This window comes from Zeus faber, assembly GCF_960531495.2.
Source record: "Zeus faber genome assembly, chromosome: 8".
In the NCBI taxonomy this organism is placed as follows: domain Eukaryota; kingdom Metazoa; phylum Chordata; class Actinopteri; order Zeiformes; family Zeidae; genus Zeus; species Zeus faber.
The window spans coordinates 7,004,655-7,147,619 of record NC_137195.1 but is presented as its reverse complement, the minus strand read 5'-3'; the positions used below and the strand labels follow the sequence as shown (position 1 = coordinate 7,147,619).

The 142,965-nt window shown below is 44.2% G+C and overlaps 9 protein-coding genes and 1 long non-coding RNA gene across 14 annotated transcripts in view; 5 read left to right on the top strand and 5 right to left on the bottom strand.

Annotated features, from left to right (window-relative positions):
• The window catches only part of thsd7ab (thrombospondin, type I, domain containing 7Ab), a gene marked incomplete at both ends in the record, with an annotated part of 117,993 nt that extends 117,757 nt beyond the window's left edge, over positions 1-236 (top strand). The window contains one exon of the mRNA XM_080005798.1: positions 89-236. Within this exon, the coding sequence (XP_079861924.1) occupies positions 89-236 (148 nt within the window). The remainder of the gene's footprint in view (positions 1-88) is intronic.
• An 8,688-nt stretch (positions 237-8,924) lies between these two features.
• Positions 8,925-15,942, top strand: LOC307234193 (neurexophilin-1; the record flags this gene model as incomplete). Its single annotated transcript, XM_080005797.1, has 2 exons — positions 8,925-8,978; positions 15,166-15,942. 2 exons carry the CDS (start codon positions 8,925-8,927, stop codon positions 15,940-15,942), a joined length of 831 nt encoding a protein of 276 aa, XP_079861923.1.
• A 16,866-nt stretch (positions 15,943-32,808) lies between these two features.
• Positions 32,809-39,522, top strand: ica1 (islet cell autoantigen 1; the record flags this gene model as incomplete). The annotated part of the gene is made up of 10 exons (XM_080005796.1): positions 32,809-32,825; positions 32,916-33,087; positions 34,195-34,267; positions 34,749-34,872; positions 36,506-36,704; positions 37,156-37,281; positions 37,587-37,685; positions 38,554-38,782; positions 39,027-39,116; positions 39,401-39,522. 10 exons carry the CDS (start codon positions 32,809-32,811, stop codon positions 39,520-39,522), a joined length of 1,251 nt encoding a protein of 416 aa, XP_079861922.1.
• Positions 39,523-41,001: 1,479 nt separating this feature from the next.
• glcci1b (glucocorticoid induced 1b) lies at positions 41,002-65,705 on the bottom strand. Of its 2 annotated transcripts, none has more exons than XM_080005121.1 (9): positions 65,561-65,705; positions 64,979-65,405; positions 59,259-59,407; positions 53,042-53,131; positions 49,094-49,219; positions 47,563-47,700; positions 45,158-45,350; positions 44,588-44,708; positions 41,002-43,980 (listed from the first exon to the last, which is right to left on the bottom strand). In XM_080005121.1, the coding sequence occupies exons 2-9, from the start codon at positions 65,337-65,339 to the stop codon at positions 43,647-43,649; spliced, it is 1,512 nt and encodes a 503-aa protein (XP_079861247.1). In that variant the 5' UTR covers positions 65,340-65,405; positions 65,561-65,705; the 3' UTR covers positions 41,002-43,646. The 2 variants fall into 2 exon arrangements, with proteins under 2 accessions (XP_079861247.1, XP_079861248.1); XM_080005122.1 differs by having other exon boundaries at positions 49,094-49,216.
• A 2,038-nt stretch (positions 65,706-67,743) lies between these two features.
• Positions 67,744-79,411, bottom strand: mios (missing oocyte, meiosis regulator, homolog). The gene is made up of 12 exons (XM_080004927.1): positions 79,364-79,411; positions 77,975-78,858; positions 77,161-77,650; positions 76,838-76,930; positions 76,233-76,487; positions 73,940-74,109; positions 71,603-71,668; positions 71,253-71,411; positions 69,985-70,137; positions 69,085-69,289; positions 68,670-68,799; positions 67,744-68,496 (listed from the first exon to the last, which is right to left on the bottom strand). Exons 2-12 carry the CDS (start codon positions 78,791-78,793, stop codon positions 68,406-68,408), a joined length of 2,631 nt encoding a protein of 876 aa, XP_079861053.1. The 5' UTR covers positions 78,794-78,858; positions 79,364-79,411; the 3' UTR covers positions 67,744-68,405.
• An 889-nt stretch (positions 79,412-80,300) lies between these two features.
• col28a1b (collagen, type XXVIII, alpha 1b) lies at positions 80,301-97,642 on the top strand. Of its 2 annotated transcripts, none has more exons than XM_080004973.1 (35): positions 80,301-80,585; positions 81,221-81,362; positions 81,725-82,290; positions 83,467-83,487; positions 83,621-83,680; positions 83,779-83,832; positions 84,515-84,559; positions 84,656-84,682; positions 84,771-84,815; positions 84,907-84,951; positions 86,461-86,514; positions 87,288-87,356; positions 87,528-87,596; positions 88,612-88,680; positions 88,831-88,899; positions 88,987-89,055; positions 89,360-89,428; positions 89,529-89,597; positions 90,065-90,136; positions 90,252-90,320; positions 90,484-90,555; positions 91,183-91,251; positions 91,354-91,422; positions 91,527-91,595; positions 91,678-91,746; positions 91,824-91,892; positions 91,999-92,067; positions 92,338-92,406; positions 92,641-92,721; positions 92,966-93,001; positions 93,100-93,136; positions 93,469-94,023; positions 94,798-94,982; positions 95,449-95,734; positions 96,471-97,642. In XM_080004973.1, the coding sequence occupies exons 1-35, from the start codon at positions 80,574-80,576 to the stop codon at positions 96,638-96,640; spliced, it is 3,600 nt and encodes a 1,199-aa protein (XP_079861099.1). In that variant the 5' UTR covers positions 80,301-80,573; the 3' UTR covers positions 96,641-97,642. The 2 variants fall into 2 exon arrangements, with proteins under 2 accessions (XP_079861099.1, XP_079861100.1); XM_080004974.1 differs by having other exon boundaries at positions 81,217-81,362.
• Positions 97,643-98,291: 649 nt separating this feature from the next.
• Positions 98,292-110,218, bottom strand: LOC307234226 (uncharacterized protein). Of its 2 annotated transcripts, XM_080005840.1 has the most exons (13): positions 109,919-110,218; positions 109,534-109,882; positions 107,299-107,438; positions 107,023-107,198; positions 106,174-106,334; positions 105,494-105,634; positions 104,896-105,017; positions 102,914-103,082; positions 102,509-102,657; positions 101,464-101,588; positions 100,604-100,730; positions 100,296-100,429; positions 98,292-98,467 (listed from the first exon to the last, which is right to left on the bottom strand). In XM_080005840.1, exons 1-13 carry the CDS (start codon positions 110,031-110,033, stop codon positions 98,342-98,344), a joined length of 2,034 nt encoding a protein of 677 aa, XP_079861966.1. In that variant the 5' UTR covers positions 110,034-110,218; the 3' UTR covers positions 98,292-98,341. The 2 variants fall into 2 exon arrangements, with proteins under 2 accessions (XP_079861966.1, XP_079861965.1); XM_080005839.1 differs by having other exon boundaries at positions 109,534-110,218.
• Positions 110,219-112,386: 2,168 nt separating this feature from the next.
• On the top strand, positions 112,387-113,061 carry LOC307233576. The gene is made up of 3 exons (XR_013844267.1): positions 112,387-112,481; positions 112,591-112,614; positions 112,720-113,061. It is a non-coding gene; the product is annotated as an uncharacterized lncRNA (long non-coding RNA).
• Positions 113,062-113,193: 132 nt separating this feature from the next.
• Positions 113,194-132,439, bottom strand: septin7b (septin 7b). 2 transcript variants are annotated; one of them, XM_080004919.1, is made up of 14 exons: positions 132,323-132,439; positions 132,031-132,133; positions 130,424-130,530; positions 127,997-128,097; positions 127,718-127,852; positions 124,496-124,613; positions 124,216-124,305; positions 123,680-123,776; positions 123,363-123,414; positions 123,089-123,217; positions 121,619-121,639; positions 120,913-121,048; positions 116,190-116,332; positions 113,194-114,243 (listed from the first exon to the last, which is right to left on the bottom strand). In XM_080004919.1, the coding sequence occupies exons 2-14, from the start codon at positions 132,038-132,040 to the stop codon at positions 114,204-114,206; spliced, it is 1,179 nt and encodes a 392-aa protein (XP_079861045.1). In that variant the 5' UTR covers positions 132,041-132,133; positions 132,323-132,439; the 3' UTR covers positions 113,194-114,203. The 2 variants fall into 2 exon arrangements, with proteins under 2 accessions (XP_079861045.1, XP_079861046.1); XM_080004920.1 differs by lacking the exon at positions 121,619-121,639 and having other exon boundaries at positions 132,323-132,435.
• A 9,530-nt stretch (positions 132,440-141,969) lies between these two features.
• Positions 141,970-142,965, bottom strand: part of agmo (alkylglycerol monooxygenase) — a 56,473-nt gene continuing 55,477 nt past the window's right edge. The window contains exon 13 of the mRNA XM_080006162.1: positions 141,970-142,080. Coding sequence (XP_079862288.1) covers positions 142,000-142,080 — 81 coding nt within the window. The 3' untranslated portion in view covers positions 141,970-141,999. The remainder of the gene's footprint in view (positions 142,081-142,965) is intronic.

Below are 142,965 nucleotides of genomic sequence, written 5' to 3'. Positions count from 1 at the left end.
CATCCAGCCCCAAACCACCCTTTTTGTTGTTTGCGTGTTTGTCATTGTTTTGTTTTGCTCTCTCCACGCCGTCCTCTCGGGAGAGCAGCAGCTCTTGTGCCAAAGTGCGTCGCTCTCTTAAGGCCCAAGAGTCGGACGCCAACGGGACGGCGGTCTGGATGGGCCAAAATGCACATGAGTTGACTTACACCTGTCCCGAATGCCAAGAGTTGCCTCAAAGCGACAGCCGAGGCTAACAAGGAGCGCGGTGGCGAGCCCTCCGGCCTCCGAGCCGCCCCTTACATAAAGTAGCCGCGCTCTGCGACTCTTTCCCCCGCCAACCCGCCACCAGTGCCCCTCGACCTGCCCGACCAGCCCCACCCAGCTGCTGGTGCAGGTGAGGAAAGTCTGGGTGTGTACGTGTTTCCTCAGCTCAGGAGGATAGTTTCCACCCTTTCCCATGAGCAAATGCAAATGACTTTTGCCACTTTATCAAGCTTACGGTAGAGGTGGATTGCCCAAATGTTAAGTAAGGTGGAAAACTGTTATTGGTAGTACTAAATAATTCGCTAGATGTTCACTTAGTGTGCTCAAACCTTTCTGAATATTTTACTCATTCAAACACTTTCAATGATTACATAAAGATCATTATAATATAATGAATTTATATCACTTTGTCCATATAGAATATTGCATTGAAAAGATACAGAAGATGTCAAATATTGTGTCTGATTAGTGCTGAAACACAACTATTTTCCATAGTGTCTACACACTGTTGCTCATGGCAAAATTGTGAAATTTCCTCTCTCTGCCTGAAATCTAAATCCTGGAATGTCATTTACAGTGTCTCAATAACACTGTGTCACAGGGGCCTCTGGTGGCGGGAGCAGTATCTTGCATCTCCTCGTTCTCCCCCTTCCATTTCAATCCGTTTTGAATGTTTCTTTCCTTTCTTCCCATTGCTCTTTTTTCTTCCTCCCTGCCCAATAGACATCATGTTCATACCAAGCATATCAGCACGGTGTCCACTCGTATTTGTCTTTCTTTGAGACAGACTGTGAGAAACTAGGTGACCCCTGTGGTCATTATTGCTTCGTCCCACGTGAGCCTTGTTGTGAGATTATTATTATACTATATATTATATTTAAATTTATTATATGATCATTTATACTTTTCTTTAAATAAGAACTACTTATGCCTTCCTATGTTGGAGATATTCAGGCAGGTATGGAGAAGGTGGTGTAAGGCCTGTCTCAATTTAGTAAATCTATAATATTCTATAGTTTATAGGCATATAGTATAGGTTATATCTGTAGAATATGTTACACAGGTACTATCGTGCCTTGTTTAGATATTCTATAAATGTATCGATCAAGCGTGTCCGTTTACATGTCCATAAAGCTCTGCATTGCAAAAAGAAAAAAAGAAAATAAATCGTGACAAAATAATCAATAGATCTTTTTTTTTTCTTAAAAAAAAAAAAAAAAAATATTATAAAAATAATTTAAAAAAAACAATTCTTGGGATTTCTTGAAGTAACTTTTTAAAGAGAGAGGCAGATTTTTGATGCTGCGAGGCATTGTTCCTCATTATTTCGAGCATTAGTTTTTTTGTGGACTCTTTCAGAAAAGTTGACACAGATTCATTTCGCAGTTCATAATGAACCAGTGCTTTAATACCCGGAGGAGTGACAGCGAAAACAGATCATAAATTGCATGAAACTAAACCCACTAATAAGTAGATATGTGACGCTTGCTTTCCTGTGCATGTAGGTGCACATTTTAGTTTTAGAGCCGGTCGGCACCGTGCGCTTTACCTCAACTCAAGTGGGAAAGCATCGTCGGCCCTCAGAGAGCCTTTTATTAAAAACATCTGTTGTGTCTTCCTCCCCCCAGTTAAACACTGTCCTGACGTGAGCCATGAGTGTATAGACAGAGTCTAGTGTTGAGCTGCGCGTAGCCATTCCCACCTGTTCCCTGAACCGGTTCCCCGCTCCCGGTCGCAGAGCGGCTTCTGACACCTCTCTCACCCTGTCACGCAGCAAAAAGCCAAAGAGGCCTCAGAGACAGAGGCAGCAAAACAACCGACTAAAACCTCTGACTCTCGCCTACGACGGGGACGCCGACATGTGAGTCCCGAGGCCCCGAGGGCGGAGCGCGTCCACGGCCGCGGAGAGACCCCGCCCCATCGCACCGCCGCCCGGCCGGGGGGTCGGGGGGGACGGGGCGGGGATGGGGGAGGCGTCGGCAGCCAAACGTCACGACGAAGGAAATGATGGCCAGCGATGGACCACTGTCGCTCCGGAGTTACTTCACGCACCGCCCTCCTCCTCCTCCTCCTCCTCCTCCTCCTCCCCCGGCACCCCGTCTTCTCATTTCTTAAAACTATTTTCTTACACGGGAGCCTTCGCCCTCATCCACTCCATCGTCTACAGGAGATGCCTTTTCTTCATCGCCCGTCCTCCAGTTCACCCATTCCCGGGGAGAAGCTTGTGGACTGCACAGGACTGGAGACAGGCCTCAGACTCTCCAGCTGCTTCTCAACACAGCACAGCGCCCCACCACCACCACCCGCCCTCCCTCCCTCCCTCCACCCCTTCCCCCACCACCCCGCCCCGTGCTTGTCCCCGAAAAAAAAAAAATGCTGAGTAGCTGGAGGCTTAGGATGCTCTACGTTGCCAAAAGTCACTGCAGGGAGGAGAGAGGGAGGAGAGGAAGGGGAGCGGGAGAGGGAGAAAATCTCCATAAAAAGGCTTGGATCCCTCCTCTCGCAATCCTAAAACTGGGGGGTTTTGACTCAAATCTCTTTTGCTGTTTCAAACAAAAGGGACGCGTTGCTCTTTTCGCCCTTCCTCCCTTGCTCTTTCTTTCTTTATTTCTTTCTGTCTTTCTCTCGCTCACTCTCTTTCTGTCCTTTTTTTTATGCTGTCGTTTTTTTTTTTGTTTCGTTTTGTTTTGTTTTTTGCTCAGTTCATCGGCGCACAGGCCTGCGTTTGGGGTTATACTGGCCCGTGGGATGATGCGGATGCAGGAGTCGTCTGGAGCCTCCCCTGTTTCCTCTGCTTCAGGCTCGACATTGCACTATATTAGTGCAGCATGATATGCACATATATGACTTCTACCTACTATTGCCATAGAACACTGCCTCTTCCACAGACACGACCATAACGCAGAAACAGCAGCATATGTAACCATGGACTTGTGGAGCCCCGCCCACTCGTAAAAAAAACCTATATAAATATATGGCAACGGGAAATGATGTATACACCATGTGTCCCATTCCACAAAAACAGGGTGTGAGACAGCGGAAAAATATATGTATAGATTGTATTCCTCACATCTTATTTCTTTGGGGGGGGGTGGGGGGGGGTTGTAGTCCTGTACCTTTGTGGTTTGTAGATTTTGTTGGATGTTACGTCTCTGTCTCTGCCCAGATGCAATCAAAAAGCTAAATGTTATTACAGCGGTGGATCAGTTTCATCATCTGTTCAATGCCGGGGGTTACTTCTTTTTCTGTAAAAAAAAAAAAGGGGGGGGGGGTTGGGAGAGCGGATCTGGAATATAAAAGAAATGTTATGGTGAATTCGGGAATTTCAAACTGGAATAACAAAAATATATAAATATATATATATATATATAAATATTAAATGATAATAAAAAAAACTTTTTTTTTCTATTTATGGTAAGTCAGGCGACACTAAACTTCTGCCTTACTGCCAACGATCCAGTAGCCAAGCAGACCTGCAACTATCATGAGTATAGAACTTGCAAAGAAAGAGAAACTGAAAAAGGATAATTTCTTTTTTTTTGTTAAAAGGCAGATTTTCTAACATTTTACTGTGTATTGAGACTACATCCTGGGTGCTCTTACATTGTTCAGTTACAGCTTCACAAAGTAGAAAAACCCCCCGAAAACAAACAAGAAAAACAGCATCAGCCACACGTTCATCCCGGGAGGAGACGCTTCTGCAGAGTTTGGTACACGAGCAAACTGGTGTGGGGAATGTTTTCCTTTTTTTCGGGGTTTGTACATCAAATTATGTGTACATTTATTTTGTATTGCACAGAAAAATGTTTAGTTTGAATATTGCAAAGTGGGTGTATGATATTGCTGATTGTTGTGGTCATGATGCAAGGTGTACGTTGTAAAAAAAAAAAAAGAAAAAAAAAAAGATAAATCATTCAAGAGAGAAGGCTTCTCCATTTTGTACAGGTTGTTTATATGTATGGGGAGAATATAAAAAAAAAAGGAAAATAAATGAAGAAAATGTTCTAAACACATCAGTTCAGTGTGGAACTACTGTCTGTAAAAATGTGTGATATGCTTAACTCCATGTCCATGAGATCAAGTGCATTAAAGGAGAGGTTCGCTATTTTTCAACCCAAAATGTCGGTTCCCATCTTTTATAACTGTTCACAGGAACTGAAGGCGAACGTTTCACTGAAACGTACCACTCTGCTGCAGCTCCTCACTCCGCTCCAATGTAGTCCAAGGGGGGAAAAAGTTAACAATAAAACATCACATCTACTTTCCTTAAATACAAAATTGTCACACGTGTCTTTTTGAATATGTTTTGAAGAACGGTAATATCACATTTTATTTAAACCTACTTTTCCTAATTTGCCGCAGCACATCCAAAGTGTGACGTTGACTCCAGTAGGACGCGACGCAACTTCCTGTTTCTCGTCTCTCACGTTGCGGTCTCACGCTTTTTCATGCTCATAGTCACGGAAATGTATCTATTGAATCATGTCGCCGAGCACGAACGTCTCACTTTTTTCCGTGCTACACATAACGAAATATAAACCAATGCATTTGAACTGAGCGGTAGAGCCAGTGTTTGGTTTGTCCCTTCTGGGCTACTGTAGAAACATGGTGGCGCAACATGGCGGCCTCCAGGAAGCGTACCCTCTCCCTATGTGGATATAAAAAGCTCATTCTAAGGTGACAAAAACACAACAATTATTATTTTGACTGGATTATACACGAATTAAAACAAACCTGTAAATATTATATTCCATTTCTGCCAAGTCCGTTCTGAAAATTCTGCACACTGCACCTCTGAGAAAGAGAGAGCCAAACTTTTATTGCTTTGCTATGGCCTTTTTTTTTTTTTTTTTTTGCTCTGATTTTATTCTGAAAATATTTCCATATTTTTCGGTAAACATAAGAGGCACTCCATTCGGTAAGACACATCTTAATAAGAAAACATTTGTGACACACCACAGCAAAAGTCGCCATCACGCGCATTTCTAATACGGCCAGGAGCAGCCAAAGGTTGAAAAAACCTTTGTTGAAGGAAAATTTGATTTTTTTTTTCCCCCCCAGATTCATGTTCCTTTGTGTGTTTTTTTTTTTTTTTTAATCTCTCAACGTTTTTTCGAAACCGAGTTTGATTTATAAATAGTAGAAACATGTTAAACCGTGGAGTTTATTATTCCCGTTAGACTACATGGGGAAACGCAGTTCACACGCGGAACAGCGCTGAACAACGCCGATCGATCGTTTCCTTTAAGGCGAGCGTCCAGGTGAACATCATTCCTCCATATTCCATGTGATGTGAGATCACAATGCGAAACCGTTTTGATGGAATTCAACCTTTAAATCGTACAACTTTTACACGCACACGCGGAGCCACTGTTGTCAATCGGCGAAGAAGAGAAACCCTTGGCGTTGCGCACCTACGTCACTTCCGTAAACAGGCGGCGAAAGCGCAGCGCGGGGCTGTTTCGGTCTCACTCGTCTGTGGGAACTTTCTTCTCCGTATCGTTGTGGGTAACGAGAAGAAGGGTGGAGCAAGATCTAGCTCCTACCTCGCACCTTTCAAGCAGCGGACGACGAAACGGAATATGTTCAAGAACCACCGGAGGAGACCGACGATACGTCCGTCGTTGTTGTCCGTTGAGGTTGGTGACAGATTATCAGATTTCAGATTTTCTGAGGCTCATAATATTGATACTCTACATTTTGTTGTGTTGTCCCTACTTTTTAACTCCAAAATAATTCCACTTACTGTTTGATAAAAGCTTTTTTAAAAACCAAATGAGTTGCTTGTTGTTGAGCTGTTCGTGATTGGCCCATTCAGCAGTTTGTTAAGTAGCCATGAGGCTTTGTTTGTCTGCCAACCCCATTTGCATTCTGGGAGCTGGCTGGACCTGGTGTGGGGGAAACTTTGAAGGTGATTATCTCAGAAACACAGTTTGCCACACCCTTGTCATTAACAAGTCATAGCTTTAAAAATATTTTCTTGATTTGCACAAGTGACACCTTGTTTGGAAGCTCTGATTCTCCAGTTCCAAGTGATGTGGAAAATCTCGAAAGCCGCCAAATGACCCTAAAGTACGCGTTGGGTCTCATTTGTTCTAAATATGGCCACGGGTCTCTATCGGTCATAGCAGGTGCAGTTGCAGTTGCAGTTACATGTGCAGGTGCAGGTGCAGACAGAGGGGCAGGTGAAGACGGTGGTGCAGTTGCAGGTGCAGTTGCAGGCGCAGTTGAAGGTACAGACAGTTGCAGGTGCAGTTGCAAGTGCAGGTGAAGACGGAGGTGCAGTTGCAGGTGCAGTTGAAGGTACAGTCAGTTGCAGGTGCAGACAGATGCAGGTGCAGTTGCAAGTGCAGGTGGACTTAATGAACGTTCATTCAAATAGAAAACGGAGTCAAAGGAATAAATCTACAATAAAAACTCACTGTTTTTATTTGCTTTGTTCCCAAAAAAGATAGCTCTAATCTGAGCTGCGGAGCACGATTCTCAGCTTAATGGTACGGTCCACTTTAAGGGTGTCTGAAATCGGAAATATACTGTAATGTTAACGATTACAAGGTAAGAAGGCCATATAAATGTTTCGTCCCCCAACCTGTTTTTTGACCTCTTTTGAGGGGGTCCAAGTTTTAATAAGGGAGGTCAGACCCCCCAACCCCCCCTGTAATTCGAATTCTGCCCAGGAAGACAGCTACAGCATAGTCTCCGTCAGGGCTCCATGGGGGAAGATCTCCCCAGCGGCCCTCCACACATATACATTCATATTCATTTATGTAAGAAGCTCCACAGCATCATGGAGTCCTATTCCCAAATCATTTTCAGTCCATATTCATCGTCAAATAAATGTCTCGTTTTCTTCATCGGGTCGCTCCTGATTGAAATTGGGAATGAGCATTTTAATAAGGCCTGGGTTGAAGAATAGCGAACATTTAACGTTAGACGTTATACTCGGTTGCGCTAATTATACCTGTGGAGTGCCGTAGTCTTCAACTTCAGAATTTCAACCTACATTTTCATATCTTGACAACTCTGTCTTCATTTATTTCGCCTCCACGCAAGTTCCCAAAATGCTGCAGGCTGAGGACTAAAAGTACCTGGCAGCAATACGAATCAATATACCAAGACCACCCGCAAAATTAACTTGAAGTTGAAGGTATACTTAGAGCTCAACGCTTTTCCTCACGATGTACACCAGCAATGTGGACATCTTTATTTCTGCGTTTATTATGAACGTGTGCCAAACTCCTTCAGCTTCAGGGTTCATGTAGATTTCGGTAATTACCTCATTTTTTTCCTTGGAGGAGATGACCTGCGTTTCGGCGCTCATTTTACATTCCCGTTGTTTGTCTTCGTTAGTGCCACGCTGATGCAACGGTGCCTCCTCCCTCTCAAATGTGATTAAAAAGGGAGAATGTGGCCTAATAAAATATCCTTCACAAACACACAGTACGTGGTGATGTCATTGTCAGTCGGGCCAGGAGATCATTTTAAGGTTGATTTGTCGGCATATTGCTTAAAAAACCCAATACAATGAGGAAAAAAACATATTAAAAAAATCATAAAATGTGAGCTATCGTCGGGGAAACGGTCAGGGGTCATTCATGTAAAATGTTGGGTCGGCCTACCGACTCAATTTGTCACCTGCGCCGTCCCTTAAATATTTATTTTTGAGAAGAGGTGACTTACTGTATATCAGCAACACTTCTATGTGCCGACACACACACACGCGCGCTTGCACCCACACACACGCCCCCCATTGTGCTGACCAGCTCTGGAGACGGGGGCGCGCTGCCGTCCATCACCACTAGGTGTCAACCTGACGTTAAAGAAAAGTTGTGTGAGCGTATGCAGTCTGTGGACCCACACACACACACACACACACACACACACACACACACACACACACACACACCTCCCCACCTTCCATCATTTCCCACCCCCCATCTCTCTCTGACACTCTTTCCCTCCGGCGCTCTCATCCTTCCTCCACCCCCATCCACTCGTTTTCTTTCTCTTTTTCACTCTGCCCCCCCCAACACACACACACTCCCCCCACTTCCTATACCTTCCTCAGTCGACCCACCCCCTTCTTCTCCTACCCATCCCTCCATAACCCCCACCCCCATCGCTCTTCTGTCTCTCTCTCTTGCTGTCTCTCTATTTCTCTCCCCCCCTCACTGTTCCTCTAACTCCCCTCTCTCTCTCTCTCTCTCTCTCTCTCTCGCCCTCTCAGTGTCTCTCGCCCCTCACAGTTCCTCTAACTCCCTCCCTCTCCCTCCTTCCCTCCCTCTACCCTGGAACCCAGAGCGCGCCGTATAAAACATCTCAGCCCACTGACATTCAGATGTATAAACATCTAGTGCTCAGGCCACGGCGCCTCGGAGCCCACCTCGCGTCGGGACGCAGCGGAGACCCCCGTCATTTCTGAGGAGAACCAGCCCGGCGGAGCTGGCAGGCGGAGCCGGCGCTGGAGACGATCGGTCCCCAAGTTGAGCAAGTGAGATCGTCCTCGGTCAGAGTTCTCTCCAGCGCAGAGGGATTTATTTTGTTCTCACTCAGTGTGTGTGTGTGTGTGTGTGTGTGTGTGTGTGTGTGCGTGTGTGCATGCACGCGTGTCTGGTTGAGCGCAGACGGCGAAGGTTTTAAAGGAGCGTCGGGAAGATTGAAGAGCGACGGAGGGAGGCATGACCGCCGCCTGGCCGAGGGCTGCCATGCCCCTGCTGACACTCATTTCTCTGGTAGGTTCAGCTCCATCTCCGTGTTCCTTAACGCACGCGTCGCGGTCCCAACTTATCTGCCTCTTACCCCCTCTCCCCACGTGGCCTCCGGTACTGTTTAGCCGCAGTAGTATTTTGTTGCCCTTACGTCCGATCATCGCCCGCGAGCCGCCGTGATGGTGAAAATGGAAGCGGCGGAGTTGTTTTCAGTGGTGTGGCCGCGGGGGACACGTTGTATACGTGTCCCGTCGTATGTGCACAGTACGTACCGGCACACACGTGTTGCAAGGACGATATGACCTCGAGAGCAGAGCCATCGCCCAATATTTTCCGTGGCAGAAGCAGAATTCCTCCGTCATCCAGAATATATACGAGGGGGGGGTGGGTGGAGATGTGTTGATTTGAAGACTTTGTTTTGTACTCTGTAGGCGAGCCCGTCGCTATCGTCCTTCGGTCCGTCGGGAAATCTCTTGAGCTGTAAATTCACTACCCCCACCCCCGTTTTTCGGTACGTGCAGGCCCGTACCTGAACCGGCCCCGCAGCCTCGCGTGAGGTCACAGCAGACAAATGTCCTGTCTTCCAACCCTGCTCCATCATCTCGCCGCCCTCTATTTACGGATGCAGCGGGGATCATCGTGAGGAATGCAACGGAGAACCTCCCGGGACTGTTTTGGGGTTTTTTTTTTGGTTTTTTTTTGATGAAGGGGGGAAGGAGAAAAGGAAAAAAAACTCTCCCGGAATGTTTATAACGCGGTGTCTTGACGGTTTGTGACAACCCAATTCCTTTAATCCTGGGAGAGACAGTCACCCCTCACCCGTAGATTAATCTGTCAACGGAGTAATCAAAAGCGAACAGCGGCGCTCCTTGTGCAGAAAACAGAGAGAAATTCCACCAAGTTAACCCGCCCCTCCCTCCCTCCCTCCCTCCGGTGGAAAAGTTGACTGGCCTTAAAAAGCTCCTTCGCCGTTATCAGTGTTTAATTTGCATACTGATGGAAATAAGTCAATTACTATTAATTATTCACTACGACTTAATACCCATTATCGAATTGAATTCACCGTCTTGAAAACCATAAACTCAATTTCACGGCTGAACGGGCACACTAATCATTTTAACCCCACTTTTATTTACGCAGCCGTCCCGGGCCCGGTCGGAACGCGGCCGTGGGTCTTCCCACGGACGCGCGGCGGCGATAAGAGAAGACCCGACACCCTACCCCCCGTTGTTCGCACGTAAAAGAACACAAGTCATTAAAAAGCGCCGGAGACGCGCGCACTCGCGACGGCGCGACGGCGCGAGGAGCCGGCCTCACAGCGCCGCTTGACGGGAGTGTTTTTCCGGGGCCGCGCTGCCAAATTGCTCCGCCATGCTTTAATGGGATGATCATAATTGTTTCGTTTCTCCGCCGCATCCTAAGCTTTCCCCTCCGGCTCCTTCGACAGATTGACAGCCCCATGGGAAACCCAACAAACTTATTTTGGCCGCCTTTGAACCAAGTCGTGTGTGAAATAATATGATTATGTATTTATCCTCTGGGTAAGTTGGGAAACTAGTGGCGAAGATTTTTTTCTTTTTTTTTCTTTTTTTTCTTTTTTTTTTTCCTCCCCCCCAACTGCCCCGCTCTTATAGCCCTCAGTCCGTCCGAGCGCGGTATTTATCCTCCGCTGGAGTCATGGTGATAATTGTGGCCTGGCCTCTGAGGGCTGCCACAGCGATAGGGCTCTAGCTCCCCCCTCCACCGCTGCCTGTGATGTCTTGACACACACTGTGATTTGTCATAATCTCCAACGCCTACAGGTAACACTTTGATATCGCTGGCAGAATACACAGGCCCGTCTATTACCCGGCGCCGAGGGCCCCTCGGTGGGTGCATCGGAGGCCCCCGCCTGGCTCGGCGGGAGTTAAAATGAGCCGTACGCATATCCCCCCCGGACGACGCCCCTTAAACGCTCGGCTTCAAACGCTCTGAACAGCTCACGCCGGAGAGACCGTTTTGCGGGGAAAAAATAATAATTAAACAACGACAACAAAAACAACAACAACAACAACAACAAGCACTGGCTTCAAGGGAGGTTGTGTTTTTGATGCGTAGGTGGTTCCACGAAGCATCGTCATCATCGCAACCCACTCAGTCACTCACGCAGATACGCCTTCCCCCTCCTCCTCCTCCTTCCTCCTCCCTCCTCCTCCTCCTCTTCCTCCTCCTCCTGGAGAAATTAGATGCATAAGATTGTAAAGTGGCGGCCTAAACCTATCAGCCTGGTCCCTCTCCATCCTGACTCAGTAATACTCTAAACTAGAACTGTCTGCCTCACAAATCCTACACGCACGCACGCACACACACGCTCACAGACGCAAGCACGCACGCACACACACACACACACACACACACACACACACACACACACACACACACTCAAAGCCGGCATGGCGCTCAGGTAAATGAAAACCGACACACACTTTTCATTCTTTCCTGCAAGATTTTGTGTGTAACCCACCGTTGAATCGCCTGGCATCTCAGGTGGTTCTATTAAAGGTGGAATTTGTTGTCGGTTAGTGGGGGGAGGGTGTGTGTGTGTGTGTGTGTGTGTGTGTGTGTGTGTGTGTGTGTGTGTGTGTGTGTGTGTGTGTGTGTGTGTGTGTGTGTGTGTGTGTGTGTGTGTGTGTGTGTGTGGTGGGGGTCCAAACCATAGAATATTCGGCTGGCTCCCGGGGGAAACCGGTGTTGTTTATCTTCCAGTTTTTAAAGAGGGTGGACGCCTGTGACTTATCACTGTCTCGCCTGCAGCAGATAACATTTAGCTTCGCCCAACAGCCTCCGTGCTGCATCTGCCAATCTACGAGTGTTGTTTCCTAAAGGACTTCTGCACGGATACACTGTGTGTGTTATCACGTCCAGGGAACTACGGCTCCGATTTTTGTATTTTTGAAAATAACGTTAACCGGCAGCCGGCGGCAGTTGGAGGGCTGGTGGTGGTGGTGGTGGTGGTTGGGGGATTGCTGCATGACAAATGCTGCATCGTTTCCAAAAGTTGGAGATGAAATCCTGCAGATATGTTTATTTATTACCTGTTTGGTGGAAAAACTACAGGCAGCTTCATGTTCCTGTTTAAGTGGAAACAGTATAATCTGTGTATTCCATCTGCCGCCCCTCCCCACTTTATTTTAAATTTTTTATCAAAGCCTATTCTTTTTCCCGCCTATTGCCCAACATAAATATCTCACAATTACTTCTGTCTCTCTCTCTCTCTCTGTCTGTCTCTCCTTTTCTCTGTCTCTCTCTCTCTCTCTCTCTCTCTACCTCTCTGTCTCTCTCTCCCTCTCTCACGCTCTCTCTCTCTCTCTGTCTCTCTCTGTCTCTCTCTCTGTCTGTCTCTCTCCCTCTCTCTCTCACTCGCTCTCAAAAACACACTGCACGCACGCACGGGCACACTGTCTGTCTCCGTGTGGCATCTTTCTTTGTGGTTTTTTTTTGTTTTGTTTTTTTTTGAACCTGGCAAGAGCTAAACCTCGCTCCTCTGCGCGCCGCCGCAGCCGTGGGGGGTGCTCTGGATCCGGACGCCGCTTTAGTCAGGACTGCCTCTGATCTGCCTAATCTCCGGAGGCTGGATTACAGGTTGGGCTCTAATCCGTGAAGTGGGGGTCTCTGTGAATCTGCCACCGAGCACCCTAATCCGGGGACTGTCAGGTGCTTCAGATGAAAGCTAATTGCGTGTCACAGATCGGGGCCCGCGCACAACTCCGGTGACGGGGGGACGGGGGGACAGGGTGGGGAGACCAGAAGTTTCTTCGAGACGCCGGCATCCGGGACACAAGGACGCCGATGCTTGCCCCTGCCATGTGACGTTTCATTCTGCGCTTGACAACCTCGGAGGGATCGCATTATTGTGATTGTGCGCGGACACAAAGGATCTCTGCAAAATCACACCGTATATCCGTATTGTGTGTGTGTGTGTGTGTGTGTGTGTGTGTGTGTGTGTGTGTGTGTGTGTGTGTGTGTGTGTGTGTGTGTGTGTGTGTGTGTGTGTGTGTGTGTGTGTGTGTGTGCGCGTAATACCCCCTTAAAAAGACCAGGATGTATGCATAACACACGGTTTGACACTATATTCCAATGTATAACGGCCTGCATTCACGAACAGCCTTTCGGTGTTGGACATTCTTTCTTTTCTTCCCGAGTCGAAAGAAGAGCAGGAGCTGAAAACAATCCTTCTCCGTCCCAGAGAAGGAGTCCGCTGAGATAGGGAAGCGCTTATTAGGCACCATAGGTAATTAATATACAATTAAAATGGTATTTAATTTGATCGTCGGAGACCACAGTCTTAATGAATCAGAGCGGAAAAAGCCGTGAAGAATAAATGGGATTTGATGAAATTTGAATTGTGTGTCACGCTTCCCCATTCACTGCAATTGAACCGTTTATGAGTTTTAAGTACTCTCGGCTGTCAAGAACATGTCAAATTGCGTTTTGTGTTAAAAACTGGAGTGGCATGTCTGTCAGTTACTACATTAAGAAAAAAAAAAAACGTTTTGTTTTTTTTGTTTGTTTGTTTTGGGTTTTTTTTCACAAAAGACATAAAAAATAATTAAGCTCACCACTTTAATTTCTATTTCTTCTTGTAATCATCGGCTTTGTACGTTCACTCATTTCTGTCTTTACATATAGCATTTATTTTTACATGGCAGATCTAGTTTTAGGATAATTAACTATTCAGGCTTAATGACTATAGATTGAAGTAATCCAATCAAATTGTTCTAAAATCGAATTACTAAGACGACTAAGGCTTCAATATTTTCTTTTTATATGATTTTTACTGATACTATGATGCTGTGGATTACACTGTGGATGATGCTGTTAGTGTTCAATTGAATAGAAGCCACAAAGAAGGACATTCCTCCATATTCAACTATATGATTACAATTTGAAGGGGACCTCACCTCAATGATTACAACACAGTATGTCACACAAGGCTGACAGTGGAGTGTGTACACGTGCACTACAGTCACACAGTGATAGTCATGCAGGAATAGGCGGCAGGAATGATTATTTTTTTTTATATTTTTTTTTTTTTCTTGTTTCTGGAAATTGAAGAGGAAAATCCCTGAATCCGCCAGAGCCCGTGGCCCCGTGGGGGACACAAGCGATTTAACCGCTGAAATTGGATTGCATTTTTCCTCTAGTTTACATTTAATCTAGTTCCAACGCTCTGCTCTCCCTTAGCCAACAATTAAAATTGTAAATTGTTTGCAGAGTTAAGTAGCATAATTCACTGTTGCAACTGAGCTCCGGTTTTCTACAACATTTCCTGGGCTGCGTCGCGTCATCTTATATTATGGCCATATTGAGGCCACGCTGCTCGGTTGGGCGAAATTGTTCACCGCTGAAAGACAACGGCTACTAATCGAAATGAGTCTCTCTTTTCACATTACCACGCTTGGCACATTCAAACAGCCCGTGGGTCGTTCATCATACAGTACAATCCTCCTCACGACAACCGGAGGCTATGTTTTCAATCTCTGCGGCAGCACATTCAAGTTCATGGAATGAACCCGCTGTTTAGAGGGATCGGCCACACCGAGGTGGCAATTTACCCAGCGCAAACCGCACACCCCGGTCTACTGTACCACAATGTCATTCAGCGAACTCTCTGAATGAGAGAAGACCTTATTTTCGGAGTATTGATCGAGGGGGTGAAGGTACAAAATGTAAACGCTTGGCCAGATAGATCTGCTGTCACTTTCCCCAGCTGGGGGTTTACGGCCGTCACTGTCAGCGGGCTCCACGGGGTGCACCGGGAATCTTAGCGATCTCATCTGTGTGATTGTTAGCAGAGAGAGAAAAGGAATCATCAATCATCCATTCAGGGTACATTCAGCAGGTAATTGTCTGGTGATGCACCACGTCTGCGGTGAAGAAGTGCTTCATTCATCTCTATGTATGGCAGGAACACCCTTAATCTTGATTAGGACACCACACACACACGCACGCACGCACACAAGCACACACCGTCACACACACACACACACACACACACACACACACACACACACATACTTTGTACTTACTAAAACCTTTCCAACACACAAACATCCTTAGCCCCAATCTTGAACATGACGATTTATTTTCGATTTCATGTTTTTCATGGTTTGTGTTTTCTCTTAAACCACAAAAAACATGCAATTGTCCATCTGTTTTGTTTTTTTTACAGGCTACCAGTGTCCAGTCACCCAGTTCAGAAAGCTCCAAGTTGAAAGGCAGCCCAAAGTTGAAGGGAAGGACCTACTGGACTGAAAGCAACAAGGCGCTCTCCATCAGCCGCTTGCTCTCCGAGACCCTCAATGGCAAAAAGAACTTCACCTCTTTGGACCTGGACTACCCCGAGGCAGAACCGTACCTGAACCAGGAGCAGTGGAGCTGGCTTTACACCGCTTCCAGCCTGGACGACCCACGGTCCAGACCAAAGAGGAGGCCTATCGTCAAGACGGGCAAGTTCAAGAAGATGTTCGGCTGGGGCGACTTCCACTCCAACATCAAGACGGTGAAACTCAACCTGCTCATCACCGGCAAGATCGTGGACCACGGCAACGGAACCTTCAGCGTCTACTTCCGCCACAACGCCACCGGCCAGGGCAACGTGTCGGTCGGCCTGGTGCCGCCCACCAAGGCCGTGGAGTTCCGCGGCCACCCCAGGCAGGAGCAGCAGCAGCAGCTGACGGCGCTGGAGTCCAAGGACACCAAGCTGTTCAACTGCCGGGTGGAGTACGAGAAGGTGGAGAGGGGTACCAGGAACTCGCTCTGCGCCCACGACCCCTCGCAGAGCTGCCCGCAGGAGCAGACCCAGAGCCACGTGTCCTGGCTCTGCTCCAAGCCCTTCAAGGTCATCTGCATCTTCATCACCTTCTACAGCACTGACTACAAGCTGGTGCAGAAGGTGTGCCCCGACTACAACTACCACAGTGACACCCCCTACCTCCCCACCGGGTGATCTCCTGGCCGGGCCCGGGGGGCGGAGGGTGGGGGGGGGGGCTGGCTGCATGGAGACGGGGCCTCGGGGGGGCCCCGAGACGAGTCCCGTTAATTTGAGCCGGAATGGAGTTATGCACTAAAGAAAAAGAAATAAAATAAAAAGAGCGCTTAGACATGAAATGTTGACGTAAATCTTAACAGCTCCGTAGGATTGCATCCGCTCCACCGAGCGGGACCGTTCCTGCAGGCATTTAAGGGGAGCATCTATAAACTTCAAGTACTTTTATTTTGTGCGTACCTAGTTTGCTAACACCGAAAGTTAATTCTGAAGCCATCATCTAGAATTACGCCGACTGTATCGATGTAAATAGCGAGAATCCCCTTTTCGAAAACAAGGAGTCCCCGGGAAACGGGCAGAAACGCTTCTTTGTTTTGGTTCCTCCAATTTAGTTGTTGATGCTGTTGCTGTGTTTCCGTCATAATCGCGCTTTTTCTGTCCATTTGAATCCATCTCTGGTAATCGCCTCAGACAGGGACGCGTCGAAGCAAATGAGATGAACCTGCCGGCGCGCGTTCGACGAGAGAATGGAAAACACAAACCTGCCATGAACGCCGTTGTTTTCTATAGTGTGATTATTTCAATGCATACACCGCTCTGATATTCTTGTCAGGATCTCATCCATTTTCATGCATGAAACCAAATGTGGTAAGCAGCTGTATAATGTCTACTGTATCTATATTTTAATTTCAAGCGGCAGACGAAAATGATGTGTGGCAAGAGACAACTGTTATAATGCAAGAATAACTTCCTCCTCTCATTCTGTGACAGCCTAGCGATCGACGACGTGTAGACGACGCACAGTAAATGACATAAATGGACTCCAAACAAAAAAACAAAAAAAACAAACAAAAAAAAACCCTTAATATTTGTAATAAAAAAATAAACAAATCAACATTAAAACACACATGGAAAAAGAGATGAACCGTTGCTTTCTGCACCAGTGCAATCTGTGCCAGGGTCCTTGTTTCCCGGTCAACCACTGCCATCTCCAATTCAGACGTTTTGCTTTCACTGTCATCCAGAGGGTCTTACACGGAGCACGACCACGGAATAAGCTTTAATTCTCAGACGGCAAACATCAGCAGCGGAAGTAAGCCTCGTAAAGGTCAGAGCAACAGCCCCCGGACAGTAGAAAACGATAATATTACCACACATTCTTTGCGGAAGGGGGATGAAGAACGTGGACTAGATACATCCGCGGCGGTGCGACGGCGCAGAGCTGATGTCACAAAGGGAGAAAAGCTATTATACTGGGGATTTTTTTTGGCGGGGGGTGTTTCGTCTTTGAGGTTAAAAGGAAAAAAAGGTCAGCTGTAAAATAATCGTTTGCTCATGATGTGAAAAATGTCTTGTTTTCGGACGTCAAGGAGCAGGGGTGAACCCCGCCCCCACTGCTTTACCTTTCAAAACGATCAGGGCTGCGGCGGAGAAGAAAAGAAGAGAGACAATCCTCGACGGGGGCGGTGCCAGGCCAGCACCGCCGCTTAATGATATTGGATGTTTAAATTGGCTATTAAAACCTTCATTACATAGATTGGGAGCCATTGACACAATGTGAAGCGTTTAGCGGCGGGAACACATTGTGAGAGAGAGGGAGGGAGAGGGAGAGAGAGAGCTGTGCCCAATCAGCTCCGGCGCAGGACAAGAACAGAAAGTGCCGATAGAAAAGCGGCGGAAAGTTGGAATGTGCACCTCGGGGCGGAATCACTGCGGTCTGTTTAAAACGGCAACGCTCCTAAGGAGTGCACGCCGCGGTGCGGGCGGCGCAGTAACCGTTAATGGAATCCTGGATGGCTTCCAGCACGCCAACACGGTGGGTGTATTTTTCTGACAATGCGCGGCAAGGAGGAAGAGAGAGAGAGAGGGGGAGAGGGTCCGCCTTCGGGACGAGCGAGCATAAAGAGAAATTTATGACGTGTTGGAACGAGGCCGGCGGAAATCACTGGAAGCGCCCGGGTCGTAAATTGAGAGCGTGTTTCTGTCATCAACTCAAAGGAACGAGTCCTGTTTTCAGATCACTGTTCGGACCGCTCCCTCCCCTCACCCCCCGTTCCGGCAGGTTACTCTCGTGTCACCCCCTGCGCTTCAGCAAGAAATTACTTTTTCTTTTTTTTTTGTCAGTTTTTCGGCTTTGAGGAACTAAAAGAGGAACTTACCCTGCCAAATTTTTTTTTAAATAAATAGTAATAATGCCGATTTACGACGCAAAGTCTAATCTCGTGAATATTCCGCTGCCGCGGTCGGACTGGCACAAATGAATTTGGTTTGCGTTTTATTGAGAGCTTTGCTCTTCCAGGGGGATGTCATCTGGAGGACACTTATTCCATGTGGTATTTTAACACTGCGCTGTATAACAGTAAAACGGTGAAAAAAAATCCTGTGAAGATTATGGGCGCGGCCGGATGCTCTCGGGATAATAAAGCCGTCGCGGAATCGTGGCTTTTCAGGAAGAAAAAAAAATAAAAGATCGAAACAAAAAAAAATCATAACCTTATATGTAATAAATGTCACTGTTTGGCAAACAAACTGTTGGGGAAGCAGCTCGACTTAAAGGTCGAGCGAGGCTCAAACTCGCACGTTACGCAGGTGGGGGGGGGGGGAAGCGCAGAATGGAGAGCACCGCGTTGCCCATCACCCGGACAGAAGGCGGCTCTGCTTAGAGATGAAATATCCAGCGGTGCGGGGCCCCGTCTCAATGAATGATAATGTTTGGGGGGCCCCGCGTTGCGGGCGAGAAAAAACCATCACAAAGCAGCCGCGTTTGGACGTCTGAGTTATCTCCGGCCCCGCCCGATCGGCTCCTCCTCGCTTCAGTCGTCCTGGGCCGGAGCCATCCACGCCTCCCATCTCTCCTCTAGCTCTCCTACAATCCCTGATTAATGGGGTCTGGGCGGGAGCTGTCAGAAATGGCAAAGAGAATCATGGGATTTCTCCTTCAGAGTCCCAATGACACCCAGCAGCTGCAGGAGTAAACAGATGACTAACCACTGGCCTTTTGACGGGCCTGCCGAGATTGGCGAGGAGGGAGGTGCCGCCAACGTGGCTCTGACATTTCGGCGGATTAGAAAAAGTTTCCCAGGTTCTGCTCTGGAGTCGTAGGTACCTGGAGTGGTAATTATGAGTGTCTCGGAGATCTGACATCCACTCGCCCCCCCCCCCCCCCCCGTGCACGCACGCTGACATTTACAAACAAATAACGCGTTGAGGTGTGAGAACGCGACGCTCGGCGTCCAAACATACGTTGTCGTATCTAGCAAAAATAAATAAATAAATAATTAAATAGATTCAATAAAATCTCGCCGTTTTTCGATGTTGAAATTTAGAGCTCGTCGAGTAAATAAACAGTTGTCGTTTCATTTTTACGACCACGTCCCGCTGTCAAGTGAATTCCAAATCTGTGGGGTTGAAAGCGGCTCGGGGCACTTTTCACGTGAGATATTGGTGTTTTAAAGCCTCGATCAGACAATAGCTCGGGTTTTTTCTTTTTTTTTTTTAATTATTATTATTATTTGAATTACAAATAAATGACTCTCCGTACTCCTCCAAACACCACCGCACCTCCGGAAATGAAAACTCACTCATTGGGAATGTCTCATATCAGGTAAAAACTGGAGAGAATTAATTAACCTTTGTCATTTTAATTGCTTTGGTGACAGCTGTCCTTTGGTGCCGGAGCTATCCTGATGCACATACTGTGGGCTTGTCAATTACTTTTTCCCAGTGAATAGATTAAAACGCCACAGAGGCTGGAGTCATTTCATTAGTCAGACTTAATGCCCCCCAGACAGAACCAGGTGTGAATACTTCACCCCTAAATATTCACCAAAATGAACAATACAATTACTGCCACATAAATAGAATGAATTGTAGTGACGTGAAAATGAAGTTTACGCTCCGCTTAATTCTTTCCGCGGAGGACACTCGGCTCGGGATCGTTGTGGCGCTGGACTTATTTCACCCCTGTCAGCAGCCATAACCAATCATTTACATTTTCAAGTGTGCACTAACTGACTTTACGTTACAATAAATATGTGCAATAACTCTCGTATACTCCGGCACAAACAATGTATTTATACTGTGCATTTCAACCCAATTCTTATTTACACTATTCTCGCATTTTAACACATTTATGGATGCACATATTTTCCCTTCTTAATCTGTTTATTACACTTGTTCTTTATTATTTCTTATACTTTGTCAGTGTGATGCACGTATTTTTATACACTTCTTATTTTTCTTATTTTCTTATAATTTCTATATACACTATATTCCTGTTCTAGAATGAGAGCAGCTGTCACAACTCAATTTCCGCCACCCCCCTTCCCCCTCCCCGGGGATCAATAAAGTATTTCTGATTCCGATTGGGACTCTGATAACCTTTCAGGGGCCTTTAAGCCCCCGCGGCATCGTGTCCGCGCTCAGAGGGATGATTCAACCGGTGATAACTTTTGAAGTCGTCGCCCGCGCCATCTCAGCTCTCCCACCCGCAGCTCCCTCTCTCCCATCCTGGGCCGGCCATCAATTAGAGAATGGAGAAATTAGAAAAGGAGCCATTAAGAAAAGGAGAAATGAGCTCCTGTGCCGCATCTCCCTGCTCCGCCTCGCCTCGACACCAAATCCTATTTTTGGGCTGCCTTGCAGTAGGAGACGGGTGCTATTCTCACATATTCACGGCCAGATGTAAAAAATAATTTGAAAAATCTCCATTTCTACATTTGAGACAAAAAAAAAGAACGTAAAGAGTGAAAAAATAAAGGAAACGTGTGTGGTTTGTGTAATACGTTGTCGCAAGATCGGATCAAATAAAACGTTATTAATCCCTGAGGGAAGATCGAGAAATAGGGTGACTGGGTAGAGAATAAAGAATAAATAAACAATTCCAAGACAATAGATGAAAAACATTAAAGTACAACATCATTTCAAAAAAATGAAAACAATATAAAAAAATATATAAAATATTTAACACACATTGATTGTAATTGTATATGTTTAAATATATAGAATATACATATCATTGTAGCTCAGTAAATTGCAGTAAAGACCTATTCATTACAGGATGATTAGTTGCTCCCAAAAAATCTTGAAAGCCATTGGTTGAACTGGGATTAGTCCTGGCGGAACATTGAATAAATACTCAATATATTTTGCGAAACACACCAAATCATCATCATCATCATCATCATCATCATCATCATCATCATCATCATCATCAATGTTAGGATATTTCTGAAACAGTCATTTTTGGGGCTTTTTTCTGTTTTAACGCTGGAGCGTCTGCAGTTCTCCACCCTAGAGTCGCAGCGAGGGAAAAACAACAGCAAGCCGCTGACACACAGACAGGTGATGATCTATTGCCCTCTGTCAAGAACATGAGATAAGAGAGGATTACATGCTCCATAGACAGAAACGCTTTCTATCCTCACATTTATCAATCTCTGCCGGCGTAAAATCCCCGTCTCTCTCACCGTAGCCACGGGGGCGAGCAAAGGTGACCAGGGCCGGAACTATCTGAGTGTGTTATTTCAATTGCAGAAGCACGAGTGGAGACCGTTTATGCAATTTATTATATTTTGTATGCGCGTGTGTGGGTGTGTGTGTTTGCTTGTGTGTGTGTGTGTGCGTGTGTGTCTCTGTGCGTGTGTGTGTGTGTGTGTGTGTGTGTGTGTGTGTGTGTGTGTGTGTTCGTCTGTGCGTGTGTGTGTGTGTTTGTGCGTGTGTGTGAGGTTGCACTTGACGATATATAATCCTGCTTTTGCATATTTGCCGTCCAGGCAGCGCAGAGAGGTGCTGACTTGCAGCACCTTGTCAGGAGAAACATCTTCCCGGACTTATAAATATATAACAGAGTTAAGTGTTGTTATTTATGCCAGGGAAATAAAACCGAATTCCTCCCTATCGCTCTGCGGAATAATCATCCCGTCATTTGTCTCTCAAAGCGGGGGAACACAGAATCTCCATGAGACGTTGGTTTTGAGCTGAGCGCCCGCTTGCATCCGGTGCCGTTTGATTATGTTCTGCTGCTGTTTGCATCCTAGGGAACGTACACGTTTACCACACGCTTTTCCTTTTTGAACTGAGGCTGTGCTTGTAAAACGAAAAAAAAAATTTTTTTAATTGTTACCACATTAATATTATGTATTATATATATATATATATATATATATATATATATATATATGAATATCTTTATGAATTACCAAAAAATTCATTTTTTTATATAGTACTATCTCAGGTTTTCTATTGTTATATGCAGGCTGCTTCAGCATATTGGCTTGTCTTTAAATTCCTTTCATCCATACACGTATCTCTCACTTGTAACTTAAAAAAACTTCAGCCAACTTAGATTTACCAGCAAAATAACAGACGCGTATTAAGCTGCACCATTTAAGGAATTTACTGTTTGCATGATTGCATCATTAATGCCAATTTCTAATCGGCCAATCACGTGGCAGCAGCTCAGTGCGTAGCAGCAGCAACACGGTCCAGAGGTTCAGACGTAGTTCAGACCGAACATCAGAATCGGCGGGGGAACGGGACGGAAGCGACTTCCACCGCTTCACGCTCGTCGGTGCCGGTGGAGGCGGTTTGAGTATCTCACGAACCGCCGCCGATCTCCCGGGGCCGTTCACCACGACAGTCTCCAGAGGACGGTACGGAAAAAAACCTAAAAATCACCCGTTGGCGGCTCTGTGGTGGGCGAGAGAGGTCGGAGGAGAAGCACCACCTACCACCACCTCCCACCACCATCTTCTGAAGGCCGCTTCAAGATGGTTCCATCAACGTGACAGTGACTCGAGTGACTCCACAGTCTAAAGATCTCAATCAAACAACACCCCAAGTTCACTATGAGTCATGGCAACTTTTTCTCATTGTTTCTTTTGGAAAATGCAATAATCAAATTATATCTCCATGTTCTACACAAGATGGCGCCTTCTCTCCGGGATGATGGTTTCCCCGATATTTTCCAGATCGTCATTAAAATCCCTTCTGTGCAAAGCGGTTTACGCCACCGGATGTTCCCCGTGAGCCACGAGGGCTTTCACTCTGTATGACAAGTTGATGCACGGTGACGGCCGGAGCGCGGGTTCACATCCCTGCTTCACCCATCCTGCCCAAAACTTTTAATGTCATTAGAGGGTCGCGTCCCGCACTTCCTCACACATTGCGTCAAGATTCAAGCATTGCTCCACATACTTCACCGAACACATCCATCCCGCGGTGGAGACGAGCGCAGCGTCAGCCCGCAGACGTTCACGAGGCCGTGGCTCCATCTTAAATTGAATCGCTCGCGTTGGGGTGAACCCGGCGGAGATCGGCGGTCGCGGGTTTCGAGTCCTGACTTTTTCACATCCAAGTCAGAGGTTCCTCTGATGGGATGACCGGAGGGGACGGTGAAGCTTGCCAAGGTATGAGTCGCTTCCTGAGAACGTCAGGGTGCGTTTCATTTCATTATCTGGAAATAACCACATGACGAGGTCTTATAACACTATCAAGGGGGATATTTTGCGGGAAATGAGCGGCTGGCTGCACGGAATATTGATGAAATTGAATTGAGATGATTTTATAACTTGTATTCATAGTTTCAATGGAAAAATAGTCCACAAGGTATTGAATAATTCACCACACAAAAAAAACCATAATAATAACCTACACATGACAAACCTACATACTACATGCAACGCTGGGGTTTTTAATATCGAAATTGACATCGATTTCAAGCCGCTTCCATCAGCATGAGAATGGGTGCCGTGTACTCCACCGCCCGCCGACACTCTCCAGATCTTTATCCAACAGACAGGTTTGGGATGTGGTGGAACGAGAGATTTGCAGCATGAATGTGCAGCAGACAAAGAGGGAGAGTTCGACCCAGTGCTGGAACGGTGCACCTATTACCTTTTAGGTGATTATTTTTCAACCCATTTTCTAATCTTCAAGTTTATCCGAAGCACTAGCCGGCGTCGATGCGCCGTCCGCAATTGGCCCCCGGACCGCGGTTTGATTCGGCACGCTTACAACATCTGGCCTTTTTGTCCGGCTTCATTTCCGAGTATCCATGCACAATGAGTGGCGTTGTCTAAATATACCGGGGATCATTCCTTTGCCAGCGTGGCGTAATGCAAGCTGACAGCTGAAACAATCAGGGTCAGCGTGCATCTCAGCTGGGGGTTCATTTGCCACATGATTTATATCTTCAGCAGCCTCTCTCCCAGTGCCTCCATCACTGAAGGTGAGATAGATGAGCAGCCAGCGTTTGTGACAGAGATGGACTATGGGCGGCGGAGAGAAAGAGGGAGCGGGCGAGGGAGAAGGATGATGCCGTTTTAAAAATGCAACGCCATTAAATCAAAGTGTAACCTTGAACAACTTGTTGGCCTGTGCCAGCTCTGGGTGACATACTCCGCCCTGAGCCCTCGGTGCCAGGGAGCATGCCAAGCAGCGGTGATGGAGCTGCGGCGCTCTGACACCGGACAGGCGGACGGCGGCGGGTGGAGGTCCAGTTCATCTGATGACCAAGGAGAGTCATGTTGAGATTTGTCTGTTTAGTTGGAGTTGATCGTATGCAGATGGGTGGAGGCCGACTCCCTCAATTCCCACAGTTCCTGGTAAATCTTTCTGAATGCCAGCGAAAGGTTTTGGGATGGAAAAAAACCTGTGCTGCTTATCAAAACACAACAATTTGCATTGGAATGTGGAGTGTGCTATACCAATGCACTTACTGGAATATGGGCTTGAGCATATAAGATGCATATATATATATATATATATATATATACTGTATAATATATATTAATATACTGTATATGCGCACATATTAGGGCAGAATCAAAGAAACTGCTTAGTTATCTTGAACCACTGTACTTCTTAATTGGTTTGGTCTACTATCTAAAATAGCTAGACAGACAGACAGACAGACAGATAGACAGATAGACAGATAGACAGACAGACATATAAATACAAGTGCAACAAAAAAGTGCAACATATGCAGAATATATGCTATGCATATGCTGTACATATGCTATATTACACAACATCTATATATTATGCTTTGCTTGTTTTGATCTATTTTATTCAAATTTTTCCTCTGGGATCAATAACGTTCTATCTTATCTTATCTTCCTGTAGCACTGGAGGAATGTGTGCTTCCGCTTGAAGCGTATCTCTTACCCTCTTATTGCTAAAGCATCCATGAAAAAAAAAAAACAGGGAAAAGGACCACGCTCACTCAGGGAAAAAAAAAAAAAAAAAGAGGAAACTGCGTTGACAAGAAAATAGAATTGTGACACAGACGTGGCTCCCTTCGATAAAACAAGGATTTCAGTTAAAGCGGACTTACAAAACAAAGAATTACAATTTTTCGCAACAAGGAGAAAGGAAACATCCCAATATCAATCAAACACTTCAGTCATTTTTTTATTTTTTTCATATTGCTTGGTTAATGCAGATTAGTAAGCCAAGGGACAGTGTTTCAGTTCATTTGAATATAGTAAGCATACCCACAGGGCAATGTGTTTATTAGTACAATGCTGCCGCTCTGCTGCTAAATACCAGCCACAGCCAAGTAACATCATCAGCACCACGGCACCCAATCTGCCGTCCTCTGGGGATCCGTGCCACGCAGTGTGTAAACACATCCCTCCGACATACAGCACCAGGCCCACAGGTAAAAAAAAAACAAGAAACACAAGCCGCGTCTGAAACCTTCTCATTTGCAATCTCGTTACCGGTCGCCCCGAAAACGTTTTTTTTCCCGAAACTCCACTCCACGATAAAACTTCAAATCGAAACTTCTCTCGCTCTATCCTCTATCCTGCCCCGCGGCCGCACTTGTCTCCTTGTCCGCGCGGCGTCGTGCTGCTACTGCCGCCGCCGCCGCCGCAGCGGCCGGGGTGTTTGAGCACGCTGAAGTGCATGGAGAATTCCCATGAAGGGTAAGGGATTACGGATTTTGGCCTCTAAGCCGCCTGGATGCCCAGCGAGGATGTGTCTGAGCGGAGTAATCTTCAAACACCACGCAGAGTGATGAGTGGGCACCAAGGAGTTCCACTCTGGATCTAAATGTGTTCCAGCAAGTTACTGGCACGAGGAAAAGCGACGGATCGGGGAGGGTGGGGGGCAGGGGCGGGGAGGGGATTTGGGGTTGGGGGGGTTGGAGGTTGGGCAGTGAGCGGGAGGGAAGGGGGGAGGGCGGCAAGCTGGAAAGGAGAGGCTCACACATCGGGGGGAGACGTGAGGGGCAGGGTCGACTCCGTGGCCTCTTTCGGGCAGGACACACTCTTCCCCCGGATTCCGTGACCTCCGGCGCGCTCGCGGCACCGCCCGTGCGAGCGGATCACGGCGGAGCGTATGCGACTTTAAATGTCACAGTTCTCCGCCGCCACACACGAGTCTGGGTGGGAAAAGTCAATTGAGCAATTTTTGGGGTCAGGGCGAGCGTTCCCGGGGGGGGTTAGAACATTCATAATGAGGCCACGGTCCAATCTGGTTTCGCTGGTGTCCCAGAAAAGCTGACTGGAAGTATTGGTCATTTTGATATTTTTGCAGTTGTGTATGAAATTCCCTGTTAAAAAAATAAAAAAATAAAAAGAATCTCACCAAGGACACACACTCAAAGAAATAGTACAGAAACGTCTGACCGAACCAATAATGAAGTAGCGCCCTTATCAAGATCGCCAAGCAATTTCTCTGACTCTGCCCTGATTAAATTAAAGCCCTCAAATGAAACACTTAATTCAATCCCTTAATTTTAATTGTTTCCTGTTTTGTTAAAGTGAATCCAAATTGCCTCGATATCATCTCGGGGCTTGAAGATAACGGGCGGTAAATGCAGCGCAGGGATCAGATAGGGGGAAGTACACTGCTTTTTAGGGAGATTTGGTCCCTCAAGGAGAGGCCTCGGCGACAAAAGCCCGGAGTCGGTCTCAAAGGTCGCGCTTTTGCTTTCGACCTTGAAGAACGAGCTCTGCTCCTCAGCTTGCTCTTCAGTGTCCAGCCAAACTACGGCGGGCCCAAGAGAAGGGTGCGACGGTCGGGTGGGCGACCGCCGCACGCAAAACAACACATATTACCAAAGGTAGAAACCGGCAGCATCACGAGAACATCCTCGAAAATATGGTAAAAACTGGGAAAATGTCCTCAAATGTTTATTTCATCTTACTTTTATTTTTTCTTGTTAAAATGTTGCTTCCCATCATTCAGAGCTGTTCGCTGCACAACCCCGAGCGCTTTACTGCTTAGGAGCGCTCAGTGCTTCCACTGGGTAGTGCTGGCTACAGCAGGCTGCCAGCAGGATGCGACGCAGCTTCCTGTTTCTAGTCTCATTGATTTAATAAAAATAAAACATTAATAAAAAACCATTAAAAACCTGATAGAAAGCACAGTTTGTGACCATTTTTGAATTACATATAGGGGGCGAGTGGGGTAAGATGAGCCAGTGGCTAAGTTGACCCATCCCCTGTTTCTAGGCAACTGTGCACACTTGTTGCCATGTGACCATAAATTCAGAAAGAAACCATAATTTCTCTCCCACCATCTGTGATGGAGAGAAGCACATGGGAGAAGTGCTAAGTATTTATTTACACAAAAAAGCATTTTTCTTTTCTCTGTCAAACTTAATTTTCAGCACGTCAGTTATTATGACCGTTATGTTAAAGAAATTGTATTTATATTTATTCTAATTCATTTATTTATATTTATTTATAAGAATAAGAATTATAAATAGAGTAGTAAATAATATAGAATGAAATAAAAACACATAGTTAAATAATAAAACACATAAAATAGAAATGGTTGTTATTATTCATTGTGCAAAAATATTTGTAGTATGTAATAAAATTAGAGAGGTGTGATAGATAAAGAATAATTATTATCCATTGTGCAATGATTATATTCATAGTATATAATGAAATATGATGAAAAAAAAAAACAGATTAGAATTGTTTTTATTATTACTACGGTGTGAAATATTGCAATGTGCAGTGGAAACATTGTTATTATAATTCATTCTCAGAACGATAATAATAATAATATAGTGCAATTCTCAACCAGTTATGAGTTATTTGTGAGAAGGTGGAAAGCAAAGGGCGGGAAGCGTCAGCCTAAATCCCATGTGGCGGCGGAGAGGTGCCGAGTTGCAAAGTGTGGTGGCCACCGGCAGAAATGACCTTCTGTGTTGCTCCGTGGAAAATTTGGGGGAGATCGGTCAGTGTTGCTGAAGGTGCTCCTCCGTTTAACAAGACCGTCGTGGAGGGGAGTCGGGAGTCGGTGTTTGGAATGGTCTCCGGCTTGGGTGGCGTCCTCCCCTCCACCACCGCCCCCGGGAACTCCAGCCTCAATTTCGCCTCCTATGGCGGAGCTGGCTTTCCTCACAACTTGTTCAGTCTGTTTGTGTCGCTAGTTTTCAGACCATAGTGCCCCAGCGCGCCACCGCACCGTAGAAGACGGCACCGGATACCACTGACAGATAGAACAGTCGCAGCATCTTGTTGCAAACGTTAAAGGATCCGCAGGAAGTAGAGCCGACTCTGGCCCTTCTTGCGAAGGGCCTCTGTGTCCTTAGTCCACTCCAGCCTGTCGTCAAGGTGCACTCCAAGGTATTTGTGGGAGTGGACTACCTCTACATCTTCCCCCTGGATGGAGACAGGAGTCAGAGTAGGCTTAATCCTGGGGAGGTCCACGACCAGCTCCCTCGTCTTGCCGACGTTTAGCCGCAGGTGGTTTCGGTCTGCACCACCCAATGACGTCTTCCACCAGGCCTCTGTACTCCGCCTCCTGTTGCCCTTTGATACACCCCATGACGGCGGAGTCATCGGGGTACTTCTGAAGGCGGCGTGACTCCGAGTCGTACCTGAAGTCGGAGGTGTACAGGGTGAACAGGAAGGGAGAGGGGGGGGGGCCTATGACGCTTAACGCCGTCTCCGACAAAATGCTGCCCAGTCTCACGTACTGTGGTCCGTTGGTCAGGTCGTCCGTTATCCACGTCACAAGCGGAGCGTCCACGCGCCTGCACCTGAGCTTGCCTCCCAAGAGTGAAGGCTGTAGGTGTTGTTGCACTGGAGAACTCAAACAACAGCCTCTCCCAGCTCCCCCCGCCTCGTCAAGATGAGAGTAGGCTCAGTGCGGCAGGTAGATGATGGCAATTCCACTCTGATGCGTCCCTGGTAAGCAAACCGCAGGGGGTCCGATTCGGTTTTGTCAATTTTGTAACTGGTTTGGTTTATCATGTGTTAAACGTTGTGGAAAAGCTATAATGCCAAGAACCTACAAGAGAAGAACCAACCGGGGCTCAACACCCCTTGAAAAGATGGAAAGAGCAGCCATTGATGTCAAGGGTGGAAAATCCATTGGATCAGTAGCAAAAGACAGAAATATTGACCGGTCGACCTGACTCAAAAAGGAGGTAAAGGAAGTACAAACAGTAAGGTACAGTGGAACAGCAGAAGAAAAAGAGGGTCTTCACAGAGGAGGTAGAGAATGACCTTACAGACCACATGGAAAAAGCTGGCTGACCACCTCCATAGCCTTACTCCAAAGAAATGCCGCGAGCTGGCGTTAGAACTGAATCAGGTGCCACACAGTGCAGACACCGAAGCGGGTAGTGACAGAAAAAGGAAAGAAGCGGATGGCTGCCATCACGTCTTACTGAAAGAGCCGGTTACTGGTGTCTATGCAGTCAATGCTACCGGGAACGCAGTCCCTCCCATGTTTATCTCCCCAAGGGTTCGATGCAAGAACCATTTCATTGCAGGAGCACCGCCAGGATCAATCTTCCACCAGATCTTGCTGGATCAATGAAGACGCATTTGCTGTGTTCGGTGAACATCTGGTTCAGCACACCAACCCACCGCTCCTCTGACCTTCCCGTGCTGCTAATCCCTGATAACCATGAGGCCCACATTTCACCGAGGGCGCTGGATATAGCAAAAACAAAGGGCACTGTTATGATCACAATTCCACCCCACACATCCCATCCGCCTGCAGCCTCCGGACAAGAGTGTTTATGGTCCATTTAAGACCTATTGCAACAGAGCTGTTCAAGGCTGGATGGGATCTAACCCAGGCAAAACAGCCAGCGTATACCAAATCCCCGGACGTGCGAATGAGGCGTTCGTGTCAGAAATGACACCATGGAGTATCTCTACTGGATTTAGGTATTTATTATGCTCAGGTTCAAATTTAAAAAGTCAGAGGGTCAATTTTCCACCAGATGGCTCAGCTTACCCACCGACTCTGATCAACTAACCCCTAACCCGGGCCAAGTTGAGCTACATCAGGTGCATTTTTTTTGTTTTCAAAGTCATATTTTCAGGGCCCTTTGTCATAGATGCATTCTTATCGTTTCAATTGATGGGACACATCCTGACATAAGGGAGGATGTTGTCATTGTACTTCTGTCTCATTTTTCCTTGTCTAGAGGACAACATAAGTAAATATCTGCTCATCTTACCCCACTCTCCACACAGACTGTCTGACTATGTTGTGAGCTTCTGGTTTTTGTAATGGAGATTTGATCATGTTGAATGATGTCTTTTAGGATTTAAAAATTGCAACAGCTGCAGCAGAGTCATAAGTTTCTCAGGGGTAACGCGTTTTGCTGTGAACAGTTATAAATGACGGAAACAAACATTTTAATAAGGCCCGGGGTCATAAATGGCAAACCTATCAGTTCAGGTATGGACAATTTCTTCTGGACCTTTGGCAACATTTACCAACTTTAAGTTAGTGTAGATAACCGTTGCTGTGCCTGAATCCATTTTGTGTGGAAGCAGGGAATGTATTGCCACGGCCGTGGACGTCAGGTTGTCTTACGATCAGAGTTCAAAGTCACAACATCGCGCTGGATTATCAATCAAAGTTGATAATAAAATTGCCGTGCCGCCGCCAAATGGTTATGTTTGTAAAATAAATATTACATTCACGATAAAACCTAAAATCATAGGTGCTCATCAGAAGTACTAAAATATCCTAGTGGTCGGCAAAGGGGTTAATCAATTTAGAGAACAACATGGAATTCGCTTCAGGTGACAACAAAATATTCTTGCTATTAAATCAGCTGCAGTAGACTGTGATGAAATAAACTGCAGTCAACAGATAAAAGCTTGGGCCCCCAAGCAGGAGATGTGAGGGGTCCACACAGCCTCATGTTGGTGTCACACCGCCACCTGGTGGCTGTGGGGGTGGTCCACACAGCTTCATGTTGGTATCACACCGCCACCTGGTGGCTGTGGGGTGATCCACACTATCTGCCATCTGATGCATCTGCAAAAAAATACATTTGCGTCTTAATTAATTTGTGATTTTTTTATTCCGTATTCGAGGGAAACCTATTAAAGTCAGTCTTCATTCGAGGTTTTTTTTTTTTTTTTTTACACTGAGTGTTCATTTAATGCCATTCTGGATATTTTCTTTTATTTGCAAATGAATATCCTTCTGTGTTTACTTCACTGAATTCTTGATTGTATTATGTTCGTTTTTTCTCTCTATGTTATTATTATTATTTCTTCTGCTAGTAGTAATAGTAGGGTAATAATATTATTTTATTAAAGTATCTCATCTTAAAAAATGGGGAAACTCATTCACTCAAATTCACTACTACTATTACTACTACTGCTACTACTACTACTACTACCCGGTTGCCTTCTCTTGAGGAAAAGGTTCTGTACAGATAATGGTTATTATTATTATTATTATTATTATTATTATTATTACCTTTATTTGTATCGTATTATCATAAATAATTTTATTATTATTTTAATTATTATTTTAATTATTATTATTATTATTATTATTATTATTGAGTATATAGTATACTGTAAGTATAATGTAAAATATAAAAAATATGATAATGAAAATAAATGCATCAAACTACAGATTGCATGCAACCCTTCTACCTTCTGTCGTGGAGCTTATTGTTCCCTCAACTAATATTTGCACATGACGCGCCTCCGTTCTGATGACGTCATCCATCTCCGTGCGCGGAGCAGCTGTCCGTGCACGGCGTCCCGCAGCTTCCAGAGAACAACAAGCTTTAAACGCGGTATGTGCACATCTCTCTGTATCCATATGTTTTTTTTTATCCTGCGTGGCCTGTCGCCCGCTGTGGGCTGCGGCGTGTTCAGGCAGCGATGGAGAGAGATGCGCGTCTTGATTTTGATCATTTCATGATGTTCGAGGTTGCAGGTTTGTGGTGAGATGGGAGCCGCCGCCTGACGTGCAGGCAGATCGTCATCAATGTGCACGTTTGATTTAAATTAGATCGTCCGATAGACTGTGTTGTCATGTTTGACTGGGTGTTTAACATTATACGCAGGGTGTGCTGATTAGAGGTTTATTATAGGCTATCTGGCCTCTGGTGTATCAGATACACTGGGAACCGTGACGCTGTGAAATAAGGTTTTTTATTATTATTATTATTATTATTATTATTATTATTATAGTTATTGCTGTTATAATTATTATTATTATGATTATTATTATTGTTACTATAATTATCATCGTCATTATAATTATCATTATTATTGTTGTTGTTATTATTATTATTATTATTGTCATCATTATTATTATTTATAATAACAATGATCCAATAGGGATGGACAGAATGACTCAGATAACAGGTGGTGACTTTGGTCAGTCTCTGTAGGCGAGTCATGTTGGTTAATTATTGATCCCAGCTCAGTTTGGGGTTTGGTCGAACTATAAAGGAGCCAACACCATAGATAAATATTTTATCAACTCCATGACTTGCACAGTTCATTTATAGAGAGTCTGATCCTCTGGGCCCGGCTGCCACTAAAAGACCTACTGCTCCGTCCACAGGCATTTTACACAATGGAAGGGGGCAATTAGTGAGTATCCACCCGTGCAGATACACACTTTTCATGTTAATAATAAACAACTGGAGCGCCAATTTAGGGCCGGTTTGTGGGTCATTGCAGCGGCTACTCCCGGGACTATCTGGACCGCTTCATCCAAAGCCAGGACTCGTCTGTGGTGAACAAGTTCCAGCAGAAGTACTGGAAAACCAAACAGACCCTCATCAAGGTCACGGGAAAGAAGGAGGACGAACATGTGGTGGCGTCCGACGCTGACCTGGACGCCAAGCTGGAGGTGAGCGGGGGGTGGGGGGGGCTCCACCAGCTCCGTGTCATACATGACGTTCCGCGGATCTCCCCGGTTACGCCCAGTCGTGCAAGCGGCAGCTTGAGAGGGCTCCGAGGCGTCACCTCTAACAGAGGACAATTTGACGGCCAACTTTTTGCTATCCACTCCCTCAGCCCAGCCAGGAGAGGACCCTTCCCTGTCGTCCAGGACGCCTGCGTTTGCACAACATGCTGTGTGGCCAATCGATATATGAACAACCTCAATATATAATATATGGATTATGTACAGTATATGATATGATAGAGTATCGTACGATAGCACATCATAATATGATGTGCTATAACAATGAAAAAAAAAAAAAGGCTGGGAACCCCTGATGTATACAGTATATTACGCTGTGTGTATCAGGGGTTCCCAGCCTTTTTTCCTTGGAGTCAAACCTGATTCAGTCTGAGATCCGTCGCCCGTGCCTTCACGCCGACTACGTGCCTTTACAGACGTGTTTCCAAAGATAGTGAGAGCGACATTTCTATTATAATATTTGCTGTCACTGCAAATAGAAAGCTTAGACGGCCTCGGACAGGACAGGGCGGGCGGCGTACAACACTCGCGACTCCATCACTGTCCCGTACCATAAAGTGGCTGTTTGTTATTACACTGCGAGGCGATTATGCCCCCGACAGAGCTATTACAACAAGCAAAAAAAGACGTAAAATATCTGTATGTCAACTAATCGCCAATGTAAAAAAAAGTCGAATCTGGTTGTGGCGGCCCGACCGCCTCAGCTCGGCCATTTTAGTGCAGAGTAACCTTCACGAGGATGGACGGCAAACAATGACCCTGTCCACCCCGGTTGTAGTTCTGTGACTCTATAATGAACTGTAAAAAGCGCCACAATCTCACTAAAGTATTTTCCCTCCATTATACTCGCTTTCACACTCATCCTTCATGACTACCATCTCTACCGTATGCAGTCTTTGCTGCTGTGAAACGTGATTCCGATACGTTGTGAAACGCCCATGCACGCGTGTGTGTGTGTGTGTGTGTGTGTGTGTGTGTGTGTGTGTGTGTGTGTGTGTGTGTGTGTGTGTGTGTGTGTCCGCGCTACCCCAGGTCTTCCACTCCGTCCAGAGGACCTGCATGGAGCTGCTGAAGGTGATCGAGCAGTACCAGCGGAGGATCTGCGGTACGTTGGGCGCCGCGGCACGTGCGGGGTGCGGGCGCGGGGACGAGTCGCTCCGCGGCTGAACTGCAACCCACGGCGTGGCGCAGTGCGGGGACGCCGGGCGCGGCCGTGCGTAGATTCCCCACGGCGGTATTGTGTTTAACGGCTTGAGCCGGCCTCACACCGCATCCGTACACGCATCCGACAACCGGATCAAGACCGTTTGAGTAGTTTGCTCAGCTGGACCATTACCATTCTTGCATAATTTAAAACGTGACCTTCACAGTGCTTGCAAAGTGATATAAGGAAAAGGAACTTCCGGTCGCCGCGTCTGCTCCCAAACGTACGAGAAATCCGAACGTGATGGTTCCGCCGTAACGAGGCCGCCTGCCGGGGCGCGGCGTTTCGCGTGCGTGCTCTCGCAGCTTCGCGCTATCCCCGAATCCCCAATCCCGCCCTCGTGGCTTCGACGCCGGCGCCTGACATCGGCGTCCTGTTCCAGCCCTGTCCCAGGAGGAGAACGAGCTGGGCCGCTTCCTGCGCTCCCAGGGCAGCCAGGACCGCAGCCGGGCCGGGAAGATCATGCAGGCCACCGGGAAAGCCCTGTGCTTCTCCTCCCAGCAAAGGTACACCGCCCTCGCGCCCGACACTCCGCAGGCCATCCAAGTGACTCAAAAGCAATTTCTAATTTTGTGTTTAATTATTATTTGCATTATCTTGCCCCCTTTTTTTTTTTTTTTTTTTTATGCATTTAAGTGTTTCAAATTCTGTGCAAATGAAGTTCTTGGTGCTTCTTGGTTCTTGGAGCACGTGTAAGCTGCACTTCGCATGCAATTGTTTTTTTTTTTTTAATTTGTTTTCCTTTTACCCTTGTTAATGTGAAGCAACTTTCAACTGCATTTTTTTAGGAATATTTTATTTAATTTACACCAATAAGGCACAACATCAAAACCAGCACTAATGACCATTTATATTGTGTAGCTCCCCCTTGTGCCGTCAAAACAGCTGTGACCCGTGGAGGCATGGACTCCACCAGACCTCTGAAGGTGTCCTGTGGTATCTGCACCAAGACGTTAGCAGCAGATGCTGTAAGCTGTGAGGTGTGGCCCCCATGGATCAGGCTTATTGCTCCAGCACATCCCACAGAAGCTCCATCAGATCGGACCCGAACCCCGTCCATCCACATGATGTAGAAGAAAACGTGATTGACCAGGATGCACTGTGTGTTCTGACACCTTTCTATCATAGCAGCATGAACTTTTTCACCAATTTGTGCTGCAGTAGCTCTTCTGTGGGATCGAACCAGACGGGCTGGACTTCACTAGGCACGCGCATCAATGAGCCTTGGGCGTCCATGACCCTGTCACCGGATCACCGGTTGTCCTTCCTTGTACCCCTTTTGGTAGGTAGTAACCACTGCATACTGGGAACAGCCCACAAGACCTGTGGTTTTGGAGATGCTCTGACCCAGTCGTCTAGCATCACAATGTGCTCCTTGTCAAAGTGGCTCAGATCCTTTACGCTGCTTCAACACATCAACTTCAAGAACTGACTGTTCACTTGCTGCCTCATACATCCCCCCCCTTGACAGGTGCCAATGGAACCAGATGATCATGATATTCACTGCACCTGTCACTGGTTTTAATGCTGTGGCTGATCCGTGTGTGTATTATTTTTTTAAACAGGCTCAGAATTTTAACTTCTTAAAGTTCTCATAGTGTAAGGCTCTTTTTTTACCCTGTATATTTCTTGAGCTTGTCCATATAGCCTATGACTTACTTCAGTTTTTTTTTTTTTTTAATTTATATCGCTCACAGCGTCCTTGTCCTTTCTGTGTTTGCTGTACTCCTGTATCACATTCTCTTATCTGAAACGGTGATTTTCTCAACCGGGGGCTAATGGAGGGGACAGCGGGTCGTGGAGATATTCAAAAGAGGAGATTCAATTCTTGAAATTGATTTTTTTGAAATGAAAAATTCCCAAATGCGTATGTAAAAAATAGCTATTATAGCAGCTGTTATATTAATAATCATATTTTGCATTTGCTGCATAGGCCTGTCACCCTCCCTGATTGATTGCGGAGTTAAGTTCATTAACATGCAACTTTAAGTACGTTAGTGAAATTTGGTTTATCAGGGTTGGGGGTTAGTTGTGTTGGTCCTGACAGGGTGGTGGCGCTGCTCCTGTAGGTGCCATCTCAATGATGCTGGCCTTAAAAGTACATGTGGTTTTTTTTGTTGTTGTTGATCGTCCCCACAGGCTGGCCTTGCGTAACCCTCTGTGCCGCCTGTACCAGGAGGTGGAGACCTTCCGGTACCGGGCCATCTCGGACACGTGGCTGACCGTGAACCGCATGGAGCAGTCAAGGACGGAGTACCGCGGCGCGCTGCTGTGGATGAAGGACGTCTCCCAGGAGCTGGATCCAGACACACACAAACAGATGGGGAAGTTCCGCAAGGTTGGGTCCGTCGCTCGGGGTCGTAAAATGCAGTGATAAAAACCCCCTCCAAAAGGAGAATTTATGTTAAAATAAAAATTGAGACGGCGAATTATTCCCTGGCCAGCGGCTTTCACGGCAGAGCGGATATTGTAAAATTCTTTGACCTAAACACATACCCTCGCACATCATGCAGGTTTTACTTTGTCATAATTCGAGCGCCGAAATGAAATTGCATCGAGCTACATTTCAGGAAACGCCCACTAGAGGGCAGTGCACACCTTTTGGACAGCAGGTTTGTGCCACAGTGCCCAACATGCTCCGCGATTTGGTTTCTTTTTTATTTTATTTTTTTGAACACATTCACCGAAATAAACAAAGCGTTCTCCATCGACGGCGGAGGCCTACATAACAGGAAGCCCTGACTTCTCCACCCCCTCTCACTCCGTTTGCCTCCCCTCTCCTCCGCCAGGTGCAAGTGCAGGTGCGAACCACCAAATCGAGCTTCGACAAACTGAAAAACGACGTGTGCCAGAAGGTTGACTTGCTCGGAGCCAGTCGCTGCAACCTCCTCTCTCATGTCCTAACCTCGTACCAGGTACGCCCCACATCCAGCTTGTTTGCAAATACAAGTTTGTTGATGTATAATGATTGATTTTGAAAGTGAGATTTTTGGTTTTTTTTTTCCCCCCTGAGTTTTGGGGTCAGGCCAGAAGGGCCTGGGAGGGAATCCAAGGAAAAAAAACCCAAATAGAATCCCGTGGCGGAAGCGTCGAGGTGTGATTCCCCTTGAAAGCCGCCGGAGGGACGGCTGTGCCGTGCCGAGGAACGCTCGGTATTTTCCCCTGTAGCCAAAGGGAACTTTTTTCATTGAGAAAAAAAAAAAAAGGTTTGTGTTTCCAGACGACGCTTTTGCACTTCTGGGAGAAGACGTCTCACACCATGGCGGCCATTCACGAAAGCTTCAAGGGCTGTCAGCGCTACGAGTTCTCCGCCATTAAGGTCAGAGCGCATCGGGGGTGGGGCTTTTTTCCCGCGGTTAGAATTTGAACCTCGAACGCCGTCCCAGTGGGCTCCGGGGCGCCCCGGGCCGCCACCTTTTACTGAACGGCGGCTTGATTCCCGCAGGGCCTGCAGGATGCCGTGGAGAAGCCGGCGAGGAAGAAGGAGCGGAAGAAAAGCAAAGCAAAGACAAGAGCTCCGGCCGCAGATGGACAGTGAGCTGCTCTCCCCTCCATATTTCACACAGATGTGCTTCACGTTGTGCTGCAAACATTGAAACCCGAGAATATTATAAGTTCTTAACAGAGTTCGATAAACAGAACCACTGGATCGGGGCGGAGCCCAAGCGCGCACGGACAGTGCCTCCTAAAAAAACGACTTCCATGTTTTTAGGCTTGTTTCACTGGAAGAAGAAGGAGGCAAAGACGACGGCCGGAGTGCAGGTAATGTGTCAAATTTCGTCGCGTGTTCGAAACGTCAGAACAGTCATCTTTGCAACGGGCCTAAATATTCGGCACAGGCCACATAGACCAAATTCACAACCGAGCCACTGTGTGTCTGGTCCATTTATCGATACTTGAATCTCATCTTTTACAGCCCGGAGCACATCCGCCGCCGAACGTTTCCACGCCGACGCTGGCACGCACGGCCCGGCCCCAGGTTAGAAGCGGAAACTCTCTGGCCGCTGCTTCTTGAATTCCTCTGTGATGGTGACGGTTCATCTGAAAGGCCTTTAAAGGACCGTCTGCCCCGCCCTTACGATCCTCTGGATATCAAATTCATTCTGGGAAATGATCCTGGGGAGTTTTTTTTGTTTTGTTTTGCCCCCCCCCCCACAGGGAATGCAGAACTTCTCTCAGCCTATCAGGAGGAGGAGGAGGAGGGGGGTGCGGACAAGGACGGCATGGCCCTGCTGGATGAGATCCTGGGTGAAACGTCCCTGGAAGAGGGCGACTTCTCGCGGGAATGGAAGGAGGTTTTCGGCGAGGAAGCGGGGGCGTCGGGCGTCGGAGCGCCGGCGGAGGCCCGGCAGGACGGGGATTTCTTCCTACCGTCGCACCTACTGGACCAGAGCTTGAACGACCTGCAGCCCTCAGGTCAGACTTGCCCGGCGCTTGCGCGCGCTCATGTGGGACGTGGGGGAAACGGTCTGAATGTTAAATCGACTCGTCATCGCGTGACAAACCTTTGGCGAGTTAATGCACAACTGCGGCCATTGAGTTATTCCGCCACGTCTGCCCACGTCCGTTTTGCGCTACAGAACAGATTAATGTGCTGGACGATGCCGTGGCACGCGAAGTGTCCCGTGTTGACCAATGTAGCTCTGCATCTCCATTTCAGATTGGGCCAAGAGCATTCCACAGCCCGTCTCCAAGGCAACGGAGCAGTCATCTGGAGCCAATCACACCCCCTCCAGGCCACCAGGGAAAGGTAGCAAAGTGCCAAAACGAGTACAACTTAAGAAACAATTTGGAAGGATCAACAGTAACTCATGAAAAAAAAAAAAAAAGAAAAGATAAAAATAAAAATGGCATGTTTCCAGTTCCTGTTTATTGATGCCGTCTAACTGCTTGCAGAGCACAAGTTTTCCCACGAATAAAACACTCAGTCGGAGTTTAAATGGAGGCGTTCGCACAGCACGGCAGCTTCGGTAAACACAGCGCAGAGCGTCGCGGTGACACGTCCCATTTCCGACATTTTTTTTTTTTTTGCAGAGACGCCAGGGGCCTCCAAAGATCTCTCGGCGTGGTTCAACCTGTTCGCCGACCTGGACCCCCTCTCCAACCCGGATGCGGTGGGCAAGAGGGACGGGGAGCACGAGCTCCACACCGCTTAGGGGGAGTCACCCCCCGGATTTCCCTTTTAAAAACGGGTAGCGGCGGACAACTATCGCACACACACACACACTCCGCTTTAGTATGAAAAACAGCCGTTGTGAATCTATTACTTTTTTTTTTTTTTGACTTTTTCCTCTCTTTTCATATTTTAGCACGGATACCTCAAAAGTAAATCCCGAGCAGTTAAAAACCTCCAACATCAAGCTGCCTCTGGGTGCTGTAGCCGTTGCTTTTCTCAGTTACTGTTTGTAGTGAGATAATCAGGCGGAACAGCTCGTGTGAAACGCAACTGCAGCGGCAGAAGGAGAAACGTAACCCCGGTCACGGTGCCATAGTTCATTTGTGTTTGCACTGTAGGACTGGCTGCCGGGTGTAAGCAACTTTAGACAATCACCGTAGAGATTGCGAGCGACCAAATAATACCGTATACCTTCCCGGCAATACCTTACGAAACGGCATCGCGGGAAACAGACACCCCCCCCCCCCCCCCCCCTCCCTCCGGAGCGGTTCTTCCGAGCGATTTGATCTCCCGCTCACGGCGCTCCCCCAAATCCAGGTCAGAGACAGGTATTCGAGGTAGTGCTGCAACCCCGGGACGATTTATTCCTCAAGAATGAAGGCATTCTGCGGCGTGAATCATAGCATCCACCCAGGAGGAGCAGCTGCCGCCCCGTTCTGTCTTTGAATCATTGGGGGGGGACGAGAATTTTTATCGCATTTCAGAAATGTTCAAACGGCGAAGGAGTAACGCACCAAGAATGTGTTTCATGCAACGTGGGAGTCTCCGTTGTCCGCCTCCGTCAGTGTAGAGTCCTATAAATTACCGTCACCTGATGAGTGTGATCTTAAGATGCTTTTATTGTTATCGCATGACGCATGTGTGTTTGCTTATCCTGCGGTTGTGTTACTGTTGGAACAGTATCTTTCGATCCATTTCAGTTCACCCGTCAGTATATTTTTAGGAATTGGGACGTGCCTCGACATTGGGGCGTTTGCGGAACGAAACGGAAGATGTCAAGGATTGCCTGCTGTGTGTTCGTTATCGTCCCAAAGCCAAACGTTGTTTTATTACTTAATATTAACTTTAACGCTGCGCTGTAAATGCCTTAACATAACGACTCCTCAGCACAACACAATAATCACATTCATTACAATTATTTTAAAAACAATTATTGGAAATGTTATTGTTATTTATATATATATTTATATATATATAAAAAATGAATAAGTGCTTGCCTGCTCATCTTGAATTCCATTTACAAATACTGTGCTTCCAACTACCGGGAGCAGCACTTTGTGTTTTCGGCCTCCCCTGAGCAAGACCCAAAGCCCTTCTCCTCTGTGAACACACAAGGTCGTTGAGAAGACAGCTTATCAATACCAGTGTTTTTATTTACTTTATTGAAAAACACACAAGAACTACATAAAAAAAAAAAAAAAAGAAAAAAAAAAAAAAAAAAAAAAGTAATACACAGGAGAACTTAATGATTAGTGCCAGGCAGGGTGAACATTGCTCAACCGCACCGCACAATAAGCATGTGAATAAGAACTGAATTAGTATGATTCATACCATCGTAGCTGTGAGCAAAAACAAATGGAATAATCAACGCAGGTTTTTTTATGGAATGTGTTGCATACGTTGTTGTTATTGTGTTTCTGTGTGCAAGTGGTTCGCCAGACTATAAATTTGGAATGAAAAGGGTTTTTTTTGTTTTTTTTGCTCATTCTCTCATTGAACTGTTTACCTTCAGTACAATAAATTTGAATTTTACTATTTTTTTGTGTTTGGGTGACTTTATAGGCATGGTTTAAGTACGACTTAACAACCCCCCCCCCCCTTTTTTTTCCTTTTTGTTTTTTTTTTAATCGTATAACCATTGTATGGACTAAGTTTTTGTTCTCACCCTGAAACAAAATTCAATTGCACACTCGGTTTTACGATTGTTCTTACTTATGAAATTCTCATCTCATGATTATCATCTCACTTTCGGGTAAGTGCTTAGCCTCGCTTGAATCGCCGATAAAAGCTGTTAATGCGTTTCTTAACAAAACAACAGAGTTCAATTTACAGCACAAAAAGAAATAAAAGACACCTTTCGTGTCCGCTAAGGAACGGTTTACATTTCCTTTGCGATCTACTTTGGTACAAAATTTACAAAAGGGGTGAAAACCAAATATTTTTATAATATTCATATTTTTTGTTTGAGTAGAGTGGAGCTTATTTGATCTGTTAACAGGAGGCGCTCGCCGCCAACCAACACAACAGTCTCAGGTGTGTGTGTGCGTGTGCGTGTTATCGGAACTGAAACTCTCAAAGACACTTTCAACACTGTCATGCAAAAAAAAAAAAAGCAAAAAAAAAAAAAGCTCGACAACAAGTCTCTGTTACTTACGGTAACTCGGAAATTGTCCCTCCTGCAAAATGAAAGCACTGGTTAAGGACCAGGGGACGATCAGAACGCCATGAGCCCCAGGGAGAGGCAGCATCGCCCACAAAGGAATACATTCCACATGACCCGAGTTCATCCTTATGGGTGGGGTGGTGACCGGTGGATCAACACTTTGGGGAGAGGTGTGTGTGTGTGTGTGTGTGTGTGTGTGTGTGTGTGTGTGTGTGTGTGTGTGTGTGTGTGTGTGTGTGTGTGTGTGTGTGTGTGTGTGTGTGTGTGTGTGTGTGTGTGTGTGTGTGTGTGTGTGTACTATTTGGTCATCGGACAGAACATCTGTCATTGTTATTTATGTCTCTTGCTCTGTTGCTTTCGATAGTGATCCGAGTAGAACTGCAGACCTCGGTCTTGGTGTGCACACTGGTCGGGTAAGAGTTTTGTTCCATATCTACAAATATTTAACAACGCTGACGCCACATGTCCAGTGTGCCACAAGTATCAAAAATATATGCAGCGACCAACAAGCAATGTTCAAAGTCATTTCGACTCAGGTTTTTAAAATAGATTCAAACCTGATTGTTCTGCAGAATCCCATTGTGTCGACGACAAACAACTGTTTTGGGTTTTTTTTGTCTGTTTTTGTTTTTTTCCCCGTATTCTTTCTAAAAGCTTATCAGTACTGAAGGTAATAGCTTGCTGAACACTGCATGGCTAAACAAGCTGGTTAGATAAAACAATTAAGGAAATGCAAATTTGCATAGCCTGCGATTCCCTTTTGTTAGATTGTTATTGTTTTTTTTTTTTGTTTTCCTTTCCCTTTTTCTTTTGAATGTATGTTGATGAAAACGCTCGCTACGGAACACAATACACTTAACGGTCATTTCTACTTTTTTTTTTTTTTTTTTTTTTGTAAAAAGAAAGCGAGGCTATTTCTGTTAGGGGTGCTGTCACCGTGCGGAGGGGAGGGCTAGGTTAGTAGCGAGCTACAGGAGATCACTCCCAAGGTCTGGAGGTTATCGTGGGTGGGCGTGAGCGAAAAGCAGAGCGGTCAGGTTTCCTTGACGACGATGCAAAAGCTCACAACAGAAACGCTGGGCGCACAATTATTTTTGGAGCAAGCACAAACTTCAGGACAGCGGTGCTATAATCCACCCCCGACTGAGCTTTCTCTCACAAGCCGTCGCTCGGCTTTGTGTGAAGGGAGAGGGTAGGAGTTCCCTACCAGCTGATGCCGGGGTTTAGGAAGTGCAAGGTTGTTGTTGTTGCAGTTTTTAACTGGAATCATAAAAAGAAAATAAACCAAAAAAAAAAACTGACCAAATCTTGAAGTTGAATGATAGGGATGGCTAATTTTCAGGCACCATTTCAGAAAAGTTGACTTGAGCAGGCATCAGAAAATGCTTTCTTGGTACTCAGCACAACCAAATTTTAAGACTTTAATCAATATCCTTGAGGAGACTTCCGACCTGTTCCGAAACGAGGCTTAGTGTCATTTTTTTTTTTTTGCATGTGGGCGGGGCACCAACAGATTCCTCTTTTGCGCTGTCCAAGTTTGGTTAGACAGCAAAAAGCTGAAAGGCTAAGTGAGATTCTTACATTCTTCTGTGGATGCCCAGAGTGTGTCACCTGAGCAGGTGGCACGCTCCCCCTGACCAGACCAGGTGGCACGCTCCCCCTGACCAGACCAGGTGGTAAACCCCACCGAGGGGGGGGTTTCTCTAACGTGTACCTGAGGACTAGCTGTTGAGGAGTACATTTGGATCCGAGCGGGGTCCTGTGTCGGGGCTCAGGCCGTCCCCGCGCACGCCTGCATCCTGTGCGTCGCTGCTCCAGTCAGCGAGGGCCTGGCCGGCGGCTGCCGCTGCGGCAGGCGGAGCCGGGGCCACCTGAGGGCCACCCGCGCCGCCGTCGCCGTGGACAGCGGGGGCGGCGGAGGACGAGGGGGAGACGGAGGAAAAGAGGGAGGAGCAGAGGAGTTTGACGGGGCAGAAGGCGGAGCCTCTGGGAATAAAGTTCACCTTGTTTTTGTCAGGGCACGAGAAGAGTGGGAAGCCTTTTGACCTGCCAGAGCTGGGGGGAAAGAAAATAGGGCTTGTCATTAGGTACACATGGGTTATACACTCATCATTTCTATGACACTCGTAACAAAGGCCGGTATTTTTAACCAAAGCCTTTTTTTTTCTCCAAAGTTAACTCGCAGTGATAAGGTTTAGGTTTAAAAAATAAAAATAAAAATAAAAATAAAAAAACAGTGGGAGTTTTCCTCTAATCCAATTGAATAAGTTGTCTTTTTACGCTAGGTATTAACATTAAATCTGTAACAATCAAGAAAATGAACAATTCCCTCGTTTAAGCCTCCTGTGCGCCTCATTGTGCTCAGCTCAATCTGATCGGTCGCAGTGCCACACATCCTAACAATGTGTCACCAAACCCCTCACGCTGCCCGAGCGGAAGGAGTAACGACTGTGGGAGCGGTTTGCTGCACCAATCTGGCAAGGTCGCCACAGCGGTCACACCAGGCGGTTTTAAGTTTTTAAGGTTGAGGTTTTAAGTAAGGTTTTCAGGTTTTCAATGTATGGCCAAGATATAGCTGCTGAGTAGCAAGGCTCTCACTTCAGAGTCTTGAAATACTTCCAACATAACTGTACGACGGTTAGAAATCGTGAAGCAGACTTACACAATCTCCTCAAACACTTTGACCCTCTCGCAGCCCTCCGGAGGCTCCCGCTTGAACATGTAGCTGTTGTTGGGCTTGGGAGATGTGGCGAACTTAGGGAGTGGAGAACTGCCTCCGCTATCTGCAAACATAGTCATGTGTCATTATTTCAAAAGAAGGGGCCGCCATTTGCTGCTGTGCTATGAAAGGAGGAACATTCACTAGAGGTCAGCTATTTCAATGAGGTCGATTCTGATTTGTGTAGCTTCAACATCATACAGCTGATGGCTTCAATGGCTTGATATTTTATAAAAACTAAAATGTAAAAAAATTAAAATGTTCTTAGAACGATAGTTGGTTTCCTTCCAAAGTGACAAGTAGAAACTCACCAATCAGGCCTGACATTTAGAAGTACATTTAACTGTTGGCTAATGGATGTTCTACTGTTCAGCTTTTGGCAAAGAAATACAGAAACAAACCCTCCACAAAAAATATTTAATAAATAAATAAGTAAATAAGAAAGTAAGTAAATAAGTCAATAGGTAAATAAGTAAATAAATAACTAAATAAATACAACAATGTGGGAACTACCTTTTTCGATTTCCTCTGCAGAGCAGGGGCTTCCGTCTGTGGAGTGGAGGTAGTCGGGGCTGCAGGGGCGAGGCGAGGGGCTGGTGTCGCTGCTGGAGGGGGCCTGGGTGTCCGTGTCACGCGTGTCCCCACTGTTGCCATGACAGTTATGGGGAGGGAAGGGGGCTCGGCGGCCATCGACAACATCCATGGCCTGTGAGGTGGGAGAGTGGAGAGTGTTCAGGCACTGGAAACAGGTCCCCTGCACCTCTGGGTACATGACATGCTATACTTTTTAAGTCAGAAACCAATCAGTCAGAATGGTAGAGAGGTAGGGGGGGGGGGGGGGGGTAGAGAGACTTTTTACTTTTAAGGTTACTTTATTTTCAGTACGTCATGTCACAGAAACTTGATTACGAGGGAACCAAAAATCAAGAGGTAGAGAGAGACAGAGAGGTAGAGAGAGAGGTAGAGAGAGAGAGAGAGAGAGAGAGAGAGAGAGAGAGAGAGAGAGAGAGAGAGAGAGACAGACAGAGAGACAGAGAGAGCGGTAGAGAGGGAGAGCGGTAGAGAGAGAGAGCGGTAGAGAGGGAGAGCGGTAGAGAGAGAGGCAGTGAGAGAGCGAGGCAATGTCACATTATGGTCGCTTAGCCAGGTCACATTTTCACAACAGATAACGTCTGGTTCATACAAAGTGTCAGTTATTTATTAACATGTGAAAAGTATATGAAAAGCAATGAAGGACAAATGGGGTTAGTTCATAACAAATCTGTTAAAACGCATCAATCAAATTATTATTATATTTTTTTTTAAACAAAATAATAACAATTGAAAAAATAAATTACCCCGGCTCCATTCATCTGTCATTGTGATCATAAATTAAAGCCCTCGAAAAAGTTTTTGATGTCGTTGATCAAAAACACAAGTTGGTTTGGGGTCCAGTGTGTGTCCGCTGATCGGGGCGCAATTTGCTCCCTCATTGGAGAGACAGATTATATTTTATTTTACTAAATTTCCTTATCAACGCAGGCATGTCCTCTCCTCTCACCCTATCATCACCCTCTCATCCTATCATCCATTGATACCTTGATATTTAACCCTGCAACCTTGAAGGGTCAACAGTTGCAACCACAGCGGCTACTGTACTGAGAACATCCAATTTGTCCTGTATGAAAATATTGACATTGGAGAATCAATCTTTGTTTCGTTTCACTCTCAATTCTCAAATAATGAATTGATTCTGAAATTCAGCTAAGAATCGAATTAAATGATCACTACAAACATTTACTTTATTAATAATAAATATTGTCAGGAATATTGAAGCTTCAAACAAAACTGATTTTTAATACAGTGATATTGCATGTTGGACGTACAAAATGAGTCTCCATATTAATAGCATCTCAATGCATCACGTTTAAGTGGGACAATGAACTTCTGCTGAACCACTTAATCACTGGGGTTCTGGGAGAGAGCGTCTTTTGGGATGTCAGATAAAAGGACAAATAGAAGAGAGAGTTTGTGTGCGTGTCTGTGTTTAAAGGGCAAATAGAGAAGCTAATACCACAGCAGATGGTAACGCTTGATACAGTATGAATGGAGTAGTGTAATAGGCAGTGTTCTGCTTTTGGCAATAGGATACAGCTGATTCAGAGGCAGCGCTTGGTTCACTGCTGGCCATAAATCCCTGACGTGAGTGTGTATGTGCACGTGTCTCTCTGAGAGCAGCTTCACAGAACTGCCAAGCTTTACTGCTCCACGTCGGGGGAGAATCAACGACCTTTTCGCCTTGCAGCGATTTGGTTCAGTTGGAGTGAGAATATACAGGTCTTTCTGTATAACTGGGTGGTGCACCAGACTACACGTGACGTGGAGGAACAGTGTCTCCGCACTTTAGATTACAACTTTTTTTTTTTTTTTTTTTTTTTTCCAAACCCTATTTGCACCAACAGGTTGGGATTCACGGCACCATCTGGCATCAGATGAGTTTTAACCCCTGATAACCGCACCCAGAATGGTATTCCTGGTCCAAACAATTCCCTGCCCAACCCTTTCTGATTCATGCAAACCTCAGCCGAACCAGATCAATTTGTTTCGCATTTCAGGCTTGATCTTGTTTCTCCGTATTTTTATTTTTTATTTTTATTTTTTATTTTTTTCTGAGCAGTGAAGTACTAAAATGGCCATACCGGTCAAATAAAAATTACAATTTTTTGTAATTAGCACATATATATTACCCCTGGACCCAATTGTCTATTTTTTAATCAGGTTTTGGAAAATGTAAACAATATGAGTGAACAGGAGAGCATTTTAAGGAAGGTTTCTCACCATAACTTTCAAACATTTCCACCCCCTTAAAAGAAATTAAATAATAAAAATAAAAATAAAATAAAATTTAAAAAAGACACTGGTACATGGGCTTAACCCACCTGTATCCCCTGTTCCCAGTCTTGGCTGATGAAGACATTTTCCAGCTCGTGGTTGATTCCCTCAACACAGCTAGGCACTCTGGATATAAGGGACTTTGGCACGGATACGCTCGACAAGGCTGATGAAATCCACTTGGACTGGAAATGAAAGGCAAACAAACGTTACCAAGAAAAAAATAAACAACTAAAATTGTGTACATTCATCAACTTCACATAAATCACTGCAGTGAATATAAAGGTGTTTAAAAACGAGGTGTGTCATGGCCCAAAAAACACTGGATACAACAGGTAGCTAAGTTTAAGAGTCACAACTCTCTTTCAGCGCTAGGGAAAAATAAATGCAAGAAAACACATTGCTTTTCACTTATTTTGAAAATGTGGGAGCATGTTCAGGCATTTACATCAAAATATTCTATTCAATTCCAGCACACTTCTAATGCTGAAATGAATTTATGTTGCTCATGGTGAAACCATCATCAGGGGTTAACAATTAGTATAACTATCTAGTCACTGGCCCTAAAGCAAATATTTACATCAAGTATTAAGTATTGTCTCTGCTTATGTAAGAAAGCTTTTTAATCACTGTGACACACACACACACACACACACACACACACACACACACACACACACACACACACACACACACACACACACACACACACACACACACACACACACACACACACACACACACACACACACACACACACACACACACACACACACACACTTTGATCAACCACGGATAAATATTGGCCACATCATATCAGTGATTACATTCACTTTCCCCAGTGTGTAATGTGTTCCTTTCAATGAATCAACCACACATGGAGACCTAAGCAGGCATGTCCAGACACATTCCCTTGCTTATGTTTTCACTGAAACTACAGGGCAGAATTAACACTAGTTTAAGGGATATCCATAATCAACTGCAATGCATGAGGAAAATACAATTAACTCAGATAGAGATAAAAGTCATGAACATAAATCACCAACACATAGGGAAGAAAAATAAGAAAACAAATAATATGAAAATACTAAAATCTATTTTCTTGAACAGATTCTTAGCCACACATTACTAACTTCATAAAGCTTAAGTTTTCCCAGTATAATTGTACAGATTGCAAATAAATATTTTTTATTAAATGTAATTATTAATTAATAATTTATAAATGCTATGCAAACTTTACTATGATGAGCTTGTGCTTCAGTGCTGCCACTTATCCATACAATGCATGCAATAACCTAATGTAACATGACATTTTTATCTTTTTCATCATCCTCCACAGCTGTGACATGGTTTTGGTTTCTAACTGTTGCATGTGAATGTTTTTTTAGCTCCCACATCACTGTTTTATATTGAAACAGTCCATACCAACATAGGCAAACTGTCAAACTAGGTTAGCAAATTTCCGCAGCTGATACAGGTGCATGTTGTACTTTGCGCTACATTAAGTTTACTTAAAGCGAATGCTTTCAAGTGGTTGACCCAGGTGGATTGTGGGAAGCATGGGTACGAGTCACTCACCTGGGGTGGGCATATGGTGCTGTACTGTGTCTGTTGTGACTGCTGCAGCAAGTTCTGCTCCCTGTCTTTACTCTGGCGGCCTCCCTGTTTGCTGCGCTGCAGCTGAAGCCTCAGTTTAGCGATCTGCTGGAGGAACGGAGACAAAGTGGTTTCAATGAGCAAAACAAATAAAATAAAATTCACCAGGGTACAGCGGTGCTTCTGCCAGCATGTTAATGTAGTTAAAGGGTTAAAGGGTTGGAAATTGTTGCACACATTTTCAACCATTAGTCTGGATGAAGATGTGTGTGTGTTTGTGTGTGTGTGTGTGTGTGTGTAGATTACATTATTTATTTTGAATAGATTAAACTATTTGTTGAACCGTTGATACAAGAATTCCATATTGAATAGAGAAATGACCCAAACAATGTCGCCTCCGACAACAGAGACAATATCAAAAATTTAGGCTTTCAAGCTTGATCTTTTGGACAAACAATAAGATGCGGTGCAGCAGCACCAGGGTGCTGTATGCGGTGCTGTATGCGGTGCTGTTGTGAGCAACAGCACCGCATACAGAAATATTACAGAAAGAAAAGAAAAACATTTTTCTACGCATAGTGTATCTGCTTGTCACAGTCAGGATTGGTACCTGAAGATAAAGAAGTACTGCATTCAGAGGCTTCTCTGAAATACTCAACAGTAAGCCAGCATGTCCTGCTGCAGCTAACTGACCTTGGTACCCAGAGGACACACAGTTCTTTGTAAAACAGAGGTGTCAAACATGTGGCCCGCCAGGGTGGGCGTCCAATACAGAACAAGCTCAGACTTTTTAAATCATGTTGATATGTGGTTCATCTCCGTTTTAAATTGAAAGTTCATTTTCCACAATTTTACCACTGTTTGGCCCAAAAGAGCTTCTGAACAGGCTGTGTTGGATGTGTGCAAGCACACACAGACCTTCAACAAGTATTTTGTCTGTATTAACTGTTCCCAAACACACAAAGTGATATCTGGCCCGGTAACTGAAATGTTTTGGACAGCCCCGCTATTGACTTAGACATTTTTCATGAGTCATTTAAGGAATGATGCGACTTTGAGCACGATGCGTGTATGTACGAGGGAATGCTCTCTTCTGACAGTGATCATGTTTACTTAAGCCACTAAAATACATTCTGTAACCTTTGTGACCCTGATCTTCCCCTTTCCTTTCTCTTCTACTCCAGCATTGTATTTTTGTATTCAACTTAGCCAACAATGCCTGCGCTGTGCTGACAGTTATCAGAATCAGATCAGAATCAGAAATACTTTAATAATCCCAGGGGGAAATTACTTAAACTTAGCTAGCTTTTCCATACGAAAATCAAGTACAAACTAGGGATTCACAGGTACAGATGATATTGTGTTTTTAATGTACTAATAAAAATGCTCCAAGTAACACTACATTGAGTTGCATTGAGTTCCTGCTAAAAGATGGAACATCTTATACTCAATATCCGGAACTTCCCAAAAATTAGTGCATTCTCATTATGCATGTACTCAAATGAGTACATACATTGAGTACTCTTGCCATGTCCCAAAAATGAACAGATAAGTCATCATTCTCAATGAGTGCAAATGCTGAACCCCTTTTTAATACGATCTCTAGGGGTGCTGTACCAAGCAAAAGAGAGTTTATATCATGTTCCGAAAGAAAGAAAGAAAGAACATATGACCTGTTAAGAGCAGTGGTTACCAGATGCACAGACCCAGTGTCATTGTACTCTCACAAAAGACAGACAAGCTGGAGCTGTTGTGGATATTTGTGGCGGAGGTTTTTAGAGAAGATGGCGGAGCGGAGGTGGAGTAAATGGTTCTCGGTAAAAAGACAAAAAACAGGTTGACCCGTTTATGTATAATGTGGAGAGTTGTACTGTGCAGACAGAGGTGTGGCCTTTGGTGTCTATCTTGTAATCATGGCAGCACAGTCAACAAAGACGCTAATTCTCAACACGGACTGTCTTCCCACACACAGCAGTCAGTGAGAAGTGAGACTGCAGCCCACCTACATTCACCACAGACAGAGCGAGCACTGCAGTCTATAATGAGAAATCCAGGAAATCCCTGTGTAATCTCGGCAAATGAGAAAGAATGCACTGTACTATCGATTGTGCAGGTGGGGTACTGTGGCCGTTCAGATTGTGGAAATTGTGATGTATGTGGTATGTAGCTGCTCAAACACGTCTTTAAACACGACTAAAGTTCATACTTATGTTAATTTAAGTGGGTTAAAGATTTAAAGGTTTATATTGGTGTTCAGAAGGCTGATGGAACATAAGTTGACAGTCTGGTGAGCCGCTCCTGCCCGGGAGTCTCTGGCCGTCCGTGTTCTAGTGTATTTAGTGTATTTACAGAGCAGATAAGAGTTATCGTGGCTCGTCCACCTCGTCGTAGCATAAAAAGGAACAAGCTGACAGAGTGATAAGGCTGCTACGCCCTCAAGATGAGGTCCCCGCACCGCCTCCCTCAGAAAGCCACAATGGGATGCAAGGTTGTGGCGGATAAAGAGAGAGAGAGAGAGAGAGAGAGAGAGAGAGAGAGAGAGAGAGAGAGAGAGGATAAAATTAGATTGTAGTCAGGGGAGCTGGAAAACTAATAGCTCCATGTGGTCGCAGGGTTGACCACAGAGCCAGTTAGATAGACGGGAGCAGAGACCAACCTTTGGCAGCATGATATTTAGGCTGGCCTCAGGTCCTGACAAATAAAATGGATTTCAAATAAATGGGCAGGACGTCAAAATGACAAAAACACACCCGAGACGAGGCTTGGGCCAACTGACTATTAAATCGTCAATCGACTCCATCAATCGCCATTTGACATTGGTGCCAATTAGAATTTTTTTTTGCCAGAATGCCAAAATGTGAGCATTGAAACGGTGTAGGTGCAGTTTACCGTGCTCTGAAACTGATCCCCCGCTCGGAATCGATCAGAGCGGGAGCGGAGAGGGAGAGAGGGGGCGAAGCTCTCCACACTCAGAGCGGTTTTGGATTTGTTATTGATTATTTGTAATGTTTATCGCGTAAAAGTTTTCTTGTATTGCATGCGAAAAAAATTCAAAATAAATAAACGACCGTGATGTTTTTGCCCCTCGTTGTTGTAACTTTATGTGTTCTTCTAACCCTCATCGTGAAGTGTAATGTCTGAATCCACTACGACCACAGAAATGGGATGTGACAACGACTTCAGTCGGAGACAAGTAATGGTACGGTCACACCGCCGGCGACGAAGCGACGACCCGCGACGAGCTGACGGCTTCATGGCGACAAGTAGAGTCGAGCGGTTTTCAACTTTATGCAAATGAGCAGTGCAGAGTGCCGGGCTACAGCCAATAGGAGGGAAGATACGCTCTCAATGGTGGTGGTCCTTGAAAAATGGACCCTCAGAACACTCACTTAAACTATCGCTAAAATAAGGAACACGTCATTTAGTGTTTCTTCAACAAGGACGATTCTTTATTTTAAGGGACAGATGGGAAGATCACTTTTTTCCCCAAGAGGTTTTTACTTTGCCAAGCAAACAAACGACACCGTTTTAATAAAAAAAAATAAGTAAGCCTAACTCAGAGAATTGGAGCGGAGTCGTCCTCCTTCAGTCAGCGGTGCGCCGTGCACGCCGGTTCCCGACTCCCGTGCCAGGTTTCCTGTGTTTTTATTTTAGATCTATTTATTTGTGTTTGTTTCCTACTTGTATGAAACAACCTTTTTTTAACAAACTGAGTAAAGGGACTGTCCAGTTCCGTTCCCCCCCCAAAAAAAACCAAAACAAAAAAACAAACCCTGTGCTGTCAGGCACGTCTGCCCGTTGCTATGGGACTTAATATAGTAAAAAAGTAGACGTTTTTGTGTAAGTACTATATTCTGCACTTCTGGAACTGGGAGAGCACATTTGCCGCATCACATTACATTCTATGCGTGCACATTATGGGTAACCTACCTCTTTGAGGTGGTCCGAGCTACCCCAAGAGGCTGAGCGCTGGTGGGGAGTTCCCTGGTCTACTCCTTCGTCGATCCAGAGTCCTGGAGTCTGCAGGAGCACATGCACACACACAGATTAAGCACATGTCACACACTCTTCTCTCTTCGTGGCTTTCGCTCCAATCCTCACAAACAAATGTCAGCACAAAAAATAAATACATACATAAATAAATAAAAATAGATGCACATATTGCACTCACGTTAAAGTAATAGCGTTTCGTCGCAGGGGTATGGTTGCAGCACAGTTACACTTTTCTAAATCCAGCTCATTCTTAAAATCATAACGATAACTGAATAACTGAAACTGGCAACCGCTCTTGTGTTACTCAAAACTCATGCTTCCTGTGAAAGGGCCCTTGTGAAACGCCTAAGCTCTCACTTCCTGTACCCTTCTGCAAACACTCTTGATATAAAAAATGAATAATAATTGAATTGTGAAGAGCAGCCCACGTCCCATAACACAACTTGCACGGGTGACCCACACCCTACACGTGGGGAGTATTACCGAAAGTTTGCCGACACCGTAAGCGGTGTTTATTTCAGTGGTGCTCATCTGGTTAACTTCTCGGATAAAACTATTCCTGAGAGACAGCTAGGTTACCATGGCGACTCATGCTTTCCTCTAGGGTTCACGGTTTTCATGGCCGACTCCGATTGCCGTTAGTTTCAAGCAAATTATTTCAATATTTCCTTTTTTTTTTTTTTTTAAGCACAGCCAAGAAAGAAAGATTAAATATATATTAAGGCATGTCAAATGAGGCAATAACTGCATATTAAGCACAAGGAGCAAAACAACGATGCTACATACGTAACATCAGCAGTTGTTTTTGTTTTAAATTAGAAGAAGAAAGAAGAAACAGTCTTTATTTATCACGCAACACACCACACTATAACACATGCTTGCACACACACACACATGCACATGCTTTTTGATGGTGGCCGGTGAAATGGATTCTCTGCTTTTGACCCATCCTGGGTTGTCCTTCCTCCGGGGGCACAGCCAGGAGCAGTGGGCAGCATACGTAGACGCGCCCGGGGACCAGGTGATAAATGTCCATTGCTGGTCAGACAATGATGGGTGCATGTTTTTGGTGGGGGTCCTTACTGACGTGAGGTGGAGGAAACCCCATGTGAGCACGGGGAGAACATGCAAACTCCACACAGAAAGGCTCCTATTTGGGAGATAACCCGCCGGAGCACGGTGCCAACAGCGCCCCAGGCGGGAATCAAACCCAGGACCTTCTTGCTGTGAGGCAGCAGTGCAATGCACTGCGCCACCGTGCCACCAATTATACTGCATCATTGCAAGATTTCAACAGAACGGTCTGACTTCAGCCTTCTTTTAGGAAATGATTCCAGTGCAGTTTGTGTGCATGGAGCACAGTGGCGTCACAAGGGGGGTGCGGACCCCTCCGGGTGACAGGGCATTGACACCAAAATGACTGTCTAACGTCTTTGTGCAGTGTTTCAGCAGAAATGTTGTATTTTTCCAAAAGTATTTTGCGCATACGTTCACATACATACATAGAAAAAAAGTATACATTTTAATTACCTTGTCTGAATACATATGTATGCCTGAAATGCCAGTTAACTAGAGCTTTTATTTTTTATTATGCTAAGTAACTAACAAAGCCAAATATCAATGTGGTGGGTAATTGTCGCCTATTCCACACAAGTTTTGGGAATTCTCCCCTGTACCTCTCCATCCCCATCCCCATCGACCTCTCCATTTCAGAAGTATCTTGTATCTATCTTGTACCACTTGTACCTTTCCATTCTGAGCCACGCCCTCTACCTGTCTGTTTGTGTCATAAAAACAAACATTCAAGGCCAACTCTATTAGTTAGCATTCTAGGGAAACTACAAGGCCACATATGACTTGAACAGTCCACAAGTAATACCAGCACCAGAGAAATAACTAAGACCAAGAGGAACGCAGGAAGAGATTGTGTGTATGTGTGCACTTCCAGTAATATGGTCTGTAGGCTACAGTCACTGGCAAAATCCCAAATTCATAGGCCTATCCCGGGCCAGAGACACTCACATAGAACCGCCGTTAAAAACCTGATATACAAAACAGCCTCTACCAAAGAGCATAGCGACAGTTCTGTCTCTGTCTTTTAGACCTCTATTACATGAACAGGGAAACAGTCAAGTTATGCAAATATATGCAAAAAACAGAGAGACTGAGGAGGATTCATGAGAGCACGTTCTTTCCCCCTTGATTAGGCATATCAACTGTGACTCTGCTCCTCAAACAAATCCTCAAACGTCTAAAAGATAACAGCCAGTACAGTAGTATGAAAGATATTAAATGTCAATGTCCTCACACTGGCTTGTGCTTGACCTTACTCACAGAACAGGCTCTATGGCCCTCTGAATAATGCACAAGCCATGGCCTATGATATGGAATATCTCCCTGTGAATAATGAGGAACACCCGTTCGGCAGCTTCTGCTGGCCTGTTGGCACTGGTTTCCCCAGGAAAGGACTGGGGTTTAAATGGGTGCTTGTGCTCTCATAAAGAAGCTACTGTGCCTGGCCACGTTGGATGGCAGATGTGTAACTAGCCTTTAGCGTTAACATTTTGCGCATGGCTTATGGGATGGCTTGTGCCGTTTGATGCCTCTGCCAAATATTGAGGGGCTTAAGGCTGTGGTCTAATCTGTCTATGCAGAATACACATCGCTGTTAAAATAGGCCAGCATGTTTTGAGGAGTCATGGAGAAATAATTTTCTGCCCCAAACCTATAGATGTCCCCTGATATGAATCGGGCACGCTACTTGAAAGACCAATTTAAAACTATGTACATTTTGCCTTCCAAATGAGTATAGGGTCATCAACAAGAAGCTATAAAACAAAACAGAAATATCAAAAATATATACGTAATCATACTTATGGAAAAGCATTGTTGTTTGCAAAAGAGCTGATGAACCTAAAACATTTCTGTTTTGATGTTACTAACCATGATAAAGACGATAGACATAGATTCACAATTTAGCTTTGAATTAGCTTTGAATTATTTAAAAACGTTATGCTCTAAATGAAAAAGGGGCATTCCCTCAAATAATATAGAAATAAAAAATATTTAATGTGATTTGGTACAGGGGAAATCTAAACTATACCTGACTGGTCAAGGCTTCTTATGTGGTTTGTACAGTAGTTCCTCCATGTTGTTTCAAATGACATGACATGAGCAATTTTATGAATAACATTTTTTCTTTGGGTATGATGTCATTGTGTCAAACTGTTAGTTGTACCGTGCCGCTGCAATTTGTGTAGAACCGTTAATACTGCAGGCTTATTGACATTGTGCCCCTGGATAAATGTTGTATCCGTGAGCAAGATCCCCCACCTTTATTTACTTCTGAGGCCTTTTATCTTGATCTTCCGGCCTAGGTTGTGTGCTTTTTACACTTGTATGCCAGGTGTTCTGCTTGTTCATGTTGTGCAGGAAAAAAGCGTACGTTACCGTAGCCGGCAGCTGGCTTACTGCCCTACTTCACTATTTCCCTACAACCACCCAAAGGGTTACATACAGACAACATCCTCAAGAATCCAGCTCTGTTCCAACAGTACGATCTCCGTGGAATTTGTGCTCGTGTTTTGTTTAGATCACGGGCCGAGATAAGTGAATGAAAATATCACCGCTATCATTCTGCATGTTTTAGAGATGAAGAGAACATGCATTCTGGTGTAGTGAGTTGCCTGTTATCTTGCACACGTTTGAAACTGGTTGAACGTTCCAGGGTTTGGATAAACGACTCTGTGAGCATTCCGATCTGCTGAGATAATCGGGGGTTATGTCCCGATTAGAGGACTTTCTGTGTGGAGTTGGCATGTTCTTGCCATGCACACATGGGCCTCTTCCAACACACAAAGAAAAAAAGAAAGGACCCCAATTGAAAACATGCAGCACAAGCTTTCCTGTCCCGTTCCTGACCACGACATGGATCCACACCTGGGATTGGTCCCCGGCGCCAATGAAGTGAGGGCTGCCCACTGGTCCTGGCTGTCCCTGGAGGAAGGACAGCTAGGATGGGAGAAACCCAGAGGACAAAAATCTCCATTTCAAAATTACCTGCATGCGTGTGTTCGGGCATCACCGATAGCCCAGCGATCACACAACAGTAAAAGATACTGCGTTATGAAACACCAAAGTTGGATTAAGTTGGTTGTGTTCCTTTAAGTGCATGTGTGTGCATCTGCATGCTTGCGCCTGCACGCCTCTGCCTCTGTCTAATCTTCATAGATTCCCTGTGTTGTCTAACCACAGGGCTCAGGGCAGACGGACCTATCCCAGAACAGTGATTAGCATATGTATGGGCCCTCTGCTCCTCTACTCCCACACAAAGGCAGGCAAGCCAAGCAGCCATCAGGGCCAGGTGGTAAGCAGTGGGATCTCCCCTCGTCGCAGCCACAGCCTGGGGGACAGGTGCAAGCGGCTTCACCTCGAATGCAGGGCTACATTACAGCTCAAAAGGAGAGGCCATCTTGAACTTGTATGGCGTGCGACAAAAGGAGCCCAGGACCTTTTGTCTACTGGATAGTGATGTTTTTGCGTAATGAACAGCGGAGCTCGGGGAAGGCTTGTTAACCGGAAGTTAACTGGAGTTGTCTCCAACTTTCCTTGGGGAGCTTTCTGTATTTATCTGGAGGCTCTCCATGTATGCCACATCCTACCATTATATTGTGGGGTTTTCAAAATGTCAGAGCTTCTTTAGGACAACCATTCAAAATAGTTTGGTACGTTTTCATTAGAATGAATGATGATAGTAGCTGGGCAGTACCTGTCACTGGGCCTTTTCACTGTCTGGTATTAGGCTAATCTTCAATATTTTCAACACTTTGAAAGAATGACATTGGTTATCCACACTGAAGTCTCTCCAGACCAAGGTAGCCACCCTCTCATTATAGGCAAGTGTTCTGTAAGCAGCTCCTCAAGAGATCTCTAATGGCCCTCTCACCATTTACTTAGCAAACATACAAAGAAATGCGAGGTGAAGAAAGGGTTAAAGGGATGAAGCCCATGTAAATGAGGCTTGGCGGTCTTCATTCAGACACATGAAAGGCTTGTGTTAGCAAGGAGAGAGCAGCCCTGGTCAATGGCCACGCCATGATCATACATATTCAATATTCTTTCATAACAAATCCGTAAAAAAAAAAACAGTATTCAGTGGTCAGTCACATGGTCAGATTAGTGGGTGCTGATGTGTGGGCTGCTATCCAGGAAAACTGTGGTCGGATTCAACACAAAATTCATACATATGCTGTATGAGGAGTTATGATAGATTGAAATATAATGCCCTTGAGGAATTTCTAACTACTTAACATTATTGTTACGTTGACATCTGTTTGTAATCTACATTGGCTGCAGGATTGGAAAGTAATAGATTTCATCGGCTAAATGCAGTTAAAATATTGGCTGTGGCTGGTGATATGGTTTACTTTACCAACCTCCTTCATAGGTTACTAGCCATTGTATACCAGAGTTCTCACAAGGATATTAATTGGCCAATGTGTCCAAAAGGATTACAGTTTGTCGAAAAAATTATAAAAAAATACTGGCTATTTGATAACAGAAATATAATACAAATATCACTCACACACTCAGACTAAAAAAAGAACAGATTATGCGAGTGTGATAACTTTGATTCGATCTCTCGAGTGCAAAATAACGTAGGTGAAATCAATATTATTGGTCCTAGTCTATATAATCATTGAGTATTTATTGGCAGGCAGAATGTCCGGCAGGCTTTTATGTGCTGGACTGTATTCTAAATGACCAGCCAACCTGAGGAGTATACTCTAAAGCTAAAAGAACATCACACAAAACAACCATCTGGGAACATGTCTCCAAACACAGTCAATACCCTAAATACAAAGTGTATTCATGATGATGCAGTGACCGAAAGAACCGAAAAGAAAGTAATACTTTGCCCTCCGGTTGATGAACACTGTTGGCAAAATGGTAAAATTGTTTGCGCCGGGGGATTTCCCACACTGCGACAGGTGCAGTTAAAACAATGCATCTTTCTGCTCAAAGAGGTTCTGCTTGGCTGTTAGTATTTTGGGAACTTAAGCTTTTAAGAGGGACACGGGAGCGGAGAACCTGGAATGTTCCCCAGGAACTGTGCCCTGTCAAAGAGATAGTTCTATCCCAGGTCGGCAGGTACCTGTGTGGCCTTGTCTTTCATACAGGAAGGGTAGGGTCCCTGAGAGTCCCGGGGCCACTGGCCAGTGAGGTACGGCCCTGTGATGGCGTCCAGTGAGGACGTCCGACGGATGGCGCTGGAGCTCCGCCCCTGCAACTTTGACCTCTCTCCTGTGAACCAGAAGAAAGTGTTTCCATTAAATCTCTCATATTGAGTCTTATTTAATCATTTCAATGAAGCCACTCAGTGGTCACTTAACCAACATCTAAAATAACACACACACACACACACACACACACACACACACACACACACACACACACACACACACACACACACACACACACACACACACACACACACACACACACACACACACACACACACACACACACACACACACGTTCCTCTCTGAAATCTTGGCAAATCAATCCCTTACAGAACAAAGAAGTATTGTAATAAACACCATTTTCCTGAGAGTTGCCCTTCCAATCTCTCCTTGTTTCGTAAAGCACGGACAATTTTGGTAATCTCATAAGTATTACTGCTGCGTAAATAGCAAGCCTGAGTGTTCGGGCCTGAGGCAGACATAAATGAAGGAGTCAAAAGTATGCAAGTCTGATGTTGGAGGAGCAGCCTTCCTTGAGCCAGAGCAGTTAAACACACACCACCCACATGAGGAGTCATGAACAACCACACCACAATGCACATCAATACCGACTGCATCCACTCAACATTCTTGCAGTTACTCTCAGGAAAAACTGCCAAACAGAAGGGCACAGGAGTAAGAAATGGGCAAAATGCATTAGTACAGATTACACAGGGTGTGATTACTGAAAAGCAAACAACTGAAGCGTCTTGCTTTCAGTATCAAAGTGTAAAAGGGGAGGCAGGTGATCAGCGTGAATGCTCTTTCAGACTGTTCCTGGTTGGCACAGGCCTGGGCAGAGGCCCCGATAAAAACAACAACAACAAAAAAACAAAAAACAATACACAAGCAAACAAGGACAAAATAAACCACCAGGATAAGAAAGTAGCTCATTGTTGTACTCCGTTTAAAGAATACGTCGGCATATGCATCTATGCAAGCTTCTCCAGAAAGTGTTTTCAGAGACAAGCTTACGCTGTTTTGCATTCTCCACCCACTATTCTTAAAAAAAGCCAAGACTGATAAAAGCAGTCTATTTTTGAGAGAGAGAGAGAGAGAGAGAGAGAGAGAAAAATTACTGTGTAGTTTAATTAGTGTTCAAGAATTTATTTCACAGAATATGATTTGGTTTTCTCCAACAACTGGTTGTCAAATTGGCTTCAATTATAAGTACACAACAATGTTTTTATCTGCAGAACAAATGTGGACATATTTGCATTTGCCCATCTAGTTGAGCTGATAGATTTCCGCACTTTACACTGCAGATTGCACTGCACTGCCCATTTTAGATTGCAATTCAGAGTCAGGAAGCTCACTCCAGAAGTCACCAAAACATCCTGGGCTTCAAAATAATGGTTGGATTTTCCTACCACAGACTTGATTTGTGTTTGTACCGGACATTTGACAGATGATAACTTCCAGAACCTAATGAGTTTAAATAAGTTTATCAAATATTATTCTTCCAACCACGTATAATGTATTTACCGAAGGTGAGTAACTCATGTACACAACCACAAAAAAATGCTTGTCTGCCATAAGGTTGAAGTGAATTGTGCAATTCAGCTTCCCCCTTTTTTTTAGCTAGCTGGCCTGCTAACCAACTACAGTATATTCCCTTGGCAGCAGCTACTGCATTCTGTGTTAAGACATAAGACTCAGCTCCTGGTGTGAGCAGGTCATTAATAAGGTGATTAATGGACAAACCGATCATTATATGGGCTTGGTTAGAATGCTGTTCCAATGTTTACTGCTTTGATAATCAAAATTCTTCTCGAGTTGGCTGTCACAAATAGGGATCAATATCAGTAAATATTGATAACCAAATTCACCATTCTGACTTGTCAGCATATCTCCCGATTTTGGGGAACAATTAGTATGAATGAGCCTCAAACACGTAAGGCTGTAAGACATCAATGTTTCCTGCCATTGTAGAGCGTATGTATGTGTGTGGAGGGAGGCGTGTCCAATTTGCATATTCATGAAACCATGCATTTTCTAGAGCGTAGAGGTATAGAGCCGCTGTGCTTTTTGGTGGAAGACATTTATATTCAAAATAAAATACTTTTTTAACAGTTTAAAATACGGGTGGAGAGGGTATTCAAACCTGTGCACCACTTACATCTTATGTGCAATTCACATAGTTTATCAATTTCGACAACTTGATTGTTTTCTCATTTGCTCCTACTCTGCAGTTTCAATGAGTGACAATGAAGCAGAGCAAATTCAGCACAGCTGGCACTTTAACAGTGTGGGGGGGACTCTCATTGTTGGGATGGTGTGGAGAGAGGATGATGTCAGCGGTGAGCCTAAAGGTTGTGCAACGGAATGTCAACCTGATTTTTTAAATGGCCTTCACTCTGCCCTGGACACCCTACCTTCATCTTAGAATACTGTGGAATTAATAATGGGGAAACCTTTCTGTACCAGTGTTACCAAGAGTCAATTACTTATTTAGAATTGTGGAGCCTGCGTTTGTTTAAATTTTTGACCATAGCATGGCTAAAAGGGTTGGTTCAACCCTGGGGGTCAGTCAAATCGGGGTTACCCTTGCTGAAATGCATGAGTCCTTGAAAGATAAAGAACTTATGATAAAGGCCTGGAGAAAGTATCCCATAAAATGTCTGAGAATTGGGATTGAAATAAGTTAAGAGTTACCTGGCATAAATTTCAGATCATGGCAAAGTGTCAAGTATGTTCATTTATTTCCAATTGCAAGATCTTACTGCTGCATTATCCTGTTGTGTCACAAGGATCATTTGTTTGGTGGATATTCTACTTAGCATTGCATAGACCTAAACTAAATCTGTTGTTACCCCCTAAAAACAAATAATTAAATCACATACCATTGCGTTGGCAGCTCTGAAAAAGTTTTATATTAAAAGAACTGTAATCAAATACTGGAATCAACTGTCACATTCAAATCAGCATCATTGCAGTCAATCCTTGTGCACGTTCGAAGGTATCGGAAAAGTAGCCCGGGAACCAGACGAATCTGCAGCTCATGTTTCATATGCTCGGCAGAGTACGTCTGGCTAACCCTCCCATTCAAACAGATTTCCACCAGACCTTGCCAGGGTCGGGCCAATCACAACAGTTTATCTAATATGGGGCGGGTACCATGGCGATGCAGACGACCACTGTTGAGGCATTTTAATAAACAACCAGGACGGCTGCCGCTGATGTGGAAGAGTCTGTGGAATCGTGACAGTATAAAACCAACTGGACGGTATATTTTCTCTAAAAAGCTTCTATTGATAAGAAAGATGTGTTTGCCCTCCTTCCGACAGGATTTGGTAAAAGTTTTAATTTACCAACTCGCACAGCGCTACGTCACACATTTCGTTGCTCTGACAGATTTAGGTCTATCCAATTGTGTCCAGAGAGATTTTGGTCTGCGCCCCTTGGAAATCAAAAATGAACGGAGAGATTCCAGACTATGCGGTTGCAAATTAGTCTGGCAATGCTAGGCTATCCCAAAAGTGTGATCCCTGCAATATTCTGCCGTGTTCAGTTTATAACACCCAGGTGAGCATACATTGTGCCCCCCCCTAAAAAAAGAGGTGTAGCCATACGCAATGATGAGACTAATGTTATACTCATCTGATTATTATTTTTTTTTTATTATCTGATTCCATTTAAGTTTTTAACACAATTTGACTTGGCATCAAAGCCCTCATGGAAAATGCCTTGTAAGGTCTCTCAGGTTTGTTTGCACTGGATGGTCACAGCCACCGAGGTGAGTCAAGTCTCCATCATCACAACTGACATGGAACACTGGTCGGGGTGAAAGGTCAGCTCTTTCAGCGGACTGAGGAATGTGGGACATTCTCAACAATATACTCCAACTACAGTACTCTTGACAATTGACCATAATTTTTGGATGACATCCTCCTCTAAAAGTCTAGTTTACTAGAAAACAAGAGAAAATGAATGACAAGGCGAATTGTGAACAAAAATAAATCCTGTCCTGCACAGAACACTGGTTGAGATGGAGCCCAGCTCTTTGATGAAAGTGAGGAATGTCGGGCATGTCACAGCATTTTCCCCAAAAAAGTTATCAACTTTAAATTACTTGACTTAAACTACATGGTAGGAGACAGCAGCATATGCTAACAGGGTTATTGGTTTAGCTGTTGCATTCAAGCTATTGTTGATGTGAAGCGTGGGCTGATTCACGAGCTGATAAAATCAAATGTCAAGGGTCATTGTTATGACGATACCTAGCTGCTGCTGCAGATTGTAGAAATACCTACAAGGGTGAACGCAAGCACAATCCGTCTCATCGTGTCTCCAATTATTTACTGAAAGAAAAGAAAAAAAAAAAAAAAAAAAAGCCAACTCTACTCAGACACTTCTGTTCCACAGCATTTTTTATTTTCAGACACTCGCCAGATGGTGAGTTGTTATGTGCGTGTTTGAACCCAGGTTCAATTGAAAACACGGGGGTTTACGGAAAACAGTCATTATTCTTTAAGAGAAAAAAAAAAAAAAAAAAAAGTTAAATAAAGCTGTGCTGGAAAATACAGCCAATTTGAGATGCAGCCACGGCATCGACGTTTGTCAGGCAATACTGTCACATAAACAAGATTTAGGCACTGGAGGTGGACAAGGGCAGCCGAAACACTCCTCTCCTGGCCACCCGCCTCCAGTCTGCCCCCTCATCACCTGAATGGAGCTCAGCTCAATGTCACGAAATGTCAAAGCCCACGGGGCTAAGCAAAAGGTACCAGAGGTGCAGAGTACTAAATGTACAAAGCGGCAGAACAGACACCTGACCCCAGCATTGTTGCCCAGGGGAGGGATGTGCTCCTTTTATACTAGAATGTGTGTATATAACTCCTTACCAATGATCTCCTATTCCTCCCTCTCAAAAGTAGACCTTTAGTCCTTTTTACCACAACGTAAAACTATAAATTGATAATAAGCGGAATGAAAGAAAGTCCATGTCTTTTATACGGGCTAGTAAAGCTGATAATAAATCCTGTTACAACAAAGGGATTATTCTGTACTGAACATGTACCCCATTACTGAGCATGAGATAAAGAATAAAAAACGTCTAGATCATATTCCATCCTATTCAGGAAAGCTCCTACAAAACTTCATAACAATAAACAACAACATACGAGGGTCTTGATATGGCCATGGGCGGTTAAACATATGTTTTTGTTAATATATCCGATTATTTTGGGGTGGTTTGGCAGGTGACTGCGATTGAAAGCGGCTATAAACATACATTCTTATCTCACAACGAGTGGTGGAAAGTGAGTGTCTCTTCTACAGTCATCACACACACACACACACACACACACACACACACACACACACACACACACACACACACACACACACACACACACACACACACACAGAGCAAGACAAGAAGAACCAAACGACTGATGAAGTACTTTCACTTGTAATACTTTAAGTGTGTTTAAGAACACCACTTACGTACTTTTACTGAAGTGGAAATGTCAAAATGACACAGTAAAGTAAAACCTCGGAGTACTTCTCCCACCACCGCCGAGAACAACGCAACGATGCTTTTCATGGATCCCATGTGTTTTTCCCCCCGTGTGAGTGAGTGAGTCTTTACCTCTGCAAACGGCTGAGTCGGGCGAACACGAGTCCTTGTTTTCGGGGGAGACTCTCTGCTGCTTGGCCGGGGCACCAGAGTTCAGTGTCGGGCTGGCGGGACTAGATCCGCAGCTGGCGGTGCTGGTGGTGGCGCTGGCGGTGGTGGTAGTGGTGCTGGCGGTGGCGGTGGCGGTTCCGCCGCAGAGGGACTGCTGCTGTGTCCGCGTCGGGCTGCTCTGTCCCCCGCCCGGGGGGCTCAGGAGCTGGTAGGGCACGGTGGCGCGGATGGGGTGCAGGCGGCAGCCGCTGGAGGAGCCCGGTGAGCCCGCGGTGCTGCGTCTCACGCGGGGCTGCTGGAGCGAGTTGGCCGGGGCCGACATTCTTCCGCCGCGACGACGATCCGAGTTCCCTGCGACCTATCGCGGTGTTTGGCGGAGAGTTGGTGCCTGTGTCGAGGGAGGAAGGGAGAGATGGACGAACTTAGCCTAGCTTAAAGTTACTTAGCAAAAACATCGTTAGCTTCCTTTTACAATCTCCTCTCTCTCTCTCTCTCTCTCTGCTCACTAGACACAATAAAACACTTATTTGGAAACGTTCTTACCCGGGTGGGGGTATCAAACCATGGCGCCCTCGTCCACAGCGCAACTTTAAAGTGACTTTAGAAACTTTATTGGGTTTTTTTGTTTGGTTTTGTTTCTTTTTTTTTTTGAGTCTATACACTTCTCCTCTGCCCGTCGTCCGGCCTCCCCCGCTCCCTCCGTCTAAATGACAGCTGTGTCGGCAACACCACTGGCTGGTGGAAGTGGGCGGGCTCCGCGCCGTGGGTCCGAGCGCCCGATTGGCCCGCAGCGGCTCCGCGGTTCGCGTCGGCCGTTGGCGCAGCGCTCGCCGCGGGCCGCGCTTTCGAGCGATCGCGAAAGTGGCGGATCGCCCGTGTCCGAGGGAACGGTTTCGGCGAACATATGATCGTCGGGCTTTTTAAAACCCATACCCGATGTTGTGACCGGAGTGCCACATTTCATACGCCGTAACGCCATCTCACCAGACCATAGATAAACACAATATAGAGCACATGTTTTTAATATGATACATGTGGTTTATTTTTCCAGTAAGACATATATATTTAATATACCAGTTATTAGTAGTGAATAGTACATGTTGCTTTCATTAAACTAAAATGTTTGTCTCTTTCTTGGTTCTTGCACTATTCTTACTGCTGGAACACCCACATGTCCCCTGGGATTAATAAAGTGTTATCTTATGTCAAAGACCCTCACTCTATTAAGCTTCGTGCCACGGAGCACAGTTTGGTAAGATCTTGTCTCTGGGGGCACAATGTGACTCTTCCTTTTTAGGTGTGACTTGTGATTCAGGGTGATTAGATGATTGGAGAATGTTCAGCCGGCTCTGACGGTGGTATACAGTGGTTCGATACGATGACTAAATGTGCTTATTGTAAGAAGATTTGGACAAAAGTGTCTGCTGAATTAAGTGATGTAATGATTTAGTCCGAACTTCCATACCAGGTTAGATTGTAGTTACACTATAACAGTGAAACTATGATCAAAACAGTCATTAGTGTATGGTAAAGTTTAATTATTAATCATTTTGCTGGGGACTGCCTGGAGTCTCCCGAAGGACCCCTGGGTGGGCTCCGGACCCCAGGTTGAGAACAACCGCTTTACAACACAAGTGGTTTCAGGTTTAAAAAGCCTATTATCCAGCACTGATTCTCGAGGGGATAATATTCAATTGATAGAAGAATTGATTTCATGGTTTGTTATTGTTTTAATTTCCATTTTGACAAAGGAAATAAAGAATATAATTTTCCCCAAAGACAAATCGAAGATTCAAACAGTATAAATATGACACAAGGCTCACAATCTAGCGGGGCAAACCCATGGACGACATCCCATTCAGTTCGGCACTCTTGATTTGTCACTCTGAATTTATTTGCAAAAGGAATACATAAGAAACAGGGAAGAGGCTGAAATTGGAGTAACTCTTGTTCTCAAAACGTAACACATCTCGTCAATTTGTCAACCTTGCTACCAAAGTAGTTGACAAAAGGGCAGGCAGGCCCATAAAACCTCCCACACTGGGAGAGCCCCAGCAGAAAAGCAGGCGTACAGTAGCTCCTGTGACCTCTCCGTTCCTCCATGACTAAGTGATTTAGCCAGCTCCCGGTGCAGGCCCCTCTTTCACTCACAATACCCCCCACCCCCCCCTCCCCTCCTCCCCACCCCCACTCCCCCTTTTACACCCCCCGCACTCCGGGTTGGAGATGGAGGGTGGGCGCCGGAGAGAAAGAGAATAGGCACTCACAAAAGCGCTCACACATTGGTGACCCTGCAAACAGCACCCATCCTTAGATAGATGTGCGGTATGCATATTTTGGCTGCAAATTGGGACCCCGACAGAGGAAGAGGGAGGAAAAAAAGAGTGTGTGTGTGTGTGTGTATACAAGTGTGTGTGTGTGTGTGTGTGTGTGTGTGTGTGTGTGGGGGGGGGGGGCCTCAGGCTGCCTGTTCCTCACCCTCTCTGTGAGTCAATGGTGTTCCGGCAGCTGAGGTTCTTTATGGGGTGGGGAGGTGGTGGTGGGGGCAATCTGGAGGGTCTTGTCAGAGTGCCGAGCAGCTGCTGTTTTCTGCAGAGCCTCTTTCATGGACCACAGGCCTGGAGTGGGGCTGTGAATGCATAGACAGCCCCTTCCCAGCCAACCACCCACCCTTTACCCCACCACCCCACCCCCGCCCGCACTGGAAGCCCTCTTGTACAATGCCCGATGAAGAGTGACACAGGCGGAACACGAGGAGAGCGAGTGCTGCTGTTGCACGGCCTTCTCCGTCGCCCAGGGTGCCGTCCTCACTCTCGAACAATGCTTTTATGAGGTATCTGTAGTGTCTTCTCAAACTCAAACGCAGATGCTAAATTCCGTATCAGAGTACGAGCGGTGAAATGTCGCTCGAATTTGTATTGGCATTTGCAATCACGTCTTACACATGTGATGTGATACAATTAAAAAATAATAATAATAATAATAATAATAATAATCGATTGCAATAAACACATCATCCTGATTCAGGTTAGATCAAAAGAGGTCAATGTGAAGCACAACCTCACGTTATTCTCCTGAGTGGCATCTGAAATCGTCGCTTGCAAGGCATTGAGCTGCATTTGCTCCCTTTTCTTCATATGATTAAGTTAGTTGTCACATTATTGTTACCATTAACACACAAATCCTCCCTTCTTATCAACAAACACGTGTTACAATGTTAAATTCACTCCGACTATACTTTAACTGTATTCCAAACGCTTATAGAGGGTATCCCGGGTCCTATATCGCTGGCTCCGTCCTAGGTGCAGCGGATGAGGCGCTACGTTGGTACCAGCAGCTCGGCGGGCCCATGCGTTGGCACCGGGTCCAGACGGGCCACGAAAAACCCTTAGAAGCTGTCTGAAGGCACCAGGTTTCCGGTGGTGTCCAGCTGCATGCATTTGCACGTGCACGCAGAAACCGGGCATTCCGTGTGGTCTCTAGAGAGGAGAGTCATAGGTCAACCGACAATTTCAAACCAGAAAAATATCCGCACAGAAGTAAAGTTTTCACAATCGGAACCCACACGAGCACAGAAAGGAATTTAATTTGTTTTTCAAAAGTACCTTACAGTATAAGTGGAGCGTAAAGCGATAAGCTGCCAACTTCTCACCTAAACCAGCTGAGCATATGGCCGGCGTGGCCTCCGTGGCGACAGTTGTGGCACCAGGTGAACCAATTATTGAATTGGGCCAGTTTGTTCTCCCTCGTCAGGCCCGCCTTCTCGTCCGACTTCCCCGTGCCTTGTAAAAGACTTGATATTAAATCCATTTCAATAAACCGCGTTGTATATCTGCCGCCCCACCGGCGTGTTTTATGGGGATGCGCCGCAATCAGAAAACTGAAACTTTGTGAGCGCGCTCAAAAATTTGCGACGGCGCCCGAATGCAGATCAAAGTCCACTGCCTTTCCTCCTCCAGATGCTTGGTTAAGTATTAAAAGCACTTAAGCAGCACCGAGATGCATGGCCTATTACCGCATAAATCACCGGCCATTTGTCCACATGACATTACACCGAGCTGATTTACCTGGGCAGTTGGAAACGGGTGTGCCCATGTTCATGAGGCAGAGGGCGCAGCGTGGCAGAGGCTTCCTGCAGCCGGGGCAACTGGTGACTTTGGACTTGGTGGGGGAGCCGCTGACACCGTACTGGCTGAAGCCACGGCCCTGGTGGGGCAGGGCCGAGCAGCTGTAGGAGATGGACTTCCCGCAGAAGTTGCAGCTCACAAACACCTGGCCCGCAGGAAGAGCAAACACAAAGGTCAGCCGATAAGATGCCGGGTACACGGAGGCTGGAACGGGCCGGCACTCACTTGCCAGCTGCCTGCACGTTTGTTAGGAGCGAGATTAGGGGCTAAATAATTTGCCGTTAATGCCAGCGGGAAAAAGCTTTATTTGGTGGTGGCTTTGACTGTGGCACGCAGGTACAAGGTGTAGTCAAGCACTACTGGCGGTGCGGCTGGCGGCACAAAGATACCAACATGCACAGTAAGGGGAATCCTTGACGCCCGTTTCAGGAAAGGAGAGAAATATCTAACTGCTCCGCCAGATACCATGAGAGTTGGCAAGCTGCGGTTTATGGGAATTATCAAGAAGATTGGAAAGACTCTTTGACCATTGCACCAGATTGTCTGGCAGAAACTAAGCATTGCACGACAACTGCCGGTTTTGTTATGAGGCCTGGGATCATTTAAAAATTAATAAATAAATAAAATCTCCGGGCATGCTCAAGAGAAACAAGAAAAGCTTGTGTGGTTTACCAATTTTTGACCGAATGAGTATGAGTCATTTTTTATCCGGTGTCCTTACCTGATCATAATGGGTGTTTTAGGGGCATAGCAAGCAGTTTTCCACCCCCTCTGACTATTAATTTGCAGTAACCTCCCATCGATGAAATCTCAAAATCATCACCTTGTCTCAAGTGTTACCTGGGCCAGTGGTTTTGAGCTGGGGTCCAGCTTTCCCCTGTGGATGTCAAACTCAGCCCTTTTGTGCCAGAACCTCCACGCGTCCAGAAGGTTGCGGTAGTTTTCGATCCAGCATTGGACCCGTGGGTCTTTCACCACCTCACCCGGGGAGCCCTTGGAAGAGATACAATTAAGATGAGGTTCGTCATACTTCATTCACCAGCATAGGGCGCCAGGACAGCAACAAAACTGCATCTTCTCAAAGGTCCATTGAGCAAGGCAGACAATCGCTTGCTCAAATTCGTGAAAGTAGACGGATCTCAAAATGCTGTGCAGCCACATACTATTTTGCACTGCGTGCTGGTGTTACGAAGCTTGAGCTCTCTAAATTCCTACACGTGTAATAGGTTTAAAGAGTCACAGATCTACAGTATTGCAACAGCTGTGGCCTCCAGGATCATCGCTGCCCTTTGTACGGCACAACTTTTCTCAGTTGCAGGTAACAGCAGGAAAAAACCATGTGTGCCAAAACAAAAATATTTTCACAGTGAAAAGTGGAGCGCCGTTCATTCCTTTGTTGTTAATCTCTCTAAAGAAAGTGAACTGGTGTGAAGTAATCCAATCACGGCGGTTACATGCGCGTCGTTTTCAGAGAGTTTTATTGGGTTTCAAATCATAGGGTGAAGCAAACCTCAGTGTGGCGGCTGTGACCTCGGTGTGAAAGAGCACAGAGGACATCCCAGGCACTCTGAAACATGTTTAAGCTGCTGCAGACTATGCCCAGCGCATAACACAAGAATCCAGCCTTTCAAACATGTAATGTTGTAATGTGTTGTTGCCGGGTTATTGATTTTTATTGTTCATTTTATGCCACACATCATAGGATAAGAGTGTAATAAAACATGTACACATTGGAACATAAAAATTTAGGTAGACTGGAATTTCCCTGAAGCCTATTGATGGAAACGGGTCATATTTATATATTATTTATTGCAACATCGGTTTAAAATTCTCCTGAAATGTGGATGGAAATATATTATTGTGGAATCTGACTATTTTAGAAAATGATCGTGGTCAGTACAAATCATTTCGATCAGGCGTTCTTCAGTTCTCGTATGCATCGCTGCATTTCAATGCAATTGGATGGAAAAAGATTACAGCATTCAAGAATCAGTCACAGGAATCAATCAGCGACCAACACATTGGACAATACAACGACGCAAACAGTTTTAATTCAAAACGTTATTAAAAATTGACGGAGTTTATGTGAAATGGCACAAACTGCCTACCTTGAGCATGCAGAAGCTGGCAGTTTGAACGTCGCCAGTCCGGTCCACGTAGCTCTCCATCAGGTCCACGCCATCTTTTGTCAGCCCCGTCAGCAGAACGCCCTCCAGGTTTCCCGCTTCCTTCATCTCGATGGTCAACTTCTCAATGTAGCGGGGCAGCTGTGGTAACAACGTTACGCCGCAGAGATGGATTTAATCACAGGGTTGCATGCAGCCCGGCAACAGCCCACTACGCACAAAGTTTAAAAGCTAATATAAATTGTGCTACAAAAGTTTGAGGTTTTACTTTGGTGACAGCCTGTTTTTTTTTTTGTTTTTGAAATGGATTAGGCGGCTGTAAGGGTATTTACCTGTGCATCGTTGAGGAACATACAGGCAAAAGCCACACGATCCCGCACCGCAACACTGCTCTCATACTGAAACAGTTCAAGGCACAAAAGTGTAGTTTTTATAAACATGTTGTGCACATTTTGAAGAACTGGACTTCTTCAACCAAAAACACAGCTATTTAATTAAAAACTCATTGAGGCGACCTAGGGTGTTAAAATCTTCATCATCATTATCTATTCAGGATATACTATTCATCTATATATTACACTATTTAACTCTATACTTTTCATCTTTTTTTTCCTGGTTGTGTTGTGCTTGTCCTCCAAAACAAGTGTGAAATTAACTGACCTGAACTACCTAAAGATGATCTGATATAGTCATAAAGAGAAAGACACAAAAGAAATGCACCCTGCAAATCAGCGAGCATAAAATTCCACATTTTTGTAAATAAAGAGATAAATGAAGAAATGGATTCTCAGAATTCCTGACTGGCCCTGTATCTAAAGCAGTGATCTCTAGACTCAACGGCACTTCCAGACATGCCCTCAGCCGCTCGGAGCACTCCATTCTTTCCCTTGACTGACAAGTGCGGCTGTGTATTGACAAGAATCGAACAATACCATATGTGACACCACACAGTGGTCACAACTCAATATACAATAAATTTTGATACTATTAACACAGTAATGTATTTAAGGGTCACTGTCATAAGTTGAAAATGCAATCAATATACATTAAGATACAATACAATATCAAATACTTTATTATAATATTACTGTCAGGGCTCGACATAAATGTTTGTCCAGTTGCCCTGGGCATCAAGATTAGGGCCATTGTAAACCATCTTGTAAGGTCTGGTAGCCCCGTTTCAACTTTTCATATGTTTATAAAAAAAAAAAAAAAAAAAAAAAAAAAAAAAAAAGAGAAAGACAAAGAGGTGTTATACTTCACCGTCTGAAAACTGAAAATGTCATAATCAGGCATCCAAGTGAAACTTCATTTTATTTGGGGCGGAAAATACCACTCCCACCATTATGCATTCTAGCCATTCTAACATGCCTCTGAACCATCCTTTTTTCAGGGTGTGGGGGGGGCTCCCTTCCCGGAAAAAACTGAGTTGTCCCCCTCAATATATCAAAAACATAACTATATAACTTTAAATAATCGTGGCTCTGTTGTCCAATCACTCCCTCTCTGACGGTAGACTGTGCTCACGGCGCGCCAGCGATGGGTCGCCCGTGATCTGTGCGCCAAAACTGTGTTTTTATTTTAGAAGTTGGTGATGTGATTTTATTTTACCCTGTTTCCTTATGCATTAAAACAATCACCATGTGTGATGGGGACATTTTCTCCGCCACCCCCCCTCCCCGAGCCAATGGGGTTTGAGCTATAGCTCCAGGTTCTGTTGTATTTAGTCCGGAAACTTTCACAAATTTCACCCCATCAGTCCGCCAAAATCTGTTTCTGAACAAATTAAGGCGAAAAATAAGCAATACAGTTATTGAATCTCTATTCATATTAGAGCTACAAGGCCTAATTTTAAAGACTGTTCCGATATTCATTGCAAACACCGCACCGGGACACCGCACACGGGGATTTTTTGTTTCATGTAAACATCTGAAAATAAAATAAATACATATACAATAAAAAACACACTGATTTTATAGGTTTTGTTTGGAGAAATGGTGTGCGGCCTATCTACCGCATACTTTTTTGTTTTAAAAGAAAAACACACCGCCGAATTATTCCCATCTTCCAATTCCTCTTTCTTTTTTTAAGATTTGTGTTGGTCTGTAGGCCAACAACGCAGTTGCAGGCAGCGCTTGTTATTCTCCAGCCGTGGGTGGAGTTACTCAGATGAGGGGTCATTATGATTCTACTGAGGCACCAAGTGACGTAGGAAGCTCACAAAAAACTGACTGGGTTGACTTATTTCAGTTTGTATGTTAGTAGGCCCATCAGAGACCCAAAGGTATGTGCACAACCACTAAAAAGGAGAGTATTGAGTGAGTAAAATAAGATAAACTGTTAAAAATATATGTTAAATATAACCAAAAAACCCACTGTTAATCAATATACTCCCCACTTTTTTGATAGTGAAATAGGGTTTGTATTTATATAGGATCATGATCACCCATTACAAAATGATTTCATTTTGACATCTAACTTGGCAACCATTTTTTAAAGTTGGTGCTGGGCCCTGACTATATTTTGATACAGTATTATAATATTGTAATACAGGCAAGAGGCTAGGGATCACTATGTTTATCATCCATAAATTAAAAAAATAAAAAATAAATTGAGGGTCAAAACAAAGAATTCTCAAATGCACGGTACTTTCTCTCGACCCTACTAACCAGCACTCCATCATAGGCCCCAGGCTCGCTGGTGAGGAAGGCAAACATGACGATGAGGTAAGGGTTCTTGAGCTGCAGCCGCAGGGAGCTGCACATCTCCCTCCACAGGGAGCTTTTTTCGTCAGTGTAGCCCGACAGAGCCATGGCCACCACGTTCAGGTTTAGATCACCTGAGAACAGGATTGGGGAGGCATGCTCATTAAACCAACAATTAAACTGTCAGGTCACAGAGGTGCTGCATGTTGACAACCATGTGTTTGTGGTTATCGGGCATCTGGAAAACGGCCTCATTCATTTTTGGCTTTATTCAAGCAAAAAAAAAGGAAAAGGAGTCTTGCAGAAACAGAATTCAGGAATTATCCATTTCTACTAACTAACCATGACATAATGACAATTTCTCAATCGCTACTAAAATATTATCTCATAGTAGTGTATCCATTTTTTCCCCAAAATGCCAACAAATATGCATTGTGTGATTTTCTGAAACGTGTAGGCAGGCAGCTGTACCATTAACAAATACCAGTCAGTCGTCAGATGAGTTGTAAAAGAAGCAACAGTTGGACGTGCTGAGATAGCTCTGTTGACATGTCTTATCTAATGACTCATCCCATGGGTCCCAGTAAGGAGGTGCTCATTAGAACGCTCTGAAAAACATGCAACTTATATTGGTGGAGTGTTTCACAGTTAATGCATGTGTAAACACGTCATCTCTGTGGGATACAAGCTAAAAAGGCGACATAATAACAGCATATTAGAAAATATATATTAAAAAAATATCCTATTAATTATTATTCTATGTTTTCAAAGTAAACATTTCTCTATATGTGTTACATTTTCCCTCTGGGAAATAAAACATGAGAATGTGTCCTTGCAGTGCAAATATAATGGTAAAAACAAGGATAATACATCTTGGGTGTATTATCTGGCTGTGCAATAACTTGGGTTATTGCACAGCCAGTTCAAATACTTCTCAGCTCAAATACCTTCATCACCATTTCAAAATAGAAGTATCCAAATTACACCCATTATTTTGTAATATTACATATTGGGAACAAGGTCATAGCTAATGGTGGAAATGCTATAGGAATATTGTCCTAGAGCCAAAAATGTCAATGAAAACAACATGTATCACTAGTGTCAAGCCAGCTATACAATATAAACAATATCTCAACGGCACAAAGGCACAGTTGTAGTTGGCTTAGTTGGAGAAGGCTGTCAAACAGACTGTCCCACCTGTCAAAACATCAGGATTATGGAACTTCTTCCATTTTCATACCATTATTTAAATTGAAGCAAAAAATAACAAATACATTAAATCCCAATTTAACAAATATAAATTACAACAGAGGTCGTTATATTATAGTGTACTGGAAACCTCTGCTACAACACTCTAGACAAGGGTTCCCCAACCTTGGTGAGAACTACTCAGAGATAAAAAATATATATATATTACAAGTCACTTATCTGATGCACATTGAGATGTTTTTACACACACACACACACACACACACACACACACACACACCACACACACACACACACACACACACACACACACACACACAGAGAGAGAGAGAGAGAGAGAGAGAGAGAGAGAGAGAGAGAGAGAGAGAGAGAGAGAGAGAGAGAGAGAGAGAGAGAGAGAGAGAGAGAGAGAGAGAGAGAGAGAGAGAGAGAGAGAGAGAGAGAGAGAGAGAGAGAGAGAGAGAGAGAGAGAGAGAGAGAGAGAGAGAGAGAGAGAGAGAGAGAGAGAGAGAGAGAGAGAGAGAGAGAGAGAGAGAGAGAGAGAGAGAGAGAAGAGAGAGAGAGAGAGAGAGAGAGAGAGAGAGAGAGAGAATGCTGACCACTTAAAACATGTAATAAGGCTAAAAAGGGGAGTTCATAGCAGGTCCAAATACAGCAAAGAAAGGAGCTAAGAAATACCACAGATAATGTGGAAGTATACAGATACATTGCAAAGAGGCTAAATTCATTTTACCTTTGGTTTCAAGTCATAGTTCAAAAATTAACAGTTTAAACATTTACTGTTTAGTGTTCACTGTCCTGAAGTTTTCCTTGCTAATGGAAACTTTTCTTGTTACTGGCCAAAAGTAGATTTTATTCAAACACTTACACATGTATGCATACTGAAAATTGCATAATGCAATTCTTAATTTCCCTGTTCAATGTCATTAATAGCCAACTCAAGGTTAACATATTTAATCCCCAGTAATAAATATCACATTCTGTAACCATTTCTTTCTGCGAATCTAAGTACTACAGACAAGCAAGCAACAAACCAACACTAACGCACCCTTTTCAGCAGCGGCTCCCTTGTTCAGTATTTGGATGGCCCGGCGGATATCCAGGTTGAAGAGCGCCACGGCAGCAGCCCTCTCCCACTCGCGCTCCTTCTCCAGGGAATGAAGGAAGTGCTCCACGTCAATGTCGGGGCCCCGGCTGACCCAGCCACAGAGGCGCAGGGCCAGACTGCGCTCCTCGCTGTGGTACCGCAGGACGTTGGTCTGCCGGTCTGAACCGCTCCAGCACCTACGGCTCTCCGTCGTGCCTGCATGAGGGAGACATCAGATGGATCAAAGAAGGCCGTCACTAAATGAGAATTTCTCTACATAAGTCAATGAAAACACTTTCGTTAACCTTACAGACAGCAGCAAGACACATAAAAATACATTTCATATGTGGATACATTGAGTGTCCAATATACAAGTTCAAGTTCAAGTTCAAGAGAATATTTGTCACATACATATACATACAGTCATACATATATGCTACAAAGAGGGGTCCTAAGTCCACTACCTAGAAGTAACATATTTATAAGTTATATAAATGCTTTAATGGCCTTGTAAGTCATTTTAGAGTTAGTGAAAATATGTCATAAGTCATTATCAGATTGCTCACCTGAGCTGGCCTTGACAATGTTCTTGATGCCAGAGTAGACCAGGGCCTGTTTGTTCCCTGCTTTATCCTCCGTGCACTGCTTCATATGTAATGCTTACATAGGAAATCTGACAGCCATTGAAAAACAACAGTAGGACCTCTTGAGGTGAAGTACTAAATATTCAAAAAAATGTATAAAGTGCCAGCTCCCTTTTCATTATGTCAAAACAGACAAAAAGAATCCTATTAAAATCGCACTGTTTGCTCAACAGCTGGGATCATCAAACAAAAACAGCCTTTAGAGACCTTGTACAGTTTGTGTCTGGTCTCTATTTAAAGGATATGGTAGAGGTCGTACCACAAGGACTTGAGTTGGGGGTCGTCCCCTCCCGCCAGCAGGTGGTTCTTCCACACCTGCACTGTGTCATGGCCATACCTGGACTGAGCCCTCTGCCTCATCTTTGTGGCAATGTCCTTCTCAATCACACTCTCCGCTCCCTCCATGCCTTCCTCTGCACAGTCGTACAGGTGCCTGCCGCACGCCCACATCAGCGACGTGGTGGAGCTCCAGGCCAGCGAGATGCGCTCGAATACAGTGAAGTCGGTCATGACACGGTTTGTGGCAGACACCACCACCATGCGGTTCTGGGAGGACGGATGCCAGGCAAAGCTGCCGATTTGGCTGTCGCAGGGATGCACGCTGCGTTCGATGATGGTAGGCTCGGTCTCGTCGCCGATGGGCGTGGGGGTGTGCTGCATGTCGTACAGGCGGATGATGTTGCTGTCGCGTGTCAGCGTCGCCAGCAGGCCAGTGCGTGTTGGACACCACGCCACCTGAGAGCGACAATAGGGCGAAGCAAAAGCCACACACTGTTAGACCACCACACGGAGGCAAGAGATCAATCCAGAGATGGTTGTGAAAGTCTATAAATCCAAAGTGCATGTCTTCCATTTTCAGCATGATTTTTAGGAGAGTATATCATTTCTAGGTGGATGGGTCCCTGCTACCCTGTTTGGCAGAGTTCACAAACCTGCCACAGAAAAGGTCCCATTTAGTGGTAACCAATGCAATACATACAAATGCAATTTTACAATTTTGTTGTGGCAGCTCTCACACATTTCACCCCACCTTCACAAGAAACTGAATTGGGGTCTTACCTTAGTGAGCGGCTTGGGCTGTTCTGTCAACGTGAGCACAGGCTTCTCAAACTTCCTCAGATCCCAAATGGCCACCTGGCCTTCAAAGAAGGACGCCACGCGGTCATGGAAATGTGGGTCAACCGTCACACCCTGGATGGCCTTAGTGTTGACAAATGTCTTCTGGCTGGTGTTCCTCAAGTCAAATATGGCCAGATTACGGTGCATACCAGCCAGCAGCAGTTTCTGGTCACGCGGGAGCCAGCATAAGGACAGGCAGGCATCATTCTGGCCTAGCTCGTACAGAGGTTTTGTCACAACGGTGCCAGAGTCCAAATCCACAGAAGAGAGGCGGATCTTCTCAGCCGCTACACTTGCATCTGGCGAAAACTTACTGCTAATGTCCCAAATGAGGACAGAGAAGTCTGCTCTGTGTTTGTCAAGCCCAGCAGCCAGCCAATTGCTATCAAGAGGGTTCCAGGCTAGGGTGTTGCATTGACGGGCATGTTTGGGTACAAACTCCTTCCCCATAAGCTCTTTACATTTAGAGTTGTGACTCTGGCCCAAGCTAGTGAGAACAACTCTGCCGTTAGCTTGGCCCACAGCCAGCAGGCACTCAGGCTCATGTTTAGGATACCAGGCCACACATTTCATGTAAGGAGTGTCAGAGTTTATGGCGAGTAGAGTAGCAGCAGTTTCTTCAGAAAGAGGGAGAGTGCCAGCCTTAGTTTCGGCACTGCCCACAGGTCCGATACGATAGAGTCCAAGTTCAGAGTCACAGATCACATACCGGTCCGGGTGATGGGGGGACCAGAGGATGTCCGGTTTGGAGCCACTCATCTTCCCTAAGTATCTGGAAGCTCTTCACAGAAACCCTCCTTCTATAATGGCAACCACCTTGTTCACTGTATTAATGGACACGACTTTTAGCAAACAGACAATACATCATAATAAGATATAGCTGTTTTCTTCACAACTGGTTGTGAAAAGCACTGGGTAAAAGTGACTCATGTGTTCATCTAACATGAAGCGTTCATGTGGCGTAGTGACCCCCGTTAGCTGCAAAAGTAATAACAATAATAAAAACAACAAATATAATAATAATTAAAATGATCATTTGAGTTTATCGCAGAGCCACATCTAAAGTGTAAAACTTTATAATTTCTAATGCAAGTACGTATTTTGTTTACATATGACCGTAAACGCTGTATAACATATGTCACATAAGTCTAACTTTATTTACTGCTAACATGCTAACCTAAGCTAGCGCTAACTGACCATAAAGCGAGTTTAATAGCACCACACGCGAGTAAACGCTAATTTACAGTAATTTCGCCAGTCTACTCAATGACATTCATCGATATAGTAAAAATGAAAGCCACAAACCATTAAAAAAAACTTGGGACATACGATTTAAGACACACATGTCGACGGGGAGAACTGCAGCGCTTTCCAAGATGTTGTGTGTCACACCATAACATGTCCGTGCGAACAACGATTCAGCGAAGGTTCCGGTTACGCACAGAGGACTGCGGAGCACGCGTTTATAACTCTAGACAGGTCTGTTTGAAGGTCAGCAATCAAATGTGCAGATTATATCCATGTGAGTAATGCACAGAAAATAAAATAATACAAACCAAAAGAAACATATTACTATGCAGAAGCTGTATGAATAGAATATTATAAAACCTTAGACAATAAAAAGCGTATATTGTTTATTTAAATTCTTATCGTGTATTATTATTATAATTTTTTCATGATAAAATAGTAGACCTATTTGTAATTTTTCCAGATTTATTTATATTATTATAACAACAACAACAACAACAACAACAATAATAATAATAATAATTAATTTATTTTCAATTATTAACCTGTTTGAGAGTGTCTTGCTCAAAGTGCAGTTCTCCGCGAAGTGGCGCTGTAGCCATGCACTTTAATGCACACGGCTCCACAGACATACAATATAATAACACAGAAAGTCAAATGATAGAAAACTGTCAGCATTGATCGAATTGCAAATGTGAGTGACTAATGTCTAACAGTGGTCAAATGTCATCAGAAACGCACGTCAGCTCCCGAAATTGTCTTAAAAACATAGTTCCGATTGTGGCACAAGTATAGACTCAAATAAAAATGTAATTCAATGTCAATCAGGTAAGAATTCCTCATCCGAGCAGGGTTCGGGCTGTGCAGACGCGCAATTGTCTGCTTTCCACATTAGTGGGCGAGAGTGGAAAAGAAAAGAAAAATAACATGTGGGAATGAAATACACACGCGGCATCCAAACAATACCCGTACAAGTGGGAAGACACGCAAAGACAGAAAGGGAACCGGTTAGAACGGATAGAAAAACATGTTCTCCAATAAAAAAAATAACAAAATGCCGTGGAATGGGGACCGTGAAGAGGGGAGCGCTTTGCAAGGACCCATCCCGCCGCAATACTGAACTGACGGGTCCCTGGAGACGCAGAGTGGTGGAGCGCGCACCGGCACCTCCAGCCAAACTGCTCCCCACTCAGTGGATTTACAACTAAACTTGTTGGGAGCCGCTTCCACTCCACCAAGAAATGCCACCCAACGACCCACAACACAGACTGCAGGATTTGGATGCAACTAGATGAGATTGCTGGTAAAAAGAAAAAATATATTTATATATACTGTGCGTGTGTGTATGTATGTATGTATGTATGTATGTATGTATGCATGTATGTATGTATGTATGTATGTATTTATGTATGTATGCATGTATGTATGTATGTATGTATATATATATATATATATATATATATATATATATATATATATTGCGTTCATTATTGTCAATAATGATAATTAGTCAGGAATAGAGTGCAATTTTACTTTTGCAGCTTTCTCATGGAAATTGTTTTTTTTTCATCTGAGGGTTCCTCAATGTAGGTTACAATGTTCAATTAAGTTATTTTGAGTATGTATATTGAAAATAATTTCAATTTCTAAAGACAAATATGTTTCAAAATGTGTTATCTTTCTTGAACATAGTCTGTGTGGGTACATGCAAGTAGATAGATAGATAGCTAGACAGACGGACAGACAGAAAGACACACACACACAGACAGACAGAGAGACAGACAGACAGACACACACACACACACACAGACAGACAGACAGATAGATAGATAGATAGATGGATAGATATACCGTTAGCCCTCTAGCTCTACTTGTACAGTAAACTGTTTGTAAGTGTGCACATAGAGAAAACACTTCAGACACTTCTCCGTCAGGTAGAAGGTGCTGACCAAGAGAAAGATGGGGAGAGGAGCGCTGCTGTGCCTGTTGCTGTTGGCGTTAGTGCACCAAGCCCGGAGCCAGAGACGAAGGAAGACAGGACAGAGGAGCAACTACAGCGAACTCAGCAGCGGAGTCCACGGTGATCCCTCCATTCCTGCATCTCACAGGTTTACCAGACTAGAGACACACACCCGACTGAGGCAAATACATGCAGAATTCAACTCACAGGTACATGCAGGTTACTTTACATGACAACGCACAAAATTAAACCATAAAGAGACTTTATCCAGTATATGGTGCAGAGAGACCGTGACAGACACATTTTGGACCCAACAGACTTGATTATTCTGATTATTCCAAGAGCCCGGCTGCTTCCCCGTGTCTTAAGGTTTTGGGGTATTTCTAGAGGTACTGCAAGTTTTCCAACAAATTCCGCTCTCCTTTTTCATTTCCTGCAAAGGCTGTTTTGTCTCGGGTTTTGGTCATTCCGCCCCTACACAGGTGTCCCGTGTTCGCTGGAGGTGGCGTTCATCGTGGACAGCTCGGAGAGCGCGAAGACCCCCCTGTTCGAGAAGCAGAAGGCCTTTGTGCTGCGCTTCAGCACCCAGCTCTCCGCGCTCCGGGTCGCCGGCTGGACGATGAGGGCCCGAATGGCCGCCCTCCAGTACAGCAGCTCCGTGTCCATAGAGCACGGCTTCTCCGCCTGGCGGAACCTGGACGCCTTCCACGCTAAGGTCAGCGCCATGGCCTACATTGGCCACGGCACCTACACCAGCTACGCCATCGGCAACGCCACGGGGCTGCTGGCGGAGGAGACGCTGGCGGACGCCGTGCGGGTGGCGGTGCTGATGACCGACGGCGTGGATCACCCCCGCAGCCCGGACGCCATCGCGGCCGCCGCGGAGGCCAAAGGTCACGGCGTCATCGTCTTCGCCGTGGGGCTGTCGGACGCGGCGCGGGAGAATCCCAACAGCGCCAAGCTCCGAGCCGTGGCGAGCGCCCCCGCTCAGCAGTTTGTCCAGAGTCTGGACGACCCCCGGCTCGAGGAGATATTGATCAAGGAGATCGTAAGTAAAGGAGGACGCCTCAAGAAGTCCTGATTTCGCTTGTCATTCAAATCTTTCTCGCCGCTCAAAGATCATGAATATGCCAAAATAGGAGACCAAACGAAAGTAATCCAGTTACTCAGGGTACACAGTAACTGATTAAGTAAAGTAATCAATTACTGTACTTACAATTACAGCACAATACAAGTAGTATTTACTCTTCAGCTGAGAAATTCAATTTTATTCAGATTTTATTGCACTGCAGTTCACAGTATATTTCTACTAATTACACTAAAGATATTAGTGCATTTTAACCACAGAATTCACGTTCATGATCCAACTGCACTCGTCTCAAGTGTGGTGTTTGCCAGATCCACTTTTGAAAAGCAACTCCCTCAAATGTTTGTCAGTGCGGCGACGGGTTTTGGGTCACGTCTGCAGTGGGCGACAAAAGTGTGTACGATGACGCGGCAATATCTCAGTTTTATGAGGAACGGTCTGAATGGGAGAAGGCCAGTAATGCGAGATCAATAAATTAATAGAAATAATGATTTAAAATCATTCTCTGAGGATAGACTTTGATCCTTCATCATCTTATCCTTAATCGGTGAACCAAACTCAAATGAAGCGTCGTGTTTTGCGTGCATTTTGCTTGTTTGCAATTTTCTCATTTACAGTATTATTCATCACTGATTTTTCCTCGCCTTCTTTTTTTCAAATTATTATTATTATTATTATTATTATTATTATTATTATCAACCTTTCACTGAGTGACAAAATAAAAGGTGAAACATAATCTTGAAGTGGGCTTCCTTTCCTCACCGTTCTCTAAACCACGACTGCACGGGAAAATGCCGAAACCAGATTTTTTTGGGCGTCCTCGTTCCAGCGCAGTGTGTCCTCAGTGAGGGTTCACTCACAGACTGGACTGTCTTGGGCTGGGGGGGTTTCCCCCCATTTGAGTTGTTTCCGAAACATAAAAAAAAAAAAAAAAAGTGCCTTATGTGTAAAATGGGTCAGGACCTGCCAAGAACCAGACACAAACTTGGATAGTTCAGACTTCCAAGAATGCAGGATAGGATTCTTTGAACAATGTTTTTTGGGGGAGTTGTTTGGTTCTGAAAACTGTGTACAGTAAACCTAACAACTGTTTTTTTTTTTTTGTTTTTTTTCATGGTTTTGTTTCTTTGCATCCAGGGATCCATCGCCGCTGAAGAGGTACGCACACTCTGCCGTTAACACCTTTAGAGCCGAGAGGAGAGAAGCGCTATTCAGTCGCAGATTACTGCATTACTGATGGTGCTTTGAATTGGAATCCGAATTCCAACCTTGCGTCGTGTCGTCCCCCCAGTGTCCACAGCCCCAAATATGTCTCTGTGAGAAAGGAGAGAGGGGTCCCCCCGGAAGCGCCGTGAGTACTCCCAAAAAAACGCCGTCTGTTGCTAACAGCTGGACCCAGCGGCTTCTAATATGTGAGTTTGGCTGTAAAACGACTATCTCTTCATCCAGGGTAAAAAAGGGGACACTGGCTTCAAGGGGACAACCGGTCTGAAAGGATCCAGGGTAAGTATTCTTCCGTCGGGAGAAAAAGATTTCTTTTTTTTTTTGACGGATCAACTACTCGTCGTGGCACGGCTCCGTGGAACGCACGGCCCTGATTGGTTATTTCGATAATAATTTCTTCTTCTTATGGCCGCCGATCTGTTAACAACCACCGTCGCCACGAAACTCAGGTCCCTCGCCTGACTCCGCCTACTCTCTCGCCTGCGCCGGGCAGTGGCTGCATCTCGTGACGCGACGCGGAAACTACAAGGGGGAGTCTTGAACGAATGTGGACGTCGATATCAAAAGACGCCCCATTCACTGGGACTCGTTTCACAGTTTATGTAAATGTCCAGTGTAACATTAACGACAGTAAACAGGTCTGTCTTTTCGGCCTGTAGGGTGAATAATAAGCTGAGTTGTTACCTGTGTTACCGTGCACTATTTTTCTCGGCAGAAGCTCTTAAACTGGCCTTACTGGTTTTTAAATAGCTTCAAATCAATGGGCCAACGTAATAATTTATTTGGTACGTAGCCGTGCATTTACCACGATGATGTGCATTATCGCAAACCACGCCCTTGGAAGTGATACAAGAGCCCTCCGCTTGGCGCCGATGTCCTGATCACTCTGCCGGGGGTGACTGTGCCGATAATGAGCGCCCAGCCGGACGTCATCCCTGACATGTCATTTTCCTTGAATAAGGGGGAGTCCGGTGTTAATGGCAGACCTGGACGCGACGGACTGGAGGTAAAGACGTTTTCCCTCCCCATGCCTCACCCACTGTGAACCAATAATACGTTTCACCCGGAACGTTTTGTCTTTGACTCCTTTGCTCATTCACAGGGCCATCCGGGCTTCAAAGGAAATAAGGTCGGTGCATTTAACTTAAGTTGTCCCGTCGCGTCGGGTAAACGGGTTTGTTTTTTTGGTGGAGCTCTAACGGCGTGTTGTCCTGCAGGGAGACAGAGGAGACTGCGGCCCCCCGGGGGAAAAGGGCGACACTGTAAGATCACCTCAAAGTATTTTCCGTTTCTCAAATCAATACCACAGTGTTGGGTATCTCGGTGAACTATTTAAACAATGTCATCCCACAGGGCCCCGAGGGAATTCCAGGTCTGAGGGGACAGAGGGGAGAGCAGGTAACCTGAAGTGAATGGAATTAATAATCATAGCAACGAATACTTTTTGACATTACCAAAATGTATGGGTTGATAAAAAAGAAAATACATCAAAATATTAATATTTTTTATGTATTTATTTTACATTTTGGCTACATTCAAGTATAACATTTTCATTATATAAATGAAAGTCCAGCTCTATGTCTACAGTCTGTCTGGTGTTATTGTATTTTTGTCTTATTTTAAACAATTATTCTCCGCATCCACAAACACAAAACTCTTTGGGCCGTCGGCCTCACCGGGCAGACAGACAGATCCACAATGCAGCCCCCTACTGTTCTCAGACAGTGTTCTTTAATATGGAAAATGGAAGTGAAATTTGTCTTTTTCCCATCCTTGCACTTATGGAATGTGAATATTGGATTAGGGAAAATCCCGACTCTAATGTGGCGTTCCAAAGCAGTAAATCCCGGCTTGCAGGATATTATTCTTTTCGCGGAGCGGACTTTGTGCGGTGGGATTAGGGCTGGGACCTGGCCGCGCAGGGCGACTCTTCCTCCACTGTAGCGCTGGCACAGTGTCAGTTTTGCTGTGTTATTGAAGGACACGGAGGCCGCGGCAGTTTGCTTTAATCCGGTTGTGTGTTTCATTTAACCGCTGGTCGCACGGAGCCGAGCCGGCCTTTGATCACCAAAGGTTTCATAATTTGGGATGGATCTATTTGTGTAGCCTTTAAATGACGGTTACAGTCTCAGAGGACTGACACACATTTACCGGATGATTTGATGACAACTTTTCACATAATGGTTGCGTGATTCAATAAACGCTTCAATATCAGCGATGTTTTTAGCTTCATGCAGGTCCTAAAATGTCTTCAGTTCACATTTGTTTTACAAAAAGTTTCATAACTAGGAGGAAAAAACGCGAAAGGCCCTCTCCAGAGCCAGTGTTTGGTTTGTCCGTTCTGGATTACTGTAGAATAAACATGACGGTGCAACATGGCGGCCTATGTGAAGCGTACCCGCTCCCTATGTATAGAAATACGGCGCATTCAAAGGAAACGCCAACACAACATTTCTTGTTTTAGTGGGATTACACACTGATTCAAACATACTTATGGATATTATATTCCATTTCTGCCATGTCGGTTCCATAAATGCTACACACTGCACCTTTAAGTCTTCAATTTGGTACAATACAGGGAAGCAGGAGGGAAAGCTGAGGAAGCCTAGTGGCCAGGTGAGGAACTGCAGAGAGAGAGAGAGAGAGCGAGAGAGAGAGAGAGAGAGAGAGACAACTCTACTGTAGAGAGGGGTCACACAGACAGGGGAAAGAACGTGAGCCTTCAAACAAGAGACATCATTTTACATCATCATTGGGCCTTATCACAACAATAAGGGATAAACAAAAAAATCCCAGACTATCTAGTCTCAGATGACAACGTTGTTATTAAATAGATATCTTGTCCAGCTATATTATTACTTTTATACTTGACTATATTATTATATTCTTATGATTGTTCTTTCTCAGGGTTACAGTGGACCTGTGGGGGACAGTGGTCCAGAGGGTCCGCCAGGAGCTAAGGTGAACTCTACAAGCTCTATTACAACGGGTCAAATATGAATGGAATTTTGCAAACATTTTGTACAAAAACAGCTTTTTCAGCAGTGGAGAACTGAATACGAATATTTCACTTTTGAACGACTGGCAACGCAAATCACATACAGAGACGCTCAGGAACCTTCTCACATTTAGAAATACACCACATTTACAAATTTGATTGTCAGGCGACTGCCGTTTTGCCAGAAAAGAGGACTTTTAAAATGAACTCAGCACAGAACCAGAACTAGCCTCTCAACAAGGACCCCTTTATTAAAATGGAAAGAAGGGTGAACTGTAACGCTGAGCTGAAGTCCATGCACATTCAAGAGGATATTTTATTCAAAATTGGACAAAATGTCATCCTTTATTTCATGGGCGGCGTTAAAAGGTTGAACAGAAAGAATTTGGGGTCATCTGCCCTCACTGACGGCCAGCAGAAGTACAGCGGCACAGCGTCTTATTGACATTTTCCCTCTGAATACGACACATCCCCTTTCACTTGGTTCGTAATGAAATGGAATTGTAAAACATGGAGAGGAGTAAAATGGCTTTTTTTCGAACAGAATGCACCCAAGAAACACGTTGAATGGAAATGCATTGACAACGTCTAAAGCTTCCACAGATTTGGCATCTGGGGTTCAAACTTCAAGTGAGGGTTTAATAGCTGAATTATTATGAATTTATTTCTCTGCCTGACACTGTTATTAATAATTGCTATTTGCATGCATGCTTTAAAGACATATTTCTCCCCACAGGGAGACCGGGGACCACTCGGGGTTCCTGGAGTTCCCGGAGACAACGGTATTGGATTCCCAGGATCCAAGGTGACACAATGACAATCTACAATAGAGTTTGATTTGAGAATTGTTTTAATTACATGACAATGCAAATCAACATATCAATATAAATATGGGTATACTGTAGATAGAATATATTGGTATTATTCAAACGAGTGCCACAATGCTTATTTCAGATGTTGTGTTTCGTGATCACAGGGAGAGAAAGGCATTCCAGGACGGCCCGGTCCTACCGGTCCTTTTGGAATAGGAGAGCCAGGACAGCCTGTGAGTCAAAAAAAGATAAGAAAATTGAATTCTCTGATACACCAATCAGCCACAACATTAAAACCATTATTAATAACCACTAATATTGTGAAGTTCCCTCTTGTTCCGTCAAAACAGCTGTGACCCGTGGAGGCATGGACTCCACCAGACCTCTGAAGGTGTCCTGTGGTATCTGCGCCAAGATGTTAGCAGCAGATCCTTTAAGTCCTGCAAGTTTTGAGGTGGGGCCCCCATGGATCAGGCTTATTGCTCCAGCACATCCCACAATTGCTCCATCGGATCAGACCCTAACCCCGCCCATCCACATGATGTAGAAGAAAACATGATTCATCAGACCAGGCCACCTCCTTCCATTGCTCCATGGTCCAGTTCAGATGCTCACGTTCTCATTGTAGGTGCTTTCAGAGGTGGACAGGGATCAGCATGGACACTGACCGGTCTGCAGCTACACAGCCCCATACACATCAAGCTGTGATGCACTGTGTGTTGTGACACCTTTCTATCATAGCAGCATGAACTTTTTCAACAATTTGTGCTGCAGTAGCTCTTCTGTGGGATCGAACCAGACGGGCTGGACTTCACTCCCCACGTGCATCAATAAGCCTTAGATGCCCATGACCCTGTCGCCGGTTCACCGGTTGTCCTTCCGTGTGCCACTTTTGGTAGGTAGTAACCACTGCATACCGGGAACAGCCCACAAGACCTGTGGTTTTGGAGATTCTCTGACCCAGTCGTCTAGCATCACAATGTGCTCCTTGTCAAAGTGGCTCAGATCCTTTACGCCGCTTCAACACATCAACTTCAAGAACTGACTGTTCACTTGCTGCCTCATATATCCCACCCCTTGACAGGTGCCACTGGAAGCAGATGATCAATGTTATTCACTTCACCTGCCACTGGTTTTAATGTTGTGGCTGATCAGTGTGTATTTCATTGGATGTTCAATCCCCACATGTGATCAATTAGGAAAGACTGATTCTTTCCCCAGAATGAAAGGTTGTATTATTTATTCCAGGGTCCATCCGGACCGCCTGGAGCTCAAGGAAACTCCGGGCCGCCTGGAGAGGGGCTTCCAGGAACCAAGGTGACGAAAACCATAATCTAACATCCATCTACAGTAGTTGGTTTTTAGCTTGTTTCACAACATTCAGAGGAAGTTAAATCGATACGTGTGATGGTGCCTGGAGTACTACTGGAGTATTATGTAAGTCAAACTAAACCTGCTTTAATTTAGGGGGACAGAGGGTACCAGGGAGCCAGGGGAAGCCGTGGTCCACCTGGTGCAGGACTCAAAGGCGACAGGGTAAATCGCTCTGAAAACCGCAGACGGTTGTCGTAAAATTATAATAATTTTTTTTTATTGAAAGTGATATGAAAAATATTTCCTTAGGGTGGGCCTGGGCCACCTGGGATCCAAGGGCCAGTGGGAGGCCCCGGGTTAGGACTTGAAGGTGAAAAGGTAAGGATGTCTTGGCTTCTAGCTGTTGATGTGTGTTGTGTTGTGCTCTAGTACAATTCCAAGAAAAGGGGAAAGAAAACCTCAGCTTCTTTGCCAGAAACATTAGTTTGTGGTTTTCCAAGTATCTTAAAAATGAATGAAAAGACCTGTTTTATTCCAAATTTGGGTTCCGTGTGTATGCTTTTTTTTGCGATGAAAACACAAGCAGGACAAATTGATCAGTCAGTTAGAAAATCTTAACATCCTGAACAAGCCAGACACTAAACCTTCTTGTTATTTTACATGTTGCTGTTCTTCTCTCCAGGGGGACCAAGGCCCAGCGGGACCACCAGGACCCAGAGGACCACCAGGGACAGGAACGATGGGCGTCAAGGTCAGAATGAGACTCTTCCTGTAGAATCCTTCTAAATTCTCCTGGTTTCTTTTGAGCAATTTAATAATTAATTGAATTCATATCATTTTGTTTCCTGCAGGGAAACCAGGGTTTCCCAGGTCAGCCTGGAATACCTGGAGAGAAAGGCCAGGGAGGTCAAGGACCAAAAGTAGGTATCATGCATAATGTAAATAATTTTCTGCTGACATGCACCGCTGATGTGCAGTTTTCCATAATTTTAAGGTGCCATCCAGTGGAAAGGCAAATGCTGCATTTTTATTTTTAAAAGAAACTTTATTATAAAATAACCAAATTAGTCATCAGCCTCTTATTCTTTAGACGAGCAATGTTAAGAAGGCTGTGGTCGCAGCCTTATCACCCCATTAAATAGCATTGTGACATTAGTTATCTATGATTGACGCTCCAAAGCTGTGATGCAAAATAAAAGCAGAACAAGAACTTTGATATTATTACCTTATTTATTCCATAAATGCTCATGGATTGAGAAAAGTTTAAACGAGTCAATGGCCCTTTCGTGAATTATATTTTGATTAAAAGTCTTTTTTTTATGTCAATAACTTCAGAGTGGATATGCTGTGCGTTTCTTTCTGACCTGAGATGCTTGTCTTCTCCCAGGGAGACCCGGGAGCCGAAGGACTACCTGGAATCCCAGGCCTGTCAGGGGAGGACGGAGTCCCCGGACAGAAGGTTAACCGCCTGGAATTCCGGGGAATTTGATTTGTTGTCTTCTTCTACAGCCTTAGCACTACAATTTATTTGTTGTCGTACCAGTCGTTCAATGCTTGTGTCCGAATGACGACAGGGTGACATCGGGACTCCAGGACCACGGGGACCGGATGGGGCTCCTGGAAAAGGTCTACCTGGAGTGAAGGTACAGGAAGCTGCGGATGCCGGACCAAAGAATTAGCAAAGACATCGGATGTTATAAATAAAAAATAACGACAATACTAAATGGCAAAATATCGAACAAACTGATTAAACAAATCGATAAAGTTTTCACTTCACACCTGGAGATCATTTTGTGCTGTTTCCAGGGAGACAGAGGGGACAGGGGATCCAGAGGTCAGCCAGGGGCGGTCGGACCCGTCGGGCCAATTGGGATAAAGGTACGTAAGGCATAAGAAACAGCAAAGAGTAAATAAATGAAGGGGAAAACACAATATTCAGTGGCCAATCATTTCAATTAAATAACATTTTAACTGAAGCACCTGCACCCCACTACAGATATAGTATATATCCATTTCAAAGCCTAACCCAGCTCTAGCAGCATTTCCCAAACGATTTGAAATCCCGTTTCATGTTTCAAGCTTCGACCTGTGACCAGCCAGTCAATAATTCTGCAGCTTTTGCGATGCACCTGCAGTTCTATGGAGCTCCTTTTGTGTCTTATTTATGCAATCAAACAGAAAAGTTTTGTGAGCTAAGAAACCTTTCACACTGCCGTCAAAAAACAAGATTTGAGTGCAAAACTATCGACACTGCAATCAAAAAATGTTTAATTGCAAGTAAAATAAAGTTGTGATTAAAATGTATGACTGTGAATCAAAACCATAATAAAAACACTGAAGTAGATCCTTACAGTTTGGCTGCTGAGTATTTGGCACATTCTGCGAATTAACGTGTTATGAGTCACCGTTGCAGCTGCATTTGTAATTGTAATTTATAAGACATCTGCTCTCCACCACTTGAGATATAAATATTCTATTTTGTAATTCATGGTGTTTCTTTTCCAGGGAGAACCAGGAAATATCGGGCCTTCGGGTGCCATGGGACCACCGGGGAGAGGAATACCCGGCACCAGGGTAAATCAACGCATGCAGCCCTAAGCAGAGACACATGGACTCCCAACAGCAGTCCCAGACACTTTGGGCTGCATTTTGATTCTTGCTCTGGTTTCTTTCCAGGGGGATCCGGGTCCAAGTGGTCCAGCTGGAGCTGTCGGTGAACCGGGGAGAGGCCTGACCGGATCCAAAGTGAATCTCGTGTCCTTATTCAGTCTCAGCTCCTCTATGGTGTTCGTAAAAAAAAATGTCGAGGAAAGGTACTCAGAATGGGATGTGTCCTGTTTTCATTTTAGGGAGACAGAGGGTCGCCAGGAGCAGCCGGGCCTCCCGGGCTGAAAGGGGAGAGTTACCCAGGCCTTCCAGTGAGTATACCGCTCTATTACACTGCAATTACGCTGTAGTTACTCAAAGTCCTTGAACGCATGTTCTTATGCTGCAACTCAGGGGCTTCCAGGGCCTGCAGGACTGGCAGGAGAGGTCGGAGCAGAGGGTGTAGGTTTACCTGGAACCAAGGTACAGTAAAGAGGGGAAGTGAGGAAATAAATTAATCTGGATGAAGTATGTCATCAATTGTGTATTATTATGTTCAGGGGGACAGGGGCTTGCCTGGACCCCCAGGGCCTGCTGGACCACCAGGGATTGGGCTGATTGGTCAAAAGGTGATGAACACCATGAAAAACAGAAAAACAACAATGCCATTAGAACGTATTGCTTTCAAATACTAAACAGAATACTTATTATTCTTTTTTTTTTTTTTACCTGTAGGGATCCGCTGGTCAAATAGGAGCGCCTGGTCTGCAAGGCTTACCTGGAGAGGGAATTCAGGGACCAAAGGTACTGGTTTCACCTGCGCTTTAACCCAAATGCCATGAATCACTCAATACTGGTGGTAGTCCGCCATTGGGAGGCAGACCTTCAACCTTTTCATAGAGCAAATATTTTAATTTGAGTCACTAATGTGTGAACCGGTTACTGTTTATTCAGATAATCCAAGAAAATAACCCTTTGGTTGATTCACCACTCTGGGCTGACGTTTAAAAATTCCAACGAACCGCTAAGACAGCCAGGAGAATATCGACTCATGAGGATTTTCCCTTCTTCCAGGGGGAGGTCGGGTTTCAGGGTGTCCCAGGACCCAGAGGTCCCCCTGGCCAGGGCCTTCAGGGGGACAAGGTACGGTCCAACAGTAGCGTCCTGAACCTCCACCGCAGACATGTCCCTCTCCTCTGTTGTAAAGTAGAAGGGTTCCGAAACTAGATGTACACATCATTTACAGAAGTGCATTGCATTGCAACACTCTTTATTATGTAGAAGATGCTTCCAACCGGAATGGTTTCAAATGAATAAAGTAATAAAGTAGATTTTAACTGTGAACCTGGGACAGAACTTTCTTTTCTCCTCATACAGGGCGACCGCGGGTTCAGAGGTGAAAGAGGTAAAGGAGGCGACAAAGGAGGAGCTGGAGAGCAAGGGGCCACTGGAGTTTCGGTACCGAATTTACTGTCTTTTATATAATCATAATATTATTAATCCGTCATCGGGCCCGAACGTTGACAATCTGAAGATCACTGGGTCAAACGCGAATGCTGACCCATGAGTAAAGAAGATGCAGGTGAAATGCATCTTCCACCCTTAAAAGACTGATTTGAATTATGATAATCAGTCATAATTTCACCTTAAAATATATAATTTGTACCTTCCTTCAATGTATGTCTAATCTGTTGAATCCCAGGGAAGAGCGGGACAAAAGGGAGAGCCAGGACTCACAGTAAGTGCAGTCATGCCATCGCACTAAAAATGACATGAATTACATGAATTATTGACAACTACAACAACAACAAAAAAACCCATCTCAATCTTTTACAGAGGGAAGAAATTGTCATAATAGTGAGATCAATATGCAGTAAGTGAGTCTGGTCTATGAGTGTGGTCTATGAGACCTGGTGTGATTCACTCCGTGTGTTTTCCTTTGTTTTCTTTTGTAAAATTCGTAAAAAAAAAATGATAATGATAACCTGCATATAGAAGCAGTGTCCCCTAGCTTTGTGATTAGCGGGCGGGTCCCTGCGACCCCTCCTAACAGTGAACGATGAAAATGTTGAAATGTTGATGCGTGCCGTCCTCGGTACACTGTAAGAATAAGGTAAATCACAGGCGGAAGCACGATCCAAAATCTGAAAATCAAGGCGCAAAAGCCTGTATTTAACGATCTGCATTTCCCCCCCTGCTGACCAGGCTGCGGGGTCGTGTGCCGCCAGGCCCCCCTGGAGCTGGTGTTCGTGATCGACAGCTCGGAGAGCGTGGGCCCAGACAACTTCCACGTGGTCAAGGACTTTGTGAACGCGCTGATCGACCGCTCCTCGGTCAGCCGCGAAGTCACGCGCGTGGGCGTGGTGCTGTACAGCCACATCAACGTGGTGGTGGTCCGCCTCGGGCAGGAGTCCAGCCGCGACCAGGTCAAAATGGCCGTGCGCTCCATGACCTACCTGGGCGAGGGCACGTTCACGGGCAGCGCCATCCACCAGGCCACGCGGTTGTTCGAGGAGGCGCGGGCCGGCGTCAGGAAGGTGGCCGTGGTCATCACCGACGGCCAAGCGGACCAGAGAGACTCGGTGAGTCTGGAGGCGGCGACCAAGGAGGCGCACGGCAGCGGCATCGAGATGTTCGTGATCGGCGTGGTGAACCAGAGCGACGCCCTGTACGAGGAGTTCAGGAAGGAGCTCCAGCTCATGGCCTCCGAGCCGGATGGAGAGCACATGTACCTGATCGGCGACTTCGCCGCGCTTCCCGGTGAGTGAGGGAGCTGTGGTAAGAAACGTCCGCCGCTCCATCCGGACATGTTGCTCTTCGGCAAGGCACTTAACCCTCAATCCTCCCTGAGGCTTCCAAATAATGACGCGGTCTCACTCCACATAAATGTGTTTTTTTTGGGGGGAGTTTTTTGCATGCTTATTTGAACCTTAATACATTTAATCCACCCAGTGGGACATTCTACAAGATTTAATGTAGCTTCATGAGGTAAAAACACTTTTAACATTGATCATAATATTGAAGTTTTACAGTTGAGTTGTTGGACATTTCAATAAAAGAAAAATAACATTTAGGTGTACTTGATTTATTTTTTTATTAATTCATTTAGGCTGAATATCCCAAATAGGCACCTTAATGTGGATTAATGAGACAATATTGCACAAAAAGATTTGAGGTCTCTTTAACACAGTGCCTAAATATTATATATTATTTTCCATCTTTCCTGAATTGTCATAACCCCCATCATTTTCACTATAGTGACATCTCATGACCCTGAGATGTCTGGCTTTAATAATTTTATTTTTTCCATGTGAATTTGAGCTAATTTTACCTTCATTAATTGTAATTAAATAAAAATTCATTAAAATAAATTAATTAATAAAAAAATCTTTTTGATATTGATTTTTTTTCTCCTTCTCACCACTGATAGAACATTTATTTTTATGTTGTCCCCTGCATGTCCCCCATTGTAACTTGTTTTGCTTTTTCATTTTAAAATAAAGTTTTATCTTATTATTCCACCGCCGCCACCAGCACTGGAGAGCAAATTGCTGACCAGAATCTGTGAGGACGAAGAGAATCATTTGTTCAGCTCCATCCCGAGCTCCCGACTCTCTCCCGGAACCACTGACGAGGCGGGAGACATACAGGAGCCTCCCCGCAGGGCGGACAAGGACAGCCACACCCTCGCAGGAGACGTCAGGAGGGTGCAGACGGTGGTGAGGACACCACCCTCCACCCATACTTAAAAAGCACAAAAACACACCAAAATGAACTGAATGTAGTCCGAGCGGATTTTAGATCATATTAGAGTTTCCTACGTCATTATTTTATTCCCTCACAAATTATTTGTCAGTTATTGTTCTGTACATTAGAGAAAATATATTTCGAATAATATAAATCATTTATTTTGAGAAGCCTGAACGCATGAAAAAGCAATAAATTCTGTTTCGTGTTTTTAACAAAAATATAATTTTTTCCCCCAAATATGTTGTCTTAGATAAACAATGCCGCGGCTTAATTTCATTACGCTCAAGTTAAAGCTCACATTCCTGGCCCAATATCAATATATATATATATATATATATATATATATATATATTGATATGGCAATATCAATTTCTACCAATATAAAACATGGATTTTCTTAATCTCACCACCACCCGCGCTGCGGGTTTGTTTCAGCCCGGTCCTCCGGCGTCGCGGCCCAGGGTGGACCCCGCACTTCCCCGGCGACCCGCAGCGGGTGAGAGAAGCACCCCGGGACCCAGGAGGGTTCCCTGGTTCGACAGAGAGCCCTTCAAGCCGCTCCCCGAGCTCCCGCCGCCGTCCGAGGTCAGCCTCCGCCCCGGCGCCAGGGTGGTGATGACGCCGGAAGGCCCCACCCGAAAAACACCCCCCACCCAAGTCAGGACGCCCACGCCTTCCACTCCCATCGCTCGGCCCACGCCCTCGGAGACGCTTCTGTCGGGTAACTGATTTGTTTCATTGCGAACTTACGTCAACAACTTCAACGAATGGATCATAAACCATTATGGGATGGATAATTAACCAAGGGAAAAGTGAATTATAGGTATTGATGCAGTAACTTGTAAACCTATCTCGTCTTTGTGATCTATAAAACTGAGAAACAAGTGATGCGTCCTCCCAAACGGCTTCCATCCCAGCTGAGCAAGGGCTTTAATAAGTTAAATAAATACATTAAAATAAATATTTTGGGCATCCTTAACTGATTCTGCATTATTTGAAAAGTCTTTCAAATAATATATATATATTTTAGTTTTGTATGAATATGGAAATGTTTTTTTGTTGTTTTTTTTTATCACAAAAACCCTGCAAATTCTATCTGCTTTAGACTGAAGTGGTTGTGAAGCCTGAAGTTGATATATTGAGTTGCTAAAACTCATCTCAAGTGTAGACATATAAAATAGTGGAGTTGTTCATGTGCAAAATTGTCAATTTATGTAAAATAAAATTAGAAAATATTGTTAAACTTAGGGAAATAATTTGTGCGGCCAAAGAATACAAATGTTTACCGAACGTTACTCCAATTCACATACTTATACAACGTAAAGGCAGAATCTTTTATTTTTTTTTTTTTTACGTAACGTCGACATAACTTTTTGTAAACTTCCCTCATCTCCCGCAAATGCTCCATTCAGAAAGTTCTTTGTGTGACGTTGTGTTGCTTCTGGTGTCCCCAACAGAGCGCTGCGGCCTGATCCTGGACCCGGGATCCTGCCTGGACTACGTGGTGAGGTGGTACTACGACGCCACCGCCAACTCCTGCGCCCAGTTCTGGTTCGGGGGTTGCCATGGGAACAGCAACCGCTTTGAGACGGAGGCGAGCTGCAAAAAAGCTTGTGTCAAGCTCTAAAACACAACACACACACACACTGCCACTTATTAGAGTTGTATGGTCGGTTACTAGTTTGCTGCAACGTCTTATTTCCGAAACATAGTGCTTTACATGTTCTTTGTAAAAGGTGAAAGTAAAGAAGAAGAAAAGAAGGGAAGCTGAGTAAGAAACAAGCCTTCTTTTTGTAAGAAAAAGAAGGCTTGACAAGGAGGTCCAACAGGCTTCATGATTCAGGGTGTCTGCAAGAGTTCAATTTTAAACCTTTTAGACTAATTTAAAGACAGATCTTTGGACAAATCATCATCGGAAAGTTTGATTCTTGATGCAGAACTTGACTAAAAATAAATATAGGGATGATAATAATAATAATGATAACCTTTATTTGTGAAGCACCTTTCATGCACGACATGCAACTTAAAGTGCATTACATTAATAGAAGGCCTTTAAACATTAACAATAAGAGCAAAGCAAAATGCATTTACAAAGTAGAATAATAAAATCGTTTAAAGAATGAAATTCAACAGTCAGAAATATGACAATGTTTCGGCTGAAATCAGGGCAAATGGAATTGGAATGAGGTCTGTTTAATGACTTTTCAGGCCCAATGTTCCTAAAACTCAAACTGAATCCTAGACCTTTTAACACTTTTCAAGCACCTGCAGACACCCTGATGATGATGATGATGATGATGATGATGGCGGCGCCGGTACCAGATTGAAAAGACACAGGTGTTTTTTTGGAAATAGAAACATGAATGCAGACTACAAGGATCGACGTAACACCACTGTACCTTCACCACCGTTGGCAGGAATAACAAGAGCGAAAACCACGACCAAGCATAACCACTAACCGTGACAGAACAGTAACTTTTTATATGTTGTTTTTTTTACGTTGTGTATTTGTTTTTTGTAAAACTACGCAAATAACATTAAAGATCATTGAGACCAACGGAAAAGCATTTGTCCAAATTCTGTCAACACTATATAATAGGAAAAAATAAATCATAATAAATCGGTCCTAGTTTCGGCCACATATCTGTCTTTACCTTGACAAAATAAATGTGGAACACATCAATCAAACGTTTCAATTTTAAAAAGTTCTGCATTCTTACCACAACAGCAATGACGGTGAGTGAGCTTGGTCCAATTTTCCTGAAGCTCAATTACATTGAAATGTTCTGAAGTTTCGTTTGAAATGTGAAATGATACGGGCCACGCCTGTGCAACACGTGCACATTTAGAAACTGAAGACACGATTCCGGTAATAAAAATAAGATAGCGGTGGGGGGTCTGGGTTCAAGGAGATGATTCAGCTCTCCAGGCGCGCAGCCGAGCGGCCGTTCCTTCAAGTTGGACGTAATTACACGTCATTACGGTGGAGGGCCTGTGACGGTCGTTCAAGTCTCGGGGGTCGGAGGGATCGAAAACTGAGGTGGGGCGCCCGATTAGCCGTGAGGCGTCTTCTGGAAAACATCTCAAGTGAGAGGGAAAATGGTGTCTCCAGTGTCTATACTGCTCCACTCCATCGCTTACCCACGGTCCTGTTATCTCCTTTTCCCAAAAGCTCTTTCAAGAGTATCCAAGTTGAACATCAAAAACAATCAATCAATCAAAAAAATCAAATAACAAACAAAGTAGGAAAAGGATTTTTTTTTTTATTATTAGTCTTTTTATTTACATTGCATTCGTCTATGGAATTGGAAAGGTTTTGGGAGTGTTTTCATTTATAGAAGACCAGAAAGGAGGACATTATGATGTATCCAGGTTCCTGGGCGGGGCTGGGATCCCGGCCGTCATACAAACCAAAGTAGAGCAGGGTGTTGGGCTGGAGGACCGTCATGTCCAGCTGGAAAAGGGAAGCAATGAATCACGAACCAAAAGGACGTAGACACAACATAGAACTAGAAAGCAACCGACCACGAATGAAGTTCAAAGAACCGTCTGGACAAATCAAAACACACTCCCACCTTGTTGCGTTCTCCCCAGAGTAGTCACATGGGTGAGGATGTTCCCGGGTTGAAATGAAAATGTGATTTTGATATATTCCTCGAAAAGAAGGTGAATTCATATGATCAAACTAAATACTTGTGTGATCAAATGATAAACCTCGATGTTCTGCCCGAGGTGACAGAAAGCGTCAAAGACGAAGTCAATGATTCAACTATAATTTTTCAGAAAAACAAAAGGGGGAAATTCACTTTTCAACCAGTGGAAAACCAGCTCATGTTCTATGATTTTTACTCTACTTTACGTGTCCAGTGGCAACATGGCGGCCAATGTTCCTGATAAAAGGTTAATAACAAGTTTGTGATAACGTGCGTCCCCCTGGCCTTTATTGCAAAATAACCCCTGACAGATCGAAAAATCGATCGAAACGAGCGTTCCATTTCGAACTTCAAAATCACGAGCAGGTTTCGCAATTCTCCCCATATTTTTGTGGATAACATTGTCCGACATGGGTCAAGTGTCACCGGTAAACCAGACGCAGTGCGCGCTGGGCGGTGTGGGCCCCTCCACGGCATCCACTCAGCCCGCCCGGCTCCGTGGAGGGGTGCCGCTGGGGGGGGGGGCACTGTCGCCCAAAAAAATAAAACAATTCGTTTTTTTTTTTTTTTTTTTTTTTTAATTAAAATTTACAGTCCATCCATGCTTTTTAAACACGTGTACAAACTCGGAATGTTAAAATGTGCCAACTGTTCTCCGTGTCAACAGCAAAATCGAAAAATGTTTTGTTTTTTAGTAATGGCCGATTCAAAAAGTTCCGAAAACTTTACTGCTTTCCAAAGTAGCCCATTTGAAACGTTCAAGATAAAATAAAAAACGGCACCGCTTTCCAGATGGGAGAGGGAGCAGCCTGCAGCTGCACCGCCGCCTCAGCGTGCGCTGCAGGAGGTTCTCAAGTGGCTTTCTCACTCGGCCTGCTTGAAAATGGCGACTTGGCACAAGTACGGAGGGTCTCACGAAAACCCCGCGGCACAATGAAAGTGATGAAGGACCCCATGAATCCAAACGAGAGACCACCCCCCACGCCCCCCTCCCACCTCAGTCGCCGCACGTGGGGGCTCGGGCGCACCACCGCCTCCACCTGTCCGTTGGGTGTATGTTTACTCATTTACATTGACATTTATTCATTGCCTTGCTTGTTTGTGTCAGGATTCATTTCAAAAGGCACAGTTATTTTTTATTTGCGTGCTACGTCCACATCCATCCTCTTTGTGCGCGCAAGCGAATGAGCGGGTGGTGCGGACCGGTACCGCACCGGGTGACTTCTGCCGGACGGCCCCTGAAAAGGCACGAGACGGAAATTTTCCCGAATGCAGCTGCATGTGCGAATAGTGAACCTCACTCGCGGTGCCGGAGGGGTTACCCGCAATTTACCGGGAACCATGTGCGACAGGGGCTTAAGAATGGCATAGCCGTCAGTGATGGAGGAAAAAAAACTAAAACAAAAACAAACCCAACACATCCGTTTAAAATCGAAAATCAAATCGAGACCTAAAAAATCGAAAGTCAAACGGAATCATGGAATTGGAGTATTATGCCAGCCCGTCGACGTACTAAATAAATGAATACGCTGGCAAAGAATACTGACTTACTTACTGACTGAACCAGCGTGCCAATCCTATTTTTGTTTAACGCCGTGTGCTAACGGAACAGAACAGAACAGAACACACCTGCCCGGTGATGTCGGTTGTCCAGGGGTCGACCTGCAGTCCGTCACACCAGCCCCCGCGGCCGTACAGCCACGTGCCATACTCATTCGGCACCGCACCGTCTTTGACCCGCAGCGTGCAGCCCAGAGGCGAGCCTAGCGTGCGCACACACACACACACACACACACACACACACACACACACACACACACACAAAGTCTTGGACAAGCCTCAGGATAGGGTGAGTGAAACTGATGAACATGCAAATGAACCTGAACAGATACGGTTATTGAAAGTTGTTTTTTTTGTTTTTTTGTTTTTTTAACCACCTGCGGACTCAAACGCGTGGCTGTTGTTGAAAGCCCCGTTGACCAGAAAGTAGTGCGACGTGACACAGAATTCACCACAGCCGTTCTCGTCGCTTCCGTGGCCGGTGATGACGGCGTACAGCACCACCTGTTGGGAGCGAGGGAGGGACCTTTAAGTTCAAAAAGTCCCCGAAAAAAGGGTCAGGGTCGATATTTTTAACCCTGGGCCTTATTCAAATGTTGGTCTCTTTGTTTATAACGGTTCATGGCACAACCTTGCTGAGCCTTTTACTATCGAGAAACTTAGCAATCTGCTGCAGGTTCTCACTGTGCTTCAAAACAGTCCAATGGGGCAAACGTTTAAGACTTAAAAATACTTTTTTTTTTTTATTAATTAAAATCTCCTTTCAAATCTCTTTTTTCAAAAACAGGAAACTCGCATTCTAGTCACATGTCTTAGTGTATTTTATTTTAACATTTCCTCAGTAACAGTTATATCACATTTAATGTTGAGCTGCTTTCTGCAGTCACCGCAGTGCATCCAGAGTGTTATGTTGGCTCCAGCAGGTTGCCAGTAGGAAGCGACGCAGCGTCCTGTCTCTAGTCTCTCATGTTAGCGCAGATGTAGCCAAAAGAGCTGGCTTGTGGAAGTGCAAATGTGTGAATAAAACCCGGAAAAAAATTATAAAATGTGTTGTTTGTGACCATTGTCCTGGTGTAACGTTAAGACAATATCGAGGGTTTCCCATTTTGGCACTGAAGCAGCGATGAGCGATGAGCAGTTGATGAACGATGGGAACCAACATTTATAATGAGGCCCGGCTTAAAAAACGGCAAACATGAAACGCTGAAAGAAAGGGGTCAACGTTATTTTTTGGTACCTTTTTGGTGGAGGGTGGAACAGAGAATTTGATTGGCTGGTGCCTGTTGTTGTAGTTTTTGTCCAAGGTTCCGCCGCTGAACAGTGACATCACGTCGAAGGGGACGAGCCGCTCCGCGGAGTTACCTGCGACCGAAAAACAAACGCAACGCTGCTCGTCACGAAACGAGGCAAGTTCTAGCGGCACGCTGCGTCTCCTTTTTCCCCGCACGCCCAACAGGAAGTCGGCTTTAATGCGCGGGGAAAAACAAGATGCGACGTTTTTCCGCGTCGACTGACGCGGGAAAACGTGACTCATTTTGAGGAAACAAGGAAGAAATACAAGAAATAAATGAAAAAGCATTAAAACATTTTTGAGTTTGAGACATTTTTTTGAGGCTTTATAAGGGACCTACAGACACCCTGACAACCAGCGCTTGCTCCATTCTTTGACAAGCGCGTTTTGGTTTACTCCTGGTGATTGCAGAACAATGGCTGCACGTGCGTGTGCGCTGCGCAGAAAAGCATTTCCTGCCGTCTTCCCCCAGAGCGCCGGGGAAACGTCTTCCGGGAAAAAGGTTATTTACAGCTCCATAGAGCGGAGCGGCTCCCGTACTCAGCTGCTAGCGAGCCCCGGTGAGAGAATCGTCAGGAATGTTCCAGTGAGAGGGCGGCCCTGTCAGTCCCGTTTCTGGATCCTGCATGTTGTGAAACGGCCGGTCATCCCGGGGCCGTCGTTGCTTGACGTCCATCATCAGTTCCTCCTCTGATGATTCGGCATCAAACTGTTTCCTTTTCACGTTCCAGCCACGTAGCTCGCAAATTGATGCGCATTAAACGAGGTGACATACGACATGTAGATTAAAAATAATGTACATGTCTCACGGCATCGCCGCCACTCCTGAAAACTAAGAATTGAAAAAATAAAAAAAAATGTATTTTTAATTGTTATATTTTTCTATTTTTGTATTAATTCATCATTCAGATATGAACCCAAACCCCACGCTGCTCTGAATGAGAGCTTCCCATATTAGTGAACAGGTGGGGTCCGCTGAACCACACCCTACCCGTTTGGTTGCCGCCGCCGCTGAAGCGCAGGCTGAGCGACACCACCCACGGCATCGCCCACGGCACCGTCTTCATGGTGAAGGTGCATTTGTCGTTGTCCAGCAGCGGCATGAGAGGAGACACGTCAGTCAGCCACCGCCCGATGCCTCTGTCCAAAATCACAGGGGAAGAGGTTCAGCAGATAGAGCTTTAAAATTAAATACATTAAAACAAAAACAAAAACGCTAGAATTTATAACAAATATGAAGCCATCGTAAATATTAATATTTAATGTACGGCGCAATCAAGTGACTTTGACAAACGGGCGTGGTCACGTCTCTGTCAGTGGGACCCACAGATCATTTAAGCTCGATATTCTGAATCTATTCATCTGCAAACTCGTCTTGAGCAACAAGTGGCCCCACCTGCGGAAGGCGGTGATCCAGCGTCCCAGCTCCACGTTGCAGTACGGGCTGAGGCGGTCGCAGCAGACGAACAGCTGCACCGTGTGGTCCCAGTGGGCGCAGGTCACGTCCCTGGGCCCCGGGCAGGACAGCGACGCGTCCAGCTCCAGCTTCTCAGAGCCCCAGCGGCCTGAGTCGGGGCAGGAGAGGAGGGAAGGGGAGTTTTAACAAGGAATTAAACATGAGGATAGAGGAAGCAAGGGGGGGTGCAAGGAAAATGGGCTGGAATGCTAAAAGCAGCCACATCTTAGAAGCCAGGATTAGTTTGCAATTTTGTCAATTATTATTCAACGGTTTTGTTTCTTGTTTTACTTTCTCTCTCTTTTTTTTTTTTTTTAACATAACATCATCATTTTCTTATGTTTGTCATAAAACACTGGATAAGATGTCACATGTTTTTGAACATGGAAAACAAATAAAAATGTTAAAAAAAAGGTCAAATATATAATATGTAATAAAAATATGATGACCATAATAATAATAATAACAATAATAATAAATATAATAGGAATTAGAGACACAATGCATATTTTTTGATATTATTGTGGAAGTTTTAAAATCGCCAAACACCATCACATGGTTGATCCAGTGTGCTAATGTTAAGGAGCACTATGGTCGTTTCTCAATACCAAGTACGCAAAGTCCGGACTTGCGGACTTGGTAGTTCAGAATTGGCAAGTTCGACTCGGGAGTACAGACTCCCGGGGACGGGAGGACGCAGGACGGTCATTCTGCGATTGGAACAGCAGCGTACTTGATGACGTCGACGTGTGACATCATCATCTCAGCTCGTCTTGGCAATACGTCTACCCCGGTTATCTTCACTGTAATGTGTATTTACAATAAAACAAAATGTGATATAAAACACAACCCTACCTCTTTTAATTTTCAAAAATATTAATATGTACTGTATATACTAGTAAAATGCACTCTAATAATATTTAAATGTTCCAAGATCTGTAGCCTACATATAAAAGGCCAGTGGCGGGAAAAAGATCGTTGTGGGGGATATTGGTGTATGAAGGGAGGAGGAGAAACGAGAGAGCAGTTACGAGTTTTCTCCTCCGCCCTTGCCATTACCACCGCTTGGTGTGAAATGCATTCTGGGATACTTGGCTGTCCCAAGTCCACACAAGTCTCCCCCGATGCATCCTCGATAAAATGGGCGGAGCAAGTCCACATCCGGGCATTTGGACTGGACTTGGCTTGATGCGGACCTTGAATTGGAACAGTACTCGGGCTGCGACCGATGACGTTTCACAAGTCCACAAGCACAGACAAGAACGCAGATTGAGAAAGGCCTAGTGAGTTTGATCCTTCTCAGATGGGGACGAGCATATACTGTACATATTTTATACATTGTAAATATACAGTATATTTTCTGGAATATTTGATTAATAAGAATATTTGTTAATGTGTTAATTATGCTCTGGTGATTTGGTCACGGTCATGTGTAGGGTTGCCGCGGTTATCGGTGTTACCGCTGCTACACGGTGTTCAGGCATACACTGATTTAATATTTTTTGAGAGAAATAAAACATAGATAAAAACACGAAGTTAATTTTCGCATGTCAGCGCCGACGTTTAAAATTCTAATTTGTAAAATATTAAGAGTGTAATGAATACCTAGTCAGACTCTACAAAATTGAAAATTACGGCTTGTGCCCACACAGCAGAGTCGCAGCACAGTCTGTTTATCACGGGAGGAGAGGACAGAAGGTTTGAGGAGACCTAAGATCAGGCATAGAGCCAGACCTGTCTCCCTCCATCTGTAACTAGCGCCGTAGAAAACGAGGACACTCCGCACGCCGCCCGTTCTAAAATGTCCTATGGTACCGGTAACACCGGTGGTGTCATGCATTTATTCACCGGTGGGAAAAACTCCTCACCCTGGCATTCCTGGTCACACGGTCACATAACCCAAATGGAACAAGTAAGCGTACCCAGGGGTAAGTCCACCGAGGCCACGGCTCCTCTGTCTCCCTGCATCACCACCTTGTCCAAGACCGAGACCACCAGGGCGGGGTCCTGAAGCCTGGTATGGAGACCTTCCGTGAAATCTAGCCTAGAGGAGGGAAAGCAGAGGTTGACTCCCGTTAGTTTAAAGTTCTGGTTCCCAGGAAACAAGGCAGAAGGTGACGCCGCGAAATTCGTCACGGCAAACACCGGTAAACCCTCAAAGACCGATCAAGAGTTTTCTTCAAACAGCGCGTTTTAGAATTTTGCAGTATTACCATTACCTGGTAATATTATAATAAGTGTACAGGTAGTTATCATCGCATGCCCTGACACTGAAGCCTCAGCTGCTTAAAGGAATTAAAACAGAATTTTAACAAATGGACGCTCTCAGACCCCAGACCAGGGATGACAAACATTTTCTTCCTTTGAGCTCGACCTTTTCACATCCACAGGGAAAAAAAAAAGATGTGAAGCAGAACGCAACAAGGTCAGCTTTTTAAATACCTAATAATCATTTTTCTTAAAATGATTTAGCGCCAAATTCTCTGTTTTTGGCGACCTCCGCACTAGCCGTCACCTCACCACTGAGTGTGCCAGTTGAAGAAACTGAAGGTCGGGTAGAGGAAGCCGCCCATCTCGACCAGCGCTCCCTGCTGGTCGATGCCGATGAAGAATTTTGGGGACGGCGTGCTCTGGAAGGAGACGTTCACCTGCTGTCCGGACCTACGACCAAAGAACAAAACTACTGCTACAAAAAAAAACATTTGTAATAATTTATTCAGGGTTCGTCCGAAGCGTAGTAAAAGTATTGCAAAATAAAATATAATAAACAAAATAAAATAAATAAAATATGTAAAACCTCCAGCAACCAGGGCCCGACACTACCTTTTACATAGGGTCGCCAAGTCGGCAACCATGCATCAGCTGGTTGCCGAATTTTAATCATTTTATAATAAGGACAATGATCCTTTATAATTACAATCCATATTTTAATATTCAAATGTATTTTTGGGGGATTTTTGGTGGTATAAATCAATGCGCCAGGATAACTAATTTCCCTTGGTTTAAGTTTGTAAACATACAGAGGTACAACAAGCTTATTTATCATTTTACAAATAGTGACAGCGGAGGAAACCACACTGCACAAGATGGTTGACAGTGGCCCAAAAAAAAAAAAATCTGGTTGCCCAGGGCAACCATTATTGTCGAGGAACAACACTAAATCCTGCCAAGACATCACGGTCCCCATTCCCCATTCTTACCGGAGCGCCTTGGCGACCGAGGGCTCCAGGTGCAGCATGGTGGCCGGGATGGCCAGCTTCGCGGAGCACTCGTCCCCATCGCAGTTCATGTCCTGGATGGAGCCGCCAGCGGGCGCGTACACAAGGACACCGGAGGCGTTGGATTTAGCCATGCTTTGCACCTAGTGCGGGTAACGCAGGCAGAGATCCAGACACAGTGAAAATGAAAAGCACGTACCACTGAGACATATGCACTTACTGCATACTTAATACTTAATGCACTTAGGCTGTATCAGTATGATCTTCCCTTCGTACAACCACAAAAACACAATCATACTTGAATACTTGGATGTTATTCAGCTCTTGGACGTAACCAGATGCTTGATTACATTTACATTTAGTCATTTAGCAGACGCTTTTATCCAAAGCGACTTACAAGGGAGAAAAACATTCAAGCTACATAATTCGCTATTGAAATATCAGGCTTTCAGAAACACGCAGTACCATTGATATATCTGTGTTGCCAAAAAAACACAAATGAAAAGTGTATGTGGGTACAACCTTTGATATACAACAAATAATCAATCTACAAAAGGTGTTTTAGGTGGATTATTTATTTTTCCAAATGGATAACTGCAATGAGACGCAAATCGAGGGCAAATTGCACTCAGCAGCAAAACTTTATGGCCGTGTTTGCACTGTCATGTCATTGGCGCAGTATATTTTGTGAATCGGACGCCAGGACGGGGCAGATAGCGGGGGAAATTGATCCACCGTGCCTTTTGCGGCCGCAATCCACTCTTTGTGACTTTGTCCCTCAGAATTTTCCCCCGGGGGATCCTGTCACAACAGACTCTGACCTCCACAGACCTTGGTAAAATAGGAGCAGTTTCCGTCCGCCACCCAGGCCATGGCACCCGCCACTGAGGACGACGGCTCACACCCGTCTCCTGCCTCGACCAGCGGGTACGACCCCTGACCCCAGCGGGCCGTGAGCCAATCATATCTCGCGTCCAGCCTCTTGACGATCACCGGCAATTTCCACCCTGCGTCGGGGAAAACATGCATATTTTATAATGCCACTTTGGTGAGGCAAACATACATGGCTGCAGTGGCACAGCTGTAAAACATGAGAGCGGCTCTTACCGTGGCTGGTGAAAAGAGCTTGGGCCAGGCCACAGTTGTGCACCGTGCAGACCCAGGAGTAGAGCACGCTGGGAATCCAGTTCCCAAGAGAATGCACCGGCACGGGACAGAAGTGTAGCTTGGACAGAACCTCTTTATTCCTGCAAACATATCAAATACGTCAAATAGGTAATTACAAGGCTTTTCTTGGATTTCGCTCTTCATATAAGTATTTAACCCTGTACATAGAAGTGCATTTAAGCATTATGCGTACTCATAAAGGCACATTTCCCTGGTTTTATACTTCAAATTGCTTGAAACCGAGGTTTATTTTAAGGTTGACTATTTATTGTACATTGCCAACATTTATTTTCCATTTTCTATTTTATATTACCCGTTTTGTTCTTTGATTGCCTATTTATTTGATGTGTGCTGCTGTAACACTGCAGCACACACTGCATTACATTTCCTTCCGGGGATTAATAAAGTATCTATCTACTGGACTTTCAAGCTGCCTTTTATCTGCTTTGCACACAATTATTTAAATCCATTTGTTCTCCTCTTATAATTGTTTTTAATGTGAAGCACTTTGAGCTGCATTTCATTATGAAAAGCGCTATATAACTAACAATAACTATTATCAGCGTCATTCTCATTCTCATAGATTGTTGTTATTTTTCATTATTATTCATTACGATAATTATATCTATGTTTATTATAATGATCATAATGATTTTTACTATTATGATCATAATCATTATTATGATTGTTATTATGAGCGTGATCATTATTGTTATGATTATTATTATTATTATAATGAGCATAACTATTATTCTTCCAGTACGGTACGCTCTCCTGAAGCTATTGCATATTGTTGCACCCGTTTGGCCTCATGGGGGCACTATACTAGAAAAGTAATGACAATGGTCACTATTACGAGACCGTCTATTGGATTAAAACGCACCCAACTTTGGGACCCTTGAGGCTCAATGTTCTTTTGGCTCAAGCAAAATGAAGTCGTTGGTAAAAAAACAAGATGGCAGCCACAGGCCACTCCAATTTCAGGAGTATCAAGGTTATATTTGTCCAATCTTCATGAAACTTAGTGTACGGAAGGCCCAAGGGGTCAAGAAATAGCAGAAAAATAATTGTCTAGATCCATCCACAGGGGGCACTACAATTTCAATGATGCAATTGAATTGGCCAAATCTCCCATGCGACGTGTGACCTAAGCTGCACATGTGCAGTGCATGTGTGAATGCACTGCAACCCTGAAAATATCTGGACATAACCCAGAGTCTGTGTGGTGTCAGATTACGACAATAATTGAGAATAAATTATGTTTTACCTGCCAGTGCCCTAATTTTGATTTATTCTTACGTAGGGAATTCCTATTCTTCAGTATTATTGTTGGTCATTTTTATGACCTGTATGGAATGGTGAAGTATGCATTTTACAGAAGGAGTTGGAGAATTGGAGTCAGCAGAAAAAAAACGAAAACAAAAAAAACATTTCCCAATCTTAGGCAGGTTTTCAATCACGGGTCGAAAACACTTTGTTGTGGCTTTTAGGGCATCTTCAGAGCATTCACCTTAAACTCATTCGTGAATATAGCGAGGTCAGAAAGAAGATACTGATTTATTCTTATTATAATAAAAGATAATTTGCCGTGCTAATTTGCTCCTCTGTCGTTATTCATCCATAATTGCATTGAATGTTGCCTTTGTCAGTCTTAATAGGACAAGAGGGGACCTTGTAGTTATTATTGTAATTATTATTATTAATAATAATAATAATAATAATAATAATAATAATAATAAGATTAGTCATTTTTATATTATCGTTTTTATTATTATCATTATTATTGTCATTATCACTATTATTATAATTCTCATCATTATTATTATAATCATTATTATTATCATCATCATTATCATCGCTATCATTATCATCATTCTAATTATTATTAATATCATTTTCATCATTATCATCATCATCATCTTCATTATTATTATAATCATTATAATTATTATTGTAATCATTATTGTTATTATTATTGCCATCATCTTTATTGTTATTATGATCATAATTATCATCATTATCGTCATAATTATTATAATCATTATTATAATCATCATCATAATCATCATCATTATTATTATCATCGTCATCATCATCAACATTATTATGCTGATAATCATTATCATTACTATTAACATCATTATTATTATTATTATTATTAATAAAAGCCTCTACCCGTGTCTGGCTGCCTGGTGCAGTTGCTCCCTCATCCACAGAGCGTCAGACGCGGCAGAGTCGTCCAGGGACAGGAAGAGGACCTGGGCGCTGGGCGGCAGCTCCCGGACCAGGGCGGACCGTGACGCCTCGGAGCTCCACATGCTCTCCAGGAAGCCGGACTTGTGGCTGAAAGCGTGGATGACGAGGGAGCCCCGCCACGCAGCTCCTCCCGCAGGAGGGTACACGAACTCCCCGTCCAGGGTGAGGACCTTGAAGGCCGGGGCGGCGTCCCCGGGCTCGACGCCCAGGCGCTCGTAGACGTGGTGGGACTTGAGGGTGATCGTCGGGTCCCCGTCCGGGCGGGCACCTTCGTCCGGACGGGCACCTTCGTCCGGGCGGGCACCTTCGTCCGGGCGGGCACCTTCGTCGGCCCCTCTCGGCGTCGGCTCCGGCTCCGAGCCAGCGGGAGTCACACGAGTCACAAGGAAAACAACAAACAAGCCCTTGAAGACGGCCATGTTTGCTCCTACCGGGAAACTACCGCGTTACCACTCATTTACACACAACTGACCACCGGGCTACACGGTCACGGGTACAGGGCTCCACGGTGCAGGTTACGGGTACCGGCAGGGTGCAGGGTGCAGGGTGCAGGTGACGGGTACAGGGCTCCACGGTGCAGCTTGCGTCTCGCTCCCTGAGGCATTCTTCACACTTTTGGTTTCGTTTTAAACACACGTGACAACAGCGTTTAAATGGAACCCGCCACTCAGGTGCCTATGGCGGCCCGTAGCGCACAAAAACAGGAACCAACGCCAAAATCCCTGGACCAGAGCCTTTCAATCACAGAATCAAATGTATAAACTATAATAGAATAGAATGACATCGAATATAATAGCATATAATAGAATAGAATAAAATACAATATAATAGAAAAGCCTTGGGCATTGTATAGAATACAACAAAATGAGGAGCGCTCCTCCCGATCAGTTCATTAAAAGACACAGGGAATCAGAAACAGAACAGAACAACCTCCGCAAATAAACAACCTCTACAAACAACCAATGTCCTGAAACAAGAACTAGAATAAATTAATACAACATAGAGAAGAGAATGGAATAGATGTGCTTGTTGCGCTAGAATAAATGTAATTATTGCACTTATATGAATGTAATTAGTGCACAAGAATGAATTTAATTATTGCAGTAAAATTAATGTAATTGTTGCACAAAAATAATTGCACTAGTATGGATAAAAGTATTGCACTAGAACAGGGGCCTCAAACTCAACGTACCTGGGGGCCGCTGTAGGTGAGGAGTCTGGGTGAGGCTGGGCATCAGGTATTCCACAAAAAAAAGGGTTTCAAGTGTCCCAAAAAAAAGTACAACTGATCCAATCTTCTCAATCTTTATTAATAACAGTTCAGAACATGGACGGTTCTTCAGAACACAGGTGTCTCTTACCTGGCAGCGCTTCCTCTTACACAGCTGAGCCACATTTGGCTTGAGGGAGGAAGCAGTTGAGACCCTCAGTACGGCCTGAAGATGCTCATCAGTAAGTTTGGACCTGTACTTTGACTTATTTAAGTTCATGGTGGAGAAGAGACCCATGTTCTAGATAGTTACAGTCGAGTGTTTCATAGTTTAAATCTAGTTTCAGATCCGTTTCAGATGGGTTGAACTGATAGGGGTATTTATTATTTTTATTTTTTTTGTATACGTTTTTTATATTGATATTGGTAATTTTCCCTTGTATTACTACCTGTCCTGTATATGCACATCACACGATTTGTATTTTTTTTGTTTGCAATTTAAAAATTAGAATATGACAGCAGGGTCTACTACAGGTAAAAATTGCTTTCATATGGTCATTTTTTTTAACTTGAATTTCTATACTTTTAACTCTTCCTCTGCTCAATGAAATATTTAGAAATACAGTATGTATACGTTATTCCTACCTATTCTTTTTGATATTGTGACAACGTGGTCACAGAACCAAAATATTGCCATGTTGTTTCTTGTTGTTTTTCAAAATCCCAAACTTTAATTCAATTTGTGTATTTATCATTACTATTTGCACACTCCCTCTTTGGAAATGTTGCTTATACTATACAGTATTGTATAATACTACACTGTTTGTTATAAATCATACTAACTGTATATGTTTTATTTTTGTTATTTTATTTTACTATTTTAACAACTGATTTCATTTTACTGTGCGTTCTATATGACAATGAGTCAAATTCCATGTATGTTTGAATATACTTTGCCTCTAAAGCCTGATTCTTAAAGTTTGTAGGAGAAAAAACTTTTTGAGGTGGCATTCCAGAAGAAATGGTCGAGATGTCGACCTCAACAGCTCTCTCGCTGTATAATTACCAGGTTAATTCCTGATGCTTGAGCTGTGCGTAAAAGCGCACACCCGCGCGTAATGGTGCGCTCCTGGGATTCACGCCTTCTACCCATTGAAACAATCCGTTCCAGTGCACCCGAGGACCGTTTTATCATTTAAGATTCTTCTACAATCCACGGTAGCTGTATTACAGTTTGGACTGCTTGACACCAAGGATGAGGTTATTTCAATTTATTGTCGTCGCAGTTTTCCTTTTCACCAAAGTGCTTTGTGTGGAAAACAATTTGGATTATAGTTGGGCTGTTGGAGTCGAAGAGGTGAGTTTTACCCATTCTACAAAAAATGCTGTGGTTTTTCCTCCGCCGTGAATTTGGCAGAATGATTTCTGAAAAACATTGGCCCGTGTCTGAGGATCACGGTGTTCTGAAGTAGCATGTTATTTTGTACTCTAACATACATCATCCAAAAATATTTTAAGAGTTTGTCAATTGCTCTCATTATTTTATGAATTTACTTTTAGAGAGAATGGCCAAAACCAAAGTCCAACCAGTTTCTCCTGAGCAGAATGAGCAGGAAACCCGGGACGCACCAGAACCTGCATGGCAACAGAGCCTCTGGTAAACGGGACTTTAAATTAATATTAATCACACCTGTATGTCCACAACTTGTACTTTTATTTAATTATGTAAAGATTCTAGTTGTCTCACGTATTTGTCTCCTCTACAGCAAAGACGCAAATAACGAGGAAAAGTAAGTTTGACTCGTTCCAACCGCATTATTGTGTAATCCCTAATGTCTGTACTGATAAAGAAATAACTGATGTAAAATCATATTCTTTTTTATTTTTCCTCCCAGGAGAGAAATTCCAAACCTTTGTGGGACTAATGGGCAAAAGGAGTATTGATGAAGGTACGATACGATCTATTACAAGGTCAACCGCTAAAGTGATGTCTCTTTGTATAATAAATTTTTTCTTCATGCAGGTTCCCCCCGGGTGGACTTCTGCTCCGTATTCCCGTGTGTTAGGTACCCTCAACAAAATCAGGACAATTATAACGGAAAGTATTTACTATTAAAATAAGCAAATGGATGTTTGTCACCTCACATCCTCATCTGTTAGGCAGACGTGTGCTCATCAAATGTATCAACATAGTATGACACGTCAATATTGCTTCACATGGAATGTGTCCGTGAAAACTTCCGTTCCATCATCAGCCCAAACAGTTATCTTAATATTATCACAGGTTTATTAAGTGACTTTGTACAATACAAATGAAAATAAAATAAAAATACAGAGAGTACATAGCCCAAGCGAAATGTGATGTAGTCTCTTTTTTTTTTGTATTTCCCACTGACCTTATTTCAGCAGTTACTGAAATAATTTTTTTCATGTTTATCCCGGCTCACCGTTTATTGAATGTATTTTAAACAGCTTATCTTAACAGACACCAGTCTCAGTCTCTGAGAAATTCTCCAACATACAAAAGAATGTATTACTTCAGCTGGCTCGGTGTATATATAAAAAATAAAAACTAGACTGAAATATAACACTTGTCAAGTTATAAATGTGGTGGTCCAAGGCTAGTGGAAGGAGCTAAAACATAAGTAAAGAAAGCATTCCATTATTGGGAAAAAGAAAACAATACTTTTGCCTTTTGATTATTCACGAAAAGCCCGAGGTGCATGATATCAATTTGCCCGATTTCATATTGTAATAGTAAGTTGGTGTCGCATGATCTCCGAGGGGTGGAAGCAACAGCTCGCCTGTTTGCACCGTGAGGGGGTTGGCTTTAACTGCAACACCTCACAGGAGTTCAGGTTCACACATGAACTACTCATTTGCATTTAATCTGTAAACAAATATAATTCAACCGGAACATTGTTGCACGACAGCTAGATGTGATCTCTCTTTGTTTTGTCCTTTTTGGGTTGCTTAAAAATGGCAACCAGTCATTAAATGGCAACCTTGGGGAACGAAGAACTCATCAATTACAGTAACACCAATAACAATAATAATAATAATAATAATATGGGTTTGGCCTTTTCGAAGATCAAGTTAAAAATTGCTGCTGTTAAGGTAAACACATTCCTTTGGATGAGCTCGGGAGCTCCCTGGCGGCGGCTCTGACCGTGCATGCAGCCCCTCCTGCCCCCATTCCCTCAACGCCCCCCTCTAGTGGGGAGGAGGACCACAGCTGAGCCGGCCGGTGAAGGAAGGGGAGGAGAGGGAAACGGGGGCTGGGGTGGGGGTGGTAAGTGCCGCACACGCACCGGTGTGCTGACTGGCAACATTGGCAAACAATAGTAACTAGTCGCGGGGAAGGTCCCGTCCTCGCTCCTTAAAAGATCTTGCCTTTCTTTTTGTTTTTCTCCAGGGTCCTGAGAGAGAGAACGCGCGCACACACACACACACACACACACACACACACACACACACACACACACACACACACACACACACACACACACACACACACATCAGTAAAGTGTTCTTAATAATGACCACTTTATAAGGTTCCTTAGAAATTAAACGGTGCAATTTTATTTATTGACCGCTGTTAAACTTTTTTTTTTTTTTTTTTTCTTCTTCCGTTCCTAACCTCTCTGCTTTGACAAGAAAAAACGTCCATCAAGAGGCCGAAGAACTCAAACACTAAAAATATATATTTTTTTTAAGTTGGCAACATGTTTGTATGCCTCCTGTGTGGAGTAATGAATAAATCCACAACAGAGCCCAGCTCAGCTGACGCTCGTCTTGCATCCGTTCCTACCACTCAGGAAGGCGTGTTTACACTCCTGAGTCGTCTCGTCTGAGCTGGGAGTGATCATGTGAAAAAATCTGATGACATCATCAAGGCTCTTCTGAAAAAGGTAAGGTGTTTGCAACTTTTGAAAAATTCCCCTCTGCCAAAAAAGCAGCTGGGTGCAACGCTTTTAAGAAAATCACATGAGATTCTATGCAAAAAAAAAAAAAAAAAAAAAAAAAGGGCCGTTGGGAGAAAAGGCTTCGTGTGAACGTGGCCTCACTCTTCTTAACCTCCCCCCCTTATGTAATCCCTCCACAAGTTGCATTTTTCAAATTTGTGCGGTGGGTGGAGGCAGGCTGAACTCAGCACTTTCACCTCATCCTGACAAAAGCACCCTGGGGATCATGCCGGCGAGATTGTCTTTCATTTATCTTATATTATAAACTATATTTGGCCGATTGTGTCAATATTTCCAATAAAATTTCTCAACAAATTGTGCATTTCGTCATGGGAATTCCTCATGGGAAAGTGGCTGCTAAGCCTTTTGTCGTTTTTTTTTTGCCTCGGTAGAAACAAGTTGGAAAACAAAAACAAAAACACTGAAGCCACTGCATCAATTAAAATAAATATTTTCCAGTCCTGAAAGCAACACAATTAAGCACCTTTCCCACTTGCACTAAAAGCTGTAAATCTACTTCAATGTTCTGTATCGGCGTCATGTGGGAACAGGAACCGGTTTTGATGTTCCGTCCCCAGTTTCCACTTAGTTTTTCCCGGGAAAGTGCTGGTACGGCTGTGAAGGGAAGTGTGTGTGAATGGAAGCAGTAACATTGCCGGGAGAGGCACGTATAGTAGGGGTGGGGCCGAATCCAAATACCGGCAAAGCACAAATAGTGGGTTTTTACGAATATTTATTTCGTACAAATATTTAAAAAAGTATTTGTTTTCGGGAAGGGGAAAAAAAATAAAATAAATCGGGAAAAATGGCCAGTCTGATCTGAACCGTGACGCTCGGCTGCAAAGACGAGAAACTAAAATCCCGTCAAGTGTCGACGAACACGGGTCTTTTTATTCTCAAATTGTATTCTTTTTCTTCTTAAAAATGCCACTCAGACCCTAGACGTGTGTTTTACAGCGAGGGGTACGGAGCGGGGACATCTATCGGAGCGACCGGATAGGGAGAAGCAGAACGGGTGGAGAACGTTCCTTCTCCGGAGGCAGAGCGTGCAGGACGGGTTGGAAATGATCACACTGATTCAATCACTTTGGGTTTAGGGTTATTGCGTCCGGAGACGTGGGCTCTGTCCGGGCTCCGTCAGCGGAGGGAACCGAGTCCGTCCGGAAGGGGCCCATTACATAACTGTATCCATACTGACTCTGTACAGAACTTTTTCCGTAAAGGAGGCCAATGTGGGAATGACTACCTGCTGCCTTTGCCGGATATTTTTTTATCCAGCAATGTTACAGATTCCATGCGGGAAAGGGGCTTTACTAATTTTCAAAGTATTGAGAGATTCAATCCTACAAATGACAGAAAACCATAGCACGCTCGAATGGAAGGAAGGAGCTGAACGCTACCTGGAGGCGTCCAGTTTCTGCTGCTCCAGGCGTTGCTGCGCCTCCCAGTTCTCTCGGTCCTCCTCGAAATGGCGCCTCTTCTCGTCCAACTCCTTGTGCTGGGCCTCCAGGTTCTTCTTCATCTGTTCGTGACGCCGCTGCAGCTGCACGGAGAGGAGGAAACCACAGAGCGTCACCAACGCATGTGATGGAAAGAAAACAAAACTGCAAAAAAAAAAATAAAAAAAAGATATCCCGAGGGTCGCCAATAGAGGGAACAGATACTAAAACTGGGATCTGAAAAACCTTTCTGTGACTGATTTGCCCTCTGCCATGTTTCAATTAAACAGTAAATTGATGGCATGTTCCCGTCACCAACGTTCAGTTGACAGTATAGTACAGTGCTGAAGCACTTTTATGAGCACAGTACTGAGACTGAAACCAGTATTTGGTATCTCTGCATCTCCAGTTGGAATACACACAACCTCTCAATTCATACTGTACACACACGCAAGAATGCATTCACACACAGAGCAGAAGGTGGTTTGATTACATGCTCACTGATTATACTACACTGTGGAAAACGAGAAGAACGCAAAAAAATGTTAAATGTGAAAAAAACAAAATAAAATAAAAAAATGCAACATAGTGCTTTTCCCTTATGGTCAAACCTCAACTTTCTGGGCAAATATATTCATAGAAAAGTGACTTTTAGTATCGTGCGTTGCTGTGTAGATCGGGAAAGATGTGCCTAAGAGAACATTGTCTAAAATATCCCGAACTTTATCCTCCAAACTGCGCAGCTGAAGAATGAGTTTGTCGGGGTCATGTTGAATGTTTGTGCGAGCTTTGCAAGTCAAGTTGACTGAGGTCAAGTTTAGCTATATGAAACTTAATCACAGTCAGTCTCAAAGGGCTTCGCAGGCTGAGAATGAACAAGCCTCATATTCTAAACCACAGTCAGGAAAGGAACCTGTAGAGGGATTCTAACTGTAGGTAGCTGATTGACATCTGTCCAGTGACTACAGATGAAAATGATCCCTTGTGGTTGGTAAATTTAAAATGTTTATTACCGTATTACCGTATTACGGTAATATGCCAATGTCCCTGTCAAATATACAAACAAAAAATAGATGAAAGAAATATTCCCTTAATAGAAAGATACAATAAGACTATTGATCCCAGGAGAGATCGCTTCACTATGAAGGGTTATCAATTCTTAATGGGCAATTAACTATGAATAATAACAGTATCCATTCCGTTATAGTCACAACATGATAAATAACAGATCATAGGGGGGTTTAACGCAAGTATCCCAGAATCCTGTCCATATACTACATTATCAGTCGAAGAAATAAACCAATTCAAAGTTCTGCGGCTAATCTTTTATCTAATTTTGTCAAATTGAATCATGCAGCATTTAAAATATCTAAATTTGATCAGCCCCAAATGCTGTGTGTCCTGAAAGATGGTCAGTCAGGTAGTACCAGTGTTTTTCCAAGGCAACATTTTCATGGCAAGGCCCCATTGGTAGAGGTGGGGGGGAAAAAAATAGCTACAGCATAGTATCGCTGTATTTTACATGGAGATATATCAATACACGGACACAAAGTATGAATATTTTATTATATAAATAAATAAAATGCAAATATGAATTACATTTTTTGGTACTAGAATAGTAAAATAAATTCAATTAAACCGCTTAAATAAACAAAACTGCTCAGTTACGGTTTGTGCTTCCAATGGAAACATTGCAGAGCAGCGGATCTGGAATCAGCACCAGGAAGTCCTGAAGAAAAACTAGTAAAGACAACAAATGACGTCGACGATCGTCTACGTCATGCGTATGCTGCGGTTATAATTTCCGTAGTTATAAGGACCTGCAGTCTTGGCCACGCACTCTTTCGTAATGGAGGATCTCGATTTGAGTTTCTCTCTGCCTCTCTGTTCATTTATGTACATAAGCAGCTGTCACAGCTACGTAGCGAGTATCATTTTTATCTATCCACTGTTTGTTTGACGTATATATAAACATGTTCTACCATTGGAAAAAACAAAGTTGGTTTTATTTCAATATTCACAGCACAACTAGTGGATGGATGTAAACACAACCCGTATTGGATGTGACTTCCGTGTACTGACCACACTGACGCAGTATCACAATATCATATCACATTACAGATACTCCTTGTTTAAGGACGTATCTGTTTAACGACCGTTGGAACTAAGAACCAGCTCTCTGACCAGTCTGTATTGTACGCTGTGTACAATACCAAGCATCTCATCTCCATCACCCTTTATATACTATATGCACTATATATACTATATATACACTATACAGCCGTTCTCAGTCTTAGTCTCATTCCCTCAGTCTGTCAGTATTCACTACACTAGCGTTCTCAATGGCCACGCCCCCTTACGATGAAATAACACGGGTCCACGCTTTTCGACCAATCCGCTTAACGACCTGGTCCTAGGAATGGAACTAGGTCATTAAGTGAGGAGTACCTGTACTTGGTGTATTGCAAAACATAAAGAACAGCGATATTATTCTATTGGGACCCAAGTATCGCGATAACATCATATCCCTCAACCATGATTAGTGAGGTTGTCTATATATATATATATATATATATATATATATATATATATATATACCGTATTTTCACGACCATAAGGCGCACCGTACTAAAAGGCGCAGTCTCAGTTATGTGTGCCATTACTGTATTTAACACACACATAAGGCGCACCGGATTATAGGGCGCGGGTTTTATATACCGGTACATATCCTCTACTACGTTTAAATACCTCTACTGCGTATTTAAAAATAGAGCGGGAGCAAAACTGAGTATGTTTGTGCTTTATTCATGTATTTATTACAAAGTATTAATCAAACCCATCGAAGTCATCATCCTCTGTTTCTGAATTAAACAGCTGCGCTAAATCAGACATGCCAGTTTCCCCTTCTTCGCTGTCAGAGTCACTTTCCGTGCCGTGCGGCTCCTCGGAAATGATGCCGGCTTTTGCGAAAGCTCGAACAACAGTGCCAGCAGACACGTTAGCCCAAGCATCTACAATCCATCCGCAAACTGTGGCGTAACTTGCCCGGCGCTGCCTTCCACTTTTCGTGAAACTGTGGTCTCCGTCGGTCATCCATCGCTCCCACGCCGCTCGCAGCCTTACTATGAACGGCCGGTTCACACCGATGTCGAGCGGTTGAAGTTCCTTTGTCAGACCTCCCGGAATAACAGCAAGCACAGCGTTCATTTGTTTCACCTTGTTTTTCACATCGGCTGTGAGATGGGCACGCATGGAGTCACAGATTAACAGCGATGGTGATGCGTGGAAAAAACCACCTGGTCTCCTTACATACACCACTCAGCCACTCTTTCATCATCTCCTCATCCATCCAGCCCTTTTCATTTGCCTTAATAACGACTCCAGCTGGAAAAGTCTCTTTAGGCAAAGTCTTTCTCTTAAAAATCACCATAGGCGGCAGTTTCTGTCCATTTGCGTGGCAGCCAAGCACAACAGTAAACGACGCCTTTTCATACCCCGTTGTGCGTATCGCTACCGTGCTGGTCCCCTTCTTCTCCACCATGTGATTCACCGGGATGTCGAAAGTGAGCGGCACCTCGTCCATGTTGGTGATGTGGCTTGGCTGGATGCGTTTGTCGGCAATGTGTTTGCTGCAGTAGGAGTGGAAGCTCGCCAGCTTTTCATTATAATCCGCCGGACGTTGCTGCGCTACTGTAGTCCTGGTCCGGATGGAAAAATGGCACCGTTTCATAAAACGAAAGCACCACGACGGACCTCCTTGAAAATGTTCAATTTTCATTTCTTCCGCTAGCGTTACTGCTTTTAGTCGAACAGTGACCGCCGAAACGCTCGCCCCACTCGTTCTTTGCTCGATGATCCACCGCTCGAGTCTTTCCTCCAACTCGGGCCACCTCGCCTTATGTCCGCGGAAACTCAGCTGCGTCTTCTTCACCTGTCGGAGTTCGTTTTCCATCTTCCTCCACTTGCGAACCATCGATTCATTAATCTTGAATTCTCTCGCGGCTGCTCGATTTCCATGTTCCTCTGCGTAGCTGATAGCCTTCAGTTTAAACTGTGCTTCATAGGCGTGTCTCTTTGCCATTTTAAGGGTTGTTAAGACAACAATGTTCTGCATAAAGCACATACCTGTTCTTTTATACACAATCCACGCCCACACTTCCCCCTTTAACATTCTCATGGTGGTCTCAACAACGTCCGCAGTAACAACACACATAGGGCGCACCGCACTATAGGGCGCGCCGCACATTTTGAGGAAAAAAAAAGACGTTTATATGCGCCTTATAGTCGCGAAAATACGGTATATATATATATATATGTGTGTGTGTGTGTGTGAATTCAGATTTTATAATGTTAAATAAATAAAATATTCAAGAAGATCAAAATATATTTTCTGCGCATCCCCTGAGAACCCCCATTCGAGTACGTACCAACTTTAACATTTGGCGGAGAATGCACTTCTTTCACACTGAAAGATGTTGGTTTTGTTGCAGGAGGAAGTGAAACCAGGCCCGACAGACTGTACGTGCGTTTCAGACGGAAAGCAGTTTGCACTGTGTATAAAACACACACACACACACACACACACACACACACACACACACACACACACACACACACACACACACACACACACACACACACACACACACACACACACACACACACACACACGTTTGCATCTTACCTCGGCTTCGGAGTCTTTAAGCTTCTGCTCCTTCTCCTTGACTTTCATCTCAAACACCTGCTCCATCTCCATCTCCATCTTCTTCATCTTAGCCACATGTTCTCTCCTCTCCTCCTCCATCTGGGCCAGGGGGCTTCTGCGCGCGCACACACACACACATACACAAACACACAGATTCAGACGCGGTCCACACCGCAAGCTGCGCCCTCGTCACCAGTTCAGACGCCTTGAGAACAGAAGCACCAGCCCTCGTTGCCCACGGAAATGCAACATGAAGGGATATGGGAGGAACGTAGAGGAAAGAGTTGAGCTTCAGGATTGACAGGAAGCCAACAGGCTTCTATGGAGGGGGCAATTACCAATGCATGTCGGGACCAAGTTAGTGGAGGTACAAAGCGACTTCGACAGACTGTCCGTATTCTAAAGCCAATACAGCCACAGCCATCAAACTGGATTAATGAGGATCGGTTCAGATTTATGAATGCCGCGGTTCCCAAATGATTTAACCCCCAAGTTTGTGCTTTGTCGTCCACCTCGGAAGAATCTACCCAACGGGTGAAGGAGGGGTAAGCAGGCCCAGATGAAAAGGCAGAAGGCAGAGGAGGTGCAAAAGGACAGGCTACAGGCAGAGGAGAGAAGATCTTACGGGAAGGTCTGAAATAACAGTTAAAAAAAAAAAAAAAAAAAAAAAAAAAAGACCACTTACATTCCTTCGACTGTGTCAAGTCTAAAGAAAAATAGAAAACACACAAAACACACAGAGCATGCAGTGATGAGACCATGCACTATAACAAAGCTGCTGCCTTATTTCAGTTTTCCACATCAAAAAGAAAAAACAATTCTAAAACCAAACTATCATCATGTGCTTTGTGAGCCGTTAGTGATATACAGCAGAGTGTCAGGTGCCTTTCTTTGTGTCGAGCGTGCTCTTCGGTCACAGTGCTGCCCCGTATGGTTTTTTGCTGGTGAGTAATCGCAATAAGCTTATGTGAGAAACAGCACTGGGAACTTAAACAGTAACAGTCTCTATGAGTAGCGAACTGATTCTAGGACAAGGAGACACTGGCAAGACATCCAAGAATGTAAAAAAAAACAAAAAAAACGGTCCAACTTTGGTTCTGTAAATTTGATTTTAACAAACTGGCACATTGGCATCAGTCTACGAAAACACTTTTTTCCACAGTCTGCATCCTTCAAAACAAGCTATAAGGCCGTGATGCTTGAGGTTATTTATGCCATTAAGGACTACTATAAATGGCCTGGAAACCTGGTCCACGAGGCAACTCAGAGGCATCTAATGAATTGGTAGATGCAGGGATTACATAACGAGTGCTATTAACACAATCAGCCAAAGCTAAACTCAATGAAAACCACAATAAACCCAAGCCATCATGGCATCCACTTTGTTACGTACCACTGAATTGATCAATGCAGAACATTATTTTTGTGGTTAATAATCACATTTCCGCACACAAAGTCTCACATCAGTTAAGATTACCAGTCGCAGGAAAAATAACCGAGTATTCATGCAAGATCACAATAACTAACCACATTAAGCTGGTCCCATTAAGCTGGTCCCATGGGCTGATAAATGTTAAAATTTATATTCATTCTAACCAAATCGAACATGACTTTAGCGTTTGTGTCAAATTAAACATGAAATGCTGTCAACGCCAGCCAGCAACCAAAGGATGGTCAACTCAATGACTGCAACTGTCTGGTGGGGAGGAAACAAAACAAGGAAGATGAAATGACTTACTACATGTGCACACTATCATCCAGTGCATTTGAGTGAAAAAACAATAGCTTTTTGGGTGTATTACACCATATTTTAGCCACATGACTTCCTTGCAGCACTTTGCCGGTTAATGATGACATTAACAGGACGATTAGTCTGTCTCTACCTGCCCTCTGCCATTGATGGTGGTTGGTGTACTTTAGCACCTTTCCTTGCCAGTGCAGTGTCGAGGGGCTTACTCACCCTAACAGCTAAACATTTGATCTATTCTACAATCATTAAAAATCCTATCTGGTAAAGCCAACATGGCCGGTTTTTGGGATGGGCCAACGATTCAAGATTTTTTTTTTTTATTTGTCACATACATATACATACTTCCATACATATATGCAGTGAAATGTAATGATGAAGCCAAGCGGCGCTCAGTGCAGTACTTACTTGGTGGGCAGTTGACCTTTGGCCCTGTTGTTGTCTATGCCGTTGTAGGTGACAGCAGCGAGCTTCCTGCTGCGGTAGTTCTCATAGTGGACATTGTTGGTCACATCCTTCAGGTCCTGCATGTGGGTTCTGGAGACCGATATCACAGAGTCAACGTTTGATGATAACAATTAACCAACACAAACAAATTGGTCTTGAAAACAAATAAGACCTTCTGTGTTGTCTCAGATCTATCTGTATATCCATTATTTTGCTTTATTTATTTAGTTGGTACCTGATGAGCATGTCTCTGAGGATGGTGAAGTCACAGTGGTCACGATTTTCAACTGGGGGTGAAAAGAAAAAAAACATTTCATTATTTTCTTCATCTTCTATAAGAAAAACATCCTTCCCAGATAGTTCTTCAGTATTTGTTGTCCTCCTTCCTCAGCTAGAAGCCAAATTATTGAATTTGTTGTAGGGATTAATAATTGTATAAAATATTTCTTTATATCTCGGAATTGTATCATTATTTTCTGGTTTCTCAATTTTGTTGTCCTAACATCAATCCTAATTTGGTCATTTATTAATATTTATTGATTTATTATGTACCTTCTGCCACGCCCCAGGGGTACTGCCTTCCTCTGGCCCGCTTCCCGTTCACCTCAATAATGGTGTTGCTTCCCACCACAGCCAACGGTAACTTGTCCTGAAGAAGAATATTCATCATTTGAGCCAACCGTGTTTGATCTGGTAAAAAATATTAGATCATACAAACACACGTTTCATATGCGTTCATAATTTTAATCAAATGTTAGAAATGTCACAATACATAGCATGTTAATTTGTTTTCCACCTGTTGGGTTAAGTCAGATTCATTGAATAATTGATTAAGGAAAAAAAAAAAAAAAAACGTTGATGAAGTGATATGTCAAATCTGACCAATATGAACTATTTTGCACCTCCACATGAATGAATGCTTGGCCTTGTTCCATATTATGGAATGAAAAGATATGTTTTAGATTGTTGGATAAATATTATGCTATTCCAAGATGTTCGTGTAGGTTCAGACCTCTGATGAACATTAGCATAATGGGATCCCTTATTAAACAAGGGTTCCATTTTTTATTCTTTCATCTGTAAAATACCTTTATCTGCCTGTTCTTCTCCTCCTCCTCGTCATCCGTCTCGGGGAACTCGTAGATCTTGATTTTGTGCTCTTGGATTTCCCGCATGATCTGAAGCAGAACAAAGAGAAACAAAACGAGCCGTGACGTCACCCTTGTGTTCGTCACTGTTGCAACCTGTGTGTCCCACAATGGGTGCTCCGACATGTCCACGTCCCACCAAACCAGTTACCAAGGACGGAAAGAATTCAAGTCTGGCGCTGCAGCCACAGTAACCTAGAGCAGTGGGAGAAGGAGTCACCTGCTTCTTGAACTGCTGGCACTCCTCCGGGGTGAGGGTATCGGCTTTGGCGATCAGTGGGATGACGTTGACCTTCTCATGCAACCGTTTCATGAACTCAATGTCCAGGGGCTTCAGTCTGGAGCAAGACATAGAATTAATTCTTTTCAAGCTTTTTTTTCAAGCTCAGCTTTTCAATCAAACTGTTGACTGCCTCCATGTAAGTTCATGCGAGGCTTTGCCCAAAATAAGTTTGGATCAGTGAGATTTGTCTCCTCATCATGAAGTCCATCAAACTAATGATGGCAATCAACAGGAAGTTCAACTTTTGGAAAACGTTGTCACCATCTTCTTGAATCTTTGTTTTCCCTATTTATTTCCAAAACAAGAGCACAGACCGGATTGTTTTGAGAACCAGATAGCTCAGCAGCAAGGAATATCTTTAAACCTCACATCCTCTCGCAAGCATTAGTCTTTTTTAGTTTAAAGTAGCACCCCTACAATTAATCAACAGAAAATCCATCCAAAATATTATTTTAGTAATTGGTACAGTGATGTATCATGTTAACATCTTTAATCTGCACTAGTCATAACCCCAACAAAAATGTGAAGGCCCATGTATGCTTCATATGAGGAAAGTGAAAAGTTATATTTTTGGCTGCTGAGAAAATACTGTATATTAGCCATTTAAAGATGTCTGTTTGTGTTCAGGAAACTTGAGTTCCATCTTCATTACTGTGATTTTATGGTTCAAATGAATGGCACAGACAAAACTAGCATCAGAGTAAATGGCCAGTCCTTTTAAAGCGACAAAAAAAAATCTTAAGAATAAAAGTTTTCCATTTACAATCTTGAAAAAAAAGTCAAGTCAGCAGAGTTGAGCTGGGAGCTCAATATCCAGATTGTGCCTGGTTTCAGTGATGAGGGTTCATTGTACTCTTCTGTGAGAGCTGTCAGCTGGTGTGTGTGTGTATGTGTGTGTGTGCGCGTGCACGCACGCACGCATATGCTTTCTGTCCTCAAGGCCGGAGAACTGCTTGTCTAGGGACAGAGAGCAGGCTTGTGCAAACACAGCGTGTAACAGGATGGACAGATTGGGGAGGTGTGAGAGAAGGGAGGAAGGAGAAAAAGAGGATGAAAGGGAGGACAGAGGCCTCTTCATTGCATACAGTGTGTCGCAGTTAACAGTTCTCAATGGGATAATGTGTGCATTTTCATGCACACAAATTGAGAAATTCTACTTTAAAAAAACAATATCCCAGACAATATTAAGTCTCATATGAGGATATCGATATTATAAGCATTATATAGCGCCCAGCACTACCATGAAACAAAAAGAAGATTCAAGCAGCACAACATAGAATAGTCCACTCACTAATCAAAATCAGTCCAGTTTGGACTTGATCTGATGGAAGTAGGGTGTTGGTAATGATAATGGATTGGTCAGTTCACCCACGTGTTGACAAGAAATTGACAAACGTGGCCCTCCCCGATTCCTTTACCTCTTCTCAAGTGAGCAGAAGTGGTGTAATACATGGTGTCCCGAGCTGATCGTTGAGTCTGGCTATCGTAGCAATGACAAAAAAAAAAAAAAAAAAAAGGTCTCGTCTGAGGAGGCCTTAAAGGCTTGCTACTCTGGGATAAAATACAGCCAACTGTACTGCTTGTGTCATCATAAAAGTAAATAATTAAGTTTCACATAGGCGCCCCTTGTTGAAACATGTGGATATCAGCTTCATCTGCTAGGAATCTTGGAACTTCTTCAGACTCTCTCTCTTACTCTTGCTTTTCACCCGCCCGCCCTCCCTTAATTTTATAGACCTCAAATTTTCGAACTCCTTATTCACCCGGACAATCTGACGGGGAACAGATTTATTTATTGATAGCAGCAGCTTGGGGGGAGTAGACAGTAGGCTTAGGAAAGCCAGCACAATACAAGACGCACATTTACATCCACAAGCTATTCAGCCGGTACAAGAAATGCTGAGAAACGTAGGGATTTAGTGCCTTGCTCAAAGACACGTGGGTGGTCATGGTTTCAGAGCAGGAGAAGTGTGTGTGTGTGTGTGTGTGTGTGTGTGTGTGTGTGTGTGCTAATCTTGAGACCTTAGCCCGAAGGCTTTCAGTAACAACCCTGCTTTCCCTGATCTACAGACTGAAGGTTCCAGGACAACGCTGCCTTTATCTGCTTCCAACTATCCTCATTTTCTTGTTTCCTCTCTCTCCTCCTGCACAACATGCCCTCCTCACCACCTGTTCCAGTATTCTCCATTGAGATCCGCCTCTCCCTCACTAGTGAGATATGGTTCTTTGGATACCACCGTCCATCAAGGGGTAACCCTTAGGGCTGTGTATTGGCAAGAATCTGGCCATACGATACGTATCGCGATACAGGGGTTACGATTCAATACCTTGCGATACTGTGAGCAAGTTGATATATTGAGATTTCTTTCGATCTAATTTTAGGAAAACTGTCATAGTATGAAGAACACAAAGATCAGAACAGTGGGTTCTGGATCATAACAGTTACTGTGCAATCTGCGCAAAGGAATTAACATTTGCTTGTAAAAAACAAAAGCGCGTGCAGGATTCTTTAGGTAAACGAATTAAGAATATAAAAAAATTGTAAACAGACAGTTTTACATATACAGACAAGTTCCTGCTTTAAAGGTTCTTGTTCTGTTGTAGTATGTATGCCAGTTTTTTAATTTCTCAAGCAGTTAATAAAAGAAAATGCATAGTCCCCATTAAAATCCAACATCATAACACAATATTTTTGTGCAATCTGAACAAAGGAATCACACTTGCCTATATCAAGGAAATCCACATGAGCAACCATCAGCTCATGCCCTTAATGATATAATTACATTTATATAATAAATGCATACATAAATATAACAATTTACCATGAAAGTGGATTAGGCATTAGTTTTCCTCAGTTTAATTGGCGGTAAAAATGTACAGCTTTTACAGGCTTTGGGGCTGAGTTAGGGGCATAACCTGGCAACCTTGTCCCCAGACAAATCAGTTAGCATCAGCCATCATCAACAGTAAGTCGTTTTTTTTTAATAAAAAAGAATGAAAACACAGTTGTACGAGCTGTGTTTTGTTGGGTTTAAGACTGCCAGAAATCTTTGCAGGTAAACTATTAATTGAAAAATTGACAGTGTTTTTGAGAATCAATGTAGTATCAAAAAACATAATATTGCAACACTCAAGTGTATCGATATTTTCTTGACTCACCCGTGCCCTGAGGGGGCGATGAAGTAGAGGCAGCAGTGGATTCGGCTGTCTGGCATCAGCCGTCTGTTCACCCGTGACTCCGAGTTCAGGTAGTCCTCGAACTTACTGTCTATGTGGTCGATGATGGGCTGCCAACTATACAATGCCATATCACACCAGGAGTGAGAGGGCTAATACAGTTGTCGATTTATTATAATTAACAGAGGTTTGAGGCAAGACAGGTCTTAATGGATATCAAGAATGAAGTGCAGCTGGGGGGAAAATGGAGTAGATTCCTACCAGTTGCTGTTGTCTACGGCATCGCCGAACCCCGGGGTGTCAACTATTGTGAGCAGGAGCTGGACACCGCCTTCCTTTACTAACACTTTGGACTGTTCCACCTGGCATATAACATCAGGTCAAAGGAAAAATATCAGTTTAGTACAGTTACTATAGTTAACAACATCAAATCGGTACTCACAGCACAAAATTGCAGTGTTTGGAAAGAAAGTTTTGAACCAAGAAAATTGGATTTAGCTACTAAACGAAGACTACATAGACAGCATGGGACCAAAGGCCCATTCATGTCAGAGGAGACCCTCCTTGCCTGTCAGTATCGTATCCTTGTGTATTTGTGTAGATTGCATAGAAACCAATGATGCTTGGGCTTGCCAGCGTGTAGTGACATGCCACTCCACACTGTGCTATTAGCTAACAATGCTGGAGAACCAGAAAAACGCACAGGCATCTCAAGATATCAGCTGAGAATCCAGACAGATAATGTATTGCACTTGAAACACTTAGGTTACGGAGAGACATGACGTAATTAGAAAAGATAAACATCAAGATACTGACACCGAACAGCCACAACATTAAAACCACCTGCCTAATATTGTGTAGGTCCCCCCTGTGCCCCCAAAACAGCTCAGACCCATCAAGGCATGGACTCCACAAGACTTCTGAAGGTGTCCTGTGGTATCTGACACGAGACGTTAGCAGCAGATCCTTTAAGTCCTGTAATACCCCTTTCCCACTGCACCAAAAACCCCGTAACACCCGGAAAAACCCTCTCCACCTGCTCCATCTCTGATCCGCTCTGATGTGAACTGGACACCAGGGTCAACCCACAAATTTTGGCCCCTTTACTGGCGCTATGCAATGCACATTGAAATTCCGGACGTTGGCGTATAAATAAACAGTAATATCCGTGTATTATTCGATCATTACACATCGAATTTAAAATCCAAAAACAAAATCAGAAGTTATTTACTTTTTTTTCGCATGGGGGACTGTGAAATGTTGCGAGTGTAGGGATCGTGAGGATCACAGCGGAGAACCCCCACGCTCCCCACTGGGCTCCGAGTCACTCCAGCACCACCACAAGCTGGGTCGTTGATATACTTTTTTTTTTTTCCCCCTCCAAGATTTACAGTTTTATATCATTGTTTGTTTAAATTTCTGTCTCCTCTGCTGTTTTATTCCCAATCACACTGGAACCATGACACGCCCCTTTCCCCACGTCTTCATGACATCGAACATGACACGCCATAAAAAAAACAACATAATTTCTCCTGGCAATGGGAAAGGTTTAAATCCCTTTTTTAGCGGGTTGACCTGGGTTTTTGTCCTATCCCCAGTCAACCCGCTAATTTTGGTGTGAAAACAGTGTAAGTTGTGAGGTGGGGCCCTCATGGATCAATCTTGTTGCTCCAACACATCCCACAGATGGTCAATCAGATTGAGATCTGGGGAATTTGGAGGCCAAGGCAACACCTTGAACTCTTGGTCATGTTCCTCAAACCATTCCTGAACAATTTTTTCCAGTGTGTCAGGACCCATTATCATGCTGAAAGAGGCCACTGCCATCAGGGAATACCGTTGCCATGAAGGGGTGACTGGGCCGGCAACAATGTTTATGTAGGTGGTACGTGTCAAAGTAACATCCACATGAATGCCAGGACCCAGGGTTTCCCAGCAGAACATTGCCCAAAGCATCACGCTGCCTCCGCCAGCTTGCCTTCTTCCCACAGTGCATTCTGGTGCCATCTCTTCCCCAGGTAAACAACACACATGCACCCGCCCATCCACATGATGTAGAAGAAAACATGATTCATCAGACCAGGCCACCTTCTTCCATTGCTCCATGGACCAGTTCTGACGCTCACGTGCCCATTGTAGGTGCTTTCGGTGGTGGACAGGGGTCAGCATGGGCATTTTTCCTGCTTCCCACACATCAACTTCAAGTACTAACTGTTCACGTACTGCCTAATATATCCCAAACCTTGAATGGGGCCATTGTAACAAGATGATCAATGTTATTCACTTCACCTGTCAGTGGTTTTAATGTTGTGGCCGGTCGGTGTGTGCCTCACAGTCAATGAAGTGAATTCATGTCAATGGCAAGGCTTGTAAATGCAAAAAACCAAGCGTCGCACATTAGCAGCTTTACTAATCAAATAGATGCTTTTAAGAATGAGATCTCAGCAGGAGCAGGTGGCCCCTACAGTATATACACTTCCAGGTCACAGATAATGTCCCTTTACTGTGTTTGCGCTTTGCAGTGGCAAAAGTGACATACAAAGAAAAGTGAGATTATGACTGTCGGGGTACAGGATTGAAGACTACCAGGAAATGATATTGTGGTTAAAGTCACAACCATCAGGAAGGTGTTGAGATGTTACAATTGATGTCATTTAGAGCGGATTGAGAGGAAACACTCTGCTGTACCTGTACAGTCTTTTTGATTCTGTGTGACGGTCCAGGGTATTCTCCTGAATACAGGTCTGTGAGGAAGAGAGAGTTGATCAACGTGGACTTTCCCAGACCCGATTCACCTAGGAAAGAGGAAAGACAAAAATACCAAAACAATCCTGCTTTAAATACATACACACACATAGGGAGTGGGAAAAATCACTATATAGCACATTACCCTTTGGCTAACTTCCACTTTGACTCTCCCATCGACCACCAATGCAGTCTGACACCAATTAAACCTCCACCGAAAAAGAATCAAATCGCAAGCCTTGTAATTGTGGGTGCATTTCTCCCAGGGCAACAATCCACCTGAGCCAACAGTACAGAGAGACAACAACACTACGCAGAGGGGAATGCCTGGAAACCAGCTAGCCGTGTGGTCTGTGAGGCTTTTCGAGTGGGGTTTTTGTGTCCCCTTTCCAACCTCCAAATGAATGGGATCATTAGGCAAATGGAAATGTCCACTGGCACCGCTCTCTGTCTGAGCGCTACGGGTCAATATTTAACGAGTCACCCTTTACACCACAGTTCTTATCGAAGTATACTCTGAGCAGGCAATGGTGGTGTTTTTTCGTTGTTGTTCTTTCACCCATGAGAACATCTTACAATGCAACTACATGATTACGGATTGCGTGTTGGCAAGCGTGTTTAAATGCACTAGTAAAACTGAACAGGTTGCTGTGTCACATGTTCCATGAGGTATGGTGAGAAAGAAGTGTTAGTCATCTCTTTTAATAAGTCTCTCTCTCTCTCTCTCGCTCGCTCCTTCTCTCCACCATTGTGATGCACCACACTGCGGGGACATGTGGGATCACAACTCCTCAGTGCCAAAGAAAACTGAGGCGCACCAGTATGTGCACACATCCCATCCATGTAGGAAGGAGCGAGTGACAAACAGGCCAGAGTTACTATCTTTCCCCCAAATGGGAAAGCATTTCAGTGAATTGAATAGACCTCCTCCACATTGAGGCGGAGGTCTGATTCAACACATTTTATTGCATCCATAAGACTAGAGACAAGTAATAGGGGACATTCCAAGGCACTAGTGCATATGCTTGTTCAGTAAAAAATAACGATATTACACATGGAAAATAATGATAATTTTTAGGATTTGTCAGTTCAAATGTTAGCCAAAAAAAAGGCAGACTGTCTGCAAACCAATGGGAGATGGGCTATTCTTAGAGGCACAAGAGCGGCAAATTCAGCTTGTCCCACCACAGGAAACGGTTTTGACCCAAGGAAACATTTTCCCTCTAAAGAGGGTCTGATTAGCCAGGCAGATCTTGGCCCTATGTCAGCCGCCATATCCAAGCACTCCAAAAGAATGCTTGTATTTTCAATTTTCCCAAGCAGAACAACCCAAATGTTAGTGTTCTGACAGAAATATCAAGGCGTTAATAACAGGAAGATACCTCCCCTCCCCCCCTCCAACTCATGTCCCCAGTTTGTCCCTCATGCAACAAAACTCACCGAGAAACTGCCTCAAAAGTAAACCAAAACATCACGAGAGTGAGAGTTTAAAATACCAACCACAATGAATATAATGAAATTATTGAGATATAGACGGCATGTGTTCTTACCCACAACCATCAGGGTGAACTCAAAGCCCCTCTTGACAGATTTCCTGTACACTTGGTTGGGGAGGCTTGCGAAGCCGACATATCCCTCCAGATTCTTTTGTTGCTGTAAGGCGGCACAAAAACAAAAACATTTGCATAGGGAATTCTCCCCCCCCCCCCCCCCCAAACACCACACTTCATTTAGCAACGAGTCCTAACAAATACATTTCTTTGTTTGATTTATATTTAAGGACATTTTTGAAGTATTTTTCTACAATAGGCAGGCGTTTGAATAATATTCATCAATACTTACAGCTGTTTTATGTAGATCAGCACAATGTGGTTCCAGCCCAGAAAAAGGCAGTATTCCCAGGGTCGGAGAGCAATGGGACGGAACATAAAAACAAAACAGTAAATCGTATTCAGGCAACTAACAACCCTCCGCAGAACAATTTTGTCTACATTAGCCCAATCGTGCAGTTTCTTTATACTGGCATGATACGACGTCCCACTTCAACTACACTTTCTCAGTTAATGCCAGTGGTACCATGGAGCACGACCTTTTCATAATCAACTGTTTGATTTAGCCCAGGGCTTGAAAAGGATTTTTGATGCTGATGTTTAAACCACAATTCGCCCACAAAAAAAAAATTAACATCCACATCTATAGAGGGATGCTGCCATGCACGGAATACACTGATTGGAACAGGATGGGAATATTACTTCCAGCAACATCTTTCCGTGTCAGTTTGTTAAACACTACCTGAACCTCCGCCAAGAAGAATCTAGCACATCACTACGGTTTCGGTCTTCAAACCACAAGTTTTTATTTAACTTATTGAGATATTTGAGATCGGGGCTTGCGATTGGAATAGCAACGTTGTCTTGGAGCGGCGAGGCTCGGGTTCTGCTAGAGCGGTGATTATAATTGAGTGCAAACGTCCATACCTGTTAAGAGGGGATGGGAGTGAAACTATTAGGAGGATAAGAGTGAAACGACGCTATTTATTTTGCTACGGACCCCCACGGAACCTCTCGAGGGACCCCTGGGGGTCCGCGGAGTGCACGCTGAGCCACCCAACCGTGCTGGAGGCGGCGGCGGGCAGGTGGAGAGAGAGCAGGTTTCAGTTTGCTTGCGTGGGTCTGAATAGGATCTGATCAGTGGCATTCTGCTGCCATTGTTTTCCATTGAAAGACACCGTGTGTGTGTGTGTGTGTGTTATGAGATCACAAAAGGAGACCGGTGGCCACTGGGCAGTCAAAAGGCACACAGTCCAAAAGAGCAGGTAACTAACCCGGCCCAAAACAGACTATTCGATTATCCTGAAAATGTGTTTTGTTTCAGTCCAGCTATTTGCTTGTTCCCACCACAACATGTTTTTGTATTTAAACCTGAAACACACTTAATCAACTGTTGATACAAAGGTTTATTACGCATTTATGATTTTATGATGCATGCTGACAATTATTTTATTTTTCGGTGTTATATAAATTCCCCTTTTCTACTTTTTACTGTTTCGTTTTTTCGAATTTTCAGTTATTTTGGAGGTCTTTTGTATCGTACCCATTTTTCCTACTTTTTGTTCAATTTTTAGGAGTTATTGGATATTGCTCATTTTTTCTTTCCTTTTTTTTCTTACATTATTACTTGATCGGTATTGTCTTTTCTTCTGATGCGTGCCGCTATAAACACCGCCATTTCCCTCCGCGGGCGAATAAAACACGTTTCTACCGGTACAACTTAAATCTATATAACACAGGAAATGACAGTTAGCCTGTGTAGCCGGCGAGCTAAGCTACACAGGCTAACTTAACACGGGAAACGATCGGCGGAGGCTAACCCGAGGCTACATTTAGCATGCTAGCCAGCGCCGTACCCAACTGGGCGTTGGTTAGTCGGACCCGTGTCGGAGCCGAGCGGCGGCGAAAACCCACAGCAAACCCGCTCGTCCGGGCGGAAACCGCCCCGCAAAGTAAAGAGAGCCGCCGCCGGTGATACGAACGCGCCTTCCGAACGCTCGGCGGCGCCGGAGCTGGACGGGTGCTCACCCATGACGCCGACGTTCCCCGCCGCCTCAGTAGACCCGATCACGCACACACACCGACATTACTGCGAGCCCACCCCCCCCCCCTTCCCTCCCCGCACCGCAGCTGCGTAGCGGGACGCGCGTACGGCGGAGCGCGCAGCGCGGAGGCTGCGCCGCGAAACGGGCGCAGAGCGCGTCGGGAATCGGGGGGCGGGGAGCGTCCGCCCGCGGTTCGAGCGAGTTGAACGCGGCTTCACGCCGAACGTCGAACCGGCGGGCGACGCACGACGCCGGCCGACAGGGGGGGGGACGACCAACGGCCGGAGAGCGCTGGAAACACGGAGCACCAACCTCCCTCCGACGTAGGGACTCGGTCTGTGCTCATACACACGCTCCACGCACCTACATACACAAGATTCAAGATTCAAGAGGTGTATTCGTCACACACACAGATATATATACATATACACACTTTCATACATATACGCAGTGAAACGTCAGTGCAACGCACCCGGTGATAACACGCAATATGTCCCGGGGAAAAATGTCTTTCTAAAAGACCAACTAACTGACTCCTAAAACGTGATACAGTTTTTTTTTTGTTTGTTTTTTTTTTTTTCCTCAAAACCAGAAATGATTTTTACATGGCGCTGCACAGCGGTCGTGGGGGCAAATCTCTCATAACATCGGCTGTCTGCGGTGTCGGGCTTTTTTCCAACACTCGGAAGCAGAGGAGCAAAGTAAGCAAAATGCATGCTAAGGGTTTTTTTTAATTTTTTTAAGTGAAACAAAACGCACGTTGATCTTTATCATTTTGCAATCGCTTGCTTGGCCGCTAGATTCAAGTACTCGTTCAATTGACAAGATTCAAGAGGTTTATTCGTCACATACATATACATACTTTCATACATATACGCAGTGAAATGTCAATGCAACGCACCCGGTGATAACACACAATATGTCCCGGGGGAAAAATGTCTTTCTAAAAGACCAACTAACTGACTCCTAAAACGTAATACAGTAAGTCGAATACTTATAGAAATGAAATCAAATGGAATAGATAGAGGGAATATGCTTATGTATATGGAATAGGCAATTATGTATATACAGATATGTGCATTAAAGTGGCATGTGAATGTGAATAGAGTGAGGTAGTGTTTGGGATAATACAGCACAGTATACAACAGTACTGCGCAGCAATACGGCATCACGAACAACCCTGAACAGTGACACAGTATGCGGTACAGTATGCTCCATAATAGTACAGGAATTCTTATCTTTTCTTCTGCTCATGTCCTTTACCCACGTATTGTTTTTTATTTGCACGACATATATTACATATTTTGTTTTGCGCGGCCTTCAGAGTTTGCCGCACGTTTATGGGTTTTTTATTTATTTATATTCCTTATTATCAAATTGTGTTTATCTTTTTCACTTATTTTCACCGTCTCCTTATCCGCTTTTTGAAATTCAACGGATGAATTTTATTCCTGTTTATTGATTTCCTTTGCCTTTTAAAATCATGATCTGTGCTTTAATTTCATCTGTCAAAGCACTTTGTAAACTGTGTACAATAAAGCTATTATTATTATTAATATTATTATTATTATTATGACTGCATGTGACAAAATAAAAATACGGAATCTTGAACCTTAAAATTTAATATAAGTTATGTAATGGTATAACTGTATCGTGCAGAATGTTTGCCAATCTTTTGTTTATGACAGTGGTCACAAATGACCTGGGGGCCACTGGCCAGGTTGTCTTCTGCTGGCGGGGAAAGGGAAAACCACCCCCTTTTTTTGTTTTGTTTTGTTTTTGTTGTTTTTTTCCTTCACATGAGTGAATTGCCTCGTACTCCTGTTATAAATAGCTCTCTTGTGATCTATTTAATTCAGTTTTATATGTTATTATATTTTTATAATATGAATTTATATTATTAATGCAGCATTGTGATTTGAAAACAAATATTTGAATTATTTGACCAGATTTACATTTACATTTACATTTAGTCATTTAGCAGACGCTTTTATCCAAAGCGACTTACAAGGGAGAATAACATTCAAGCTACATCGCGACAGAGACATTAGTGTAACAATTAATAAATACTGCTAAGTAGTGGTAAGTTAGGTGAGGAGGTGCTCTCTGAGGAGCTGGGTCTTCAAGTGCTTCTTAAAGGTCCCTGCTCTGGTCGTTTTTGACAGCTCGTTCCACCAACGTGGAACTACAAATGAGAATAGCCTGGATTGCCGTGGTTGTACGGCCGGCAGAGCCAGGCGACGCTCATTTAATGAGCGCAGCACCCGGGGGGCAACATGTGCTTTTACAAGAGCATTTAAGTAGGTGGGAGCGGGGGGGTCCACGGTTGACCCATGTGTCACATGCGGTGCAACCAAAGAAGACAAGTAAGAAAGGCCAAAAATGAAGAAATAGAGGCCCTAATAATAAGGTATAATAATAGGAGTAAGATTACGACACTTTTTCGTTCTTGTTTGCTTTCCCCTCTTACAGCGTCTTATTTTTATATCGTTTTTGAAGTTAGCGGGGAAAACAGATTAGGACACGCAATAAACAACAGCAACCGACACTACGGCGGGGCAGCGTGCGGCCACTTCGACGAAGATACAGAACGGGTCGTGTTTCAAAAAAAAAAAAACAAAAAAAAAAAAAAACGCTTTGCAGGTCGCTCGACGCCACTGCACGGTGCCCGGACGCAGCCTCACATCGAACTAAACGCACCAGACGAGCGGCGCGTTCGCCGGCAACCGGGGAATCAGTGGATGGAAACCGACTTCCGTCCTTTCCGCGCCTGCGCCCGTTGACCGGGAATCCACCGCACGGGGCGCTGCTCGGCAAACCCTCGGGCGTTCTTTTTCTGGTTTATGAGGTTACGAAACCAGCACACGCCCCTGTCTATCTTTTAACGACTTCATCTCTTCGGCAGTTCTCCCTCAATCCCGAGGTGTCAGGCGGTATATACGGTACACCTGCATTTCTCTTACTTTATCTCCATCCTCTCAGTTTTTAGTATTTTGAGCTCATGACGGTCCCACCGATAGAGAACAGTGAACGCCCGTTTGCCCTCCCAGAAAAAAACACGGATAAGTAGAGTTATGGTATGCGCTGTACTTCCTTATCGCCGCTCGGTCTATTTATTCCCTCACAGGCATGTTCGGCAGGCTGTCAGCCAAGGGAGGTCAGGGGTCACGCGGGGTTAATACCAAGTTATCTGCACGCGGATCCAGATCTTTGTTCACTGTTGGTGCGCGATCAGAGCCAGACCGCTCCACGTATCTGGAGGATGAAAATTTTGGTTTTGCTGATCTGGCTGAAGTCATTACTCTCTTGGTATTACTCACATTGGACTAACGTGCCTTGAGTCACACCCTGCACATTCCCCTTCGGCTGCAGTGTCCCCGCATACCTCAGTGGAATGAACATATTGCTCTCGACAGTTGGTGGTACTTTATGTGCATTGAGTGATACTTACACTCGGCTGTCCAAATGTCTTATTCTGTCCCTATGCACTCAATATTAGAATATTATGTTTCTTATCTTCCAGTTAATTCTACATTAGTGTACATTATATTTATTCTAGCTCATTGTTGATTTCTAGGCTTCTTGTTATGTCTTTACTTATTCTAGGTTTAACCTTATTGGTCTATCAGCAGGTTGTTGTTATAGCCAGTTGTATCTTTTATTGTTTATTTTAGGCTGACAGTTCAGGTTAGTCCTTAGCTTTACTGTACATGACCAATTCTTCAGGTCGTTTTCATGTTTATTGTGTTTATTACAGAAATGTCCCTCGGGGGATCAATAAAGTATCCATCTATCTATCTATCTGTCTATCTATCTATCTGTCTATCTGTCTGTCTGTCTGTCTGTCTGTCTGTCTGTCTGTCTGTCTTGCTGTCTATCTATCTATCTATCTATCTATCTATCTATCTATCTATCTATCTATCTATCTATCTATCTATCTATCTATCTATCTATCTATCTATCTGATCATATTGGCCCTTTGCTATGTGAGCAGTTCAACACTGTCAGATTGTGTTGATTTTTAACATATCATTTCACAAATATCCCTTTGACAGTAATTCCTTTTTATGTTATTTTTTAAATGCAGACACCGGTAAAGCTTACCTTTGAAACTAACTCTTAATATTTAAACTTTCAGAGACACATATGGCCAGACACATACGGTTCAGTTGCCAATGACCAGTAACCCTGCCCACAGTAGCACACACAGCTTTTGGTATCGTAAAACTAAGGGCTTATTAAATACTGTAAAAAACATCTTAATCTCTACAGAAAACCATATCATCTAAGAGAGCTTCCACAACAAATGTACTGTTCTGGTGATAAACACCGGGAGTGTTGACATGGAGCATCAGCTGAAGAGGTCATGTGTAATAATAATAATAATAATAACAACAACAACAACAACAACAACAACAACAATAATAATAGACTATTGTTTACACAATGCAATCCCTGGCATGGACTGCTGCTATAATTATCATTATGATCATTTTCATGATAATTCATATCTGATAGCCTCACTATGCAGTAAAACTCCTTGGAGCAGTTAAAAAACATTCCTTTGATTTCCATCCCTCTCCGTATTATTTGATGGATGTTAGAAAGCCACTGAGGGGAGATCTCTGTTTCCCTCTAATGGAGCTGCTACATGGCATCACCCAATTGAAGAACCTCCCAAAAATTACTCACGAATAATAATAATAATAATTTTAAAATTCTAAATGGTTAATGCACAAAGTTTATTTTATATGTAAAATCTACCAGGAACTATTCATTTTACTTCAAAACACTTTATACCAAAATTGTGCATTGTTATTGGGCAAAATGCAATCAGTTACATGTCATAAATTGGCCTTTTTGTGGAAAAAAAATACCTCCCCACAGTAGATGCTATCACTCCAGTAAGTCTGCAAATGTTTTTCACAGATACCAGAGAGTATTTTTTCAATGTCTTTTTTTAATACGGGCGGTGTCTATTTTGGAACAAATCTTCTCAAACACACGTCAGCACTGTTGTGGAATCTTATTTCCCTTTTCCAGGATCTTTCCCACGGACCTCTTTAAGCTGTTTGTTGACATTGGACATGGTGCGCGAGACCTTTCTGCCTACGAGGGACTGCAAACTCTCAAAGTCTCCCTCTGCACTGCAGCAAAGAACAAAATAAGACACCCGGCGTTCTACCCAGGCAGCTTTTTAATTTGCATGTACGAAATATTCCGCAGTTATTTCTGGGTTACGTCTTGCATACAAACTGTGTTTTCGGCAAAGGGTCTGAAAGCGAACATTGAGACCTCCGACCAGAGCCGGCCTCGTCTCGGAGTCATCATAGCTGCTTCATCTCGGACACGGGGCCCTGGGAAGGTACTGGCAAACTCCTCATGCTGACACTGGTGAGGTCGGTTTTGTGTTCTGCCACCTGCGTTTTAACACTCGATTAAAAGTGCTCCAGAGACCTTTCAGGGTTCCGGATGTCACCGCAGGGGAAGCTCCAATCTGGTTCTTGCAGAGCTTAGTGGAAATGTAATGTAGTTGATATGTTGGTTTCTTATATTATTACAATCCAATCGTATCACATTTGTTGCTGTCATGCATCTACATAAGTATGGATGCTCGTATGTTCATTATTGTTACTGCCGGTTTTCCTCCCCTCAGGCCCAGGGTCGCCTCTTCTGCACGCCTTACACTTTCCACTGGGTGGCGCCGTTTATGAAAGTGCCTCACTAGTGATTTTTGTGGATTTTAACTGGTTTCCTAATAGTACTCAGCCATGCAAATGGTTCAATTTCTGCTCATCACATGACATGACATTTTTGATCAAATGATTGAATATTGTATGGCAGCGTCTTTTTATACAGAAGTTTTTTCAAATAACTTTTTAAAATACATTTGGGATACATTTTTACCTTCAGTAAGACTGGCAATTCCGAGTTTAATATCGGAATTCTGAGTTTATTCTCGAAATATAGGGGTGTTTTTTTCTTTTTGCGCAGCCCTAATACTCTTCCGTATCCGTACATCACCAACTGCCTTTTTGATGTCTTTTTTTTTTTTTTTTTACTTATGTACTGATGCCCCTTATATCCTGCTGTCCACATATGATGGGGGCAGCATGCTTTTAAGAACAAACTAAAACTAACGTGGGCTGGAATTCCTCAGGGAACAGCACTACGGAGAAGGCCACTTCCGATTACTGTGGCACCACCAACTAAGTTGGGAAATTTTGAAAAAGCCAATTCCACGCTGGGAAAGTGAGGGAAAAGGATTAATCTTTTTTACCTGGGTCATGGAATTACAATAATTTCCCTCCTGTTAAAAGGATATTATACATAAATAACTGCTACCGGTAAATATGGCTATTGATATACTTTTGTCAACGTCAGACTATTTATTTATCATATGTACGTGAGATAAAAAGTATAAAAAATGAGTAGCGTATGAATACGTAGAGTTTACTTCTGGACTTTATTCATGTTATTGTGTGTACGTAAATATTCAGTTTACCCGACTAAATTCCATTTTATTGTATTTAAAGGTGAAAAGTGCCTTGGACCTTTGGGTCCTAACAAACAGATTGAATTACTCTCTCTCCCTCTCTCTCTCTCTATATATATATATATATATATATATATGTATATACTCTGTTCTCTCCAACAGCACCGTGTGATCTGATTATTTTAATGTTTCACTCGTCTCGTACTGGGTTGTTCGGACATTTCATTTTTCTTATGATTTGTTGGAGATGACTGGCAAACCACATGCCTCCGTGGCACCTGATTCAATTCTTCACAGGTATGCACAAAAACAAAAAAGCGAAAGAAGACTAAATTAAATTGTCCTCTCGTTAAATGATTTCTTGAAGAAGCCACGTGGAATCTTTTGACGGACGCTGTTTCTTATCTAAAAATAAGATATCTTACTTCCAACTAACATACAGTAATAAACACATGTTTTTATCCGTACAAATTTAAATATGTGATACATATTACATCCATTATATAATATTCGATATATACCAAATGTCTATTGAGCCATCCTTGTGAAAAGTGTTTTTGAGGATGCATGACACAGTATTGCATACATTTATTCTGTATATCTTTCATCCATATAAATATCATTCTTAAACAAATTCACACATCGATCGAATCCACAGTACATTCCCCTGCATTTCCAACTAGTTAGAAAACAACCAAAATTCGACCTAGTCTAAATTCCTTGTACCCAATAGTGCTTCTGAAACGTGTGAATAGAGTGAAGGTGGCAACAGCTCCATCTGCTGTGCACCGTCTGCTGCTTCAGGGCCACCAATCCTTTCTGTGCACTAATCTGCTAATAACAGGTCGAATTGGAAAACATGTTATTAAAAAAATTGCTTCTTTTTTTCTCTCTTCAATATTACCAACAAAAATCGAATATCACAGTTTAGAAAAGTACAGACAAATCTTTAAGGCACATGTTGCATGGTATACACAGCTCTTGCTGTTTGGCTGGATCAACAGGACGTGCGTGTGAATTATGAAATAATTAAGATTTGAAGTAAGGACATCACAGCCTTTTTCCCCCCTGAGAAACAAACAAACAAATAAACATTGTCTGTCTCATTAACAACGAACTAAAAAAAAGGGCGGATGACATTCAAAGATAAGATGAACAGCTTTCACAGCTGGTCCACCCACACTGGAGTCCCACCTAAAGACCAGTGTGTGTGTGTGTGTGTGTGTGTGTGTGCGTGTGTGTATGTGTGTGTGTGTGTGCGTGTGTGTGTGTGTGTGTGTGTTTGTGTGTGTGTGTGTGTGTGTGTGTGTGTGTGTGTGCGTGTGTGTATGTGTGTGTGTGTGCGTGCGTGTGTGTGTGTGTGTGTGTGTGTGTGTGTGTGTGTGTGTGTGTGTGTGTGTGTGTGCGCCCGTGTGTGCGTGTGCGGGTTCAGTCGCTCTTCTTCCTAATGCTGACCAGCTGGGTGAGGTTCTGCAGAGCCCAGAACAGCAGGCAGATGGAGACAAAGGCCTGGAGAGAACAGAATCGACGTTACATTTCATAAACAGCTTGTGTTTGTGCTGCGGCGTGTGACTGCATGTGTGTGTATGTTGACACGATGCTTATTTTATACTATTTTTTCAGGAAATTTTGATGCAAAACACCCAGAGGGAAGAATACGGCTGGAGGAGGATACAGATATTTTAACGGCACAGAACCAGCACACTCCTACGTTAAAGGGGACCTATTATGGAAAAAACTCACTTTCTCAGTTCAGTTCTTGTGCACATGCATTTGGGTCACTGATGCGCCTACTACTAACACACAAACTGTGGAACAAGACTATTTCAGAAAACATGGCGGTGAAGCGACCCGTTCAGATTTGCAGTCCCTTCCTACGTCAAGTTGGGCTTCAGTAGAATTAGAGCCGCCACCCCCATCTAAGTAACTCCACCCACGGCCGGAGAATGACAAGCTGGGCACGGCTCTGCTTGTTTCACAGAGCAGCACAAATCTTTTCAACGAAAGAGGAATTAATACCCTGTAATAACTGTCTGTGAAGAAACTGCAGACGATGGAAATTGGAAGATGTTGAAAAATAATTTTGCTGTGTGTTTCTTCCTAAAAAAAAAATATATATATATATATATATATATATATATTATACACTGTAGGCTGCGGCATGCAATCCACAGTGCGTTTCTCCAAAACAAAACCACAAAAAAATTCGTTTTTATTGTACATGTAATTATTTTATTGTTCGACATTTCCATGAAACAAAATCGGTGTCTGCAACGAAAGTCGGAACAAACTTTTAAGGAGTTTGTTCGGTTTGTTCAACTCAGGAAGTTGCTGCAACCGCACAGACGCACATGGTCGTTTAGAGGCATGTTAGAATGGCTAGAATGCATAATC

Bases quoted from the DNA above. Each gene is read 5' to 3' on its own strand.
- col28a1b (XM_080004973.1), top strand. The intron at 86,515-87,287 runs GTGAACTCTACA...TTCTCCCCACAG, and splicing joins AGGGTCCGCCAGGAGCTAAG to GGAGACCGGGGACCACTCGG. The intron at 90,321-90,483 runs GTACAGGAAGCT...TGCTGTTTCCAG, and splicing joins AAGGTCTACCTGGAGTGAAG to GGAGACAGAGGGGACAGGGG.
- septin7b (XM_080004919.1), bottom strand. The intron at 128,098-130,423 runs GTACAGCAGAGT...GTTATATGCCAG, and splicing joins GAATCAAAAAGACTGTACAG to GTGGAACAGTCCAAAGTGTT. The intron at 124,614-127,717 runs GTGAGTCAAGAA...GTCTTGCTCCAG, and splicing joins ATCGCCCCCTCAGGGCACGG to ACTGAAGCCCCTGGACATTG.
- mios (XM_080004927.1), bottom strand. From the start codon at position 78,793: ATGAGTGGCTCCAAACCGGACATCCTCTGGTCCCCCCATCACCCGGAC. The intron at 76,488-76,837 runs GTGAGCAATCTG...TCCCTCATGCAG, and splicing joins CATTGTCAAGGCCAGCTCAG to GCACGACGGAGAGCCGTAGG. The intron at 68,800-69,084 runs GTAAATCAGCTC...GTCTTTTACAAG, and splicing joins ACCCGTTTCCAACTGCCCAG to GCACGGGGAAGTCGGACGAG.
- LOC307234226 (XM_080005839.1), bottom strand. From the start codon at position 110,033: ATGGCCGTCTTCAAGGGCTTGTTTGTTGTTTTCCTTGTGACTCGTGTG. The intron at 107,199-107,298 runs GTAAGAGCCGCT...TCCCCGACGCAG, and splicing joins AGCTCTTTTCACCAGCCACG to GGTGGAAATTGCCGGTGATC. The intron at 101,589-102,508 runs GTAGGGTGTGGT...TTTCGGTCGCAG, and splicing joins CGGCGGCGGCAACCAAACGG to GTAACTCCGCGGAGCGGCTC.
- glcci1b (XM_080005121.1), bottom strand. From the start codon at position 65,339: ATGTCGGCCCCGGCCAACTCGCTCCAGCAGCCCCGCGTGAGACGCAGC. The intron at 47,701-49,093 runs GTGAGTGACTCG...TTTCATTTCCAG, and splicing joins GCACCATATGCCCACCCCAG to TCCAAGTGGATTTCATCAGC. The intron at 45,351-47,562 runs GTGGGTTAAGCC...CCCACCTCACAG, and splicing joins ACTGGGAACAGGGGATACAG to GCCATGGATGTTGTCGATGG.